The 101,393-nt window shown below is 54.5% G+C and overlaps 3 protein-coding genes and 1 long non-coding RNA gene across 5 annotated transcripts in view; 3 read left to right on the top strand and 1 right to left on the bottom strand.

Annotated features, from left to right (window-relative positions):
* The first annotated feature begins 6,201 nt into the window (after positions 1-6,201).
* Positions 6,202-43,331, top strand: UBE2Q2 (ubiquitin conjugating enzyme E2 Q2). Its single transcript, XM_080651764.1, has 13 exons — positions 6,202-6,544; positions 16,041-16,142; positions 19,985-20,089; positions 23,096-23,152; positions 27,067-27,207; positions 28,619-28,703; positions 29,969-30,029; positions 31,482-31,572; positions 34,826-34,884; positions 36,935-36,983; positions 37,881-37,976; positions 39,918-39,984; positions 41,841-43,331. Exons 1-13 carry the CDS (start codon positions 6,374-6,376, stop codon positions 41,870-41,872), a joined length of 1,116 nt encoding a protein of 371 aa, XP_080507890.1. The 5' UTR covers positions 6,202-6,373; the 3' UTR covers positions 41,873-43,331.
* A 2,854-nt stretch (positions 43,332-46,185) lies between these two features.
* Positions 46,186-63,417, top strand: FBXO22 (F-box protein 22). The gene is made up of 7 exons (XM_080651771.1): positions 46,186-46,436; positions 46,540-46,678; positions 49,969-50,056; positions 52,796-52,891; positions 57,329-57,493; positions 59,702-59,867; positions 62,108-63,417. Exons 1-7 carry the CDS (start codon positions 46,291-46,293, stop codon positions 62,538-62,540), a joined length of 1,233 nt encoding a protein of 410 aa, XP_080507897.1. The 5' UTR covers positions 46,186-46,290; the 3' UTR covers positions 62,541-63,417.
* Positions 63,418-76,957: 13,540 nt separating this feature from the next.
* On the bottom strand, positions 76,958-86,503 carry LOC308239198. The gene is made up of 4 exons (XR_013959714.1): positions 86,439-86,503; positions 81,299-82,728; positions 78,015-78,107; positions 76,958-77,609 (listed from the first exon to the last, which is right to left on the bottom strand). It is a non-coding gene; the product is annotated as an uncharacterized lncRNA (long non-coding RNA).
* Positions 86,504-86,643: 140 nt separating this feature from the next.
* TMEM266 (transmembrane protein 266) overlaps positions 86,644-101,393 on the top strand; it is a 49,668-nt gene continuing 34,918 nt past the window's right edge. For both annotated transcript variants that reach the window (XM_080651765.1, XM_080651767.1), the window contains exon 1: positions 86,644-86,770. The gene's annotated coding sequence lies outside the window, so the exon portion shown is untranslated. The remainder of the gene's footprint in view (positions 86,771-101,393) is intronic.

The raw sequence follows: 101,393 nt of genomic DNA on the forward strand, positions 1-101,393 counted from the left end.
TTAGAAACATGGATGAGAGAGAAACATCCATCAGCTGCCTCCTGCACACCCCCCACTGGGGATGTGCCCCCAACCCAGGTACATGCCCTTGACCGGAATCGAACCTGGGACCCTTCAGTCCGCAGGCCGACGCTCTATCCACTGGGCCAAACCCGAGGGTTTTTTATTGCAAATGTGGCGCTGCTTCAGGGTCTCTGAGTTGAGCAATGTTGGCAAAATGAAAAGCACCCCATCGAAATCTTATATATATATATAAATAAATAAATATATATACACACACACATATATATATATATATATATATATATATATATATATATATATATTTTATTGATTTTTTACAGAGAGGAAGGGAGAGGGATAGAGAGTTAGAAACATCGATGAGAGAGAAACATCGATCAGCTGCCTCCTGCACACCCCCTACTGGGGATGTGCCCCCAACCAAGGTACATGCCCTTGACCGGAATCGAACCAGGGACCCTTCAGTCCAGAGGCTGATGCTCTATCCACTGAGCCAAACCAGTCAGGGCAGGGCTAATATATTTTTTAAAGAAATATTTTTATCGATTTCAGAGAGGAAGGGATAGAAGCATTAATGATGAGAGAGAATCATCGATCCGCTGCCTCCTGCACGGCCCCCACTGGGGATCGAGTCCGCCCCCCGGGCATGTGCCCTGACCGGGAATCCCACCGTGACCTCCTGGTTCCTAGGTCGACGCTCAACCACGGAGCCACGCCGGCCCGGGCTCTCCCGCCTTCTTCATTATGGTTCAGGATATACGTACCCTGAGCCGGTAAAGGTTTCTCACCCACGGCCTCCTCTAGGAATTTTTATTTCTTTCAGATCAAGAAGCTCAACATGGTTAATTATTTCACAGGCAGCAACGTGGCCCAAGGCAGAACCCGAACGAGTCCAGGCCGTCTTGCTCGCTCCAGGGTCCTGGCCCCCAGCCCCCGTCATACCCCGTGCCAGCGGCACAGAATTCACGCGCACACACATGCAATTGCATTTTAAGAGGGTGCCTTTGTGTGTGTGTATGGTGGGGGCGGGGGGGGGACATTCCACGTACAAGAGCCATTGAACTAGATATTAACTGAGGACACGTTAAAGCTAATGAACTTTGGAAAACAGGAGACATCAGAGCGTGTTGCTGTGTGTTGCTGTGTGTGTGTGTGTATGTGTGTGTGTGTGTGTTAACCTATGTTGCTGACAGGCCATCAGCTAATCATCAGCCTGAACTCAGCAGCAGCGCCCTGTTCCCTAGGGAGACACACACACACACACACACACACACACACACACCCCGAGGTGCTGGCTCCTGCCACCCCCCCAGGAACCCAGAAACCACCCTGGGTCTGTAGGTGAGGAAGCACCTCATTAGCAACACAGATCAACCGAGAAAGCAAATGGCCTCAGGGACCAGCAACATCATAACCCAGTTGCCACGTGTCATCGCCACGCCCACATGGAGCTGGGGATGCAGCAGAGACAGTGCGACCTCGGGTCATATCTGGGCCACGGGATCCCAGCTGCTTCTTTTTTTTTATATATATATATTTTATTGATTTTTTACAGAGAGGAAGGAAGGATAGATAGTCAGAAACATCGATGAGAGAGAAACATCGATCAGCTGCCTCTTGCACACCTCCTACTGGGGATGTGCCCGCAACCAAGGTCCATGCCCTTGACCGGAATCGAAGCCGGGACCTTTCAGTCTGCAGGCCGATGCTCTATCCACTGAGCCAAACCGGTAAACCGGTTTCGGCTGCTTCTTTTTTTAATATATATATATATATATATATATATATATATATATATATATACATACACTAGGGGCCCAGTGCACGAATTCGTGCATGGGTGGAGTCCCTCTGAGTGGCCTGTAGGGATTGGCCGAAACCCGTAGTCCAATGCGGCCTGCAGCTCCTGCCTGCCGCTCCCGCCACGGGCTCACGCCCCATCAGTCCCGATCAGGAGAAGCTCGAGTTGCCGCAGAAGCGCTCACCAGCCATGAGCCCTGCCTCTGGCGCCTTCCCAAGCGGAGTGGCCTGCGGGATCGGGCTGAAACCGGCTCTCCAACATCCCCCGAGGGGTCCCGGATGGAGAGAGGGTGCAGGCCAGGCTGAGGGACCCCACCGGGGCCCCACCGGTGCACAATCAGGCCGGGGAGGGACCGCAGGAGGGCTCCAGGGCGTGTCCGGCCCATCTTGCTCAATCCCGATGGACGGGACCCCAGCAGCAAGCTAACCTACCAGTCGGAGCATCTGCCCCCTGGTGGTCAGTGCACGTCATAGCGAGCTGTTGAGCGGCCTTAGCATATCATTAGCATATTATGCTTTGATTGGTGGTTCTGCCATTTGGTCTATTTGCATATTACCCTTTTATTATATATATATTTTTTTTTATTGTTTTTTTTTTTTACAGAGAGGAAGGGAGAGGGAGAGAGAGTTAGAAACATCCATGAGAGGGAAACATCGATCAGCTGCCTCCTGCACACCCCCCACTGGGGATGTGCCCGCAACCAAGGTCCATGCCCTTGACCGGAATCAAACCTGGGACCCTTCAGTCCGCAGGCCGACGCTCTATCCACTGAGCCACACCAGCCAGGGCTCACAGATGCTTCTTGCAGTTCTTCCCCGGACAAGCCCGTCAGACCCCAAGCTGCAGGGCCCGTGACCCAGGGCGCCAGTGGGCAGCTGGGTGCCCCTCACACAGAGGGCGCGCCGGTCCCCGGGCTGCATTGGGGAGCGGGGGAGGCATCGTGCAAGGAGCAGGGTGGGGAGACCAAATGGTTTGTCCGTGTGTGTGTGATTCAGACCTTCCTGTTGTAGGGAAAAGATTTTGTTCGACAGGAATTCCCAGAATGCCTGACACGCCCGTGTTTGGGGGGGCCCGGCCCTTCCCGCAGCCCGCGGTGAAAGAACCAGGGGACTGTGCCCACGTGTAGGCCCAGCGCCACTCGGAGGTGCCGAGAGCTTCGGGGACGGGAAGGGGTCAGGGTCTTGCAATGAATGGACTCTGTTCTCCAGCTCTGGGAGGGAAGTAGTTTGGGGGGGACCCGTTTCTCGTCTTTGCTAGACCCTCGACCCATCTTGACCGCTATTATTATTTTTAAAAATGTATTTTTATCGCCCTAGCTGGCTTGGCTCAGTGGATAGAGCGTCGGCCTGTGGACTGAAGGGTCCCAGGTTCGATTCCCGGTCAGGGCACATGCCTGGGTTGTGGGCTTGATCCCCAGTGGGGGGCGTGCAGGAGGCAGCCAGTCAATGATCCTCTCTCATCATGGATGTTTCTATCTCTCTCTCTCCCTCTCCCTTCCTCTTTGAAATCAATAAAAATATAAAAAAATATATACATATATACTAGAGGCCCGATGCATGACGATTTGTGCAGAATGGGCCTTCCTTACCCTGGCTGCCGGCATAGCCTTTGCTCTGGCGCAGAGCCGCCTTTCCACCTTCCCACGCTGCCCAGAGGCCCTGAGCGGCTGGGAACCTGTATATGCAAATTAGCCTGCCATCTTTGTTGGGCTAATTTGCATACTCACTTCTGATTGGCTGGTGGGCGTCGCAAAGGTACAGTCAATTTGCATCTTTCTCTTTTATTAGTGTAGTTTTTTTTATTGATTTCAGAGAGGAAGGGAGAGGGAGAGGGAGAGAGAGAGAAACATCCATGATGAGAGGGAACCTCCCTCATGCCCCACACTGGGGATCGAGCCCGCAACCCGGGCATGTGCCCTGACCGGGAATCGAACCCTGACCTCCTGGTTCTTGGGTCAATGCTCACGCCAGCTGGGCCGGGCCTCTTATTCCTTAATCTCCCAAGCAGGTCCGTCCCGGGCTGGTTTGGCGGCGATGACAGGGTGTTTGGAGGTGATGACAGGGTGGCGAGGTGGGGAGGCCCTGGGAAAGGCGTTGCTCTTGTATCTGGTCATGCAGTTGGCACAGACAGCGGTCCCCCCTGCACCCCGGAGCCCAGGGAATCTGAGAGCCTGGTCTCGAAGGCACCGAAGCACAAGGACCGTGTGATTGCTGAGGTCGACCCAGGAAGTGGGTCTGAGAGTGTCTGTACGTGCAAACGGAATTGCCCCGCCCGGACCAGCGATCACCACCCAGCTGCCAACAGGAGGACGGAGCAAGAGCCAGAAAAGACAAATCGCCCTCACCAGGCCGGCGTGGCTCAGTGGTGGAGCGTCGACCTAGGAACCAGGAGGTCAGGGTTCAATTCTCGGTCAGGACTCATGCCGGGGTTGTGGGCTCCACCCCCAGTGTGGGGCGTGCAGGAGGCAGCCGATCCATGATTCTCTCTCATCATGGATGTTTCTCTCTCTCTCTCTCCCTCTCCCTTCCTCTCTGAAATCAATAAAGATATATATTTTTTAGAATTTTCAACTTAGGGCCCTAACCGGTTTGGCTCAGTGGATAGAGTGTCGGCCTGCGGACACAAGGGTCCCAGGTTCAATTCCGGTCAAGGGCATGCACCTTGGTTGCAGGCACATCCCCAGTAGGGGACGTGCAGGAGGCAGCTGATGGATGTTTCTCTCTCATCATGGATGTTTCTATCTCTCCCTCCTTCTCTGAAATCAATAAAAATATATTTTTTAAAAATTTCAACTTAGGGCACAGGGAAGGCTGATGAAGGAAGGCTTTGAGCCGCTGGAACAGAATAGCATGGAGTGTGCTATTTCTGGGAATTATTCCATAATCAAGTTCCTGGAACCCCCTCCCTTCCCACTCCCAGTTCATAGTGGTTTTTCTAGTGCCAGGGCCATGACCCCTCTCATAAATACAAGTTTATGTGCAAAAGTATTTTCCTGGGAAGAAAGATCATAGCTTTTGTTAGATTCTCAAAGAGCAGGGTATCTCAGGAGTAAATACAAATAAAAGCTTTTAAAAAAACATTTAAAAGATGACCTGATATTTTTTAAATTATATTTTTATTGATCTCAGAGAGGAAGGAAGAGGGAGAGAAACATCCATGAGGAGAAGAGAACCATGGATCGGCTGCCTCCTGCACGCCCCCACACTGGGGATCGGGCCTGCAACCCAGGCATGTGCCCTGAGCTGGAATCGAACCCGGGACCCTTCAGTCCACAGGCTGACGCTCTATCCACTGAGCCACACCAGCTAGGGCTAATATATTTTTATTGATTTCAGAGAGGGATGGAGAGGAAGAGAGAGATAGAAACATCCATGATGAGAGAGAATCATGGATCAGCTGCCTCCTGCACGCCCCCACTGGGGATCGAGCCCGCTATCCAGGCATGTGCCCTGCCTGGGAATCGAACCTTGACCTCCTTCCTGGTTCATAGGTCGATGCTCCGAGCCCACGCCGCCGGGCCATTTGTGGGGTCCCCAGAAAGTGTCGGGGGCTGTGTCCGAGCTGCGGATGCCAGATACAGGAGCATCCACTGAGTCAACATGGCCAAGGCCTCGTTCTGGGTCCTGGGGACGCGGCTCCGAAGGAGACCTTGGCGTTGGGCGGAGACAATGAACAAAGGAACGGGGGACAGGTCGCGCGGTGGCAGGTGCGGGTGGGATGCACGGTGGCTGGGCGGTGGCGGCACTTTGACCTGGGATGACCTCAGAGCCCGTCCCACGGGGGTGATCGCGCCACGGCCAGCGTGGGAACCCGGGCGAAGGCTGCACAGGACGGAGGGGAGGGACGCGGAGCGAGCGGGGCTGCGGCTGCGGGGAGCGTGGCCCGACCGCACCAAGTGGTCGCCGTCAGTAGAGGGCGCGACAGAACCCGGCGGCGAGGGGGCGGGGCGCGAGGGCCGCGTGCACGCGTGGGGGGCGGGGCTTGGTGCGGGGCGGAGCCCGGCTTGCGTCGGGGGGCGGGGCGAGGGAGGGCCTCTGCTGGTGACGTGGGCGGGGCTCGAGACATGGGCGGAACCAGGCTTGCGTTGGGGGCGGGGGCGCGTGATGAGCGGCCTCTGCTGGTGGCGTGGGCGGGGCTTGAGACGTGGGCGGGGCCAGGCTTGGGTCGGGGGGCGGGACGAGGGCGGGGCCGGGCTTGCGTCGGGGGGCGGGGCGTGCGACTAGCGGCCTCTGCTGGTGGCGTGGGCGGGGCTTGAGTCGTGGGCGGGGCCGGGCTTGCGTCGGGGGGCGGGGCGCGCGACGAGCGGCCTCTGCTGGTGGCGTGGGCGGGGCTTGAGACGTGGGCGGGGCCGGGCTTGCGGCGGGGGGCGGGGCGAGGGCGGGGCGGGCGGCCTCTGCCGGCGGCGGGGCGGTGTCGCGTTGCCCTCAGCCGCGGGCTGCCGCCTCCTGCCGGCCGCGTCGGTTACAAAGGCCGCTGCCGGGCCGGCCGCCCTCACCCTCTTCCGGCCGTGACGGCGGCGCGGGCCGGGCTCCCCGCCGGAGATGAGGGAGGATGTCGGTGTCGGGGCTGAAGGCTGAGCTGAAGTTCCTGGCGTCCATCTTCGACAAGAACCACGAGCGGTTCCGCATCGTCAGCTGGAAGCTGGACGAGCTGCACTGCCAGTTCCTGGTGCGGCCGCCGGGCAGCGCGGCCTCGGCGCTCACGCTGCACTGCAACATCACGGTGCGGCGCCGGGCGGGCCGGGCCGGGCCGGGCCGGGGCCGGGGCCGGGCCGGGGGCGGGGGCCAGGCCGGGGCGGGGGGCGGCCGGACAAAGACGCCCGCCCGGGAGGCCCGGCCACCGCCGCCCCGCGAGGCTGGGGGTGGAGGCGGCGAGGTCTCGGCGCCCCGGGCCTGGCCGCTGCCGGTTCGCGGCCGCGTCGCCGCGGGGCTGGGGAAGGTGACGGGTACGGGCGCTGAGGGGCCGCCGGGCCGCCGCGGGGCTGAGGGGACGGGCGCTGAGGGGGCTGCGCGGGCGGGCGGCGGGCGGGCGGGAGGCCGGTGGCCGCCTCAGGGCGTCAGGCCGCGCATCCCCCCGCCGCCTCGGCACGTCCGCGTTTCGGGAGGAGCCGACCCGCGAGCCCGAGGCGCCGGGGGGAGGGAGGGAGGGAGGGCGGTGCGGGCGCCGCGCAGGTGCCGGAGTGAGGACGGTCCACTTCCGGTCACAGGCCGGGGTGGGGGGGGACCCTCACGCGCACTTGCGGGGACGCGGGGAGCCCCGGAGACACCGGGGCTGGGGGAGCCGGCCGGGGTGCGACTTTCTCCGCCTCCTCCGAGCGAGCCACCCACCCAGCCCGGGGTCTCTCCCTCGGCTCCCTTCCCTGGAGCCAGGGGCCGCCCGGGAGCGCGGGCCGAGGCCCCGGAGACACCCGGTTCACCTTAAAATGGGTTTCCCGGGGCGGCGCGGGGTGGGGGGGCCGGGGAGGGGGCAGGTGTGTATTTCCGGAAAAACCAGTTCGGGGAGCGCTGTTTTTGGTTTATTGAGCATCTAGCGTGTGGGCCCCGGCTTTGCAGAATGGGGCCGAGCTGCCCCCCTGCTTTCCGAGCCCCGTGTTATTATTATTATTTTTTTGGGGGGTGGGGAGGGGCTGTGGGAGGTTGGCGGGGAGAGAAGAGGTTTTCACCGCAAAAGGTGTGACTCAGGGCCGTGATAGCATCGTGAAAGCCCAAGGCAGCGCTCACTCTGGCTTTGGGGTGGGGGGGGGTGGTTAGGGGCGCCCCCGAGGGGAGCCTGGCGGTGGTGGTTGGGTTTTCACACAGATGAGCCCTATCTCCCCCCCCCCCGCCCTGCCCCGCAGAGAAAATCTATTAAAAAAAATAAACACCCCCCCCCAAAAAAAAAACAAAACACGCAGCCCGGCCGGTGTGCCCAGTGGTTGGCTCCCCATCAGCACACGTGCCCGGGTTGCGGGCTCCATCCTCAGAAGGGGGCATGCAGGAGGCAGCCCATCTGTGATTCTCATCATTTTTTAAAATCTTTATTGTTGAAAGTATTAACACTAGTCCCCCCCCTCCTTTTTTTTTTTAAAAAAAATATATTTTATTGATTTTTTTCAGAGAGGAAGGGAGAGGGATAGAGAGTTAGAAAGAAACTTCGATCAGCTGCCTCCTGCACGCCCCCCACTGGGGATGTGCCGGCAACCAAGGTGCATGCCCTTGACCGGAATCTAACCTGGGACCCTTCAGTCCGCAGGCTGACGCTCTACCCACTGAGCCAAACCGGTTTCGGCACCCCCTCCTTTTTTTTTTTAAGAATTATTTTATTGTTTGATTTTTATTTTTATTTATTTGTTTATTTTTAAATATATCTTTATTGATTTCAGAGAGGAAGGGGGAGAGAGAGAGAGAAACATCCATGATGAGAGGGAATCACGGATCGGCTTGCCTCCTGCACGTCCCCCTACTGGGGATGGAGCCCGCATGCTGGGCATGTGCCCTTGACCGGAATCGAACCCGGGACCCTTCAGTACACAGGCTGACGCTCTGCCCACTAGGCCAAACCAGCTAGGGCTTGATTGATTTTTAGAGAGAGAGAGAGAGAGAGACATTGATTTGTTGTTCCACTTGTTTATTCACTCATTGGTGGATTTTAAAAAAAATATGTTTTTATTGATTTCAGAGAGGAAGAGAGAAACATCAGTGATGAGAGAGAACCATGGATCGGCTGCCTCCTGCACGCCCCACACTGGGGACCAAGCACGCAACCCAGGCATGTGCCTTGACCCAAATTGAACCTGGGACCCTTCAGTCATTGGCCTCCTGGTTCATAGGTTGACGCTCAACCTCTGAGCCACTGTGGCTGGGCCGTTGGTTGATTCTTGTGTGTGCCCTGACAAGGGGTCAAACCCACAACCTTGATTTATGGGGAGGGCACGCTAACCAACTGAGCTACCTGGTCAGGGCCTACGTGCCCCCTGTTTTCCCCCATCGACCCTCTCCAGCCCACCCCTGCCCCCATCCCAGGCCCTCACCACCCCACTATGTCCATGGGCTGTGCATACATACATGCATACAAGGTGGGCTGTGCATACATACAAGCATACAAGGTCTCTGGTTGGTCACCTCCCACCCACCCACCCTCCCCCGCCTTCTCTCCGAGACCCTGGACTCTGTTCCCCGCTTCCATGTCTCTGGATCCACTCCATCTGTCCATTTATTTTGTTCCTTACATTCCATATGTGAAGGCATGATTCTGATCATTGATGTTTCTCTCCTTCTCCCCTCTCCCTTCCTCTCTGAAATCGATAAAAACATGTTGATTTTAAAAAACAACAACAGCCGAAACCGGTTTGGCTCAGTGGGTAGAGCGTCGGCCTGTGGACTGAAGGGTCCCGGGTTTGATTCCGGTCAAGGGCATGTACCTTGGTTGTGGGCACATCCCCAGTAGGAGGTGTGCAGGAGGCAGCTGATCGATGTTTCTCTCTCATAGATGTTTCTAACTCTCTATCCCTCTCTCTTCCTCTCTGTAAAAAATAAATAAAATATATATTTTTTAAAAAAACAACAACAACAAAACAAACCAAAGCTTGAGAAAAGTGTGGTTGAGAAGCCCAGCAAGAAGGAGAACCATTTTCCGACGGCGGGAAACGGGAAGTAGAGTGAGCGAGAGGTGGGCGGTGTGAAGGAGGCTGGCCTCAGGGGCGACTGTCGGGGGGCGTCTGGGGGGGGGACCAGGGAAGGTAGGGTTGGTTCGAAGGACAGGAGACGGACGTGCAGGCCGTGGGGAGCCACTGAGTTGCCCGGGGAACTTGGGAAAAGGCGTTGGCCATCCAGGCATAGGAGTGGGTTTCCACAGGGGGTGTCTTATTTATTTATTTGTTTGTTGTTAAATATATTTTTATTGATTTCAGAGAGGAGGGAGGGAGAGATAGAAACATCAGTCATGAGAGAATCGTGGATCGGCCGCCTGCTGCACGCCCCACACTGGGGATCGAGCCTGCAACCCTGGCACGTGCCCTGGCCGGGAATCGAACCCTGACCTCCTGTTTCGTAGGTCGACGCTCAACCACTGAGCCATGCGGCCAGGCGACAGCGGGTGCTTCAGGAGAGGTGTGTGTGGGGCTGACTGGGCTGGCATTTAGTGCCAGGGGCACAGGGATTCCAAACGACTTGTAATTGTCAGGCAAGCTGCCACCACGGGCATTACGTCACTCCAATGCCAGCAGTGCCCCTCGCAGGCTGCTGGGAGCCTGCTACGCACAGAGATGTTGACTGATGACCTGGGTTAGGACATGGAGCAGGAAGTGAATGAGAGCCCAGCCGGGGTGGCTCCGTGGTTGAGCGTCGCCTTATGAGCCAGGAGGTCACGGCTCGATTCCCGGTCAGGGCACACGCCTGGGTTACGGCCCGATCCCCAGTGTGGGGCGTGCAGGAGGCAGCCGATGAGTGATTCTCATCATTGATGTTTCTCTCTCCCCTTCCTCTCTGAGATCAATAAAAATACATTTTTTAAAAAGAAGTGAATGACACACCAGGAAGAGGGTTTGGTGGGGACTAGTGTAAGGTCACCACTAGGAGACGCCGTTCAAGCCGCTACGCTGGCCCTGTCTTCACGTCGACCAAGAAGCACCGTGTGCAGTTCCTGTGACGTGTGCGCGAATGGCACCTCACGAGGTGCTTCTTACACACACACACACACACACACGCACACACGCACGCCCGTTTCTGAAAAATCCTCCAAAGATACCGCACCCCTCTTTCTTTGAGGCTTCTGCACGGCAGTTTGTCCCGTGTGGCACGTGCTCCATTCACATACACACACACACCCCGCCCCCCAGTCTGTCTTCCCACGTCTGACCATCCGTCCAGGGTCCCCTGGTCAGATTCAGCTCATGCTGATTTCATTACCGTCCTGGCTCCCTGTCACCTTGGGGGTGTTTTCTCGTGTTCTAGTGAAATGGTTCTGGACGTTGGCCTTTTTTTAAGTTACTGTTGTCTTTGTTGTCTGTTCTTCTTTGGGTTTTGAACAGCAGTGATGGAGCAGGGGCCTGATAGGAATCCTGTTTGATGTGGAAATCTTCTGGGGAAGAGTCCCAAAAGCTCGGAGAAGCACGTGCCCGAGGTCTTGTCGTGGACCCGGCGTCTCCCTTTATCCTTTCCTCTCGTTCCTCGGTTTGCTCGGGAGACATCGTACCAGCGTCCCTGGCTGGGTGCCCCGGTGGGCCTCGTTCTGGCATGGATTTGAGTCTCCCTGGCTTCCTGGAGCTCATACAGCCCCCTCTCCTCAGCCCGCGTGGCTGGGGTAGCTGCATGGCGCTGCTGCCGTCACGGGGGGGGGGGGGCGCACCCCTCTCTCATGGGGCACCTCTCCGTGTCCTGTTGCATCCTGGCAGCACCTTGGTTTGAAAGCAGAACGGACGTGTCCTTGTGGGAGCAGGATGGGACGTCGGAGGGCTCTGCTGTGAGGGCTTTGGGCTTCCATGGAACCTGGGTTAGGACATTTTAAAATTTATTTTTTAAAAATTACGTTTTTATTGACTTTTTTTCATCCTCACCCAAGGATACTTGATGTTTAGAGAGAGTGGAAGGGAGGGGGGGAGACAGAGAGACCCCTGTGAGAGAGACACATCGATTGGTTGCCTCCTGGACACACCTGACCAAGGCCGGGGGTTAAGGCTGCAACCGAGGTACATGCCCCGGAGCGGAATCGAACCCGGGACCCGTAGTCCGAGGGCCAGCCTCCTATCCACTGAGCCAAACCCTCGGGCTGTCACCTCCTTAAGCTGCTCATCCACTCCTCCTCCAGCCTGGGGCTCTCTCCTCTTATCTGTTCCTCCTCATCGGGCATGTTCCCCAGTCCTGTTAGGTATGCAGAGCCTTCACGTGGTCCTCAGGGTTCTCGGCCCGTCCACCCCTGGTTCCTCCTCCTCGGAGCAGCAGCGCCTCCCCGTCCTGGGGCTGGGCCTCAGCTCCTGGAGCGCGAGTTCTGGGGCCGTGGTCTCGGATCCAACACTGAAGGGCTCGCGCGTTCTGCTTCCTGGGGATCTGCAACTTGGAGACCGTCGGACGGTCCTCTGGCACCTACGTGCCGTTCCTCACTTCCCCCCTCCGACCTCCCCGCCTGAACCCCTGAATGGGGGGGGGGCGGCTCTGCAAAGAGAACAGTGTTAGTCAACGGTGCTTCCCTTTGCCTTTGTTTTCATTTTTTATTTTATTTTTCCTCTCCCCTGCCCCGCTCCCCACCCCCTGCCTTTTTTTTAGTCTTTTTTTTAATATATATATATATACATACATATATATGTATATATGTGTGTGTGTGTGTGTGTGTATATAATGGCAAGGGAGAATATTCTATAATTATGTTTTTCATCTTCCACTCTGCACACATTCAGTAAAGACAGGGTTTCCCAAAAAATGCATGCCTGCCTGAATGATTGTAAAGTCAGTGTTCATTAACATGCAGGACATTTTCAAAGTTTAAAAGAATCTACAGAAATGAGTAGTTTGTTTATAAAAGTAAAATAAAAAATTTAATAAAAGGCAAAGGGAAGCACCATTGCCGAACACTGTTCTCTTTCCAGATGGCCGTCTGGTCCCAGCTCGGCTGATGCCGCGAAGCAGTGGGACCGCCGATGTCAGGAATCACTGCGTGCGGCACAGGTGTGCCCTCGGTTTGTGACGGGCTGGCTTTGTGCCGTATCCCCATAGAAAAAGTCTAGCGGCACTTTAGGATCAATCTTCTTTCTTCACAGCTTAGCTTGGCTTCACCCATTATTTCAAATCAGTTAAACGAGAAAAAGAGTGAAAATTAAGTGAGTTCTCAGCTGTCCGAGTGTGTGCACATTTTTTCCGGGGACACCCTCTATTCTGTTGACTGCATGGTCGCGTTTTAGCTATATTCAGTTTGGACAGAAACCTTACCTGTCATGTTTGTGTCATGGATAGTGCATACATGTTTAAAGGGTCACGTAGGGCTTGATAGGAAATCTGTAATTTAAGTTCATATGAAAGATCCTTTTTAAAAAAATATATTTTACTGATTTTTTTACAGAGAGGAAGGGAGAGGGAGAGAGAGTTAGAAACATCGATGAGAGAGAAACATCGATCAGCTGCCTCCTGCACGCCCCCTACTGGGGATGTGCCCACAACAAAGGTACGTGCCCTTGACCGGAACTGAATCTGGGACCCTTCAGTCCACAGACTGACGCTCTATCCACTGAGCCACACCGGTTAGGACTGAAAGATACTTTTATGAAGTGAAAAACAAAACATAGATGTTTTATTCTCTAGGCAAAGGGAATTGAGCTAAAACATTTTTCTGTTTTATAAACGGGCCCTAATCTTAAATATGAAGGGCGAAGAGCGCTATCTTCAACCTCAGGGAGTCTTTTTCCTAATAAAAAAGGACGTCGAGATACCCAAGGTTGTCATGCAAACGAAGCGTTGTTTCCCGTTTTCAGTAAACATCCGATTTCCAGTCAGTGCTGACGTCCAGCTGTTAGGCTCACACTAGGGGCCCAGCAGGTGTTTGCTAACCTGGGCAGCCTTGTTGGAGCTAGTGTAGGGCTTTCCCTTCGTCCGTTACGGACTTCTCGCGTCCGGGAACTGTTGGCAGGGAATTGTTTAGAGAGACCCCCTTCCCCCGGGACGTGAACCAGCTAGTAAACAAGCAAACCCTCTCGCCTCATTATTGTGTAGCATAAGTCATCACTTTTCTGCATGAGTGGCTGTTCGCCAGGCCGCTTGTGGTGGAACTTTTTCTCCTTAATTAAATTTCTGTTCGTCGACCCAAAAGCCTCCCTTCCCCCGGGAGCGAGATACTAAATTTTAAAATGTTAGAGCTTGGAGTTTATGGGAGGGGAAAAGGTTTATTCTTAGTAGCTGGGACCTTAAGCAAATCACTTCTGCGTTTTTCGATGAAATAGATCATTTTTTTGCCCCACACGAGAGCATATATGGGGAAGCTCTGTGGCGATGACAGCGTTCTCCACAAACAAACGTGACGGTGGTGACGGTGTCGTTTGTGGCTGAAGAACACTGTTTGGAAAACTAGAGGCCCGACGCACGAAGGTTCGTGTCAGCATGGGCCTTCCTTCCCCCGGCTGCCGGCACTGCCTTCGCTCCGGCCCGGCACTGCCTTCCTTCCCCCGGCTGCCGGCACCACCTTCACTCCGGCCCGGCACTGCCTTCCTTCCCCCGGCTGCCGGCACCGCCTTCACTCCGGCCCGGCACCGCCTTCCTTCCCCCGGCTGCCGGCACTGCCTTCACTCCGGCCCGGCACCACCTTCACTCCGGCCCGGCACTGCCTTCCTTCCCCCGGCTGCCGGCACCACCTTCACTCCGGCCCGGCACCGCCTTCCTTCCCCCGGCTGCCGGCACCGCCTTCACTCCGGCCCGGCACTGCCTTCCTTCCCCCGGCTGCCGGCACTGCCTTCACTCCGGCCCGGCACCACCTTCGCTCCAGCCCGGCACCGCCTTCCTTCCCCCGGCTGCCGGCACTGCCTTCACTCCGGCCCGGCACCACCTTCGCTCCAGCCCGGCACTGCCTTCCTTCCCCTGGCTGCCGGCACCGCCTTCCTTCCCCCGGCTGCCGGCACCGCCTTCGCTCCAGCCCGGCACCGCCTTCCTTCCCCTGGCTGCCGGCACCGCCTTCACTCCGGCCCCGAGTCGCCTTCCTTCCCCGACTGCTGGCACCACCTTCGCTCCGGCCCGGCGCCACCTTCGCCACCTTCGCCACCTTCCTTCCCCGGCTGCTGGCACCGCCTTCACTCCGGCCCGGAGTCGCCTTCCTTCCCCCGGCTGCCGGCACCGCCTTCGCTCGGGCCCGGAGCTGCCTTCCGCTTCTCACCCTGTTGCATCAATTTGCATATTCCCTCCTTATTGGCTGTGGGCGCTCCCATCTTTGTCACGGAGTTACCGTCAATTTGCATGTTCTGTCTTTATTAGACAGGACGCTTTACAATAATTTCTCATGGGCACTATGTCAGGGCTGTCAGTTTTATGTGTTCCCGGGTGGGTTATACGAAGGACATGATGAATGAAACTTGACCGAAGAGCTCGGGACCTTCTCTCTGGCCTGTCCTCCCTGGCCGGTCGCCTTTCCAAAGTAAGCTTCCGAGAATGACGGCACCTAAGTGCGCTTTCAGCCGAGGAGTCCTTGTGTTCATTTATCCGACCGGTTGGTGATACAGAGTCGGATCTGCGTTCTCTCTCCTCCCTCACCCCCTGTGCCCTCCTTGGAAGGAACAGGCCATGAGGAGGAGACGTAGGTGTCCATGCTGTGAATGGTGTGTCCCTTAGCAACGTGACTTTCTTGTTGAACTTCTTAGACCTGGGGACGGACAGTGTGAGATGAGGGTGGGCTGGTCGAGGGGTGGGAGGCGAGTGGGAACGTCACCACCGCAGGTAAAGCTTCGCCTGAGAGCCAGCGGTGAGCAGGCCCCTCCCAAGGCTGTGGCGCGGGGTCTGTGCTGTCTGCTCAGAGTCCTGGGGGGTGGAGGGCTGAGAGCGGGGAGCCACCTGGGTCCTGAGCTCCGGGAGGCCCTCCCCAGCCTGGTCTGGGCCCGCGTGGAATGCTCCGATCAGACGGCGCGTGCTGCGCGGAGCACTGACATCCCTCGCCGCAGGGCGTTTTTCACGTTCCTTAGTGTCGTCACTGCTTGTGGGCTCCGGCCACGCAGACGCTTAGCTGTTCACCTGCCGGACGGTGAGCAGCGAGCAGTTTCTCCCTGTCGTCCCGTCACTCCCTTTGTTATGTGGTCAGGGCATTCGGGGTTTCATTAAGGTTCTGTGAGCTCATTGCACTCCCCACTCCCCATTTGTGGAGCAGCCAAGTGTGACAGTGATGGTCCCCTAACTGGTCTCCAGAAGAATAAAAAAAAATAATTAAAAAAATCCATTAAGAGAAATTCTTTTTTCCACACATGGATTTTAATATATTGCTTTTCTTCCCCATATATATATATATATATATATATACTTAATACTTTTTAATTGATTTCAGAGGAAGGAAAAGGGAGAGAGTTAAAAACAATGATGAGAGAATCACTGATTGGCTGCCTCCTGCCTGCCCCCCCTCCCCCCACCGGGACTGAACCGAAACCCCAGCTGGTGCCCTGACCGGGCTTCCCCCCCAGCTATATTTCGCTGAAGTCTGTGGTTACCTGACCACCGAGTGGTCTGTTCAGTTGCAGGTCCAGGTTAGTCTGTGACAAGTGTTTAACTAGGTGTCTCTCTAACAGGAATCGTACCCAGCTTCCTCACCAATATGGTTCGTGGACTCTGATGACCCAAATCTGACATCAGTTCTGGAACGTCTAGAAGATTCTAAGAACAACAGTTCGGTAAGAAAATACGTCCTGCTCCTTTCTCTTTTTCTTCGTGAACGTTAGGGAACTGCTTTTTCTGTCAAGAGTCTGTAACTGCAGTAAAAGCCAGAGGGACAGACATGAAAAGTTTCTGAATAGAGAGAAATGCAGCTTTCCATTTCACACAAACATTAAAAACCCATTGTCCTTTTTTATAAAACTGGTGAGTAACGTTTGTGAGAAAAGTAGTGAAATTTAAAGGGAACATAAAAATCTTCCGTAATTTCTCTGCCTGCTATAACCATGGTTGACATGATGTGTTATATCAGCTATAATCAGATAGAAAATACAGGAGAAAAGTATTTTGTTGACGATTACAATTAAATTTTTTAAAAAATGAACTGCCTGGGAATAAACTTAGATGTATCAAGAAAACTATAATATTTGCTGAGTGCAATGGAAGACAGTGTGTTCCCAGATAATTAAACATGTGAGTTATCTTCATAGCTTCATGTTAGTCATGTTAGTCTATAAATTGAATACAATTCCAGTAAAAAAAAAAAAAAAAATCAGACTTCTTTTTGGAACTTGACGAAATGAATCTAAAGTCTTTTTTGAAGAGTAAAAATAATAATGAAGTTGAAGGAAAAGTAATGAAATGAGACTTGTTCAACTAGGTTTTACATAAAACACTGTGTACTGACACTGGCCTGGGTGGATAAAGGCAGTGAGTCATGTAATTGAGAATTGAGAATAAGTGAAATTGAGTTAAAGCACTCAAAAAGGAAAGGATCGATCATTCTATTAATAGTATTGGGAGAAATGACCATTTTGGGGAAATTAGAGTCCTACCTCATTATTGTCAAAATAAGTTACTTTTGCTTTAAACACGTTTATTCCTAAAATTAAGGACATAAGAACGTCAGTTTAAAGAGGGTTTGGGAAGGGAAGGCTGGTCTGCAGAGCCCTGAGGGTGGAGGTAAAGGCTAACGAAGGGGGCCGTGTCCGCACCGGCCGCAGGGGCCGTAGGACGGGGCAGGAGGGCGGGCAGGGGCCGCGGGACGGGGCAGGAGGACGGGGCAGGAGGGCGGGCAGGGGCCGCGGGACGGGGCAGGAGGGCGGGCAGGGGCCACAGGACGGGGCAGGAGGCCGGGGCAGGGAGGACGGGCAGGGGCTGCAGGACGGGGCAGGAGGACGGGGCAGGGAGGACGGGCAGGGGCCGTGGGACGGGGCAGGAGGACGGACAGGGGCCACAGGACGGGGCAGGAGGACGGGCAGGGGCAGCTCCCTGCGGCCGCCTTCTCTAGACCTGAGGGTGTGCGTGTTGTGACAGAGAAGTGATGGGGCCATGTTTCCGTGTCTAAGATACCCATCAGAAATGCTCAGTGACATGACACAGGGCATACACTTGGGTCTGCTTTTATAAAAAAGTAAGTGTATTTCTGTAAAAGAAAAAAAATACCAAACTCAACCTCCACTCTTTCTCGCCGTCTCTGCCGCCCCCTCAGAACCCAGTGTAGTGACAGCGTCTCTCCTGACCTTCCATCACTTCCTTCCTCACAGCCCGGGCTGCCTTCTCGCTGCATTAACGTTCTTACCTTTAGTTGCTGAACCAGGGACTCCCTTTCCGGTTCTAAAACTGACCCGAGTGCAGCCTGCGACGTGTCCGTGTTCCCTACTGAGACACGCCTCCACTCGGCACTGACGGCGGAGCGACCGCGGGAGGCCTGGCCAGAGGAACACGGCCGAGTGCGGTTTTACGCTGGACGTCAGGTTGTGCTTACAAAGCCGCAGTCTCCTCGGAGGAGCACCGGCCACTCTCCGAGGTGTCCTACGTGAAGGAGCAAGGCACACGGTCTGGTCTGTAGCGGCCGCTGTATGCAGCGCTGGGAGCAGTCTGTCTCTGCTGGTTTACACGCTTTCCCTGGGTGGACACGGGAAGCTTAGCCGCAGAGCACAGAAAAGCATGTGCTTTTTAAAAAATATATTTTATTGATTTTTTACAGAGGAAGGGAGAGGGAGAGAGAGTCAGAAACATCGGTGAGAGAGAAACATCCATCAGCTGCCTCCTGCACACCCCCCACTGGGGATGTGCCCGCAACCAAGGTACATGCCCTTGACCGGAATCGAACCCGGGACCCTTCAGTCCGCAGGCCGACGCTCTATCCGCTGAGCGACACCGGTTAGGACATGCTTTTTTTTTTAAATTAACTGGTTTCTGTGTGAGGCTCTGTAGTAAGTGATGTGTGCAAAGCACGCGGATCTGTCCTGGGGAACGGGAGTCTGTGAGGACTCGGTCAGGGCACCGCCTCCGTGTTCGTCTCTTGTTCCTCCGCCTGGTCTCATCGAGCCTGTCCTCCTCGGTCCGCCTCTCCTTCCCATGTTGTGCGTGCTCTGGGCAGTCTCTCCTCCTCCTGAGTCGTGCCTCCAAGCATTTGTACCTGCAGCTAAAGCGACTTCCTGGGCTGCAAGCCCATGCATGTCTGTGGATCGCAGACCAGGGACCGCATTGGAGTGCCTCATTGTTCAGCAGCACATCTAAATGGAGACGCGCCTGCCTCCCGGCGGTCCCCCCAGTGATCCTGGTGGTGGCTGTGCGTGGGGGCACTCCTGCCTGACCGGGGCCTGGGCACTGGCTTAGAGTTCCGTGCGATCCCAGTGTTCCCGACCCCGCCCCAGCTCTCTAGAAGTTTCTCAGGCCTGTCCAGTCCATCTACCATCTGCAGATTTCGTAAGTTTATCCCCAAGGCCTTAGTTTTTTCCCATCCCTCAAACGCTTTTTGGGGAGCATAAAGTTGAGATTCCTGCAAGATGTACCCCCTGTTTTGCTTGTTGGGTAAGACTCCACCTCCACAGGCTGCTTCTTCCCCCCCAACCCCCCGCACTCCATGGCTCTCAGACCCCGCCCCGTCTTCACGGTCACGAGCACCCACAGAGCGCCTGGAGGGGCGTCACAGCCACGGGCGGCTGCCTTCTGAGCCCGAGGCTTTAATCCTGATTCCCGGCTCAGTTTCTCACTCCTGCTCCTTGTCCGCTTGGGAAAGGCTTGTTCTTTGCTTGGTTTGACCCTTTCTGACCCTGGGCCTGTTTTCCTCGTCTTTCAGCACCCTGCCCTGTCTCCTCTCCCTTCCGGTCAGACACCCAGGAGAGTTCCTGACCGAGGGGCGTTGCCTGGCTCATCCTGGTCATGTCGCGGGCAGCGGCCCTTCTTACACTGTCCCTGCCGCGCTTGCAGACGCCGCTTACCTCGCCGGAAGGGGACATGCCACCAAACAGTCTGCGTGTGGCAATGGAAACGAGTTCTGTTTCCGCCGTTTTAGACACGCGTGTGCGTGTTTCCGCGGGAGATTCCGTTTAATCGTCACCAGTTGGGAAGGTTTGATTTTCCTGTTTCACAAACGGGAGACTCGGCCAAGCCAAGGCAGTGGACACCATGTCCCCTGACCCCAGGGCCCAGGACTGTCTGTGGCCACATGTGCCTCTGCTTGTACATGAACGTGACTGGAAGGTATAGCTGGGACCCTGTGCAGCCCCCGCCTTTGTTTTGTAGCCCAAGTAACGATGTATGTGCTCGTGTGAAGAGACAGGTTTTCAGACAAGGGGGGAGCGGCTGAAAGGTGGACAGTGTCGGCAGCCCTTCCTCTCCGCTCGTTGCCGGCGTGCTGCTGGGCCCTCTGTGGCTGCACGCGGCCCGGGGCTCGCACGCCGTCCCCAGCAGCATCCTCACCACGTCACCCCATCCGGGGTACACACACTCCATCCGGGCTACGCAGCAGCAGCTAACTCCTTTCACTTCCTGCTGGGCTGGGTACAGTGTGGCATTATTGTGTCTGCCAAGGGCCCTCTAACGCCTGCTTCTTTGCTGAACTGTTTTGTAGCTTCGTCAGCAGCTGAAGTGGTTGATATGTGAGCTCTGCAGACTGCACGACCTTCCCAAGCACCTGGATGTGGAGCTGCTCGACCAGCCGCTGCCCACGGGCCAGGTACCGTAAGCCTTCCCTGGGACCCGAGCCGAAAGGAATGGTCTCAGGCCCAGCGAAACTGGGACGCTTTTTTCACTTAGCGGACAGCGTATAGGGTTAGTTCTGCTGTTGAGTGCTTTGTTTGCTTTGCTGTGGGCACCACACTTCTCGCTTATTTAAAAAATATATATTTTATTGATTTTTTTACAGAGAGGAAGGGAGAGGGATAGAGAGTTAGAAACATCCATCAGCTGCCCCCCTGCACACCCCCCTACTGGGGATGTGCCCGCAACCAAGGTCCATGCCCTTGACCGGAATCGAACCCGGGACCCTTCAGTCCGCAGGCCGACGCTCTATCCACTGGGCCACACTGGCCAGGGCTCACTTCTCACTTTGTGGAGTGAATTCGCTGTGACAGACAGACCCGGCCCCTCCCAAGCTCACCCTCGTTGTGAGTGTTCCCGTTTCCATACCGGCTCTCGCTTCCTCGGTTGTGGCTTGTGCTGAGTCACTTGCAGGCCGGCTCCGTCGGGCATCCCCGATGGTGTCTCCTCCGCGCCGTGCCTAAGGAGTCCAGGTTACAGGAATGTCTTCCCGAGGTGGAGAACTCTCGTGTTCTCTCCGCGCTGTGAGCGCGCCCTCGCTCGGAGCCTTGGGTTCCTCTGCCCGTCCTGGCGTTGCTCTGAGCGGGCGGAACGGCTGCCGGCTCGAACTGCTCACGTCTCTGCTCACGTGGGTCTGTGTCTCCTGACCTGGTGCTACCTTTCTGGGCTCGCTGCTCACCTTTCGCCTGAGCGCACCCTCGGGAACCCCCCCCCCCCCGGGAAGGGGGAAAGGCTGGCCCGCTCTCGAGTTCTCCCCTCGCGGACGGAGGGCCGCACGTCGGTTTCGCCCTCGGTCCTGCTGCTCACGAACTGCGTTTCTCACCCGGGCTCCCCTCCGACACGGGGTCGTGGTGGGGCCTGCGTGGGGCGCTGAGGGTTCACGGGGAGTGCCTGTAGAGCAGCGTGTGGGGCGCGCGGTAAGTGGCCGTCCGTGTCAACGGCTCCTAGTCGGCCTCACACGTGGCTGGTGGTTTGGGGGTGCGGAATTGTGGGCGGGAAATGCTGTCCTGCGGTGTTAGACCGCAGCCAGCGGTGCTGGCGAGCCTGGTGCCCTCTGACCCTTCCCATCTCCGCGGGAGCTGAGGGCCTCTCCTCCTCGGTGTCAGCAGGGGCTTAGCTAGATCTTCCTCCCGGTCCTGGCGCTCAGCACGGATGGGCCTTTCAGATCGGCTCTCGCGTCTTCTCCGTGGTGAGTGTGTGTGTGTCCCCGCTGGTTCCTCTCCTTCCCGTTTGCTCTCTGTTCGTGTGGAAACGCCTGCTCATGGGACGTAGGCTCTTTGCTTGAGTCTTGTATCGTGAATACTATGTCTCTGTTCTCTCTCTTTGACTTAATTTCAAATTTTCTTATCTTCCAGCTTTTAGACACTTCACTGGGACAGCCATAATTTTAAGTTTTGTTTTGGGTGCTTACTGCTGCTGAGCCAGTGGCCCCAGGACTTGATGGCTTAGAGTAATGTACTCCGTGCCTCGCGGTGGGGGGGTTGGCTTGCCTGAGCTGACAGCACTGCCCCGGGGTGCCCAGCAGGGCTTCTCCCTACGCCTGTTGCCTCGCTGTTTCTCCCCGTCGCCCTGCTCTCCATGGGGCCCTGCTCTCCCCGGGGCCCTGCTCTCCCTGTCGCCCTGCTCTCCCTGGGGCCCTGCTCTCCTCGGGGCCCTGCTCTCCCCGGGGCCCTGCTCTCCCTGTCGCCCTGCTCTCCCCGTCGCCCTGCTCCCCACGGGGCCCTGCTCTCCCTGTCGCCCTGCTCTCCCCGTCGCCCTGCTCTCCCCGTCGCCCTGCTCTCCCCGGGGCCCTGCTCCCCACGGGGCCCTGCTCTCCCCGGGGCCCATCCTCTGGGCCGCTTCTTGGGCTCCTCCTTCTTCAGGAAGGTGATAAGCATTCTTAGTTTTGTCTCCGAGAGCACAGACGTGGAAGCTGCCAGGCCCTTTGAGGGTTAAAGTGGGAACTGGCCCAGCGTCATTTCCACCATGTCAGTGGTTCACGTCGCAGCCCAGTGCATTGTGGGAGGGCCCGAGGGAGGGGTGAGGGCTGGGACTTGTGGCTCACAGGGTCCTCTGCACAGGGGACCCCCACATTCTGAGATGACTGTTCCTACTCACAGCATTTTTTCTGCTTCTGGGTGACACCCGTAGTACACGTGCAAGCCTCTTGTCCTCCCTCTCCAGCACCTCAGTTGTCCCTTTAATACTTAGGTTTCAAAAACAGTTTATTGCCCTGGCCAGTGTGCTCAGTGGATAGAGCGTCGGCCTGCAGACTGAAGGGTCCCGGGTTCGATTCTGGTCAAGGGCACATGCCCAGGTTGCAGGCTCGGTCCTCAGTGGGGGGCGTGCAGGAGGCAGCTGATCCATGATTCTCTCTCATCATGGATGTTTCTCTCTCTCCCTCTTTCTTCCTCTCTGAAATCAATAAAAAAATATTTTTAAAAAAGTTTATTTTGAAGACTTTCCTCAGTATCTATCCAGTCTGTGTTGCTCAGTCATGTGCAGTTTTGTCCTTCCTCTCTTCATTCATATTTTGGAGAGATGCTGAGGGTCGATTGGGAGTTCTTGCTGTTGACAGCTTGTAGGAGGGATTTAAGCTAATTGATGGTTTAGGATAGTTATTTAAATGAAGGAAGCCATTTATTTAAGTGTAAAATTTTTTTTAATTTTAAATGAGAATGCCTTTAACTTTTTTAGAGTTGCTTTATATTTGGTTAATTGCCTTTGTTATTCCTAATGCACTTGTTAACTTGAATTGTTCAAGCATGCTTCTTTTAAAAAGCTGATAAGCGTTTGTCCGATCAGAGCTGGAGTTAAGTAGATGTTTCTCTGCCGTCCGTTCTCTGTGGAGTCAGGGCAGGAGAGGGACAGTCGGGCCCCAGTGTCTTCCAATGCCCCGTGTGTGTTTGCCCGCGTGGCCTGGCACCTTCTCCTTCCTTTGCAGAATGGGACCACAGAGGAAGTGACCTCGGAAGAGGAAGACGAGGAGGAGATGGCGGAGGTGGGTGTCTCACAGAAGAACATGGTGTGGCTATCTTCATTACGGAAAACCTAAGTAATTTCTCTGATCTCTTTATACACCAGTGTTAGTGTGGAATAATGAAAAGCACACTGTTCCTGGGATTGAATATAATTGATGGCTTTAATTGAATATAAAATCTGGCTTTACCTCTAATGTATGCTTTTGAATAAATTGCTTCTCTGATGTCGCAGATTAGATTTTCTGGGAAATAAGAGCTCTTAACATTTAGCACTAAAATTATATTTACATTGAATAGTAATCACTACTTAACCTGTAATTGTTTTGTTTTTAATGTTTTTATTGATTTTTTTAGAGAGAGAGGAAGGGAGAGGAATAGAGAGAGAGAAACATAGATGAGAGAGAGACATTGATCAACTGCCTCCTGCACGGAGATCGAGCCTGCAACTTGGGCAGGTGCCCTGGCTGGTAATCGAACCCTGACCTCCTGGTTCACAGGTCGACGCTCCGCCGCTGAGCCACACCGGCGGGGCTGTGATTGGTTGTTTCTGAGAAAGTCCTGTGTTTGAGGGAAGAGCTAGAGGACACTTGGGGACGACTCGTTAGAAGTAAGAGGAGGACCGCACGTTGAGCATCACCGGGGAACGCCGTGGAGAGATTCCAGAGGCCCTGAGCCGGGGCTGGTGGAGGCGCCCGTCGCCGGTGCGGTTCTAGACATGTTCGGGCTCCGATGCGGTTTTAGACGTGTTCGGGCTCCGATGCGGTTTTAGACGTGTTCGGGCTCCGAAGCGGTTTTAGACGTGTTCGGGCTCCGGTGCGGTTTTAGACGTGTTCGGGCTCCGGTGCGGTTTTAGACGTGTTCGGGCTCCGGTGCGGTTTTAGACGTGTTCGGGCTCCGGTGCGGTTTTAGACGTGTTCGGGCTCCGGTGCGGTTTTAGACGTGTTCGGGCTCCGGTGCGGTTTTAGACGTGTTCGGGCTCCGGTGCGGTTTTAGACGTGTTCGGGCTCCGGTGCGGTTTTAGACGTGTTCGGGCTCCGGTGCGGTTTTAGACGTGTTCGGGCTCCGGTGCGGTTTTAGACGTGTTCGGGCTCCGGTGCGGTTTTAGACGTGTTCGGGCTCCGGTGCGGTTTTAGACGTGTTCGGGCTCCGGTGCGGTTTTAGACGTGTTCGGGCTCCGGTGCGGTTTTAGACGTGTTCGGGCTCCGGTGCGGTTTTAGACGTGTTCGGGCTCCGGTGCGGTTTTAGACGTGTTCGGGCTCCGAAGCGGTTTTAGACGTGTTCGGGCTCCGGTGCGGTTTTAGACGTGTTCGGGCTCCGGTGCGGTTTTAGACGTGTTCGGGCTCCGGTGCGGTTTTAGACGTGTTCGGGCTCCGGTGCGGTTTTAGACGTGTTCGGGCTCCGGTGCGGTTTTAGACGTGTTCGGGCTCCGAAGCGGTTTTAGACGTGTTCGGGCTCCGGTGCGGTTTTAGACGTGTTCGGGCTCCGGTGCGGTTTTAGACGTGTTCGGGCTCCGGTGCGGTTTTAGACGTGTTCGGGCTCCGGTGCGGTTTTAGACGTGTTCGGGCTCCGAAGCGGTTTTAGACGTGTTCGGGCTCCGGTGCGGTTTTAGACGTGTTCGGGCTCCGGTGCGGTTTTAGACGTGTTCGGGCTCCGGTGCGGTTTTAGACGTGTTCGGGCTCCGAAGCGGTTTTAGACGTGTTCGGGCTCAGATGCGGTTTTAGACGTGTTCGGGCTCCGAAGCCTGTGTTTACGTTCACACTCCAGAGTGAAGCTCTCGCGTCTACATTGGTCCGATAAAAGGTCTTTGGTTTAAAACATGTTCCGGTGTTGTGTCTTCTTAGAATTAATTGAATTATTACCTTAAATTCTTGATTTGGAAAACTTTAAATCTAAACTAGACTGCTTCGAGCGCCTTAGACTGAGGACAGAGCTGTGGGTGTGTTTTGTTGGTGAGTCTGAGAGGGTAGTTCTTAGCCTCGTCTAATTAGGTGAGACTTTGGATAGTTTGTCCTTAGTGTTTTCACGCAGTTTAACCTGGGGGGGCAGGAGCCCCCGGGGCCTGTGTACAGGGATGGAGACATTGTACCCCCCCCCCGGGGCCTGTGTACAGGGATGGAGACATTGTACCCCCCGGGGCCTGTGTACAGGGATGGAGACATTGTACCCCCCCCCGGGGCCTGTGTACAGGGATGGAGACATTGTACCCCCCGGGGCCTGTGTACAGGGATGGAGACATTGTACCCAGCTGCTTGTGTCCCTTCTCTTCCCCTCACAGGTGACACAAAGGGACGGCCATTTAGGGAAACCGGGAGAGGGAGGAAACCAGACCTCGGAGGGATCAGGTTAGCAGGGCTGGGCAAACTTTTTGACTCGAGGGCCACCATGGGTTCTTAAACTGGACCGGAGGGCCGGAACAAAAGCATGGATGGAGTGTTTGTGTGAACTAATATAAGTTCAAAGTAAAGGAGCGGAGGGGAGAGCAAGAGAACCGGATAGAACAGCCGGATCCGGCCCGCGGGCCGTAGTTTGCCCACGGCTGGGTTAGGGGGACGAGAGGAAGGTATCCAGGCGATTGAAAGAAGGTGTTTAAAAAGGGCCCCGACCGCCCCGGGCCGGGGCGTGTGCGGGTGCGCTGGATGCTGTCCTTTGGGAGAGACGGACGGTGCGTGGAGTCAGGGAAAAGGCCGGGTGATTGGCTGGAAAGGGCGGTGGCTAACCACCTGGACTGGAGTCAAACTGCTTCTCTTGGGTGTGGCTGTCGGTAGGAAGGCTTTGCTCAGAGCAGCGGGCTGGGAACGCTGCTTAACAAGGTGGAGATGCGGGTTTTGTTCTGTGCTGATGAGCACCCGGGTGGAGAAGCCGCGGGACGGGACTGTGGCCGAGGTTGGAAGTGTGACAGAGACTCGGCCCAGGGCACCTGTGGGAACTCTGAGGACACGTGTTCGGAGGGAGCTCAGGGGGAAGGGCAAGCCCAGGAGGGGCGCCCCGTGAGGCCTGCACATGGTCAGGGTCTGGGTGCGAAGGGACTCGGTCGGGCGAAGGATGGAGGTGCGAGGGGAAGACCTTGGAGCTTGGATGGACGTGGTCGCTCACCTGATCTAGAAATCGCAGTGAGTGAGTCTGCTTGGAGAACGGAGATAGTTGAGCTACAAAGTGTGGACACAGGATTCTTCTTTTTTAAAAATGCATTTTACTGATTTTTTTTTAGAGAGGAAGGGGGAGGGAGAGAGAGAGAAACATCAATGATGAGAGAGAATCATTGATTGGTTGCCTTTTGCACTCCCCCTACTGGGAATCGAGCCCGCAACCCAGGCATGTGCCCTTGGCCAGAATCGAACCTGGGACCTTTCAGTCCGCAGGCGGATGCTCTATCCACTGAACCACACCAGCCAGGGCGAACACAAGATTCTTGTTTTTTTTTTTTAAATATATTTTATTGATTTTTTACAGAGAGGAAGGGAGAGGGACAGAGAGCTAGACACATCGATAAGAGAGAAACATCGATCAGCTGCCTCCTGCACACCTCCCACTGGGGATGTGCCCGCAACCAAGGCACATGCCCCTGACCGGAATCGAACCCAGGACCCTTCAGTCCGCAGGCTGACGCTCTATCCACTGAGCCAAACCGGTTTCGGCCGAACACAAGATTCTTGATGCCTCGATGCTAAACTATTTCAAATCTCTTCGTAGGAGACTGAAAAGATGGCTGCTTTGGTAATAGCTATTAAATATGTTTTACTCAGGTTTTAGTTTTATAACAAAATACAAGCTATGAACAGGGAGCCTTTAAATGGGTGTGAAGGCTTTTTACCCCTTCCCGTAGAATACATGGATGCTCTCTCTTGTGCTCCCTCTCGAGTCAGGAATAGTCAGCCTCTGGCATGAGCGTGTTGGCATGAGCGTGAACACGCTCGTATGTTTCTGATGTTTGTAGGACATAGAAGACCTGGATCACTACGAGATGAAGGAGGAGGAGCCTGTCAGCGGGAAGAAGTCAGAAGATGAAGGAATCGAAAAGGAAAACTTGGCAATATTAGAGAAAATTAGGAAGACTCAAAGGCAAGACCATCTAAATGTATGTGTAACATTCTAGAACCTGGACTTACGTGGCTAAGTAGCGTCATTGTAGGTGATAACGGGAACACAGGGACCTTCATCAAGGCGCCAGCCTCAGCTGCCCCCTCCAGCCTGCCGTGTGGCTCAGGCACAGGTCTTGTTGCCGTAGTGTTTTTATTGGTGGATTTACGTTTCTCATCTGTTGATAGCCACTCTCACCCTGTATCTGCCTTTTCCCTCCTGGGACCCCCCCGTGTCCGCCTCTGCCCTCTTCTCACGGGGTCTGTGTTTTAATTCCGTCTCTCCTGACAGTGCAGCTCACTCCTCCAGGAAGCGCTGCCCTGGCGGGACCAAACGTGGTTTTATCTTTGCTGTCACGTCTTTGGGTGAAGCAGCGGGTGGTGTGAAAGGAACACTGGTGACAGGCACACCTCATGGCTTCAGTTCCCTCGACTCTACATGCATGTGGGCACTGTGGACCTTTGGGTGATTGCTCTGAAGAAGAATGAGAGTCCTGTCCACAAATGCCAGACAGAGTAGGAAAACGTAACGTGAGAGGCAGGGTTTCTGTTTGAACACCATCTACTGCCTTCACTGGAGCTACTTCTTAGCCCCATGAAACCTGAGGGCCCGTTGTGCTGTCTGGGGCTGTGTCTCGGACGTGATGAATTATCATGCAAGGAGACACAGCTGTGGTAAACGGGTGGCTCACTCTCCCTCCTGCAGCCTTACCTACTATGTCAGTTCAATCGGCAAATCTTTTTTAGAGCAATGAGATGCAGCCATTCTCTGCCCTAACGAGTGATGGGTGTCATCATACATGTGTCTAAAGCATAGATGAGCCTGGGGGTCGCCTGGGCTGAGGGAGGTCGCGTGGGCCGTGGGAGGTCACGTGGGCCGTGGGAGGTCACGTGTGCTGTGGGAGGTCACGTGGGCTGTGGGAGGTCGCGTGGACTGTGGGTAATCCTTGCTGCAGGCTCATCAGTCGTAGGACGTGTGCCCTCGGGTGAGGGCAGCTGGTGATGAGGGAGACTGCTTGTGGGACATCCTGTGGGAAAGCTGTGCCTTCCTCTTGATTTTGCTGCGAATGTAAAACCACAAAGTAAATCCTTAAAAACATTAAGGGGAAATGGGTGGGATCTGGAAGAGACACGGCTGAGGCCCAGGTGGGGCCAGGGCCCTGGCGATCGGACATCCTGGCTGGACTTGATTGCAGACGAGCAGAAACAGGAAATGAGCCAGGTTTGTCCCCAGTTTATGGTCCTGTTGAAACTTCAGAATCTTTGACTTAATTAACTTTTTTGGCTTCTTAAAACGTCCAGTGCTGATCCATGTTTGAAATGTCACTGGACACGTTTATTTCAGCGCAGACACCAGGATCTCAGCTGTCTGACCAGTAGGTCCCGGTCAGCGTCACCCTTGTGTTTCAGGGCGCGGTGTCTGGGTCGGTGCAGGCTTCAGACAGGCTGATGAAGGAGCTCAGGGACATCTACCGCTCGCAGAGCTACAAGGCAGGTGAGCACGCGTCCCGGAGTCTGTCGTCTGCGCCTTTTCCGTGTCCAGAGAGTCCAGCTTGCTTCTCACAGTTGGACAGAACCAGAACTATTGACTGACTTCATGTGAGGGATGTGAAACGTGAATGTGCCCAAGTTATCAAAAGATGTGGGTGAAATAGGGTGAGTGTACGGCACCCCCACCCTTATCCATGCTTTCAGTTACCCACAGTCAATGGGGGTTCGAAAATATTAAATGGAAAATTCCAGAAGCAAACAATTCATAAGTTTTATTTATGGAGAGAGAGAAACAAACATCAGTTTGTTGTGACACTTTCTGATGCATTCATTGGTTGATTCTTATACGTACCCTGATTGGGGCTCGAACCCGCAACCTCAGCTTATTGGTTACCCTAACCAACTGAGCTACCTGGCCAGGGCTGGTCCGTAAGTTTTAAACTGCCCACCGTTCTGTTCTGAGCAGCGTGTCTAGAAGTTTATCTGTAAAAACCTATTAGCATGCAGTTAAATGTTTCAGGAACAGCTTATCTTTTTTTATTTTTTTATTTTTAATTTATTTTTTTAAAAAAATATATATTTTATTGATTTTTTACAGAGGAAGGAGAGGGATAGAGAGTTAGAAACATCGATCAGCTGCCTCCTGCACCCCCCCACTGGGGATGTGCCCTTGACCGGAATTGAACCCGGGACCTTTCAGTCCGCAGGCCGACGCTCTATCCACTGAGCCAAACCGGTTAGGGCTAACAGCTTATCTTTAAATGTTAAATAACGTGTTTCTCCAGCACTGTTTGGAGTAGCAGAACATAAAAACTAACCGGATGTGGAATTGGGTAAATTATGCCGGGTCCATAAGATAAGTTACTGCAGAAATAGTAAGAAATGGACAATAGGTTTCTACATACCAAGCGGGAAAGATGCTCCAGAAAGCTGACGAAAGGAGATGAAACTGTATGTGTAGGGGGTGCCCATTTTTATAGAAATGTGTGCGTGTGTGAAGAAAGGTGCATAGGATCGTACGTGATTTCTTTCTCCCACTCACAGTTAATGGGACATAGTTTCTCAACTCGTTACAGAAGCTTCTTGGTTAATGGCTCTAAGGATCTGGGAAGGGCATGAGGTACTCGGCTCTCGTGGCAAAGGAGTTACCATGTAGCTCAGTTCACTGTCCGTGGCAACATTTCAGCTTTGGGGCTGTTCAGTGTCTGTACTTCACCGGAGTAATAGTTCCCATCAATGAAGAGTCACTAACACATTGTATCTTCACAGGGTTTTACTCAGTGGAGCTCATAAATGACAGCTTATACGACTGGCATGTGAAGCTTCAGAAGTAAGTGGCGTTTCCTGCTCGCCCTCTCGGGTGATGGCTGACGGCCGACTCGCACGGAGATACCGTTAGGACAGAGCTCTCGTGGCGCTTTAGCTCCTGCAGTCGCCCTGGGGTGTTAGGATGAGCTGCTTCTAGGGCTTAGTAACAGGAAGGTGAGGAAGGGGCAGGAAGGGGCAGCTGTGGGGTAGTGTCTCCTGGAGGAGGTGAGACGGGGACTGCGGACACAAGTGGCTTGAATAACTGGGCGAGGTTGACTGTGGTGGCAGCTTGTCTGTGAAGGAAGGGATTTGTTAAGACCTGAACATGTAGACCGCTACCACACAGGATAGATTTTGTCAGTGGCTTCGTTTTCTCTGGTCTCATCCATGGTAAATGTATCTTCACGAACCCGTGTCTAATAATGCAGTGTTAGGAAAGGAGGTGACATTTCTTTTGAGTCCTTGAGAAAACCATGTACATACTAGAGGCCCAATGCACCAGGATTCGTGCAAGAATGGGCCTTCCTGCCCCTGGCTGCCAGCAGCGCCTTCGCTCCGTCCAGAGCCGCCTTTCCGCCTTCCCATGCTGCCCAGAGGCCCGGAGCGGCTGGGGTGGTGCAGAACGCCTGCGATGACCAAGCGTCCCGCCCCTCCCCCAGCCCCTCAGCGCCTGCGTATGCAAATTAACCTGCCATCTTTGTTGGGTTAATTTGCATACTCACGCCTTATTGAAGGGTGGGCATCGTGAAGGTACGTTCAATTAGCATGTTACTCTTTTATTAGGTAGATGACATGACCATCTTCTCTAGAATGACTGCTAACTTTAAACTGCCATAGGAGAATAGACTGAGGATATTGTGATATGTTTTTTGTTGTTTTTAATCCTCACCTGAGGATATTGTTTCCACTAATTTTTAGAGAGAGTGGAAGGGAGGGAGGGAGGGAGAGGGAAAGAGAGAGAGATATTCCCATGAGAGAAACACATGGATTGGTTGCCTCCCCTACGAGCCTCGACCAGGGATCAGACCTGCAACCAGCTACGTGCCTTCGACTGGGAAGGAACCAGGACCCTTCAGTGCTTGGCTGACGCTCTCACACAGAGCAGCACCACCCCGGGCTGGAATACCGGGATCTCTCTCTCTCTCTCTCTCTCTTCTTTAATACATTTTTATTGATCTCAGAGAGGAAGGGAGAGGGAGAGAGAGGAACATCCATGATGAGAGAGAATCACGGATTGGCTGCCTCCTGCATGTCCCCCAGCGGGGATGGATCCCAAACCCGGGCATGTGCCCTGGCCCAGAATGCAGCCGTGACCTCCTGGTTCCTGGGTGGACGCTCCACCCCTGAGCACACCGCCGGGCTGCGATCTCTCTGAACATTGCATCCCAAGGAGTTGGGGCTCTGTCAGCGCTGGGGCCGGGTCCTCGGAGGGCAGTGAGGAAAGAATCTCTGACTTTGTTTTTGTAATTCTTAGGGTTGATCCTGATAGTCCTTTGCACAGTGACCTTCAGATCTTAAAAGAAAAAGAAGGCATAGAATATATTTTGCTTAACTTCTCTTTTAAGGTAAGAAAACTGTGACCGAACTCCTGTGCTTCTCGTGGGAATGCATGTTTGTACGATTGCTTGGGAAAACTGGGGGGTTTCTGTGCCCCGCGTTCAGGGGTTCCCTGGGTGTGTGCTCGCTGCCCGGGGCCTGTTCAGGGCGGCCCTGGGCGCGTGGCCCCCATAGGAAGGCTTTCATGAACGAGCGGAGCGACGTGGCCACAGGATCAGTGGCTCTTAAACAGAATGTGGAGCAAAGAAGCACACGCTGTACAGTTCACGTCTGTAAAGCTCACGCGTGGGTGAAACCAATTACGTTGTCCAGGCCGTGCATTCTCAGTGGAGGCGTCCTCGCCCGTGGGGTGCGAACTGTGCTCGGAGTAACGTGGTCTTGGGGATCACCGCGTGGTTTCCAGGCTCTCGTTTCTGAGGAGGAACGTGTGACCTGCTGTTCTGCATCGAGAGGAGAGGCTCGCAGCGCTGTCTTCCCGGTGTGTTCATACACAAATCGGAGAGCTCCGTTCCGGGCTGAGATGGTGCCTTCCGGTCCCCCTCCGGGAGGGCTGAGTCTTCATCGTTTGCGGATCCTCCCGAACCTTCCTTAAGGACGGGCGGTGGGGATGGAGTGTGACCGGGGTTTCGCTGCGTCTTCTCGGCGAAGCTGTGCTCTGTTTGGGAACAACCCGTGGGACAGATGCTGTGCCGTAGCTCCCTCCCCTCCAGTCGGCCCGGTAGCTTCCTCATCCCCTTCTGTTTGGTTGTAGAAACCGCACAGTTTCTACAGCCTCCCTGACGGTGTTCTTGGAGGTGAAGGCTGTTTCCCGGCCTCCGGCTCGGCCGCCTCCGCTGCCACCTTCGCTGCGGCCCCTGGGAGAGCGTGCGTGTCGCTGTCCCGGGCTCCGTGCTGAGCTGGGCACCCGGGCCTCACCGGGGCGTCTCCTCGCCGTCGCTGAGGCTCTGCAGGGCTGGGGCCCTGGTTGTCTAACTGGAGCAGCTGTCCGCGTGTAATGTTCGGGTCTCCGGGCTCAAACCCACCGTGTCCAAGGTGCTTTCTGTTGGTCCTTCCCGCTCCTGCTGTTTCTCATTCTTCGGGATTTTTTCTGTCACTCCGTGTCCCACCACCTGTTCGCTTGGTGCGCACACGGCTCGTGCGCTTCTGCACTGCCTGGCGGTCACCGTGATGTCCTTAACGCGCGGGAGCCGAACAGGCAGGTGTCAGTTTATGTTTTCTGTGTTCGTGTCCCTGTCCGTGTCCCTGTATGTGTTCGTGTCCCTGTCCGTGTCCCTGTCCGTGTCCGTGTCCCTGTCCGTGTCCGTGTCCGTGCAGAGACCTTAGGGCGCGGGCTCGGCCACGGGGGCGTGGCTGGTCTGCGTTTGGCTCTGAGCGGGAGCCGGCACGGCGGCACGGTGTTGCCGAGCCGCGGATGCTCACGGGTCTGCGTGCACTGGCGCTCCTCGTGGTCTCCGTCTCCGGGTTCCCGCCTCCGCCTGGAGGAGCAGCGTGAGTGTCTCCCTTGCTGCGGGCCGTGGTGGGAAGTGGCCACGGGTCGGTCTCCAGGCTGGAAACGCCTTTCTTCCTGCTCCTCCTCAGGGAGGCTTCTCCGCGTGTGGCCTCCATTGTTGCGTTGAAGGACGGACTGAGCGCTCACGTCTGTGAAGTCTCGCCTCAGTTTTGTGGGGTTTCAGACGTTACCCCTTCAGACCCTGCTCTGCCCTCTCTCTCCTCTGGGACTCTGGGCGCGTGACGGCCGTTGGTCCACTGCCCGGTGTCCTGTTTTCCACCTTCTCGTCTGGGCTTCGTGGTGGAGACTTTTAAATCCACTTCCCGGGACACTGAGTTTTTCTCCCATAAACCTTCCCTGGGGCCAGACTCATCCATTAAGGTATTGGTTTCAGTCATTGCATTTCTAAGTTTCACTATTTCTGTGTAGTTTATTTTTCTTTTCTTTTTTTTAATTTATTTTATTGATTTTTTAAAAATATATTTTATTGATTTTTTACAGAGAGGAAGGGAGAGGGATAGAGAGTTAGAAACATCGATGAGAGAGAAACATCGATCAGCTGCCTCCTGCACACTCCCACTGGGGATGTGCTGGCAACCAAGGTACATGCCCTTGACCGGAATCGAACCCGGGACCCTCGAGTCCGCAGGCCGACGCTCTGTCCACTGAGCCACACCGGCCAGGGCTATAGTTTATTTTTCTGTCGTAGTTCTCTGCCAGGGTTTTCCGGCTTTGCTTTGCTTGCATACATGCAGCATACTTATTTTAAAATCTATGTCTGACAAATCCTGACTCCTGTGTCTGTCGTTTGCTCCTCGCTCTCTAATTATGTCATTTGGGCCTCGGGTGACTTTCCTGTAGTGATAACCTGCGTACGACAGGCTAGGGAGCTCATCGGAGCCTCGGCGCTGCTCTCCTCCAGCGAGGGCTTCTCTGCCCGCCAGGGGCTGGGGCTCCCGCAGCCCAGGGTGCCTGGAGGCGTTTCGGGGGGAGATGACGTAGAGCGGAGGCGCCCTCCTATCTGCAGGGAGCTCGGCAGTTGGTCCTTCAGGGTCCCGGCTCCGTGCGAGGGCCGCCGGGAAGGCCTTGCGGAAACCCTGGGCGCCGGCTTCACCTCCTTCCCAGGAGTGGGGGCCGGCAGCTTCTGCCCTCTCACCTTCCTCTGTGAATGGGGAGAACCCTGCTCTCGGGTCCCGTGTCTTCTTGGTCTGAGCTCGGTGATGATTTACACTTTGTCCACTTTTTCCAGTTCCCAGTCAAGGGACTGATCCAAACGACCGATCGTCACATTGGACCGTTTCCTGGCATAGTTCTGCTGGGCGGGGACAGCCACATCTCTCATACATTTACCAGTACACTGCTCTGTTTGCGAGTGATCGCAGCTTCATTTTTATTTGCTTTGGCTTTTTAAAAAAATATACTTTATTGGTTTCAGAGAGGAAAAGAGAGGGAGAGAGAGGTAGAAACATCCACGATGAGAGAGAATCATGGATCGGCTGCCCCTGGCACACACCCTTCTGGGGATCAAGCCTGCAACTGAGCATGTGCCCCTGACCGGAATCGAACCCGGACCCTTCAGTCCGCAGGCTGACGCGCTCTGCCCAATGAGCCACGCCGTCGAGAGCTGCTTCGGCTTTTAGTCCATTTTCTGCTTCAGTTTCATGGCCTCACTCAGCCTCAGAGAACAAAGGTCTTTGTGGACTAAAATCTCCAAGTAATATGGTATTGAGGGTGTTCTTACAATCGACGTAACTTGCTGATTTGCCCTTTAGGATAACTTCCCGTTTGATCCTCCGTTTGTCCGTGTGGTGTTGCCGGTTCTCTCCGGAGGGTAAGTGTAAGTGACCTTTTCTGTGATCGTGTGCACGGGGAGCTTTCGAGGGCTGGTTGGGGGCGGAGGCCCGGACGCCAGCTCAGGGCATGCTCACGAATGCCTTCCAGGAAGTGGGGTCTCCCCGGGCTCTGGTGGCGTGGGCTGGGGGCCGGGATGGGCGTTCCTCCGCCGGGCTCAGGCGCAGCTCACGTTGCTAGTGGGGACCACAGTTTGGGAACCACCGGCACCAACCACTGGGTGGTGCTCGGGTGGGGCTTTAATGGCCCCTGTTGGTGCACTTTTACTGTTAAAAACCGAACGTCTTTGAACTGTGCACTGTGATTGGGTGTCTAGAGAAAAAAGGTTAGGGAGTGAGTCCCACCTGCCTGTGGTCGCAGGAGAGATCGCCGGCCTCTCCGGGCCTGTGGGGCTGGCCGTCGGATGTCTCCTGGGGGTGGTTACGGCTGGGAGAGGGTCCGAGTGTGAGCTGGGTTAGGGGTGAGGTGTCCTGTGGACCCTCCGGGTAGGAGCGGCTGAGCTTTGAGAATTCTGAGATGCTCAGCTGACCAGTTCCACCGTGAGAGGGTCCATGACGATTAAAGTCTAAAAATACCCAGTCCTTACTCCGATCGCCGCCGCCATGGCCGGTATTGTTTCACTGAGATTAAGAATAAGGGCAGCTGTAAACGATGAAGGAAAAGATTTGGAAAAATTCTGTAAGTTTAGGATGAATGTATGAAAATATTTTTATCAGATCGTTTTGAAATGTGATGTGAACTTGACCAGCATAGATTTTTCACATTTTTGCAGTGAGAAAAGCCAAGAACGTTAGGAAGTTATGACCTTACACAGTTCACCACCTGGTTGTGGAGACAGACACACAGTGAGGGGCCCCTCTGTCCCCCAGGTCTCAGCTGACACCACCTCCTCCGTAGGCCTGACCGCACATCAGCAACAATGTAGCTTCTTAACAGATACTTCCCGCCCGCCCGCGGCTGGCTGGACAAAGAGCTGACTGTGGTGCCATTTTCAGTTTAAAATCTTCCACATAGTTTCTCTTTACTGATTCTTCTTCCCACCGTGGGGTTATTCTCCCGCTCTTCAAATGGATAATTGCCAGGTTTCTTACTTGGTGAAGTAATTTGGTTTATTCAGCGAGGGATGCTTTTGGTTAGCTGGAATCACGGTCCCAGGCCGGAGGGTCTCGGCAGTTTATTGGGGAGGACGGCCTGGCGTCGGGCAGAGGAGCAGGAGGAGGAGCCGCGGGGACAGGAAGGGCCAGGCCCCGGGGACGAAGCAGTCGTGGACTCGGCCCTCACACAGCCCTGCTCAGGGTCTTACTGGTTTTCAGGATTCCTGCGGTTTTCCTTGTCTAATGCCACCCCCTTGGTTTATTTGTAGGCATGATAGCTCACGTCTTTTTGAGTTTAAAATAACATTAAAGGAGGAACGACATTATTTTGCTTGAAAAAGTGTCAAAAGGCAGAAGGATCTCAATCTGCACTTGATCTTGGCCAAAAGGCGAGACTTGGTGACGGGTCTTGACCTAAAGGTCATTTCTGAGGGGCCTGGGCAACCCGGGGTCATCTGCTCAGCGAGCAGCTCCGAGCCCCGAGGGGAGCAGGAGGCACAGAGCAGGCACCCCTCGGCCCTCAAGCACCAGGGACGGAGACAGGTAGACCGTCACCGCAGCTGCTCGCGGTCGCAGATACGGTGGAGCGTTGCGTGTGTTGGAGGGAAAGCCTTGCTGTCTAACATGGCGGCAGAGAAATTGCTCATCGTGCCTTCTAGGAAGTGGGGTCTCTGTCCCCTCCCGTCCCCTCCCCTGGGTCCGGAGGCTGAGTTCTAGCTTCCTGATAGCTGAGGCGTCTGTGAGGATCCTGCCCCCAAGGCTGCATCAGGGCGCGGGCGTCGTTCTGAACTACCCGAGTCCTGGAACCTGACAGCTGTGTGCTCCCCGCTTCCCTCCCCGTCTTCACACGTGTGTGTATTTCCTTAGTGACGTTCGTCCAGACTAGGGAGGAATGCGGAACCCAGAGAGCTGTGTGTGATCCCTGTTCTCTTTTAGGTACGTGTTGGGTGGTGGCGCGTTGTGTATGGAACTTCTCACAAAACAGGTGACTTTTCTTCCCTTTCCTTTTCTTTTTTGTTAATCCTCACCCGAGGGTATTTTTTCCATTGGTTTTTAGAGTGGAAGGGAGTGAGGGAAGGAGGGGGGTGGAGAGAGAGAGAGACATTGATGTGAGAGAAGCGTTGATCGGTTGCCTGCTGGGCACACCCTGACCTGGGCGGGGCCTGAGCCTGCCACCCAGGTGTGTGTCCTTGACCAGGAACTGGACCCGCAGCCCTTCCGTGTGAGGCCGAGGCTCTGTGCCCCTGAGCCACTGGGGCTGCGGCTCTTCTTGAGGTGCTCAGGGCTTTAGCCTCCACAGGGCTTCGATTATGTGAGTCAGATTGAGTGGAAAGGCTCGACTTTAAGATTTTTAAGTTTTTTCTTTTAATACTAAGCAGCCACTTTTAATGGTGAAAAAGCTATGCAACGTAAGTCATAATATGACATTGTACTTGGCTGTCTTATCTCTGCTAAGACAGGAAGTGAGTTATATTTAATATAACTCACATTGGGCATTTAAAACGGGTTTTTCCTCACATGTGTATGAGATTAAAAATATATATATATATTTTATTGATTTTTTTACAGAGGAAGGGAGAGGTATCGAGAGAAACATCGATGAGAGAGAGACATCGATCAGCTGCCTCCTGCACACCTCCTACTGGGGATGTGCCCGCAACCCAGGTACATGCCCTTGACCGGAATCGAACCCGGGACCCCTCCGTCCGCAGGCCGACGCTCTGTCCACTGGGCCACACGGGTCAGGGCAGAGATTTTAGAAGAGGCTCAGCTTTTCTCTCGCTGCCTAAGCACAGCCATCCCAGTGCTCCCCTGCCGTTGCTGCGTGTTGCCTGCGTGCGGCCGGCTTTCCCACGCACTGAGCGGCGCTTTCCTCCCGCAGGGCTGGAGCAGCGCCTACTCCATCGAGTCCGTCATCATGCAGATCAACGCCACCCTCGTCAAAGGCAAAGCCAGGGTGCAGTTTGGAGCAAATAAGGTACTTTCTCAGTGACGTCACATGACTGTCCCCGCCCTCCCGTCGTCCGAGGCGTCCCTGCTCCTTTGGTCCTTGTCGCTTTCACTGCAGGGGAACAGGCATGGCTTTGTTTGTCATTGGGATGGGGTGTGTGCGCTAGTAAGTAAAACATCACACGTGCTTTGAGGTTTATCATAGTTAATTCCCAGGGAGCCTTTCCCTGCTAAGCTCTGATCTAGACTTTTTCTTGTTTTAATAATTTTTTTTATTGATTTCAGAGAGGAAGGGAGAGAGAGATTAGAAACATCAATGATGAGAGAGAATCATGGATTGGCTGCCTCCTGCATACCCCCACTGGGGATCGAGCCCACAATCTCGGCCTGTGCCCTTGGCTGGGATCAAACCTGGGGACCCTTCAGTCCGCAGTCCGATGCTCTACCCACTGAGCCACACCGGCTAGGGCATGATTTATAGTTTTGTTAGCAAATAAAACCATTTGCATAGAATGCCATCAGGCAGCTCAGAAATGTTTGCCTATTAAAGTCTGTCTTGGCAGGTAAATTTTTTAAATGAATAGTTACAATGAAACCTGACTCTTCCATTTTTTTCCTTGAGAAATGTTTGTCAGCTAAGACTATGGAAACGTTTCATGATACAAGTTTTACCTTCCAGGATTCTAAGTCAGCAGGCATAGTCTGTTAGCTTTAAAAATGCTGCTATCCAAAGAGTAAGGTGCGAAGTGGTATTTAAAAATATGCTGCCGTGTGTGTGTGTGTGTGTGTGTGTGTGTGTGTGTGAGGGGGGGCTATAGTATATAGAGAATAGAGTGTAGAGAGTATAGAGAGTGTTCAAGGAAGTGCTGACAGCTGCTGTTTCTGATAAGGAGGTATTGAAATATTGGGGTGGGTGGGCTAGAGATGGGAGGGAGACTATATTTACTATAAATTAATTCATAACCAAGAGTATTTTTAAAAATAACTGGTACCATACAGATCATACATGTTAAATATGCTGCAACTAAGGTTTAGAAGACAGTAATGAAAAGACAAATCCCAATCTACATAAATCTGGAAATTAAACACGCTTCTAAGTCATGGTTTGTAAAAAGTCATATAAAGATTTAAAAATACTTGGAACTGAACTCTCCCCTACCCCCGCCTTCCTCCCTCTCCCCTCACTCCCTCCAAATGGTTGGAGGATCGGTAGAAAGGAGAGTTTCACGTTTTCATACATTATTTTGTTCGGTGCTACTCATGGGCATTCTTTAGATTTTAAACTCCGAATGTCACTTGTATGTGTAGTCCTTAAAGCTCAGTGTTTTCTTTCTTTCTTTTTTTTTTTTTTAATACATTTTATTGATTTTTTACAGAGAGGAGGGGAGAGGGAGAGAGAGTCAGAAACATCGATGGGAGAGAAACATCCATCAGCTGCCTCCTGCACACCTCCCACTGGGGATGTGCCCACAACCAAGGTCCATGCCCTTGACTGGAATCGAACCCGGGACCCTTCAGTCCTCAGGCCGACGCTCTATCCACTGAGCCAAACTGGTTAGGGCTGTGTTTTCTTGTCTGAGGTAATAGTTTAGCATTTGTTTTGGATACAGTTTAAGAGGAAAAGAGTTTGGTTTCTACTTGGGTCCCGTAGCCTCCTGTAACTCGATCCACACATGTGTGGCGTGGCGGGCACATGAGTACTGCAGGGTGTGCTGTGCAGTGGTCACAGGAGTTACACGTGAACTGCAAGGCGTGTACACTTCTGTTGGAAACACCTGGGCTTGTTATTCTTCTAAGATGGTGAGGAACAGTGACCTGAGCCAGGAGGGTATGCAGTTAAACATCGTTTGGAATGGAGATATAATTGGTTCCTGTGTTCTTTTAAGCACAGTGTGACACATCCATAAATTACTTGCCATGATTTCCATCTGCTTACAGTTTTGACTGAAAATGTGTAATTCTCTTTCAGAATCAATATAACCTAGCAAGAGCCCAGCAGTCTTATAATTCCATTGTACAGATACACGAGAAAAACGGTACGTTTCACCGCAGACGCGTTTACTGCCATTGGTGTTCCGTCACGTACTGTTGATATGTACCCTGTTCATTGTTGCTTTTGCTTTAGTATCTTGTCAAGTACAGTCACCCCTGAGAACATTTAACCTGGGGACCCACCCCCAGTGCTCCCTTCAAAGCTGTGGTTCCTGGATACGTGGCCTGAGAGCCCCTGAGTCAGAGTCACGTGTCCTGAGTGGGTTAGCGCAGTGGTCAGCAAACTCATTAGTCCACAGAGCCAAATACCAACAGGACAACGATGGACATTTCTTTGGAGAGCCACATTTTTTAAACTTAAACTCCTTCTAACGCCACTTCTTCAAAATAGACTGGCCCAGGTCGTGGTATTTTGGGGAAGAGCCACACTGAAGGGGCCAAAGAGCCGCATGTGGCTTGCGAGCCGCAGTTTGCCGACCACGGGGTTAGTGAGTGATGGGTCCTCTGACTCCTCTGCGATGTGTGGTGTCGGGACAGGGTCCTCTGACTCCTCTGCGATGTGTGGTGTCGGGACAGGAGCTGCGTTCACCTGTGGCGGTGCCTGTGCAAGCGCGGGTCCTGTTAACGGTGACAAGTCACCAGGCCTGGGCCCCTCTCCGATGGCGGTGCCCCTCGACCATCGTGCACGCTTACCACTCACGCTAATCCAGCATCAGGTCTACGTCCTAACCTCCGTGGCCTCACCTAACGTCGCTGCATCCTCCGTGCGCGCTGAGTCTGGTCTCAGACGGAGGAGCGTGTTGACGGGATCAGACCCGTGTTCCCTGCCGTTCGTGCGCTCGCAGCTCTGTGGCCTTGAACCAGCCCTGTGGCCGCTGCCGCCGTCTCCTCGTCTCTCCGGTCGGCACGAGGTCTGTCTCGCCAGGCTTGTGCGGAAAGAGCCGTGTGCGCGCAGCCTGCGTAGCTCAGTGCTGGTGGGACAGGCGGTGCTGGGTGCGAGGAAGCAGCTGAGAGAAACGCAGTCCTTCTCTCCGAGGAGGAGTGACATGAACCTCTGCTCTGCCGGGCCTGGGCCGGCTCGTGGCCTGAGCGCTGTCTTTCGTGCTGTCACTTTAATGACAGCGGGGACTTGCCACTTCCTTGATGGCTTGCTTCTGGGAGGCTGGCACGGGCCTGCGCGGAGGTACTGGGTCTGGCGCAGACCACGCCGAGGCGAGCCCCACAGGACACGGGCCTGGCGCTCCTGCTGGTGGGGGAGGCAACCCTGTGAGGCAGGGACGCGAGGTGTGATTGTATCCGAACGTCTTCAGGTTCGGAAGCGGGACCAGCTCAAACGGGCAAGTCTGGGTTTCATGGCCGACCTCTGCAGCCCCAGGGGAGGGTCTGTGGGGTGTGGGGTCGGAACCCGGCGGTGCCTCCGTTTGGCTTCTGCTCAGGGGTCTCGGGGCCGGTCGCTAGGTCCCTGCCACCGGCTTCCTCGCTGCTGGTCGCAGCGTCTCATCCACCGGCCCCAGCCCGTGCCTCCGGTTCTGGCGCCAGGACTTGGTTGGGGCGAGTTGTTCTCAGGGGGGTTCCTTTGAAACACGGAATCTAAGTGGAATATGAACCGAGCGTGGAGGCCAGTATCCCACACTCACCTGCAGCAGAAAAACCCGTAGGGTGGAGCTCGTATGTTGAAACTCCTGTACGGTTTGCTCAGAAAATGACTGTCCAGTCCCCAGCTCACACTGGTTGGACCAGGCGTCCTGACTGCACGATGGTGTGGAAGTGACACCATTCACAGGGACCCCGGTGTGGCTCAGTGGTTGCAGTAGGTTTAAGCTTGACAATCACGATCGAGAAGGTGGCCACCTTAGTACCAGGTAGTTCAAGAACTAAAGCGTTTCCCCGTCTGTTTCAGGCTGGTACACCCCTCCGAAGGAAGACGGCTAAGTGGACGCACTGTCCCAGGCTCGGACCAACGTTGCTTTAAAGAACCTTCCCACGTGCAGACCAGCTTCGAGTGCCCATAACAGCAGCCCGATGACGTTAGCTGATAGACACTTAGTGGATAACCTGTCACCCGGCACCCGCATACCTTACAGCCTCCTCACCTGCTCATTAGGGACCTTGGACTCGGCCGCGGGGCCTTGGCTGTATTTTTCTCGATAAATACACACACTGGCCACTCCTTATCATCTCTTTTTCTTGAAAAATGGAATCTGTTAAGCAGGCAAGTCAGCACCAGGTTCCTGGAGGTGCAGCTTCCGGGCGACGTCTCCACGTGAGCGCATTGTTCCCTTAGAGCCAGTGAAGGTCATTGGTGTTCCTATTGGTTTAGCAAATCTAAGGTCTTCTAAGTCACACAGCCTTTTCCGTTAAAACCATCCTGTGATGTTGCCACGATGAGGACAGAGCACCCGCTCCGGGAACGAGACGCTTTCCGGCGTGACCATCGGGGCCGCTCCCACAGACATGCTCGCAGCCGAGGCCCCGGCAGCGCGTCCGCTGTCGTCCTAACTCCCCGGGCATCGGTCCTGCTGGCTGAACCTGCTGTCGGTTCAGTATGTCTGATGGAGGTCTGCAGCAGACATCTTGAAGTTATTTAAAATACTAAGTCATTTTACATTTCCATTTTATTAACGGGATGTTGCAATCGTTTGTAAACTAATAAACATATAAAGTGATTGGCACACAGACTCCCTGAGCAACAGCTGCCCAGCTAAGGACAAAAACATCCCTAGTTTGGAGACAGACCTAAAAATTTTTGCTACAGTCATAACAATGGCTTTTACTTAAAGACTAATAGGAACTCCACATATTAATTCTTTTATAAAACCTGACTCCAATCAGTATATATACTGTCCATTCCCTCTGCCTTACCTGAATCAGTCCTGTTAGGTCGGAAATAGGTTTTTTATATACCCACGTTTGGTTTAAAAGTAAGGTCTAGCTATGAAGCACTTTTAAAACGAAATCCAGAAGCACATTTTCTGCACAAATCACTTACAAAGTTCAAAAGTGTCTCTTCAGCACTTGCTCCGAGGGTCAGTTTTCAACTTTGTAAGCCGCCTGGGAGAGGCCCACTCGGCTGCATCGCGTGGGGGGCCGTCGGAGGGGGTCCTGGGTTCCCGCTCACGCGGTTACGTTTGTGCTCCGTTCGGATACCGTGGCTCAGACAAGCGACAGGCAGAATTCTTTAAAGCATTACAGTTCCTTAAACCTAAGGCTGAATCTTGAATACATTATTGAATTCCTGACTATCCTGATGGCTAGCAGATTGACAGCTGCACATTTGGCATGCTTTGTGTTTATTTGGAGTTTATTTTTCATTGCAGATTTATTTGGCAATGTACAGTAAATTTTGTAAACTTGCATCAAGTTTATGAATAAAGAATCATTTAAAAAATAACTCTGTCCTTCACCCTCATTAGAGGTGCCCTTTGCTCAGGTGTCCCTAGTTCTGTGGAGCCTGGAGTAGGATCCGTGGGGCGATGGGTGAGGAGAGACTCGCGTGGGAGAGCAGGTTGGTTTGACGAGAGAGCGACAGACCGGGAACGTCGTGTGCGGACGTGGTGCGCCGGGGTCTCCTCCATCTCCTCGCTCTCCCACACTCGTTCTTCAGTAGAGACGTCTCGTGGCCCGTAGCTCCCCGTGTCAGTCACCTCCCGCTTTGGGGTCCCCGTGGCTCCTCACACGGTCACGTTCTCGCAACAGGAAGCCCAGGGCAGGAGCACTCCGGGCACGCCTCTGGGCTCGGCTCCGATGCGTGGGGGTTTTCTCTGCGTTGATGTCACCTTTGGGGTGGAAGTCAGGGGTGGAAGTGCCGTCATGCTACTGCGGCCCGAGGCAGAGTCCTGTCTCCGTTGTCTCCTGGGGCATCTTCCCGTGACCCCTCCCCTCCCCCTGCCCCCACTTAGTGCCCTCCCCTTCCTGGCTGAAAGGAATGTCCGGTGAAAGGATAAAGCCATCGCCTCCTTGGACCATGGTTCTCAGCCTGTCACTTAGGGAACCCTGCGAGGCCCTTGCAGGAGGTTTGGAAGGTCCAAAGTGACCCTATATAATAAAAGCCTAATGTGCAAATGGACCGAACAGAGGAACAGCCGGTCCCTGTGACCCACACTGACCGCCAGGGGGCAGATGCTCAACGCAGAGCTGCCCCAGCCCGCAGGCCCCAGGACAGCCAAGGTGGGTGCCAGTGGGGGCCCCCCAATCGCCCTGCCAGTCACCGGCAGAGGAAGGTGACTGGCGGCGGGGGGTGGGCAGGCTGGGGGCGGGGCTAGCCAGTGGGTGGTGCTGGGCTGGCCAAGGTGGGTGCCAGCAGGCACACCCCAATTACCCCGCTGGTTGCCCCACAGATAGGCCCTGATCGCTGGCCAGGCCTGAGGACCCTGCCCCCGCACAAATTTCGTGCATCGGGCCTCTACTTTTCCTAATAAAACACCATTTGCCCTTTTCAGTCTCGTTCTCTCTCAAGCGTGCAGAGGAGCTTCCGGGGGCCACAGCTGCCTCCTCTAAAGCCAGGAAATCAGGTTTGCGACATGTTGAGATGTCACTCGTCCCTATTGGGGGGTGGGAGGGCGTGTGTCATTTTTTCCCCATAAATAATGTTGTTACTGTGTGATGGATTTGTTACCTTAACGTTACAGTGTTTTAATATGGCCAATATCAACAGAAGTAACCCACAGGAACAGGGTCGAAGGAGCCCTGCCCTGGCCGGTGTGGCTCAGTGGGTAGAGCGTGGTCCCGTGTTGGATTCCGGTCAAGGGCACCACCCTGGTTGTGTGGGTGGCCTGCGGGAGGCAACCAATCCGTGCATCTCTCTCCCATGGATATTTCCCTCTTGTCCCCTCCCCTCCCTTCCACTCTCTAGAAGTCAATGGAAACGCCCTGGGTGGGTGGGGGGAGGGACGGGGTGTGGGGGGGGAGGATTAACTGTGAAAGTGAGCGCAGGAGTCCCCGAGGCCAGGAAGTTTAAACCCACTAGTGAGACCAGTGACTGGGGAGGAGCCAGGGCTGGACCAGCCGGGCAGCGTTGGGGCAGTGGCTGGAGTGGAGGTCGGGGCACAGGTGCATCAGACGGGAGACCACGGTGCAGGTGGGGACCGAGGTGCAGGTGGGGGGGACCGAGGTGCAGGTGGGGGGACCGAGGTGCAGGTGGGGGGGACCGCGGTGCAGGCGGGGACCGAGGTGCAGGTGGGGGGGACCGAGGTGCAGATGGGGGGGACCGAGGTGCAGGTGGGGGGGACCGCGGTGCAGGTGGGGGGGGACCGCGGTGCAGGCGGGGACCGAGGTGCAGGTGGGGGGGACCGAGGTGCAGATGGGGGGGACCGAGGTGCAGGTGGGGGGGACCGCGGTGCAGGCGAGGGGGACCGAGGTGCAGGTGGGGGGACCGCGGTGCAGGCGAGGGGGACCGAGGTGCAGGTGGGGGGACCGAGGTGCAGGTGGGGGGGACCGCGGTGCAGGTGGGGGGACCGAGGTGCAGGCGGGGGGGGGGACCGAGGTGCAGGCGGGGACCGCGGTGCAGGCGAGGGGGACCGAGGTGCAGGTGGAGACCGAGGTGCAGGTGGGGACCGCGGTGCAGGCGGGGGGACCGCGGTGCAGGTGGGCTCGGTGCAGGCGAGGGGGACCGAGGTGCAGGTGGAGACCGAGGTGCAGGTGGGGGGACCGCGGTGCAGGCGAGGGGGACCGAGGTGCAGGTGGGGGGACCGAGGTGCAGGTGGGGGGGACCGAGGTGCAGGTGGGGGGACCGAGGTGCAGGTGGAGACCGAGGTGCAGGTGGAGACCGAGGTGCAGGTGGAGACCGAGGTGCAGGTGGGGGGGACCGCGGTGCAGGTGGAGACCGAGGTGCAGGTGGAGACCGAGGTGCAGGTGGAGACCGAGGTGCAGGTGGGGGGGACCGAGGTGCAGGTGGAGACCGCGGTGCAGGCGAGGGGGACCGAGGTGCAGGTGGAGACCGAGGTGCAGGTGGGGACCGAGGTGCAGGTGGAGACCGAGGTGCAGGTGGGGGGGACCGCGGTGCAGACGGCGGTCCAGCCGGGCCACGCGCGGACCGAGCAGCGCCGGTTCCCACACACGAGGGCGGCTTCTAAAGCGGACACCGCCCGTGGGGAAGCTGGGCTCGTGGCGCCCACAGGCTTTGAAAGAGGGGGTCGGGGGCGGCGGAGGCTTTGCTGTGCTTGCGGGACTGACAGCTGGAGGACCAGTCTCCCCGGATCCAGCGGAAGCCCGCGGCCGGAAGTCCCGCCCCATCCGGAAGTGGCGCGCGCCTGCGCAGTGTGCACCGGCCGGAGCTGGAGCCGGAGCTGGAGCTGGTGCCGCTTTCTGACCCCTCGGTGCAGCGGTCCCGCCGCGGGAACCTGCGGGGCGGGATGGAGCCGGCGGGCGGGGGCGGGGGCGGGGGCGGCGGCGGTTTCCCCGCGGACCCACCGGGCGCCTTCGTGCTGAGCAACCTGGCGGAGGTGGTGGAGCGGGTGCTCTCCTTCCTGCCCGCCCGGGCGCTGCTGCGGGTGGCCGGGTGAGCGGCGGGCCGGCGGGGCTGCGGGCGGGTCCGTGCGGGGCGGGGGCGGGGGCGGGAAGGACGCCCGCTCAGCTCACCGCCTTTGTGGTCGCGCCCGCAGCGTCAGCCGCCTGTGGAGGGAGAGCGTGCGCCGGGTGCTGCGAGCCCAGCGCGGGGTGGCCTGGATCTCGGCGGGCCCGGCGGACGCCGGCCCCCCGCAGGAGCACTGCCTGGTCAGGGCGGCGGCCTCGGAGCTGCAGGCAAGTGGGGGACGCGGGGGGCGGGGGTTGCACGGGCCGGTGCAGTGAGGGGGGGCGGGGGTTGCACGGGCCGGTGCAGTTGGGGGGGGGGGCGGGGGGTGGTTGCACGGGCCGGTGCAGTTGGGGGGGGCGGGGGGTGGTTGCACGGGCCGGTGCAGTGAGGGAGGGCGGGTGGTTGCACGGGCCGGTGCAATGGGGGTCGGGGGTTTGCACGGGCCGGTGCAATGGGGGGGGGGCGGGGGGTTGCACGGGCCGGTGCAGTGAGGGGGGGTGGGGGGTGGTTGCACAGGCCGGTGCAGTGGGGGGCGGGGGGTTGCACGGGCCGGTGCAGTGGGGGGGGGCGGGGGTTTGCACGGGCCGGTGCAGTGAGGGGGGGGCGGGGGTTTGCACGGGCCGGTGCAGTGAGGGGGGGCGGGGGTTTGCACGGGCCGGTGCAGTGAGGGGGGCGGGGGGTTGCACGGGCCGGTGCAGTGGGGAGGGGCGGGGGGTTGCACGGGCCGGTGCAGTGGGGGGCGGCGGGGGGTTGCACGGGCCGGTGCAGTGCGGGGGGCGGGGAGTTGCACGGGCCGGTGCAGTGAGGGGGTGTCGGGGGGTTGCACGGGCGGTGCGGGTGCTGGGCCGGTCTGTGAGCGCGAACTCTGGTTGTACCCCAGTTTCTCTCACGGGGTTGTTTTTTAGAGTTTGGGGATCATCATTTGCTCGTGACAGGGGAACATTTTGAAGCCTCGGGTTTAAGGACCGCATCTCCTAAGGAGGTGCCGGGGTTTCGCTGGGCCCTCGCTCACGCGTTGGGGCGCCGTCCGCACCCAGAGCTTCGCTGCGGGGCTCAGGCGGCGGGACCCTCTCCTTCCCGCGCCCACCCCCACCCCCCGCCCCTGGGAGCGAGTCCCTGTTGGTGCAGAAAAGGCGGCGGAGTCTCTCCAGCAGAGACAAAGCCAAGAGCTCGTCTGAAACCCACATATTTCCTTAAGCCCCGACACCCCGATTTCAAATGATGGGCAGCACCTGGGCAGGTGAAAACTCCAACGCGGAGCCAGAGGCAGCCTCTGCGTGCAGGCTGTGCTCATGGGGGGGGGGGGGGGGGCAGAACCATCGGAGGGTAACTGCTCCGCCCCCCCTTGTACCTCCCTGCGTGTTACCCCCAAACCAGACCTTGCACGACCACCGTCAGGGTCCGGATGTGCGGCTGACACATTCCTACCGTCTCACCCTCGTCTTCCGTTTCCCTTTGGCCACTTTTCCCAGGGCCGTCCTTCAAAGCCAAAGGATTCCGTTTAGAGTTTTAGGTTGCATTTATTCGTCCTGATTCTTTTTTTTTAAATATATATATTTTTAAATTAATTTCAGGGAGGAAAGGAGAGGGAGAGAGAGAAACATCCGTGAGGAGAGAGAATCACGGATCGGCCGCCTCCTGCACGCCCCCCACTGAGGATGGAGCCTGCAACCCGGGCCTGTGCCCTGACCGGGAATCGAACCCTGACCTCCTGGTTCCTAGGTCGACGCTCAACTACTGAGCCTCCCTGATTCTTTTTTTTTTTTTTTTAAATATATTTTATTGATTTTTTACAGAGAGGAAGGGAGAGGGATAGAGAGAAACATCGATGAGAGAGAAGCATCGATCAGCTGCCTCCTGCACACCTCCTACTGGGGATGTGCCCGCAACCAAGGTACATGCCCTTGACCGGAATCGAACCCGGGACCCTTCAGTCCCCAGGCCGACGCTCTATCCACTGAGCCACACCGGTTAGGGCCCTCCCTGATTCTTGATTCTTTGTCCTGGAACCTTTTCTCCAAGCTTTTCCTGGACGATCACAGCTCGGACACAGGTGTACATGGCAGGCCCGTCATGTTCTAAACTTAGCTGCCGATGTTGGTTAGATTGACATTATGTATCCTTGGCTGATGCTGGGCTGTCATCGTTGCTGATGTTACCTTTGATTTATTTTTAATTTTGATTTTTTTAGTAACATGGTGTCAGCCAGATGTTGCTGCTGTAAAGGTAACTCTTTTCCACCGAAGTGTTTGGTGGGGAGATACTTTGAACCTATATGTTTCTATCTTGTTTCAAAGCATTTAGGTCTCGCCGAAACCGGTTTGGCTCAGTGGATAGAGCGTCGGCCTGTGGATTAAAGGGTCCCGGGTTCGATTCCGGTCAAGGGCATGTACCTTGGTTGCGGGCACATCCCCAGTAGGGGGTGTGCAGGAGGCAGCTGATCGATGTTTCTCTCTCATCGATGTTTCTAGCTCTCTATCCCTCTCCCTTCCTCTCTGTAAAAAATCAATAAAATATATTTAAAAAAAAAAAAAAGCATTTAGGTCTCTATAGTCTCTTAGTCGCTTTTATTCAGTGGCACTAAACTATCTCTTGGTGGAGCCCTAGACGGTGTGGCTCAGTGGATAGAGCGTCGGCCTGCAGACTGAAAGGTCCCGGGTTCGGTTCCCGGTCAAGGGCACATGCCTGGGGTTGCAGGCTCCATCCCGTGTGGGGCGTGCAGGAGGCAGCCGATCCATGATTCTCTCTCATCATTGGATGTTTCTCTCCCTCTCCCTTCCTCTCTGAAATCCATAAAAATGTATTTTACCATAACCATCAACTATCTCTTGGGGGAAACCATCTTTGTTTTTTTAAATATATTTTATTGATATTTTACAGAGAGGAAGGGAGAGGGATAGAGAGCTAGAAACATCGATGAGAGAGAAACATCCATCAGCTGCCTCCCGCACACCTCCCACTGGGGATGTGCCCGCCACCAAGGTACATGCCCTTGACCGGAATCGAACCCGGGACCCTTCAGTCCGCAGGCCGATGCTCTATCCACTGAGCCACACCGGTTTCGGCTTGGGGGAAACCATCTTAAGTGGCTATGGTGGAAGTGAGGGCCTGGGATATTCATTGAAATACGGATTGTGATACTTGATGGGCAGCTTCTGATACTGCAGCGCCTGTTCCGATAGAGCAAGTGGCCTCTGGTTTCTTTGGTTTTTTTTTTTTTTTGCTGGTGCTTCATGTTCTTGTTTAAATCACCACGAGAATGAACGTCTTGAGTGAGTCGGGCATGAGTTTGCCTGGAAGAGATAATCGATGTTTCACAAATGACTGAGCTGAAAATGCAAGAGCACGCGTGAAAAATGAATGAGAAGTGGAGGGACTCAGCTTTGACCCACCGGAGTGGGGGGGCGGGGCGGAGGGGGGCGGGCAGCCACCGCCTGGACGGGGGTGAAACGTTTTTAACCACAGAAGCACTCGTCGCTTCCTGCGCTCTAATTTCAGTTCATTTTCCTCCCTGCAGAACGTGCGCATCTTACCGCAGACAGTCCTCTACATGGCCGATTCGGACACGTTCATCAGCCTGGAAGAGTGTCGGGGTCACAAGCGAGGTGACTATCCAAAGACAGCGTTGTGGGTGTTTGTCTCCTTATGTGTATTCTTTCTTTTTTTTAAAAAAAATATATATTTTATTGATTTTTTACAGAGAGGAGGGGAGAGGGATAGAGAGTTAGAAACATCGATGAGAGAGAAACATCGATCAGCTGCCTCCTTGCACACCCCCCACTGGGGATGTGCCCACAACCAAGGTCCATGCCCTTGACTGGAATCGAACCTGGAACCCTTGAGTCTACAGGCCGACGCTCTATCCACTGAGCCACACCGGTCAGGGCGGTTTTCTTTTTTTTTATTGCCTAAAGTTTTGCATATGTCTCCTTTTTCCCCAATTGACACCCCCTCCCCCAGCCATTCCCTCCCCGGGCAAACCCCCACCGCCCCGGTGTCTGTGTCCGTTGGTGATGCTCATACGCATGCTTACAAGTCCTTTGATGGCTCTCTAACCCCCCCACCTCCCTTACCAGTTGTCTCTGGATCTATTCTTGTTCATCACATTATGTTGATCATTACATCCCACATATGAATGAGACCATGTGATATTTATCTTTCTCCGACTGGCTTATTTCGCTTAGCATAATGCTCTCCATTTCCATCCATGCTGTTGCAAATGGTAAGAACTCCTTCTTTTTTACCGCAGCGTAGTATTCCATGGTGTAGATGGACCACAGTTTTTAATCCACTCATCTGCCGATGGGCACTTAGGCTGTTTCCAGATCTTAGCTATGGTGAATTGTGCTGCTATGAACATAGGGGTGCATATATCCTTTCTGATGGGTGTTTCTGGTTTCTTGGGATATAGTCCTAGAAGTGGGATCGCTGGGTCAAATGGGAGTTCCATTTTCAGTTTTTTGGGGAAACTCCATACTGTTCCCCACAGTGGCTGCCCCAGTCTGCCTTCCCACCAGCAGTGCACGAGGGTTCCTTTCTCTCTGCATCCTCGCCAGCACTTGTCGTTCGTTGATTTTATTCAAGCCTTTTGCGGTGTTAACTGATGGGGACCCGTTTACCAGAAGTAGGAATAGAGCAGTGTGACCTTGGCTCGCCGTGAGAAGCCGTAGCCTGTGTCCCAGCGGGGAGGGGCGCCCTGGGACCCGAGTTCGCCGGCGGCTGTGGGTCACCGTCCCTTTGAGTGCTGGGGCCTGTGTCTGCGGCATCTCTGTGCCGAGCAGGAAGGTACAGGAGCTCGTCTACAATCCACCTGCTGCTGCAGCCAAGTGTAACGTCCTTGGAGCAAAAGCTGTCCGTGGGCAAACTGGTGATGCTAAAGGTCACGTGTGGAATCTATCTATAATAATAAAAGGGTAATATGCTAATTAGACCGGACGTCCTTCCTGGCAAAGCCGGGGCCCGAGGGAAGCCAGCCCGGGTCCGGGGTGCCTGTGGGTGGCCAGAGGAGGGAAGCCAGCCAGGGTCCTGGGTGGTCAGAGGAGGGAAGCAGCCAGGGTCCCGGGTGGCCAGAGGAGGGAAGCAGCCCGGGTCCCGGGTGGCCAGAGGAGGGAAGCAGCCCGGGTCCCGGGTGGCCAGAGGAGGGAAGCAGCCCGGGTCCCGGGTGGTCAGAGGAGAGAAGCCAGTCTGGGTCCCGGGTGGCCAGAGGAGAGAAGCCAGTCTGGGTCCCGGGTGGCCAGAGGAGGGAAGCCAGTCTGGGTCCCGGGTGGCCAGAGGAGGGAAGCAGCCTGGGTCCGGGGTGCCTGCGGGTGGCCAGAGGAGGGAAGCCAGCCCGGGTCCTGGGTGGCCAGAGGAGGGAAGCAGCCTGGGTCCCGGGTGGTCAGAGGAGGGAAGCCAGTCTGGGTCCCGGGTGGCCAGAGGAGGGAAGCAGCCTGGGTCCGGGGTGCCTGCGGGTGGCCAGAGGAGGGAAGCCAGTCTGGGTCCCGGGTGGCCAGAGGAGGGAAGCCAGTCTGGGTCCCGGTTGCTGGCGGGGTGGCCAGAGGAGGGAAGCAGCCCGGGTCCCGGGTGGCCAGAGGAGGGAAGCAGCCCGGGTCCTGGGTGGTCAGAGGAGGGAAGCCAGCCAGGGTCCCGGGTGGTCAGAGGAGGGAAGCAGCCCGGGTCCCGGGTGGCCAGAGGAGGGAAGCAGCCCGGGTCCCGGATGCCGGAGGGAAGCCGGTGCCAGCAGCCGGGGGAAGGAAGGCCTACTCTTGCACGAATTTTCGTGCATCAGGCTTCTAGTTAAAATATAAAACAGGCCCCACCCAGGAACACATTTGTTTTTATCAGCATTTATTTTTTATTTTTATTTTTATTGTTTGAAGTATTACAAATAGTCCATATGTCTCCTTTCCTTTTTTTTCCATTGACCTCCCCCCCGGCCTCCCCTACCCCCCAGCACATGCCTTTACCTGCCCCCCCCCCAGTGTCTTGTATCCATTGGTTCATCAGCATTTTAATTGTTTTATTTTTTAAATAAATTTTTTTTATTTCAGAGAGGAAGGGAGAAGAAGAGAGAGATAGAAACATCCACGATGAGAGAGAATCACGGATCGGCTGCCTCCTGCACGCCCCACACGGGGTCGAGCCCGTAACCGGGGCCTGTGCCCTGACCGGGAATCGCACCCTAACCTCCTGGTTCCTAGGTGGACGCTCAGCCGCGGAGCCACGCCGGCCGGGCTCTATCACCGTTTTGAGACGTCCTGGCACAGCGTCCTGGTGTCAGATGGCTTCAGCTTTGTCCAGCGTTGGCCTTGCTTTCCCTCGGCGCCGTCGGTGACCTTGACTCCTGTGCCCCTGTGTCCCTGCAGCCAGGAAGAGAGCGACGACGGAGACGGCCATGGCCCTGGAGAAGCTGTTCCCGAGTCAGTGCCAGGTCCTGGGCGTCGTGGCCCCCGGGATTGTGGGTGAGCACAGTGCCCGCCGGGCGGTCTCCCCCCTGCCGCCCTGCGGGTCCGTTCCGGGTTGGGGGGGAGCTCCTTGTAGCTTAAAGCCCGAGACACACAGAAGGCGGTCCTACTTACCAGGTGTTACATGCGACGTCTATGAATGTGGTTCCTATGGACCGTCGCAGGGCTGTCTGTGTAAACCAGCTGTCCTGCTTGTCTTTCTTCTTCTTCTTCTTTTAAATATATTTTTATTGATGTCAGAGACGAAGGGGGGGGGGGAGAGAGAGAGAGAGAGAGAGAGAGAGAAACATCCATGATGAGAGGGAATCATGGATCAGCTGCCTCCTGCACGCCCCCCACTGGGGATCGAGCCTGCAACCCGGGCCTGTGCCCTGACCGGGAATCGAACCCGGGGACCCTTCAGTCCTCAGGCCGATGCTCTATCCACTGAGCAACACCAGCCAGGGCTCTTTCTTCTCCTCCTCCTCCCTCCTCCTCCTCCTCCTCCTCCCTCCTCCTCCTCCTCCTCCTCCTCCTCCTCCTCCTCTTCCCTCCTCCTCCTCCTCCTCCTTCTACTCCTCCTCCTTCTACTCCTCTTCCTCCTCCTCCTCCCTCCTCCTCCTCCCTCCTCCTCCTCCCTCCTCCTCCTCCTCCTCCTCCTCCTCCTCTTCCCTCCTCCTTCTCCTCCTCCTTCTCCTCCTCCTCCTCCTCCTTCTACTCCTCCTCCCTCCTCCTCCTCCCTCCTCCTCCTCCTCTTCCTCCTTCTACTCCTCCTCCCTCCTCCTCCTCCCTCCTCCTCCTCCTCCTCCTCCTCCTCCTCTTCCCTCCTCCTCCTCCTCCTCCTCTTCTTCCTCTTCCTCCTCCTCTTCCTCCTCCTCCTCTTCTTCTTCTTACATATTTTATTGATTTTTTACAGAGAGGAAGAGAGAGGGATAGAGAGTTAGAAACATTGATGAGAATCATGGATCGGCTGCCTCCTGCACGCCCCCTACTGGGGATTGAGCCTGCAACCCGGGCCTGTGCCCTGACCGGGAATCGAACCCGGGACCCTTCAGTCCTCAGGCCGATGCTCTATCCACTGGGCCACACCGGCCAGGGCTCTTTCTTCTCCTCCTCTTCCTCTTCCTCCTCCTCTTCCTCCTCCTTCTCCTCCCTCCTCCTCCTCCTCCCTCCTCCTCTTCCCTCCTCCTCCTCCTCCTCTTCCCTACTCCTCTTCCTCTTCTTCCCTCCTCCTCCTCCTCCTCTTCCTCCTCCTCCTCCCTCCTCCTCTTCCCTCCTGCTCTTCCCTCCTCCTCTTCCTCCTCCTCCTCCTCCTCTTCCTCCTCCTCTTCCTCTTCTTCTTCTTCTTACATATTTTATTGATTTTTTTACAGAGAGGAAGGGAGAGGGATAGAGAGTTAGAAACATCGATGAGAGAGAAACATTGATCAGCTGCCTCCTGCACACCTCCTACTGGGGATGTGCCCGCAACCAAGGTACATGCCCTTGACTGGAATCAAACCCGGGACCCTTCAGCCCACAGGCCGACGCTCTATCCACTGAGCCACACTGGTCAGGGCTTTTTTTTCTTTTTTTAAATATATTTTTATTGATTTCAGAGAGGAAGGGAGAGAGAGAGAGAGAGAGAGAGAGAGAGAGAAACAAACATCCATGATGAGAGAGAATCGTGGATCGGCTGCCTCCTGCACTCCCCACTCTGGGGATCGAGCCCACAACCCGGGCAGGTGCCCTGCCTGGGAATCGAACTGTGACCTCCTGGTTCCTAGGTCGACGCTCAGCCACGGAGCCACGCCGGCCCGGGCACCGGTCCTGTTTTTAATTAGGGCCTCACCCTTAGGATCTCATGTAACATTACTTTCCTCTTTAAGGCCTTCTCTCCAAGTACAGTCCCACTGGAGGTTACGACTTCATATGAATTTGGGGTTGGGATTCAATTTTGTCCCTAACCCCCACCTTTAAAATTCGCAACATATTACAAACATGTCCATGTTAACTAAGATGTCTGTCATTCTTTTTTTATTATATTTTATTGATTTTTACAGAGAGGAAGGGAGAGGGAAAGCGAGTTAGAAATATCGATGAGAGAGAAACATCCATCAGCTGCCTCCTGCACGCCCCCCACTGGGGATGGTGCCCACAACCAAGGTACATGCCCTTGACCGGAATCGAACCTGAGACCCTAAGTCCGCAGGCTGATGCTCTATCCACTGAGCCAAACCAGCCAGAGCTATGTCTGTTATTCTTAATGGCTACATTTCATTGTATAATGTAACTTTTTTTTTAATATTTCAAGAAAAATGATCTTTCATATGTAATGTAACTTTTAATCTTAATACCAGTTTTTCTTTTTTATTTGTTATAAAAAATTATCTTTTAAAAGTATTTTTGTTTGTGTGTGTACTTTATATAATGGTCAAATATTTTAGCCCAGGGTACATTTTTTAAAGCGGAATTGCTGTGAAGAAGTATTTACTCCCCTCCCCCCACCCCCACACACACAACTTTTTTAGAAAAACTTCAAACCTATAGAAAAGTTGAGCCCTAGCTGGTTTGGCTCAGTGGATAGAGCGTCAGCCTGTGGACTGAAGGGTCTCAGGTTCCATTCCGGTCAAGGGCACATGCCCAGGTTGCAGGCTCCATCCCCAGTAGGGGGCGTGCAGGAGGCAGCCGATCCATGATTCTCTCTCATCATGGATGTTTCTATCTCTCTCCCTTCCTCTCTGAAATCAATAAAAATATATTTAAAAAATAAAGAAAAGAGCCCTGGCCGGTGTTGCTAAGTGGATAGAGCATTGGCCTGTGGACTGAAGGGTCCTGGGTTCGATTCCGGTCAAGGGCATGTACCTTGGTTGCGGCACATCCCCAGGTGGAGGTGTGCAGGAGGCAGCTGATGGATGTTTCTCTCTCATCCATGTTTCTAACTCTCTCTCCCTCTCCCTTCCTCTCTGTAAAAAAATCAATAAAATATATTTTTAAAAAAATAAAGTTGGAAGAATAATAGTACAATACACACCCCCACGCGCTCCATCTAGTTTCACCACTTAAAGAAATGTCCCCACACTAGCTTGTTTCTTTGCAAACCATTTGGCGGGGAATCGCAGACATCAGGACTCTGTACCCTGAGACATCAGGCCTCTGTACCCCCTGAGACATCAGGACTCTGTACCCCGAGACATCAGGCCTCTGTACCCCCTGAGACATCAGGACTCTGTACCCCGAGACATGAGGACTCTGTACCCCCTGAGACATCAGGACTCTGTACCCCGAGACATCAGGACTCTGTACCCCCTGAGACATCAGGACTCTGTACCCCGAGACATCAGGACTCTGTACCCCGAGACATCAGGACTCTGTACCCCGAGACATCAGGACTCTGTACCCCCGAGACATCAGGACTCTGTACCCCCGAGACATCAGGACTCTGTACCCCCGAGACATCAGGACTCTGTACCCCGAGACATCAGGACTCTGTACCCCGAGACATCAGGACTCTGTACCCCCAGACATCAGGACTCTGTACCCCCAAGACATCAGGACTCTGTACCCCCTGAGACATCAGGACTCTGTACCCCCTGAGACATCAGGACTCTGTACCCCGAGACATCAGGACTCTGTACCCCCCGAGACATCAGGACTCTGTACCCCCCGAGACATCAGGACTCTGTACCCTGAGACATCAGGACTCTGTACCCTGAGACATCAGGACTCTGTACCCCGAGACATCAGGACTCTGTACCCCGAGACATCAGGACTCTGTACCCCCAGACATCAGGACTCTGTACCCCCAAGACATCAGGACTCTGTACCCCCTGAGACATCAGGACTCTGTACCCCCTGAGACATCAGGACTCTGTACCCCGAGACATCAGGACTCTGTACCCCGAGACATCAGGACTCTGTACCCCCCGAGACATCAGGACTCTGTACCCCCCGAGACATCAGGACTCTGTACCCTGAGACATCAGGACTCTGTACCCTGAGACATCAGGACTCTGTACCCCGAGACATCAGGACTCTGTACCCCCCGAGACATCAGGACTCTGTACCCCGAGACATCAGGACTCTGTACCCCGAGACATCAGGACTCTGTACCCCGAGACATCAGGACTCTGTACCCTGAGACATCAGGCCTCTGTACCCCGAGACATCAGGACTCTGTACCCCCCGAGACATCAGGACTCTGTACCCCCCGAGACATCAGGGCTCTGTACCCCGAGACATCAGGGCTCTGTACCCCGAGACATCAGGACTCTGTACCCCGAGACATCAGGACTCTGTACCCCTGAGACACCAGGACTCTGTACCCCGAGACATCAGGGCCGAACGCGTCCTCGGGTAGTGGCCTGGGCGCCTGTTGGCTGGTGATGCAGGCAGGGCTGATGATGCGCGCTGCTCCGAAAGCAATCCTCCGTTTGTATCGACTCTGTGGACGAAACTGCTCCCCTTTTCTCCTAGTGACCCCCATGGGCTCGGGGAGCAATCGGCCGCAGGAGATTGAAATCGGAGAGTCTGGGTTTGCCCTGCTGTTCCCTCAGGTGGAAGGAATAAAAATACAACCCTTTCGTTTTGTGAAGAACCCAAAGAACTTAACGCTAGAGAGACGTCGCTTCACCGAAGTAGGTAAGTCGCTGTCATTGCCGGCCCGTTCCCGGTCTCGGTGGGGGGTTCTGTTAGAGAGTCCGAATGAAGCGCAGGACCCCGGAGAGAGATGTGGGTGAGTCGGACGCTCGCGATGAGGTCCATTCTGAGTTTTAGAACAAGTGTGAGGTCAGCCCGGCCGGCGTGGCTCCGTGGGGGAGCGTCGACCTAGGAACCAGGAGGTCACGGTTCCATTCCCGGTCAGGGCACAGGCCCGGGTGGCGGGCTCCATCCCCAGTGGGGGGCGTGCAGGAGGCAGCCGATCCGTGATTCTCTCTCTTCATGGATGTCTCTCTCTCTCTCTCTCTCTCTCCCTCTCCCTTCTTCTCTGAAATCAATAAAAATATGTTTAGAAAAGTTAAGAAAAAGTGTAGGTTTAAGCAGACTGTCGGGCAAGAACGTGTGGCTGAAGCAGGCGGGTCCCAAGCGGTACCTGAGGCGTCAGAGAACTGGCTTAAGCGTCTCAGCTCTGATGCGAAAGCGTAATTTACCGTGAAGCGACACGCTAGCTCCTTAGGTGAAGCGAGGCCTTTTTTAAAAAATATATTTTATTGATTTTTTACAGAGAGGAAGGGAGAGGGATAGAGAGCTAGAAACATCGATGAGAGAGAAACATCGATCAGCTGCCTCCTGCACACCTCCCACTGGGGATGTGCCCGCAACCAAGGTACATGCCCTTGACCGGAATCGAACCCGGGACCCTTCAGTCCACAGGCCGATGCTCTATCCACTGAACCACACCAGTCAGGGCCGGAGTGAGGTATTTTATCTACATCTGCAAATGAATCGATTGGCACTTGCTGGTTAAAAAAAAAAAAATCACGGTTGGCATAGAAACTATTCTGTGGTGGCCCCTGGGTGTGTGCGTGCCAGCCCGTGGAGATAAGCCTCCGTTATTGGAAACGGCTCTGAACCCCGTGGGGGTAAAAGATCGTGCAGCCGCCAAGGGGGGAAATCTGTGAAGGGTTTGCTAATCAGAAAAGGGAAGGAGCCCTGGCCAGTGTGGCTCAATGGATAGAGCCTCAGCCTGAGGACGAAAGGGTCTCGGGTTCGATTCCGGCCAAGGGCACGTACCCCGGTTGCAGACTCGATCGCCAGCCCCGGTCGGAACGACGCGTTCGGGAGGCAACCAGTCGATGCGTCTCTCTCACGTCCATGTTTCTCTCTCTGTCTCTCCCCCTTCTCTTCCGCCATTAGTTTTTGTTTTATTTTTTAAATTTTTTAAAATATATTTTATTGATATTCTACAGAGAGGAAGGGAGAGGGATAGAGAGTTAGAAACATCGATGAGAAAGAAACATCGATCTGCTGCCACCTGCACACCTCCTACTGGGGATGTGCCCGCAACCAAGGTACGTGCCCTTGACCGGAATCGAACCCGGGACCCTTCAGTCCGCAGGCCGACGCTCTATCCACTGAGCCAAACCAGTTTCGGCTAAAATATATTTTATTGATTTTTTTACAGAGAGGAAAGGGGAGGGATAGAGAGTTAGAAACATCGATGAGAGAGAAACATCGATCAGCTGCCTCCTGCACACCTCCTCCTGGGGATGTGCCCGCAACATAGGGTATATTTTTATTGGTTTCAGAGAGGAAGGGAGAGAGAGAAACATCCATGATGAGAGAGAATCACGGATCGGCTGCCTGCTGCACGCCCCTTATTGGGGATCGAGCCCGCAACCCAGGCCTGTGCCCTTGACCGGGAATCGAACCCGGGACCCTTCATTCCGCAGGCTGGCGCTCTATCCTCTGAGCCAAACCGGTTAGGGCAGTGGTGGGCAAACTTTTTGACTCGAGGGCCACCATGGGTTCTTAAACTGGACCGGAGGGCCGGAACAAAAGCATGGATGGAGTGTTTGTGTGAACTAATATAAATTCAAAGGAAAGGAGCGGAGGCGAGAGCAAGAGAACCGGATAGAACAGCCGGATCCGGCCCGCGGGCCGTCGTTTGCCCACGGCTGGGTTAGGGCCTTAGTTTTTTATTAACGGGGAAACATCGTCGCCCAGATGTTGAGTCGTGTTGCAGTTTGTAGCCGCCGGGACCCTCGGCGGCTTCCCCAGCCGCACCCGCTTGTGTGTGTCAGTAACGCGGAGAGCCCGTCGCTCAGAGCGCGGAAAACGGAGCTTCCACAAAGCGGAGGTGCCGTCCCGTCTGCAGGCGTCCCTCACCGCCGCCCTTCCTCCCCGCAGGCCTCCTGGACAACCCCGAGCTCCGCGTGGTCCTGGTGTTCGGCTACAACTGCTGTAAAGTGGGGGCCAGCAGCTACCTGCAGCGGGTGGTCCGCACCTTCAGCGACACGAACGTCGTGGTGGCCGGGGGCCAGGTGGACAACCTGGTGTCGCTGACCTCTGACACGTACGTCCCCACGTCCCACCTGCCCTGCCGCCGGTTCCCCCGCGGGACGGGGCGCGTGCTTGGGGTTTGGTGACCGCGGGCGGTTTTTGTTTGTTTTTTATTTCATTTTTTGCCTCCCGCTTTATTGTTAGACACGCTGTACGAACACGAAACAGCAGACAGCAGGGGTCCTCTTGGAAATGAAAAAAAAAACAACACAAAACAAAATAGCCCTGGCTGGTGTGGCTCGGCGGGTAGAGCGTCGGCCTGCAGACTGAAGGGTCCCGGGTTCGATTCTGGCCAAGGGCTCATGCCCGGGTTGCAGGCTCGATCCCCAGTAGGGGGCGTGCAGGAGGCAGCCGATCAGTGATTCTCTCTCATCATGGATGTTTCTCTCTCTCCTTCTCCCTTCCTCTCTGAAATCAATAAATATATTAACAAAAAAAACAAAACAAAAAAAACCCCACAACAAACAAAACAGCAAGGAAGGGAGAGGTTCCAGAAACTTGATGGACCGAGCAACATAAAGCTAAAAATGGCCCTGGCCAGTGTGGCTCAATGGATAGAGCATCGGCCCGCGGACCAAAGGGTCCCAGGTTTGATTCCTGGTCAAGGGCATGTGCCCGGGTTGCGGGCTCGATTCCCAGTGTGGGTTGTGCAGGAGACAGCTGATCCGTGATTCTCTCTCCTCATGCATGTTTCTCTCTCTCCCTCTCCCTTCCTCTCTGAAACCAATAAAAAAAAAAAATATTAAAAAAGTAAATAAATAGAGCTAAAAATACCCTCCACGATTGAATATTTGTAGCTGAATATTCGGGGGGAAAAGACACCAGAGATGTAAATAATACCGAAAAGCTGCATTTATGAGACCTCACTGTGCAGGCATAGAAGGGCCAGGTGACTGTTACGGCAGCGAGAAAGGTCAGGGTCCCCTCCTCAACACACAGGAGTCTTGGTGGGGGCACATTTGCCCTTCTGTGTTTGTGCACGAATTCGTGCATGGGTGGAGTCCCTCTGAGTGGCCTGTAGGGATCGGCGGAAACCCGTAGTCCAATGCGGCCTGCAGCTCCTACCTGCCACCCCCACCCCCGCAGGGTCGAACCCCATCAGTCCCGATCAGGAGAAGCTCCCGCTGCCCCAGCATGAGCCCTGCCTCTGGCGCCCTCCCAAGCGGAGTGGCCTGTGGGATCGGGCTGAAACCGGCTCTCCAACATCCCCCGAAGGGGTCCCAGATGGAGAGAGGGCACAGGCCAGGCTGAGGGACCCCACCGGGGCCCCACGGGTGCACAATCAGGCCGGGGAGGGACCGCGGGAGGGCTCCAGGGCATGTCCAGCCCATCTCGCTCAGTCCCGATGGACGGGACCCCAGCAGCAAGCTAACCTACCAGTCGGAGCATCTGCCCCCTGGTGGTCAGTGCATGTCATAGCGAGCTGTTGAGCAGCCTTAGCATATCATTAGCATATTACACTTTGATTGGTTGTTCTGCCATTTGGTCTATTTGCATAATACCCTTTTATTATTTAGGTTATATACCTGTGTGTCTTTTATTGATTTCAGAAAGAAAGCGAGAGATAGAAACATCCATGATGAGCCCTGACCGGTGTGGCTCAGTGGATAGAGCGTCGGCCTGCAGACTGAAGAGTCCCGGGTTCGATTCCGGTCAAGGGCATGGACCTTGGTTGTGGGCACATCCCCAGTAGGGAGGTGTGCAGGAGGCAGCTGATGGATGTTTCTCTCTCATCGATGTTTCTAACTCTCTTTCCCTCTCCCTATCTGTAAAAAAATCAATAAAATATATATATTTTTTTAAAAAAAGAAACATCCATGATGAGAGAGAATCACTGCTCGGCTGCCTCCTGCACGCCCCCGACTGGGGATCGAGCTCACAACCCGGGCACCTGCCCTTGATCGGGAATCGAACCCAGGACCTTTCAGTCTGCAGGCCGATGCTCTATCCACTGAGCCACCCGGGCTAGGGCCAGATATACTATTTATTATCCATGTGTATATTTTATTGATTTCAGAGAGAAAGAGAGAGAAATTCCATGATGAGAGAGAATCACTGACCGGCTGCCTCCTGCACGCCCCTCGCTGGGGGATGGAGCCCGCCACCCGGCCGGGGATCGAACCCTGACCTCCTGGTTCCTAGGTGGGCGCTCGACCCCGGCGCCCCGCGGGCCGGGCTGATCTTGCCCGTGGACACATGGCACGTTCCGTGGTGTCCCGCGGTGAACGGCCCCGTTCTGGTTGCGTCCCCCAGGTGCCCCGTGGATGTGGATGGCACGGGCGTGGTCGGGCTGTCGGTGAGCGGCCAGCGCGTGCAGAGCGCCACGGTGCTGCTGAGCGAGGACGTGAGCGACGAGAAGGCGGTGGAGGCCGCGGTGCAGCGCCTCAAGGCCGCCGGCATCCCCGAGCGGGACACGGTGGGCTTCATGTTCGCCTGCGTGGGCCGGGGCGCCCAGTTCTACCGGGCCCGGGGCAACGTGGAGGCCGACGCGTTCCGGAAGGCCTTCCCCGGCGTGCCCCTGTTCGGCTTCTTCGGCAACGGGGAGATCGGGTGCGACCGCATCGTCACGGGGCACTTTGCGCTGCGGCGGTGCAGCGAGGTGCGGGACAGCGAGGTGCGGGACGAGGACCTGTTCCACAGCTACACGACCGTCCTGGCGCTGGTGCACCTGGGCGCCTCCAAGTGAGGCCCGGAGGCCCGCCCCGCTCACCCCCGCCGGGCCCCGCCCCGCACAGCCCCGCCCCGCCGGGCCCCGCCTTTCCAGGAACTTGGGCCCCGCCCCGCGCACCCCCGCCCCGCCGGGCCCGCCTTTCCGGGAACTTGGGAATACACGTCTTTGAAACAAAAATAACCCTACATGTATCTGTTCTGTAGCCTGGATGCTCGCAAAGGGTTCTCGGGGTAGTTTTCTAACTCCTGCGTCGGGGACCGATCCATCCATCGATCCATCGATCGCTCCATCGATCGGGACGCTGCTGGCCCAGGTCCCGTGGCTGTCGCGCGTGTCATTGAACCGGACGCCTAGGCGCCGCCGGGGACACGGGGAAGGGCCCGGGACAGGATGGAGGGGCGTCCGCGGCTCCCTGTGCAGGGCCAGCCGGTCGTTGAAGCAGAATCACGAAGACACTTTCCTCCCCCGAATCGAGGAGGAAGCGGTGCGGGGCGGCCTGAGAAATCTCTCTCCGCTCTACAGTTTGACCAGATTGTTCAGAAGCGGCCTCAGAAGCAGGGCTGACTTTTTACGCCTTTGTGATGAGAAATACGAGTTATTTCTGTCTTCCTGCTTGCCGGTTGCTCAGCGAGATGAAGGGCCACGGCGAATCGGCAGTGTTTTATTCTCCGATGAGGAAAAGGTCCCCTCCCTCCCCCTCTCTCTCCCCTCTCCCCTCCCCCCAACCCCCCCCCCATCCCCAGGTCTTCATCGCAGAATGACTGACATTTGCCTATCATCCCACCTAATCAATGTAACTAATGATTGACACTTTGTTGCAATGCTCAGTGGTCCTGACAGGACAGCAGGAAGCGCGTGGGTAAATGAAATGGAGTGTGCTGCCTTTCCCGCTTGTCTTGTCTTGTGTGTGGTTTTTTTTAAAAAATATATTTTATTGATTTTTTACAGAGAGGAAGGGAGAGGGATAGAGAGTTAGAAACATCGATGAGAGAGAAACAACCATCAGCTGCCTCCTGCACACCCCCAACTGGGGATGTGCCCGCAACCAAGGTCCATGCCCTTGACGGGAATTGAACCCGGGACCCTTCCGTCCCCAGGCCGGCACTCTATCCACTGAGTCACACCGGCTAGGGCCCGCTTGTCTGTTTTCAGTCACTCTTCCCCCCGTTTTTACCTCGGAAGGTTTTTCCTCTTCCCGCTTCCGTCTGCGATAAAAATACAGCGTTTCCTTTGGTTGGGGGTTAGCTCAGCTCAGCTCAGCTCCAGAAGTACAAAGAAAAGTTGGTCAAGGAGACAGGGCCCCGAGTGTGAGTTCTTGGATGTGATTACATAGCTGCACATACGGAAAATACCGTGTGAATCTTTGTTCCCGGGTAAACCGTACAGGAAAAAGAAATGAAAAACTGAAAAAATTTTTAAATATGAGCTGGGATCTGGGGGCGGGAGGGAAGGGGGGACGCGCGAATGAATTCTGTTATTTTTTCAGATGAATATATGAAGTGTTTTGATATTCCTCAAGCCCAGTGGGGGCCCGTTCCTGTACTATCTGGGGTTCACGTGGGTTCCTTTTTCTAGCCGAGCCTTTGGAGCTGGTTTTGAGTGGAAGATTCCTGTGGCCACGAGGCGATTGTTCCCTTGGTGGGGAACGGAAGGAAAAGCGGGGCCCGCAGAAGCCGGAGACGGACCGCACGTCCTCGCTGAACGGGGTCTGTCCACAGGGTGCTAGCACTGTGGTGACGTGACATCTAATGAAACCAGTGTTGCCATAGGCTCCTTGTTCCCATGGCAACTCATCACCGTGGTAACGAAATGGCACGGAGTGCTACAATGTTGCTCTAAATGCTACAATGTTGCTCTAAATGCTACAACGTTACTTGTAGGTCTGAGCACAAAAGTCATCACCTGAGGTCGCATGGAGAGGGAGGGGAGTCATCCTCCAACCAAGTTAGAACGAAAGAATGTGCTGCAACTGTGAAAGGCTGATCTTAACTAAAAGCAGTCATGACAGGAATAGTTACTGTCTCTGCTAAAAACAAGTAAATGTCCCTAGAAGCGGCCACTGTTGTAGCCACTTGTGAAACCCGAGAAGGATCACACGAAAATGTGGACGCGGGCGCCAGGGGAGAAGCGAAGGGGCTGGCAGCGTCTTCCCGCACCGGACGGCCTTCTCCTGGGAGAGGGGCTGACCAAGAGGGTGGTTTGTTTAATCAGGACATTAAAAAACATTCACTTCCGTGATGCGCTTTCCAAGAAGAATCTTCCCGGCGTGCAAAGGGAGTATACACAGAGTGGCCAGATGATGATGATCTCTGAACGCATAATAATCTGGCCACTCGGTATATATTAGAGGCCCGGTGCATGGATTCGTGCATGGGTGGGGTCCGGCCAGCCTGGCCAGGGGGAGGGGACATGGGCAATTGGCTGGCCTGCCTGGTGGTCAAATTCCTGGTTGAGGAGACCATTTGCATATTAGCCTTTTATTATATAGGACAGGGGTCCTCAAACTTTTTAAACAGGGGGCCAGTTCACTGTCCCTCAGACCGTTGGAAGGCCGGACTATAGTTTAAAAAAAAAAACTATGGCCCTAACCAGTTTGGCTCGGTGGATAGAGCGTCGGCCTGCGGACTGAAGGGTCCCAGGTTCGATTCTGGTCAAGGGCATGTACCTGGGTTGTGGGCACATCCCCAGTAGGGGGCGTGCAGGAGGCAGCTGATCGATGTCTCTCTCTCATCAATGTTTCTAATTTTCTATCCCTCTCTCTTCCTCTCTGTATAAAATAAAAAATAAAAAAACAAAACAAAACAAAAAAACAACTATGAACAAATTCGCACTGCAGGCCCCGGACGAGTTGGCTGCTAAGCAGGACAGGCAGCGGCACCCGGCGGGCCGGATACATGTCCTCGGCGGGCCGCATGTGGCCCGCGAGCCGTAGTTCGAGGATGCCTGATATAGGATATACACTGAGTGGCCAGATTATTATGATCTCTGAACGCATAATAATCTGGCCACTCAGTGTGTGTATATATATATATATATGTATATTAGAGGCCCGGTGCATGAATTCGTGCATGGGTGGGGTCCGGCCAGCCTGGCTAGGGGGAGGGGACATGGGCGGTTGGCCGGCCTGCCTGATGGTCGAACTCCTGGTCAAGGGGACCATTTGCATATTAGCCTTTTATTATACAGGATAGACACTGAGTGGCCAGATTTTTATGCGTTCAGAGATCATCATCATCTGGCCACTCGGTGTATTCCCAGCCCCTTCCCAAGTGGAAGTGAACTTCTCCTGGGCCCGTAACGACCCTGGGAAGTAAAGGGAAGGCAGGCCTTATGACTCCGACCGGGAAACAGAAACCTGCTCGTCGATGTGGGGGATCCTCCGGGACCTCTTCCCGGAGGAGGGGCCCGGCAGCCAGGTCACCACACAGGTCCCCCCTCTAGCATGCCTGAGCCCGGATGCCTGGCAGACACCCCGCCTTCTCAGCAAGTCAGAGGCCAGAGCGCCAAAGCTCTGCCATGTATTAACATTGTGCACGTTCAACACAGTGACCGTGCAGAGAAGGTAAATGAATGTCTACAAGTCCACGTAAAGATTGTTGAGGAAAAATAAATCTACTTTAGTCACTTTACACCCACCCCGTACGACTGAGGTGAGCCCCACCGTGCATCACGTGTTGATGGAAACAAGGTAATTCCTCTTGGTTGGAAACGGTGAGGTTTTCGGACGACTGGCTTGATTTTTCTTCGTAGGGATCAGGCATGGGTCTGCTTCATAAAAATCCCAAAATAGCCCTGACTGGTGTGGCTCAGTGGATAGAGCGTCAGCCTGCGGACTGAAGGGTCCCAGGTTCGATTACGGTCAAGGGCATGGACCTTGGTTGCGGGCACATGCCCCAGTGGGGAGTGTGCAGGAGGCAGCTGATCGATGTTTCTCACTATCCCACTCCTTTCCTCTCTGTAAAAAATCAATAAAATGTATTTAAAAAAAACACACACACACCTCTAAGTGGATTTTTAAACACAAATGATCAGATGAAGAATTCTGATGCAACTTTTTTTTTTAATCCTCACCCAAGGATATTTTTCCCATTGCTTTTAAAATTTATTTCTATTTTATTTTTATTGATGTCAGAGAGGAAGGGAGAGGGAGAGAGGCAGAAACATCCAGGATGAGAGAGAACCATGGATTGGCCGCCTCCTGCGCGCCCCCTACTGGGGATCGAGCCTGCAACCCAGGCACGTGCCCTGGACTGGAATCGAACCCGAGACCCTTCAGTCCGCAGGCCGATGCTCTATCCACTGAGCCACTCTGCCCAGGGCCACGCTGCTTTCCTGACAGTCACTGTTGCTTCTTGCTTTCTATTAAGTTTCAGGGTAACTTCATAGTTGGAGAAAACGGGACATTATTCCGGCCTAATGAATTCTTCTATGTACTACGATGAAAATCCTTGATTCTGCACACTAACATTTAAAAGCCTCATGGGCCAAAACCGGTTTGGCTCAGTGGATAGAGCGTCAGCCTGCGGACTCAGGGGTTCCGGGTTCGATTCCGGTCAAGGGCATGTACCTTGGTTGCGGGCACATCCCCAGTAGGGGGTGTGCAAGAGGCAGCTGATCGATGTTTCTCTCTCATTGATGTTTCTAACTCTCTATCCCTCCTCTCCCTTCCGCTCTGTAAAAAATCAATAAAATATATTAAAAAAAAAAAAAAAAAAAAAGCCTCATGGGGGCCCTAGCCGGCTTGGCTCGGTGGATAAAGCGTCAGCCTGTGGACTGAAGGGTCGCAGGTTCGATTCCGGCCAAGGGCACATGCCCGGGTTGTGGGCTCCATCCCCAGTAGGGGGCGTGCAGGAGGCAGCCGATCCATGATTCTCTCTCATCATGATGTTTCTCTCTCTCTCTCCTTCTCCCTTCCTCTCTGAAATCAATAAAGAAATATACATATATATTAAAAAATAAAGTAAAAGCCTCATGGGGGGAAATGGGTTGGAACTTTGTAGTCTAAGCAGGAATAAGAACAAGGATCCTAAATGCTTTGAGAATTAGTGGGCCCATCATTGTCAGCCTTCAACTTGTGGGTGTGTTTCTTCCTCTGAGCTGAGGATCCTTGAAACCAACTGCTTTTCTTTCTTTTCTTTTTTTAAAATATATTTTATTGATTTTTTACAGAGAGGAAGGGAGAGGAATAGAGAGATAGAAACATCGATGAGAGAGAAACATCGATCAGCCACCTCCTGCACACCTCCCACTGGGGATGTGCCTGCAACCAAGGTACATGCCCTTGACCGGAATCGAACCCGGGACCCTTTAGTCCGCAGGCTGACGCTCTATCCACTGAGCCACACTGGTTAGGGCCCAACTGCTTTTCATAGCAACCATTTCAACCAACATTAAGAAGATGACGTAGCCGTGGCCTCCCTCATCAGTCGGTGTTTTTTTTGTCTCATCACCAGGTGGAACGTCTTCATAGCTCACCGGGACTCACAGTCTCGCACAGTGAAACGGTGGGTGATTTTTTAAGTGACTGTGTGTGTGTGTGTGTGTGTGTGTGTGTGTGTGTGTGTTTAATACGTTTATTGCTTTCAGAGAGGAAAAGAGGGGGAGTGAAAGAGCAACATCAATGATGGGAGAGAATCATGTATCAGCTGCCTCCTGCACGCCCCCCACTGGGGATGGAGCCCACAACTGGGCCTGTGCCCTGACCGGGAATCGAACCCTGACCTCCTGGTTCCTAGGCTGACTCTCAACTATTGAGCCACGCCGGCTGGGTGAGGTGATTTTTGAAGCCACTAAACCAGGCACTCTTTACCCTTAAAGAATTTCCACCGCCCTGGCCAGTGTGGCTCAGTGGATAGAGCATTGGCCTGTGGACTGAAGGGTCCCGGGTTCGATTCCAGTTAAGGTCATGAACCTTGGTTGCGGGCACATCCCCAGTAGGGGTCGTGCAGGAGGCAGCTGATGGATGTCTCTCATCGATGTTTCTAACTCTTCCTCTCTGTAAAAAAATCAATAAAATATATTTTAAAAATAAAAAATAAATAAATAAAAGAATTTCCACCTTTTCTCTTTAATTGTGAGCATATCTGCCTCCGGCTGCCTCACCGCACTAGCCCAGCGGGAGAAATCGCGTCTGGCCCACGCGGCTTCCCCAGGGGACTGGCATCACCTCTCTGTTCGTGAACCGCACAGGACAGCCCGTCCCTTGGTGTAGCAGCTCCAGTCTTATTCAGGGGGCAGAGAAGGATTAAGTCTTTTGTTTCTTTTAACTTTAGGGTGTTCCTTGTCTGCTTCTGTAACAGAGTAGCAATGATCAGCTTCCCTTGGAGATTTCGTCAGTGTTCTCCATGACCTGCGGAGAACAAGAAGGAAGAGGTTCTCCCATATTTTCTTCCTTTTTTTTTTAAAAAAAATATATATTTTGCCCTAACCAGTTTGGCTCAGTGGATAGAGCGTCGGCCTGCGGACTGAAGGGTCCCGGGTTCGATTCTGGTCAAGGGCATGTACCTTGGTTGCGGGCACATCCCCAGTGGGAGGCGTGCAGGAGGCAGCTGATGGATGTTTCTCTCTCATCGATGTTTCTAACTCTCTCTCCCTCTCCCTTCCTCTCTGTGAAAAATCAATAATATATATATATATGTATGTATATATATATATATATATATATATATATATATATATATATTTTAAAATATATTTTATTGACTTTTCACAGAAAGGAAGGGAGAATGATAGAGTTAGAAACATCGATGAGAGAGAAACATCGATCAGCTGCCTCCTGCACGCCTCCCACTGGGGATGTGCCCGCAACCAAGGTACATGCCCTTGACCAGAATCGAACCCGGGACCCTTCAGTCCGCAGGCCGACGCTCTGTCCACTGAGCCAAACCAGCTAGGGCCCATATTTTCATTATATGCACTCCCGCCCCCCGCCCCCCGCCACAGGTCTCTCTTATCTCATTCACATGTACACACACACCGCCCGCCCCCCCTTTTTCTGTCTCTGCTGTGATGTCCAGGCGGACCAGCCTAGCACCTCCAGACAAGCCCGCACCCTGTTCTACACGCCGGTCAGGACATGGCAGAGTGGCGTCAGCGCCCCCTTCAGGTCACACAAGGAAGTGTCCCTGCCTTTCCTCACGGCCTTTTTTTTAAATTTTCTCTGTTATCCAAAGTGCTGACAAGACTGCAGACCTTTTATTGTTTTTCCTTCCAGATATTGCAAAGGATACAGCAGTGGTGAGGGGAGAGGGGTGCTGGAGTGAGTGAGTCTCAGCCATGAGAATAACAGATGGCGAGAGGACAGGAGACGCAGGACGAACGGGCCTGTAGCTAGTGAGGGCTTTGAGTACAAGGCAAGTCCCTCTGGGCCAGTGGCCGCGAGGGCGCCCCCGCCGTCTGCTGAGTGGAAGTGCAGACGAAAAACCTGGGTCTGGGAGCTGGACTCAATCGGGTTTAAATCCCAGATCCAGATGCGTGATTTTTATTTGTCATCTTTTTTTTTTAATATATTTTTTAAATTGATTTCAGAGAGGAAGGAAGGAGAGATAGAAATATCAATGATGAGAGAGAATCATGGATCGGCTGCCTCCTGCACGCCCCCCCCCCCCCCACCGGGGATCGAGCCCACAACCCAGGCACGTGCCCTTGACCGGAATTGAACCCGGGACCCTTCAGTCTGCAGGCCGATGCTCTATCCACTGAGCCACACCATAGAGGGCTATAATAAATCTTTATTGTTAAAAATATTACATAGGCCCTCCCCCTTCCCCCCATTAACCTCTTCCAGTCTGCCCCTGTCCTCCCCCCGCCCCCAGGCCCTCACCACCCCACTGTCCGTGTCCAGGGTTGCTTTCTCCCCACCCACCCCCCCCCCCCTGCCTTCCGTCTGCAGCTCAGCCGTCTGCTCATGCTTCTGTGTCTCTGGGCCTGTGGTGGATCTTCAGTTCATGTGGTTCCTTAGGTCCCGCCTGTGAGGGAGAGCACGGGACGCCCGTCGTCCTCTGACTGGCGGAGGTCGCCCGGCGGGACGCTCTCAGATGTGGGATGGTGGTCTGAGCCTGAGCCTCAGGTTCTCCGTCGTGGAGTGAGAACAAGACCAGCTGCCTCACCGCGGGTGTGAGCGCTGGTTGGAGTGGACACGTGTGAAACATGAGCCGCAGGGCCCGGCACGCAGGGGCAGCCGATGGTCGGGACGGTACCGTGACGCCGATTTCTTTCCATTGGCAGAGACGGGCTAATACGTGATTAGAATCTAAACTAGATTCGTGCCAGAATGGGCCTTCCTTCCCCTGGCTGCCGGCACCGCCTTCGCTCCGGCCGGAGCCGCCTTTCCGCCTTCCCACGCCGCCCAGAGGCCCCCGGCCGCTCAGCGCCTGCATATAAAAGTTAACCCGCCATCTTGGTTGGGTTCATTTGCATACTCACTCCTGATTGGCTGGTGGGCGTCATGAAGGTACGGTCAATTTGCATCTTACTCCTTTATTAGTGTGGATGTGATCCAGGACTGCGGGCTGTGGGTCTATATTCAGAGCACACAGGAGACGGGAGCAAACCTCTCAGAGGGGAGGGGAGGGAGCTGCAGGCTTTCTGGTGTGGCCAGGGGCGTGTCCTGGTGCAGCAATCATGAATAAATCTTAAAGCAGCACGTGCCACGATGCTGTGATTTTCATAACATACATCTGAGCTAAAATACCTCCTCCTTTGGAGAAACAAATAAGCAGGCAATTAATATGAGCACAGGAGACTAGTGACTCATAAGGCAAAAGTGAAAAGGGAAGGATTTTTGCCCTTCGTTGTGACATCATTTTACCCTACATTTTTTCATTTTTATTTTTATGCTATTTACTTATTTATTTAAATATATTTTATTGATTTTCCACAAAGAGGAAGGGAGAGGGATAGAGAGCCAGAAACATCGATGAGAAAGAAACATCAATCAGCTGCCTCCTGCACACTCCCCACTGAGCATGTGCCCGCAACCAAGGCACATGCCCCTGACCGGAATCGAACCTGGGACCTTTGAGTCCACAGGCCGATGCTACATCCACAGAGCCAAACCGGTCAGGGCTACCCTACATTTTTTTAAAAGTTGCAATTTAATATTTGGGTTCCACACTCTCGTCCTAATTAAGCCAGAGTACCTCTGTAGGAAGCCTCCAAAAGTATGTTATATCTATCTTACCTAATAATAGACAAACATGTAAATTGACCGTACCTCCGGGACGCCCACAGCCAATCAGGAGTGAGTATGCAAATTAACCCGACAAAGATGGAAGGTTAATTTGCATATGCAGGCGTGGAATGACCAGCTGGGGCGGATCGCCTGCTATGAGGGGGAGGGAGGGGGGCCGAGGGAGCTACAGGAGCGGTGCTCTGGCCAGGGAGCGGGGACTTGGCGGCTCCCGGGCGGTCCGGAGCGAAGCCAGGGTCAGGAAGGCCTATTCTTGCATGAATATTGTGCAACAGGCCTCTAGTCTATATATATCAAGAGGTATTATGCTAATTGGTCCTAATGGTGTCCCAGTCACGACCGTTGAACAGGCTGTGTGTGCACAGGAGCTGATGGGCGGGGACAGGGACGGGGACTTGCACCACCAGGATAGGAGGCTGCCGCTGGGGGCGGCCCCCTCCCCCCTGGCAGAGGTGCGTGCAGGCCTGCGGCGCCACCTGGCCTGGAGGGGGGAATCAGGATGGGGGCGGCCCCCCAACCCCCCCCATGCACGAATTTCGTGCACCGGGTCTCTAGTATATATACATTTTAAATATATTTTATTGATTTTTTTTGCAGAGAGGAAGGGAGAGAGATAGAAAGTTAGAAACATGGATGAGAAAGAAACTGCGATCAGCTGCCTCCTGCACACCCCCCACTGGGGATGTGCCTGCAACCAAGGTATATGCCCTTGACTGGAATCAAACCGGGGACCCTTCATTCCGCAGGCTGATGCTCTATCCACTGAGCCAAACTGGTCAGGGTGGTATGTTCTATTTTATTGTCAATGTGATTTTATAAACAGAGATCAAGATGTTGTTTTATGTGTACAGTGGTTTCTAAAAAAATCAATGTTTACCGTCCGATGGAACACTCTGGGGAAAATAATCTAGAGGAAAACCTTTTGAGGAGAGAGGCTGGTGGTGAGGGATGGGGGACAGTGACAAGACGTTCTGGCACTTGTGCGTTTAAAGTCTCGGGTCGCTGGCCCCCCCACACCTTTTCCTGACGGGAATTGAACACGGGATGGTGACCCACCAACTGAGCCACTCTGGCCAGGCGACAACATGGTTTTCATTGGGGAAAAAGGACAACGTGTATCCTCCTCCTAATAAATTCATGTGGAAAGACTGCTTATTTCAAAACCCATAGGTACATTCTTAGGGCCCAACTATTGTTTTCTTTTGTTTTGTTTTGTTAGATCCAAATCCCTAACATGTTACCACAGCAGTCTCATTTAGGGCTTTAAAAAATGCATTTCAGTCCGGCCGGTGTGGCCCAGTGGTTGAGCATTGACCTATGAACCAGGAGGTCAGGGTTCCATTCCCGGTCAGGGCACATGCCCGGGTGGTGGGCTCGATCCCCAGTAGGGGGCGTGCAGGAGGCAGCCAGTCCATGAATCTCATCATGGATGTTTCTCTCTCTCTCCCTCTCCCTTCCTCTCTGAAATCAATATATTTTTAAAAAAATAAATAAAATCAGCATTTCGTTTGGAAGTTACTCACTGTGGTGGGCACTGTGCGGCCTGTCCCTACAGGCGGAGATCACACTGGGCGGAACTGGGCCTCTGCTGCGGGCCCTTCCTGGTGGTCCAGAGGAGACTGGGTAAGCGGAAAAGCAGAGAGAGAATCTGAACCGGGATGTTGGAAGGTTCGTTTTTTTTCACCGCCTGGAACGGTCAGGGCCGCCCTAAGGCTGGGCCCCGTCATGGAACACACCTGCCAGGGCTGATGGGTCACCTGGGGGACTTCGTCTTCCCTAAGGCAGCAGAGACGTCGTACTTCCGTGTAATGGTTTTGTGCCGTTTTTGTTTTTTCCATATATTTTTATTGATGTCAGAGAGGAAGGCAGAGGGAGAGAGAGATAGAAACATCCATGATGAGAGAGAATCACGGATCAGCTGCCTCCTGCACGCCCCCCACTGGGGATCGAGCCCGAAACTGAGGTACATACCCTTGACCGGAATCGAACCTGGGGCCCTTCGGTCCGCAGGCCGACGCTCTAGCCACTGAGCCACACCGGCTGGGGCTGCTAGTCTGTGGCTGTACAATGCGTGGCATGTCGTGGTCACTGAAGAAAGAGCTGACCCCAGTGACTAACCCTCCGTGTTAAATGTATGTGCACGGTGTTGCATAGGTTGTTGCTTCTCTCCTTCCGCTTTCAAAATTTACGTTCAACGGACCTCACCCGGAGATTTAGGTGTCTGCCACACGCGGTGGCTTTAGCGAGTGTGTGTCGACTGGTTTACGGAAGTCGAGGTAAATCAGGACAGTAACAAAGAACAGAGACTGCTGAAGAACCTTTCAAAAAACAACTCATTGCCCCGGTGGGCGGCGTGGCTCAGGGGTGGAGTGTCGACTTATGAACCAGGAGGTCAGGGTTCGATTCCCGCTCAGGGCACATGCCGGGGTTGCAGGCTCCATCCCCAGTGTGGGGCGTGCAGGAGGCAGCCGGTCCATTATTCGCTCTCATCATGGATGTTTCTCTCTTCTCTCTTCCCTCCTCTCTGAAATCAATATATATATATATATTTTTTTTCTTTTAAAAAATATTTTTATTGATTTCAGAGAGAAAGGGAGAGGGAGAGAGAGATAGAAACATCAATGAGAGAGAATCACTGATCGGCTGCCTCCTGCACGCCCCCCACTGGGGATCGAGCCCACAACCCGGGCATGTGTCCTGACCAGAATCAAACCCATGACCCCTCAGTCCACAGGCCAACACTCCATCCACTGAGCCAAACCAGCTAAGATAATATATATATTATTTTTTAAAAATATATATATTTTATTGATTTTTTACAGAGAGGAAGGGAGAGGGATAGAGAGTTACAAACATCGATCAGCTGCCTCCTGCACGCCCCCTACTGGGCATGTGCCCACAACCAAGGTACATGCCCTTGACTGGAATCAAACCTGGGACCCTTGAGTCCGCAGGCCGACGCTCTATCCACTGAGCCAAGCCGGTTAGGGATATATATATATTTTAAACAACCCAATAAACGCGACTTACTGGCTTAATAACGAGAACTATCAGAGAGGGAACCCTCAGCAGAAAACACCATGGGGAAGACTAGCCTGAGCTAAAGGCCACAGGATGTCCGTGGAATCACTATTTCCTGCAGGACTCACCCCTCCCCACCCCCTCCAAAGCCTGCTTCTCCCTCCTCCACCTGCAGAGGCAGCAGAGGGCTCCGACCAGGAGAGTTCCTAAAAGAACAGCCACAGCCACAGAGGCTGCAGGCTGGAGCATGGAGGCAAACCTCTTTGCAGCGAGCTCCCGTATAACTTCCGGTGCACCTGAGGAATGAACACGGTGGGTAGGGGATTGCTCTCTGCGCTCCATAACGGATATGGAAAGCAAACGGTTTCCAGCGGGGATCCAGAAAAAAGACAGCGCCAGCCGGTTCGGCTCAGTGGACAGAGCGTCGGCCTGCAGACTGAAGGGTCCCAGGTTCAATTCCCGGTCAGGGCACATACCCTGGTTGTGGGCTCGATCCCCAGTGGCGGGGCGTGCAGGAGGCAGCCGATCCGTAATTCTCTCTCATTGTTGATGTTTCTATCTCTCTCCTCCCTTCCTCTCTGAGATCAATCTATATACACTGAGTGGCCAGATTATTATTATCTCTGAAAACATAATAATCTGACCACTCAGTGTGTATATTTATATATATTAGAGGCCCGGTGCATGAATTCGTGCATGGGTGGGGTCCGGCCAGCCTGGCCAGGGGGAGGGGACATGGGCGGTTGGCCGGCCTGCCTGCTGGTCGAACTCCTGGTCGAGGGGACAATTTGCATATTAGCCTTTCATTCTATAGGATATACAGTGAGTTGTCAGATTATTATGCGTTCAGAGATCATCATCATCTGGCCACTCCGTGTATATAAAAGGCTAATATGCAAAGTGTCTCCTCGGGAGTTCAACTGGGAGATGGGGAGTTTGATTGCTTGCTATGATGGGCGCTGACCACCAGGGGGCAGCATGATCCCTGGCCAGGCCTAGGGACCCTATCCATGCACGAATTTCATGTACCGGGCCTCTAGTAAAAATACATTAAAAGAAAAAGACAAAATTTCAGATTGTGAATACGGGTTAGGCATGTTTTACAATACTCACAGAGCTGCACTAAGACAACTTAGCATATGCGGGCTAATCCTCGCTCTCTTCCTTCTCAACGTTTCTAATTGCTTAGAACAGTGGTCGGCAAACTGCGGCTCACGAGCCACATGCGGCTCTTTGGCCCCTCGAGTGTGGCTCTTCCACAAAATACCACGGCCTGGGCGAGTCTATGTTGAAGAAGTGGTGTTAGAAGGAGTTTAGGTTTAAAACATTTGGCTCTCCAAAGAAATGTCAATTGTTGTCCTGTTGATATTTGGCTCTGTTGACGAATGAGTTTGCCGACCACTGGCTTAGAAGTCCTATAGAAATGACAGACTATTCCTTTCTCTTTTTTTAAAAAAAATATCTTTTATTGATTTTTTACAGAGAGAAAGGGAGATTGATAGAGGGTTAGAAACATCAGTGAGAGAGAAACATCGATCAGCTGCCTCCTGCACACCCCATACTGGTACATGCCCTTGACTGGAATCGAACCCGGGACCCTTCAGTCTGCAGGCCGACGCTCTATCCACTGAGCCACACTGGCCAGGGCTCGACTATTCCTGTCTTGTTCCAGGTTTGCAATGATGTAAATATCCACACGTAAATTCATCTGAAATTTAGTTTGTTAGGTCTGGTATTGATGCAGGCCTAAATGTATGTCTTCTTCCTACTGCTATGTAGTTACTCCCATCCCATTTATTACATAATCCTTCCCTTTCCTACTGGTGAACAGCGCCTCCTTTAACAGGTTGAATTTGAGTAGCAGCATTTCTCTCTCTTCTTGTTCAATAGTCTACGTCGAATTCTGGGTTTGTATCACCTGCTTCAATATTGTTGCTTTATGGCCCTGGCCGGTGTGGCTCAGTGGATAGCGCGCTGGCCTGCAGACGGAAGGGTCCCGGGTTCGATTCCGGTCAAGGGCATGTACCTTGGTTGCGGGCACATCCCCAGTAGGGGGCGTGCAGGAGGCAGCTGATGGATGTTTCTCTCTCATCGATGTTTCTAACTCTCTATTCCTCTCCCTCCCTCTCTGTAAACAATCAATAAAATATATTAAAAAAATATTGTTGCTTTATGGTATAGCTTAGTGGTTGGTAGCTCTACTCCCTACCTTCCTTTTCTAGAATTTTTAACTCATTTTTATGTGCCAACCAAATATTGCTGCCACCATGAGAAAAACTTATTCATTTTCCTTTTTTAAAAAATATTTTTTTTACTGATTTCAGAGAGGAAGGGAGAGGGAGAGAGATAGAGACATCCATGATGAGAGAGAATGATGGATCGGCTGCCTCCTGCACGCCCCCCCAACGGGGGATCAAGCCCGCAACCCGGGAATCGAACCCTGACCTCCTGGTTCATAGTTTGACGCTCAACCACTGAGCCACGCTGGCTGGGATCCTTTCAACATATCAAATGTAAGTGTTGGTAGCATCACAGTGATCATGTATTTATGTCGTCTAAACGCAAAGCAGCATATCTTTTTTTAAAAATATCTTTCATTGTTTTTTTACAGAGAGGAAGGGAGAGGGATAGAGAGTTAGAAACATTGATGAGAGAGAAACATCGATCCGCTGCTTCCTGCACACCTCCCACTGGGGATGTGCCCGCAACCAAGGTCCATGCCCTTGACTGGAATCGAACCCGGGATCCTTGAGTCCGCAGGCCGACGCTCTATCCACTGAGCCAAACCGGTTAGGGCTCAAAGCAGCGTATCTTACGTTAGGCTTTTCTGCGTTAGTGAATTCTCTCGCTGTTTGGCCAGTCGATTGTCCTCCCTAAAACAGAGTCCACAAACACGGATTAAAAACTCTGACTGAACTGCCACTACCAACGTCCACAATAAACACTTGGGGACTGGGATTCACCACTGGTTTGAGCTACAGGGTGTCCCCCCAAAAAACGTACACACACTAACAGCTGACGGCCCAGTGGATGTTTCTTTCTTTTCAGATTTAACCCACTGGAATGAATAATTATTCCAAGTGTGGATACAATTTTTTTTTTGGCGGGGGAGGAGGGGGAACACCCTGTAAGTATGAAGAATGTTTCTCGTACTTTTCCATCTTATGCTTTTTGTTCAGTGTCACTCCTTAAAGAAGTTCATCGATGATAAAAAATAATAAACCTGCCCTCCTCCTCCCTCCTACCGCCCCTCCCCCACCCAGGCCCTTCTCCCTCACCTACAGAAGGGGCCTGGCAGAGCCGGTCTCACATAGCACAGCCCCCCATTCAGGCAAAGGACGTGTGCGGGGGGTCACAGGGGTCTTCGTGATCTGAAACGCACACGGAAGTGAAGTGCCGAGAGGCAAGTGAATGCTCTTCGAACGAGACAAAGGAAAGGCGTGGACGCTTCGACTGAAGCAGCAATTCTAAACATCAGGATTGTTCCTCAAAATGAAGAACTTCATCGTGGTCCTTATTTGGTAAGTAGGGACTTTTAATTAACTAGAGGCCTGGTGCACAAAATTTGTGCACGGGGGGGGGGCGTCCCTCAGCCCGGCCTGCACCCTCTCCAATCCGGGACCCCTCAGGGGATGTCCGACTGCCGGTTTAGGCCCCATCCCTGTGATGGGACCTAAACCGGCAGTCGGACATCCCTCTTGCAATCCGGGACCGCTGGCTCCGAAATGCTTGCCTGCTTGCTGGCCTGATTGCCGCCTAACCGCTCCCCTCCCGGCCTGATCGCCCCCAACTGCCCTCCCCTGCCGGCCTGAACTCCCCCAACTGCCCTCCCCTGCCGGCCTGATGGCCCCCAACTGCCCTCCCCTGCCAGCCTGATCACCCCTAACCGCCTCTGCCTCAGCCCCCACCACCATAGCTTTGTCCGGAAGGAAGTCGGACGTCTGGAAGATGGCTGGTTGGCCCGGTCTAGTTAGCATATTACCCTTTTATTAGTGTAGATCTATCCTGAGAATGTGTCCAGTGATTACAATAGATTTATACGCTATAATACAGGAAAATCTCTATGTTGGGTGAAGACGAGGCGATTAGGATTTTAAAATAAACCGTGGCCTTTCTCATTTAGGGCGGGTTCTGTGGCATGGCTAAGAGTTTCTCCCTCTGTCCTGAGGGTGTGTTCAGATTCTTTTCTTTTAGGTCTCAAATATATTAAAGCCTGAAATTTCATTGGAAAGAAGATGTAGACAATGGAAATGAATTCTGATTTCCAAAATTAGATATTTTTAAAAATATGTTTTTATTCATTTGAGAGAGAGAGAAAGATGGAGAGAGAGAAACATCGATGGGAGAGCATCATGGAGCGGCTGCCTCCTGCACGCGCCCCACTGGGGATTGAGCCCACAACCCGGGCATGTGTCCTGACTGGGAATCAAACCGGTGACCTCAAGCCACTGAGCCACATCAGCCAGTGCAACTTCCTCGTTTTTAACTGGGTTATAATCAGTCCTGTCCCAACAAGTTGGTATGTTTTCAATAGCCTGAATTACTATTTCTGAATCAATGTTTATTCTGATTTCATTTACTTATACCAGTTATAGAGTAACGCTAGAATGTGTTAGTTTGTAAAAAAGCAATAAAAAATGTATATAAAATAATTTCATTTATAAAGGAAGGTCTTTTAATATCAAAATGTTTCTGATATTTGGAAAAATTATAGAGGGGGGAAATATAGCTGTATCAATATAAAATTATATATTTTTTTCTATTACTATGTGACACACACTGACAAAAATATAAGCTTACAAGAAATTACCTGTTGGCATCTTAACTTTTAAATAGTTTCATTCTTGGTCAAAAGTTTAGGGTTGAAAAACAGCACCTAAAATTAATAATTTAGGAAAAATTATTTTCGCCGAAACCGGTTTGGCTCAGCGGATAGAGCGTCGGCCTGCGGACTGAAAGGTCCCGGGTTCGATTCCGGTCAGGGGCATGTACCTTGGTTGCAGGCACGTCCCCAGTGGGAGGTGTGCAGGAGGCAGCTGATCGATGTTTCTCTCTCAACGATGTTTCTAGCTCTCTATCCCTCTCCCTTCCTCTCTGTGAAATATCAATAAAATATATTTAAAAAAAAATAAAAAAAAATAAAAAAAAAGAAAAATTATTTTCTTTTGAGGCCATTATAAAATGTCAAGATTTCTAACAGCAAGATTCTTTTAAATGATGAAACTAAGGCATGTATGCTAGTAACAAAAGTTCTTTGATTAGAGAGAGTATTTAAAAAATACTTTTCAGGTATCAATAAAAAATCAACACATAAAAATGAAAGATCAACATTAAACAACACAAATGCACTCAACACAAATCACTGCCTAAGCAATATAATGTAATCTTAAATCTCTCTCTGGGAAAAAAACAAACCCCTCTAAAGTTTCACTGTTAATAAACACTGTTATTGTAATAGTATACATATGACATTATATATGAAAATACTAGAGGCCCGGTGCATGACATTCGTGCACTGGCGGGGGGGGGGTTCCCCTCAGCCTGGCCTGTGCCCTCTCGCAGTCCGGGATCTGGGACCCCTCGGAGAATGTCCACCTGCCGCGGAGGCGGGAGAGGCTCCCGCCACCGCCCCTGCGCTCGCCAGCTGCGAGCCCGGCTTCTGGCTGAGCGGCACCCCCCCTGTGGAAGCACACTGACCACCAGGGGGCAGTTCCTGCATCGAGCGTCTGCCCCCTGGTGGTCAGTGCGCATCATAGCGACCGGTCGATTTGCATATTAGCCTTTTATTATATAGGATGTCAGAAAATGAATTTGAATGACCTGAGTTGACTTTTAACTTTTTCATAAAGCCTATTTCTAATCTGATTTTTAAACAGAATCAACAGCTTCCCATTAGCTTACTGAAAAATGACCAAAAACATACCAGAGAAAAAAAATCTTTCGCAGCATTTGAACGGTTTGTATTTCTCTTTTAGAAACGCACTTTAAAGTTTACTTTCTGGCAAAGTAGCTAACGAGACATGCGTATGGGCGAAGTTACCAGCTCTAACAGAAACAAAGAAAGTAAACGTATTTGAAGAGATAATGGATCTATAGTTACATTATGATTACAAGGTCCTCTCCCAAAGACAACCCCTCTTTCTTTCTTTTTTTTTAATATATTTTTTTCTAAATATATTTTTATTGATTTCAGAGAGGAAGGGAGAGGGAGAGAGAGAGAAACATCAATGATGAGAGAGAATCATGGATCAGCTGCCTCCTGCACGCCCCCCACTGGGGTCAAGCCCACAACCCAGGCCTGTGCCCTTGACCGGAATCGAACCTAGGACCCTTCAGTCCGCAGGCCAACACTCTATCCACTGAGCCAAACCAGCTAGGGTAATCCCTCTTTCTTATACTGACAAGCAAGGAGAGAGAGGGTGGGAGGGAGGGAGGAGAGAAGAGAGAGGGAGGGAGCGGGGAGAGGAGAAGAGAGAGGGAGGGAGGAAGGGAGGGAGAGGGAGAGAGAGAAAAATTACTGGTTCATTGTATGAGTATCTTTTCCCAACACACAAGGGCTTACCTCAAGGAAAACGTACATTCATACAAGCAAATGCTGTTGGGTAAGCTGCGTCTCCAGTCTTTGAATTCGCCTTGCCTTTTCTGACAGGTGGGAAATCTGACCATGGGCTGCGGAGGGCAGTGTGGGCGAGGCTGGGGCAAAGACTGAGGTGTGCCCAGGAGGCAGGCACCAGCCAGGGGCACCGCCCAGGTGCTCAGGGTCGCAAAGAACTCGGGCACTTTCTCGGACATTCCCGGGAGCCACGCCATCTCCAGTCGGCCCTCCCGTCATCATCGTCCTGTAGCTGTGTGTGTGTGTGTGCACGCATTCTCTGGTTCGGCGATTCTGCTTCCTCTTGAGAGAAGACAGCTGTTGTTTCTCAGACTGAAAGAAAATCCTGACTTACCTCAAAAGGCATTTTGGTGTGGGGTAGCCTGCTAATTGCAGACACATCGGAGCCGGAAGAATAACACACGGGGCTTCGACCCACGGTTAATGCCTTTAAAACGCCTACTGCCGTGGGCTCGCCCATGAAACGCCCCTATTCAGTCACCCACAGTCTACTCGGCGGCACCCTGGTCTCCTTAGGGGTCCAGTATTTCTCCGTGCTGTCGATAAGCCATTCTCCTGTAGATACGACTTTAACGGGTTTGAGGTGAGACTCCAGAATCTGATTGTATTTTATTTCTTTTTTAAACTTTTTTTTATTGCAAGTATGCATACTCATAATTTGCTTTTTTAAAAAAGATCCTTTGAAATGATGAAACTAAGACATATATGCTAGTGACAAAAATTCTTTGATTAGAGAGAGTATTTAAAAAAATGCTTTTCAGGTATCAATAAAAAACATATAAAAATGAAAGATCAACATTAAAGAACACAAATGCACTAAACACAAATCATTGCCTAAGCCAGGGGTCCTCAAACTTTTTAAACAGGGGGCCAGTTCACTGTCCCTCAGACGGTTGGAGGGCCGGACTATAGTTTAAAAAAAAAAACTATGAACAAATTCCTATGCACACTGCGGGCCCGGGACGCGTCGGCTGCTAAGCAGGACAGGCAGCGGCACCTGGCGGGCCAGATCAATGTCCTCGGCCCGCGGGCTGTAGTTTGAGAACCCCTGGTAAGCAATGTAATGTAATCTTAAATCTCTCTCTGGGGAAAAAAAAAACCCTCTATTTTTACTAGAGGCCTGGTGCACGAATTTGTACACGGGTGGGGTCTGGCTGGCCCGCCCCGATGGGGGCCCATTAGACCAGGCCAGTAGGGGGGAGGGGCCATGGGAGGTTGGCCAGCCAGCCCCTCCCCCAGTCAAGGTGTTGGAGGCCGATTGGGGGTGGGGTCAGCTGGGGAGGAGGGGCCGATTGGGGCCCAGATCAGGCTGGTTGGCTGTCACGGTGCATGTCATAGCCACCTTTCATTCTGGTCATTCCGCCATTCTGGTCGCTGGGCTTTTATAAACATAGATTGATTTCAGAGAGAGAGAGAGAGAGAGAGAGAGAGAGGAGTTAGAAACATCCATGATGAGAGAGATGAGCTGCCTCCTGCACGCCCCACCCTGGGAATGGAGCCCACAACCTGGACATGTGCCCTTGACCAGAATCGAACCCAGGACCCTTCAGTCTGCAGGCTGCTGCTCTATCCACTGAGCCAAAGCGGCGAGGGCCAGAATCGGATTTTAAACAAGTGTCCCCAGGGGTGGGAAACGCCGGCCCGCGGGCCGAGTGAGACCCGAGAAATCATTCGGTCTGGCCCTGCCAAGGCATTAGGGGTGCGTTAATGAAATGTTTGACCAAATAGAGCAGGCTAATTTTCAAGCTGATGATTTTGTTATAAATACCCAAATGGCCCTGGGCAGAAATGAGGTTCCCACCCCTGCAACTGATCGGCCTCGAGGGTTAAAACTCTCCCGGGGGGCTAGACTTCAGGGTGTTTGAAAGAAGAGCAGGACAAGTTTGGGGGACGCAGAATGGCATCTTGTCTGATTTAGGTTTTCCATGCCGGGAACCGATCCAAGAGGGGAAGATTTCAGTTTGGATACTTGCGGTGAAGAGGGACGCCACCAGGGGGCAGCACAGAGCTGACAAAGTATACACGTTTGGGATATTTTTGATTTCTCATGACCACATAAAATGGTTGCACCTACATTTTTTTTTTTTTACAAACTCAGATTACCAAAAAAAAAAAAAAAAAAAAAAAAAGCACTTGAAAGGCACATGTTAAGGATGTTAGCATATACTTTCCAGTCTTAGGGTTCTTATAGACAGCGATCATAGAAAAAAGTTCCCTGATGAACAAACACAGATCCAGAGACAGAGAAGCATCCATCAGATGCTCAAACCTGGGAGAGGCAGGGGAGGGTGGGGGTCAGGGGGAGAGATCAACCAAAGGACTTGTATGCATGCCTATGAGCTTAACGGACACAGACACCAGGGGGGTGAGGGCAGGCGTGGGGGGCTGAGGGGGTCATGGGGGGATAAGGACACATACGTAACACTTTAATCAATAAAGAAATTAATAAAAAGTTCCCTTACAGTAGGTAGCATTGCACCTGAATAAAAATATTGTATTAGACGACAAAGATTCCAGGGAAACAGAAGCGGCGTTCCAAATTCTCTGTCCGCAACTTTCAAAATGTGTCTCCCACTCTTTAAAAAAAAAAAAAAAAAAAAAATATATATATATATATATATATATATGTATATATATATTGATTTCAGAGAGGAAGAGAGGGGCAGAAACATCAACGATGGGAGGGAATCATGGATCGGCTGCCTCCTGCACACTGGACGGAGCCTGCAACCCAGGCATGTGCCCTTGACCGGAATCAAACCTGGGACCCTTCCCTCCGCAGGCCGACGCTCTATCCACTGAGCCACACCGGCCAGGGCTTGTCCCACTCTTTTAACCAGCATGGTGGCTGGGTGCTTTTCAACGGTTTTGATCCAATTGCCAGTGTTCTGCTAGGTGGACAATTTGGGCAAGTGATGCCAAAGCTATTTTTTTTTTAAACCATATTTTTTCAAGTGTGGTTGAAATGTTGCCACCACCTGTCAGAAAACTATACCTCCTTCCTCAGTACCATCTGTCTTCCCCCGTTGACTTGGCCCACCGCCACTTTTTCCGGTCCACATTTCTTTCTTTTTTTTTTTTTTTTTTTAAAAATATATTTTTACTGATTTCAGAGAGGAAGGGAGAGGGAGAGAGAGAGAGAGAGAAACATCCATGATGAGAGAGAACCATGGATCGGCTGCCTGCTGCATGCCCCTCACTGGGGATCGAGCCTCCAACTCGGGCATGTGCCCTGACCAGGACTCAAACCCTGACCTCCTGGTTCATAGGTCGACGCTCAACCACTGAGCCACGCCAGCCTGGCTGGTCCACGTTTCTTGTAGAAATCTAGAAGGAAATCCCTCTGGCAACCCAGGTAGCTTCTACAGATATCACCACCAAGGTTTTTTATTTTTTATTTTATTTTTATATATTTTTATAATAATTTTTTAAAATATATTTTATTGATTTTTTACAGAGAGGAAGGGAGAGAGACAGAGAGCTAGAAACATCGATGAGAGAGAAACATCGATCAGCTGCCCCCTGCACACCTCCTACTGGGGATGTGCCCGCAACCAAGGTACGTGCCCTTGACCGGAATCGAACCCGGGACCCTTCAGTCCACAGGCCATCGCACTATCCACTGAGCCAAAGCGGTTTCAGCTCCACCAAGGGGTTTTTAATCCCCCTCTGAAATTGCACCATTAGATTTGGGTACGAAACATTGAAATGTGGGGAGGAAGGGGGGGCTTATTTCTCAGCTCCGCACAGTTAGATGGCCCACAATGGGAGGTGCAGACAGGTATTCCTGTGTCTATGGAAGGTGTGACCCAAGTCTCAGTTTTGAAAGCTTCCTACTCCACAGTTTTTAAAAAATATATATATATTTTATTGATTTTTTCAGAAGGAGGGAGAGGGATAGAGAGTTAGAAACATCGATGAGAGAGAAACATCCATCAGCTGCCTCCTGCACACCCCCCACTGGGGATGTGCCCGCAACCAAGGTACATGCCCTTGACCGGAATCGAACCCGGGACCCTTCAGTCCACAGGCCGACGCTCTATCCACTGAGCCACACCGGCCAGGGCCTCCACCGTTTCTTTTACCTGGAAAAGCTGAAGGAGGCCAGGAAGGCAGATATTCCTGGGAGGCCCAATGAACCATCCAACCAAACAGATAAACAAACAGACCCCCGAATAAAACAACAGCGCCCCCCCCACCCCAACAATCAAAACCCTGCTTTCGAGGAGGCGTGAGAACGGGACAGGGTCGCTGTCCCGGAGCCCAAGGCCCCCTGAACTCGGGGTTCCAGAAAGGAGGGTTCCCAATCTTTTCAACGAAAAACGCCAGGAGCCCAGAGGATGGTGGCCATGATTTTAGGGTGACTTAAAGGAGACTGCACATCACCAAAAGCTGCCACCAGCCCTGGCCGGTGTGGCTCAGTGGATAGAGCCTTCGCCTATGGACTGAAGGGTCCCGGGTTCCATTCCGGCCAAGGGCACACGCCCGGGTGGCGGGCTCCATGCCCAGTGGGGACGGTGCTGGAGGCAGCCGATCCATGATTCTCTCTCACCATGGATGTTTCTCTCTCTCCCCCCCTCCCCCTTCCTCTCTGAAATCAATAAAATAATAATAAAAAAAAGTTGCCACGAATCCGAGGCTGCCTCGGCGGCACCTGCCACCTGCGGACTCGGGGCATCTGTGCACAGGTGCGCAGAGTCCCCGCCCCCACCCCTCGCCGCGGGGACCCCCCTCCTGCGCATCACGCAGCGGCACCCACGCTGCATCGAGGTGGCGGGGCGGGGCTGGGGGGCAATCAGTAGACACAATGTCTACACAGGCTCCTGGCGGGTGGGCGGCCCGGAGGGGAAGCGCGGAGACAGCGTTTCCCCCTCGCCCCCGCCAGGGACTGACAGGTACCCTGCATCCAGGCCACGGGGGGCGCGTGCGCCTCGGGCCTCGGGACGCCGCGTGGGAGCCACAGGGTCCCCGAGGGCCTCGCACCTGTTGCCGCCCGGCTCTCCTGCCCCTCGGACTGCAGCTCACGACCCTCCCGCGTCCGCACGCGGCCCCGCCCCGCCCCGCCCCGCCCCGCCCCGCGCCCCCTCACCCGCGCCTGCAGCCGGCGCTCCGGGAGTCCGCGCGAGGCTCCGGACGGCGCCTCGGCCGTGCGACGGGAGGTGGGGGCGTGCGCGTGCGCGGGGGGGGCGGCGGGGGGCGTGCGCGTGCGCGGGGGGCGCCGAGGCCGGGGGTGGGGTGGGTGCCTGCGTGCGCGTGTGGGGGGGCGTAAGGGGGGGGCGTGCGGAGGCCGCGCGGCCAGCGCGCAGGCGCCACGGCGCAGGCGCGGGCCCCCGAGCGCGGGCGGCGCGAGGCGTGAGGAGAGCCCGGCGCGCGAGCGGTGGCGGCCGCCGCTGCAGAGGCGCGCGACGCGGAGCCCGGCAGGTACGTGTCCCCGCAGCTGGCGGGTCGGCAGGCCTCCTCACGCGGGGCCGGGGGTTGGGGACCGGGGGGCCGGGCCACCTCCTCACGCGGGGCCGGGGGGCCGGGCCGCCTCCTCACGCGGGGCCCGGGGGCCGGGCCGCCTCCTCACGCGGGGCCGGGGTTTGGGGCCGGGGTTTGGGGCCGGGAGACCAGGGAACCGGGGGCCGGGCTGACCGCTGACCTTCACCCCGGGGCCGGTGCGTGCGCCGCCCGGCCTGGAGGCAGCGGGGACCCGCCGGTCGCCCCGCGTCCCCGTCCGTCTCTGCAGCCGCCGGGTCGGTCCGGCCGCGGTGCCTGGCGCGTCCCCGCCTCCCGGGCACCTCGCGTGTCGCCGCAGCCCGAGGCCGGGGGACCGGCTGCGGGGCCTGGAGCGGCGTCCCCGGCGCGGCCGCTCGGCTCGGTGCGGTGTCGCCACCTGTTGGCAGCCAGACCCCGGGAGCCCCCGGGAGCCGCCCCCGTCCGGCCGCTGTCGCCGGGGCAGCGGCGCTCGGCTGTGCTTCCGTCTCCCCGGAGCCCGCGGGTTCCGCGCGGCGCCGTGGCGGGTGGACGGGGTTTGCCCTCGGGTGGAGGTGCCCGTGTCCCCCGCTCCTCCTTCCTCCGAGACGCGGGGTTTGTCATTGTTTCCCCCCAAATACTCTGGCGGCGGCGGCAAAGCTGGAGCGCAGCTGGGACGTGGCCACCGGGGTGCAGGGCTGCGGCCCCGGGACCAGGGCGGCCAGGGCCCCGGAAACACAGTCCCGGCGCCGCCGCGGCGCATCCCGAGGGGACACCTTCCTATTTTATTTTATTTTATTTTATTTCATTTTTCCCCCCCAAGGATACATTTCTTTTTCCTTTTAAAAAAAGTTAATTTCAGAGAAGAGGGAGGGGGAGAGAGAAGCATCCATGGTGAGAGGATCATGGACCGGCTGCCTCCTGCACGCCCCCCGCACTGGGCATCGAACCCGCAACCCGAGCCTGTGCCCTGACCTCCGGGTCATAGGTCACGCTCAACCACTGGGTCAAGGACACATTTAGTTTTCCCTTTTTAAATTTTTTTTTCTTTTTTTATAATTCTTTATTGTTGAAATATTACCTCTTTCCCTTTCCCCCCTCCCATTAATCCTCTGCCCCCCCCAGGCCGCCACCCCCCTATGGCCTGTGCCGTGGGCATGCATATATGCACACAGGGTTCCCCACCATCACCCCCTATGGTCTGTGCCCGTGGGCATGCATATATGCACACAAGGTCTCCCGCCGTCACCCCCTATGGTCTGTGCCCGTGGGCATGCATATATGCACACAAGGTCTCCCGCCGTCACCCCCTATGGTCTGTGCCCGTGGGCATGCATATATGCACACTAGGTCTCCCACCGTCACCCCCTATGCCCATGGGCATGCATATATGCACACAAGGTCTCCCGCCGTCACCCCCCTATTGTGTGTGCCCGTGGGCATGCATATATGCACACTAGGTCTCCCACCGTCACCCCCTATGCCCGTGGGCATGCATATATGCACACAAGGTCTCCCGCCGTCACCCCCCTATTGTGTGTGCCCGTGGGCATGCATATATGCACACAGGGTTCCCCGCCGTCACCCCCTATGGCCTGTGCCGTGGGCATGCATATATGCACACAAGGTCTCCCGCCGTCACCCCCTATGGTCTGTGCCCGTGGGCATGCATATATGCACACAGGGTTTCCCGCCGTCACCCCCTATGGTCTGTGCCCGTGGGCATGCATATATGCACACAAGGTCTCCCGCCGTCACCCCCTATGGTCTGTGCCCGTGGGCATGCATATATGCACACAGGGTTCCCCGCCGTCACCCCCTATGGCCTGTGCCGTGGGCATGCATGTATGCACACAAGGTCTCCCGCCGTCACCCCCCTATTGTGTGTGCCCGTGGGCATGCATATATGCACACAGGGTTCCCCGCCGTCACCCCCTATGGCCTGTGCCGTGGGCATGCATATATGCACACAAGGTCTCCCGCCGTCACCCCCTATGGCCTGTGCCGTGGGCATGCATGTATGCACACAAGGTCTCCCGCCGTCACCCCCTATGGTCTGTGCCCGTGGGCATGCATATATGCACACAGGGTTCCCCGCCGTCACCCCCTATGGCCTGTGCCGTGGGCATGCATATATGCACACAAGGTCTCCCGCCGTCAGCCCCTATGGTCTGTGCCCGTGGGCATGCATATATGCACACAGGGTTCCCCGCCGTCACCCCCTATGGCCTGTGCCGTGGGCATGCATGTATGCACACAAGGTCTCCCGCCGTCACCCCCTATGGTCTGTGCCCGTGGGCATGCATATATGCACACAAGGCCGTGGGCATGCATAGATGCACACAGGGTTCCCCGCCGTCACCCCCTATGGTCTGTGCCGTGGGCATGCATATATGCACACAGGGTTCCCCGCCTTCCCTCTGAGGTTCCATGTCTCTGGATCCGCTCCGTTCACCCGTATGTTTTGTTACTTAGATTCCACGTAGGAGTGTGATCATGGGATGCGTGTCTTTCTCTGACGGGCTTACGTCACTCAGCACAGCGCTCTCAGGTCCCTCTGCGCCACATTTCCTTAGATGCGTGTGCGTGCCGTCTGCACGCTCTCATGTCATCCCCGAGGCCTGCCTGTGATCTCCAGGAGGGAGCTGAGACGTAGAAAGGTTAGGGAACTTGCCCAAGGTCACGGTCAGGGACAGGGGGAGGGTGCAGACTCAGGTGCATCGGGAGGCTGGGGGTGTGGGGTGGGGGCCTCGGGCGACGCCTTTAACCCCTTAGCCCCGGTGCTGCTGCTCCATCCACACCCTCATTGAGGTCGAGCTTATGCATGAGCACACCGCCTCGGATTTTCCATTCCGTAGATTCCACACCGACCTCTGGCTTCCCGCGAAGAGAAACTGTTGTTGTACAGTGGGTCCGTGTGGAATTTTTTGAGGCGGCACTCAGCCTATAAAAAAAAAATGTGCCCTAGCCAGTTTGGCTCAGTGGATAGAGTGTCGACCTGCGGACTGAAGGGTCCCGGGTCAAGGGCATATGCAGTGGTCGCGGGCTCGATCCCCAGTGGGGGCGTGCACGAGGCAGCCGATCCGTGATTCGCTCTCATCGTTGATGTTTCCATCTCTCTCTCCCTCTCCCTTCCTCTCTGACATCAATAAAAAATACATTAAAAAAAATGGGGTCCAGAATGCTTCCGTTTGACTCTCCCAAACAAGCAGTTTAAGTTGAAAAAAGGGCCTTAGCAGGTTTGGCTCAGCTGATAGAGCGTTGGCCTGCGACTGAAGGGTCCCGGGTGCGATTGGGGCATGGGCTTCCGTTGCAGGCGCCATCCTGGGTCCTGGTCGGTGCGGGGTGGGGAGGTGTGTGGAAGGCAACCAACCCATGTGTCTCTCCCACATTGATGTTTCTCTCTGAGTCTCTCCCCTTCCCTCCACTCTCTAAAAATGAATGGAGCCCTGACCGGTGTGGTTCAGTGGATAGAGCGTCGGCCTGTGGACTGAAGGGCCCCGGGTTCCATTCCAGTCAAGGGCATGCACCTTGGTTGCGGGCACATCCCCAGTGGGGGGTGTGCAGGAGGCAGCTGATCGATGTTTCTCTGTCATCGATGTTTCTAGCTCTCTGTCCCTCTCCCTTCTTCTCTGTAAAATATCAATAAAATATATTAAAAAAAAAAATAAAAATGAATGGAAAGCCCGCCCGGCATGGCTCAGTGGTTGAGCATTGACCTATGAACCAGGAGGTCAGGGTTTGAGTCCCGGTCAGGGCACATGCCCGGGTGGTGGGCTCGATCCCCAGTGTGGGGCGTGCAGGAGGCAGCCGATCCAGGAATCTCTCTCATCATGGATGTTTCTCTCTCTCTCTTCCTCTCTGAGGTCAATAAAAAAATATATATTTTTGAAATATGTTTTTAAGAAAATGAATGGAAAAATATCCCTGGGTGAGTATTAAAAACAAAAAGTTGAAAAACAAAAGTGCTACCCCTTCAGGTTTAAATCTGTAAATTGAACACGCACCAGGCAGAGCCATTCACTCGTGTTCTTCATTATCGAATCCTACTCCGGCCTTTTGATCTCGGCCTGCACACCATCCTCTGGTCCCACTGGCCATCACAGGACCAACGTTGCCGTCTCAGGAACTCAAACTTCCTATGGACCCTCATCTGGTCTCCCTATACTTACAGCACAGCACTTATTCATTCGACAGTCTTGGAATGTGTGCATTCAACTATGGATGGATAGTTCATCTTTTTTTTTTTTTTTTTTTTTTTTACAAATGCATTATTATAATGCAGGTATTGGCTTTTTTAAAAATATATTTTATAGATTTCAGAGGGAAGGGAGAGGGAGACAGACACATCAGTGATGAAAAAAATAATCATTTATCATCTGCCTCCTGCATGCCCCCCGCCGCCCAGGGATTAAACCACAACTTGGGCATGTGCCCTGACTGGGAATTGAACTGTGACCTCCTGGTTCATAGGTCAACGCTTAACCCCGGCGCCACGCCAGCCAAGGCCAGGCGTTGGATTTTGCTGCACTTTCCTCGTAGTTCTCGTAGACGCAGAGATGGCTGTAGCTATGGCAATGGCAGCTTTAACCAGTGGGGCCACCTACGCAACTCCCATATTGGAGATGGCGGTGAGAAAGGGGTACGGGTCGTGTATTTGAAAATTACTTTCCATGGAAGTTACAGCTTTCGGTGATGAACTGGTGAATGCTGTGAGGTAGGGGATGTGAGACTCGTAAATTCCGTAGCTCTGTTTCCTAACGTGGGCGGTAGGACTGGCTTTAGGCCATCCTGACGTCCCTTTTCCTCACACTGTTCCGTTGACAGGAAGGCGGTCCGTATGGCTGGCTTTGCCTCCTGGTTTCGGAAGAGCATGGTCCCCAGTGCGTATGGGAATGCTGGAGTCTTTCTGCCCTAGGGATTTCCAGTCTGTGATCAGAATAACCCGAGCGGAGTCCTGATGTCGCTGGGAAGAAGCAGACGCCAAGAGAGGTGCTGCTTGATGTGTGGGGAGGAAGTGGGGCTTTCCCTGGGGGCATCGCTGTCTTCCGGTCGGAAATCTCATCATTAGAAAGCGCCCACGGCCCTACCTGGTGTGGCTCAGTGGGTAGAGCGTCGGCCTGCAGACGGAAGGTTCTGGGTTCAGTTCTGGTCAAGGGCACGTGCCCTGGTTGCAGGCTCCATCCCCAATGTGGGGTGTGCAGGAGGCAGCCAATCCATGATTCTCTCTCGTCATTGATGCTTCTATCTTTCTCTCTTCCCTTCCTCTCTGAAATCAATACACAAACACACACACACACTAGTGGCACAGTGCACGAAATTCATGCATGGGGGGGCGGGGGGAGTGGGGGTGTGTCCTTCAGCCCGGCCTGTACTCTCTCCAATCTGGGACCCCTAAACGGGCAGTCAGACATCCCTCTGGCAATCCAGGACTGCCGGCTCCTAACCGCTCACCTGCCTGCCTGCCTGATCGTCCCTAACCACTCTGCCTGCCAGCCTGCTTGCCCCCAACTGGCCTCCCCTCCTGGTCTGATCGCCCCTAACCGCCTCTGCCTCAGGTCCGCCACCATGGCTTTGTCCAGAAGGACGTCAGGAAGGTCTCCCGGTCTGATTAGCATCTTACCCTTTTATTAGTGTGTGTGTGTGTGTGTGTATAGCACCCAAGAGTAGACTAGCCTACTCTCTCCCATTCAAGCAGAATTTTATTAAATGCAGAGCTGAGCGCCCTTTCTGGTGCAGTGGTCAATTCGAGGGACGTAAAATGTTTCTGAACTACGTCATTCTTTTTTTCTTGAAACATATTTAAACGGGAAAAGCCATAGGGAAGCTATAGATGCGTAAGCATTACTTTTTCGTTCCCCTCACCAAGTGTTTTTTGTTTTTTTGTGGTGGTAGGGGGAGAAACTAAACATTTTCCCGGCCGTACGACCACCATACTCTGCGGTGCCTTGCTGTAACGCACGTTTTAGCTCCTTGCCGAGAAAGACATCGGGAACGGCCACCGTTGTCTTTCCTTGCCTGACCTCGTCAGCCATTTAGTTGTCAAGTTTTTTCTCCTCCTTAATTTAGGATTCTTTAAGGTGGTATTTTTTTTTCTCTCAGTACCAACAGTCTTGAATCACAGAGGAGGTTCACAGGCAGCTTCAGTGAAAGACTTGGTTTTCACCCGTGTCGTTCTTCCTCCTTGGTGGCAGCCCTGGCAGGGTTTGTGGGGCGGTGGCCTGCGGTGGAGAGGAGACCTGTGGGTCCCCCGCTCTCGGAGAGCAGGACGTCTTGAAGACTTCAAAGATCCCACCCGTTTTCCCCGTGGCCCGAGTCACCGGGAAGGAAAAGGAGCGCGTGGACACGCACCCAGGCCGGTGAACCGCGGCGTGCTTCAGGGAGGAAACGCCGTGGGTGTCTTCCCTGTGTGAGCCCGGGTGTGGGATCGGTGCCCGAGCATCCCAGCCTGAGGCCCTTTTGGCCCAAGCAGCCCTGGGCCCCGGTCCCGGGGCAGCTGCCGTTTGCCGTGGTCCGTGAGCCGCGGCACACGACGGCATCTGTGGGCTCGTGCGGCACTTTGAGATTCCTGACCTGGATGCTGGGGGGAGGAACGGTTCTGGGGCGAAGTCTCCCCCAAACTGCTGCTCAGCCACAGGGAGGCCTCCTTCTGCCCCTCCTCTCTCCCTGCAGCGTTAATGCTGCTCCCGACAACCCACATCACCCAGCAGGAGAGAGTCCCCATTCAAAAAACACAGCCTCCCTAAACTCTCTTGATTCGTTACAGAAACCACTCAGTAGCTGGGACGGGCTGGGGCGCGCGTGTCCCCAGCTCGTTAGAACAGAGAATTGAAATCTGCATGTCGGCCCTTGGCAGCCCGGGTGTCTGGGAGTCTCGGCTGCGACGGGGCCGCTGTTCTCTGCGTTTCAGTCTCAGGTCATAACACGGACTCTCGGCTGCTCTCGGGGCTCAGAACCACAGATCGACGCAAGTTCCCTCATCCTGTCCCTCAGCCTCCCCCCCTCATTCCAGGACTGCCGTTCCGTCCAGCCAGTGCCCCGCGTCAGGTGAAGGGACAGCCCTCCACAGTGGCTCCCCTTAAGGTGGTTAGGTCTTGTGTCTTACCGAGTTAGGTGCAGCGCTTTAAGAAACTAGCTCCGGGACCCTTGCTAATTTCCCCTTAAACACGAAACGGAAGAGAGAACCATGTAATCTCTCCAACATGGAAATGTTCCATTCGTTAGGGCCTCGCCTCAGAGGAGAGGCTTGGAAATGTCTCTCCTGTCTCTCTCTGTCCTTGCACGGTCTGTTTCCGCCCCGGGCTCCCGCCCCGGGCTCCCTCTGCTGTCACCGCCTCCTCGATGTCCTACAAGGAACCCCGGTCCCACCCGTCTGCTGAAACGGAACTCCTGAAGGTCACCTGGGTTGCCTAACCCCGTCCATGGCTGTTTCTCAGATTTCGCTGCTGATAGCTCAGCAAGCCTGACCCTGTTGACTCCTGCTCCTTGAAATGTCCCTGTGGCAGCCTCCCCCCCCCGCCCCACCCCAGGCGTCTGGTCTCTGTTAGCGTCCTCCCTGAGCTGTGGGGAGGCGTCTGCAGAAGAGGCTGTGCGCGGGCTGTCCCCGTGGTGTTGGTGTAGTGTATGTATAGATATGTGTATGTATATGTATATGTATATGTGTATGTATGTATGTATATTTATATATTTTACTGATTTCAGAAGGAAGGGAGAGATAGAAACATCACTGATGAGAGAGAATCATGGATCAGCTGTCTCCTGCACTCCCCACCCCCCGCCACTGGGGATCGAGTCAGCATCCCGGGCGTGTGCCCTGACCAGGAAGGGAATCAAACCATAACCTCTTAGTTCACGGTTGACGCTCAGCCCTGAGCCATCATGGCCGGGTGCTCTGCAGGGTTCGAATCCTGACTGGAGCCCTTGCTCATGGTGTGACTGAGTGGCTCACCACCCCCTGTGCCTCAGTTTCCTCGTCAGTGCCGTGGAGATAAGAGGGGCTGTGCCCCAGGCCTGTCAGGGAGGACTGCGGGGCCCACTCGAGGGTGAGCCCTCGGGAAGCGTCACCTGTTAGCGTCCTCCTCAGACACCGTCCGAGGCTAGAAGCCCTGACCTCCGCTCTCATGATCTTACTTCCCTGGCGCTTCCCAGTGTGTGCCCACTCCTGAGCCTTTGTCCACGCAGCCCCCCTCGGACCACCTTCCCCCCTTCCTGCCCCGCCCCCCTTCCTGGCCAGGGGAGGGGGAGTGCTGAGGCTGTGCCTGCAGGAGACACCCAGGGAGGACGTGTAATGAGACATCCTCGCACGGGCTCCGAGCCTGTCTCGCTCAGGAAGATTATAAATAAATTATCTCAGGGCGCCAGCTGTGATTTACACTTTTAAGAACATCCTCCTCAGCATTTAACACTGTACTTTACACATAGTAGGAATGTAATTCATACCTTTTCGCTGCCAAATACTGCTTTTCTTGGCCCTTTCAAACCTCATTGCTTCCTAGGTATTGATCAGTCCGAAAGCCCATGTGAGCTTTATATGGGTGGGAGAGCTAACCACCTCAGAATAAACTTTGGAATGAGGAGGGATATGTAGAAATCATTTTAAAAACAGGAGCGCAGGGAGTAATTCAATGCTTTTAGAAAGGAGTTGGGAAGCCTACCAACCTGTGAAGCTGTGAGGGTTTTATAGTGTTCGGAGCTTTTCCCCCTTGTTCTCATGGCGTTCCTCTAAGTAACGTGAGCTCTGAGGACGTACAGGCAAATGTTTAAACTCCTCAGACCTTGTCACAGGCCTGGCCCTGAGCCGCTATCCCACCTTGCATGGAGGACACTGACGTTGAATGAAGATCGAAGAGGGACTGCCTACTTGTTTAAAATTTAGCCCTGACCGGTGTGGCTCAGTGGATAGAGCGTCGGCCTGCGGACTCAAGGGTCCTGGGTTCGATTCCGGTCAAGGGCACGTACCTTGGTTGCAGGCACATCCCCAGTAGGGGGTGTGCAGGAGGCAGCTGATCGATGTTTCTCTCTCATCGATGTTTCTAACTCTCTATCCCTCTCCCCTCCTCTCCGTAAAATATCAATAAGATATATTAAAAAAAATAAAATAAAATTTAGTGTCTAATCAGTTAAAGATGACATCAGTTAAAAGAGTTACAGAATCTAGACCATCTTACCCCCGAAGTTCTCAAGTCTGAATGCCACAGCACGTGCCAGGCTGGTGCGGTCATCCTCGGGGTGTTTTTGCTGGAGCTGTACTTAAGTGCCCAGATACTTGCACAGTGGCCTTGACAACACGTGTGTTATTGCCAAATGGTGTTTCTGGAGAAGGCTTCGTTGGCTACGGTTGGAGGTGGGCCGGCTGTGCCCCGGAGGCTGCTCTACGACATGACCGGCAGGCGCTTCCGGTGTGAAGTGGGAACGGCAGGCGCTCCGTTGCTCAGGAGTTTGTGGCTGTTCGGAAGTTCATCTGTGGGCTTGTGGTTTAAAACCCACCTCCAGCCCCAGCCAGTGCGGCTCAGTGGATGGAGCATCAGCCTGCGAACTGAAGGGTCACGGGTTTGATTCTGGTCAAGGGCACGTACCTTGGTTGCAGGCCCCTCCCCGGCCCACACCCTGGTCAGTGTGCGTGCAGGAGGCAACGGATCCGTGTGTTTCTCTCACATCGATGTTTCTCTCTGTCTCTCTCTCTCTCTCTTCCACTCTCTCTAAAAATCAGTGGGAAAATACCCTTGGGTGAGGATTAAACAAACAAACAAACAATCCCCCACCTCCGACGGACAGTCTGTGTTCTTTCTAAAGGCAGGAGCATTCCTAGGGACTGAGAGCAGCCGTGCCATTCCACACGTCCTGAAAAACATCAAGGCTGCCTCCTGTTACCCTCCTTGTTCAAAGCGCACGTCCCGAGCTCTGGCAGGAAGCCTCGCCCGAAGGCGTCAGGACTCCTGGGGTCCAGCCCCAGCGGCTCCACCGGCTAGGTGTCCTGCCCCGGACAAGGCACGTGGCTCCCCTGGATCCTGACGTCCTTTCGTGTCCAGTGGCGGGACGGGGCTTTGCGGTTCAGGGGTCTCAGAATGACTCCTGCTGCAGACCACGCCGTGCCTCAGACCACAGGGCAGAATAACTCCCGGCGCACTGGCTGTGCACATTGTACCTCGGCCGTGTTTGCTGGAAAAGTCAAGCGTAGATGAATGGCGTTTGGCGGGGGAAAGCCTGGTGCAGCCGAAACCCTTAATTATGACGAGCGAGAATCACGGATCAGCTGGCAGCTCTAGCTGGGTCTGCGTCGGAAGCCGCAGCGTGCTCGGGTGTCACGTCGTGGACACAGGCAGTGTCTGGAATAGCGGCTCACCTGTGGCACGACGCCTGGGTCGGGCAGGTAGCATCCTCGTGTTCAACCGGGTCCGCGTTGGAGGCCCCAGGGCTCCTGTGCAGATGTCGGAGAACGGCCGGTGGACACGAGGTCTCCGAAATGGATGGCACTCGGCGGGAAGCCCGGGGCCGTGGCCGGGGACACATACGGTTGTCCCCCTCACTGCCCCCAATTTTGTGTGTAAACACTGTCACCATCCTGGGTGTAAGTGTCGTTTTGTTTTGTCATTCCTCGTTTTAATATCTCAGTCAGGCTAACATTTCTCCGTTGGCATGTTATGGTCACTATTTTTTTTCAAATATATTTTTATTGACTTCAGAGAGGAAGGAAGTGGGAAAGAGAGAGAGAAATATCAGTGATGAGAGAGAACCGTGGGTCGGCTGCCTCCTGCACCTCCCCTGCTGGGGATCGAGTGTGCAACCCGGACCAGGAATCGAACTGTGACCTCCTGGTTCGTGGGTCGACGTTCAACCACTGAGCCACACTGGTGGGCATGTTATGGTTACTATTGCTGCATAACAAATTATCCCAAAACATAACGGGATAATGTAATGACCCAGATAACGAATTACCCCAAAACCTAACGGGGTAATGTAACGACTTAAAACAAACATTCCGTTTGGCTCAGATGGCCTGGCCTGAACTTGAGGAGCTGGAGACAGCTGTGGTGGTGCAGGGACAGCCCCTCCTCTTTGCTGGCTCCCTGCTGGCATCCCTTAGAACTGACCGTTGCTAGTTCTGGGCCCGCCCTGGCGTTTGGGATGGTGGAGGAGGAGCTTTCCCTCCTTCTCACACGTTTGTGGCCTGATTTTTATTTCCTGTGAGCTTGGTTAGCGTGATGTAGCTGATCGTGCTAAGGCTGACTCAACGTCGAGAGTGAGCGGACTCGAGGCCACTTCCTGACACTTGATGAGTTTGCCAAGCTCCAGCCATGCCTGAGCCCTCGTGGCAAACAGCCTCAGGGGCCATCACGCTTCTCCCTCCGTTTAAAATCTGGGGGATGCTCTTGTTCAACAGGTATTTTTTCCTTGGCACTTACATGTGGGGGTGGACTCTGGCAGGAGGGCTCCTGACGTGCCCGATGAGGGGGGAGGACCTCATTGCCTGTGTAGGTCCCCTGGGGCTTCTGTAGCAAAGAACCCCCAGCCGGGCAGTTTAAAAAGTCCATGTTTATTGTCTTGCAGTTCTGGAGGCCAGAGGGGCAAGATCAGGGTGACAGCAGGCCACACGCCCTCTAGAGACGAGGGGGCCCTCCCTCACCTCCCCTGGTGGCTCTCGGCAGTCCGCGGCTTGTGGCGGCTTCTGCCTCCACGTGGCCTTTCCCTTCTGCCTCAGGATTACGGAGACGTGTTTCTCAGTAAAGCCACGTTCTGAGGTTCTGTGACTTTGGGTAAACACGCCTCGGCCACTGTGCCTCCTGAAATTGGAGAAAGCGCTGGGGGGCAGAGCCCTAATAAATGAGTCAGCGGCAGCATAGACCGCGGAGGCCCGGGTGTGTGAGTGCGGGAGCCGTAAGAAGCCTGGAGACCTTGGTTATCGTCCAGGGACACCTAGGGGCGGCAGGGATCGCAGTGGGGTCTCCTGGTCCGGTCCCCGAAGGCACCGTCCCAAACCGGCACAGCCCCGCCCGCCCGCCGTGGATGGCCTGCCTCCTCTGGCTGAGATCCCCCCACGGCACTGCTCTGCGGACGGGCCTGGCCCACAGCCCCGCTGTCCCTGCGGTGTGGCCACCTGGCCCCTGGCCCCGGGCCCGCACAGCTTACGGCTTCCCGTGGACCGGGGGGATGGCTCCCGAGGCTCCTTTCTCCGGTTCTCTTCCTTGGGCTGCTCCCCCATCCCTCCCGTTGGCCCCTGGTCATCGCCAGCGTGGCGTTCGTGCGCCGAGCCCGGAAGGTCCCAGGAGAGCAGGCCTCCGTGCGGACAGCACTCCTGGCGCGCCCTGACTGTGGACAGGCCTCTGCGCTGTCTCCGTGGGGTTAACCCGTGATGCACGCCTGTGTCGGTTTCCTTCCGTCCTCCCTCCTGTCGGAGGACAGCATGTCCCGGGTTCCCAAGCTCCCACCTAGTCTCGGTTCACTCACACCGGACCTGGCGGCACATCTGCAGAGGAAGCCCAGCCCCGGGCAGAAACGGCCTGTCTCCCTCCCTCAGGCCGGCTCCTGGGTGCCCTGGGTGCCGGAGCAGAGCATCGGGGCGGGACGGGGAGCCCCGTTGCTGGGCGCCTGGTGGTGGCGTCAGATGGACGGGGTCCAGGCCCAGGTCCGCCGCTCACTGACCATGTTCTTCACCTCCCGGGCCCTTGTTCTGTGAATCGTAAAATCTCCGTAAATTGGACCTAAAACGATACACTTTGAAGTTATTGTAAAAACTTGGAATTCCTGTGCGAGGCCGGTTCGCTGTGCTTGTGGGCAGAATCCACGGCACGTGGCTAACGCGGCGGTCGATGGCGCCGTGTAGATCCGGGAAAATGGCCATAATGACGCCTCTCCCACCAGGTGGTGTGCCTTTCTCTAGAGTGTTCCTCACGTTCCTGCTCTTCCTCCCCCTCAGGGAGAATTGTTCTTCCTTTTCTAAGCTGATCGTCTGTACTCGGCCCTTCCCACCTGTGTCAGAACTGCTTACACGTCCCACCTCTTCGTCTCTGCTGGCTGTTTTCCCTCCACAAACCCGAGGTGTGCCTTTGCTGAAGAGCTGTGCCTCCTCAGCCCTCCCCTCAGCCGCACACCCGCAGACACGTCTGAGACCCATCAGTTCACACGGCTTCTGCGCACGCCACACGTCAGGTACCATGACAGGTGACGGGCAGAGAGGACACCAGCTCTGCTCCTCCTCCTCAAGCGAGATAGTGACCGAACCCTTGGCAGGAGCTGGTCTGGCCTGGCCGAGCCCTCTCCCTCACCGGGGCCCTCTCCCTCACCTGGGGCCCTCTCCCTCACCTGGGGCCTCTCCCTCACCTGGGGCCTCTCCCTCTCCCTGACCTGGGCCCTCTCCCTCACCTGGGGCCTCTCCCTCTACCTCACCTGGGCCCTCTCCCTCACCTGGGCCCTCTCCCTCACCTGGGCCCTCTCCATCACCTTGGCCCTCTCCCTCACCTGGGGCCCTCTCCCTCATCCTCACCTGGGCCCTCTCCCTCACCTGGGCCCTCTCCCTCACCTGGGCCCTCTCCATCACCTTGGCCCTCTCCCTCACCTGGGCCCTCTCCCTCACCTGGGCCCTCTCCCTCTACCTCACCTGGGCCCTCTCCCTCACCTGGGCCCTCTCCCTCACCTGGGCCCTCTCCATCACCTTGGCCCTCTCCCTCACCTGGGCCCTCTCCCTCACCTGGGCCCTCTCCCTCACCTGGGCCCTCTCCATCACCTTGGCCCTCTCCCTCACCTGGGCCCTCTCCCTCACCTGGGCCCTCTCCCTCACCCTCACCTGGGCCCTCTCCCTCACCCTCACCTGGGCCCTCTCCCTCACCTGGGGCCCTCTCCCTCACCCTCACCTGGGCCCTCTCCCTCTCCCTCACCTGGGCCCTCTCCCTCTCCCTCACCTGGGCCCTCTCCCTCACCTGGGGCCTCTCCCTCACCTGGGCCCTCTCCCTCACCTGGGCCCTCTCCCTCACCTGGGGCCCTCTCCCTCACCTGGGGCCCTCTCCCTCACCTGGGCCCTCTCCCTCACCTGGGGCCCTCTCCCTCACCTGGGTTCCTCTCCCTCACCTGGGGCCCTCTCCCTCTCCCTCTCCCTCTCCCTCTCCCTCTCCCTCTCCCTCTCCCTCTCCCTCTCCCTCACCTGGGCCCTCTCCCTCACCTGGGCCCTCTCCCTCTCCCTCTCCCTCTCCCTCTCCCTCACCTGGGGCCCTCTCCCTCACCTGTTGCCCTCTCCCTCTCCCTCTCCCTCAGCTGGGCCCTCTCCCTCACCTGGGCCCTCTCCCTCTCCCTCTCCCTCACCCTCACCTGGGGTTTCACCTCTGATCCCAGTGCACAGCCTCCTCTCACTGTTGTCCAGGCCACGTCCTCTCCCCCCCCCGGAGGGCGCACACCTCCTCTAGGCGCACACCTCCTCTAGTCGCCGCCTCTGGCAGTCTCCTCAGGGCGACCATCACGCCCCTCTCCCCACCTGGGGCAGTTCCTCCCACATCTGGTAGACTAGATGCATCAGCGTCTTTGTTCAGAACCCTGACTGGGTCTCTAATCCACGTCTGGGGGTGCAATGACTGGACGTCTTTCCGCTCTGCCCTGAGCTCTG

Source organism: Plecotus auritus (assembly GCF_963455305.1).
Source record: "Plecotus auritus genome assembly, chromosome: 15".
NCBI lineage: Eukaryota > Metazoa > Chordata > Mammalia > Chiroptera > Vespertilionidae > Plecotus > Plecotus auritus.

Coding starts and splice junctions, on each gene's coding strand:
- UBE2Q2 (XM_080651764.1), top strand. CDS start 6,374: ATGTCGGTGTCGGGGCTGAAGGCTGAGCTGAAGTTCCTGGCGTCCATC. Junction 6,545..16,040: donor CGCTGCACTGCAACATCACG/GTGCGGCGCCGG, acceptor TCTCTCTAACAG/GAATCGTACCCAGCTTCCTC. Junction 27,208..28,618: donor AAAGGCAAGACCATCTAAAT/GTATGTGTAACA, acceptor CTTGTGTTTCAG/GGCGCGGTGTCTGGGTCGGT.
- FBXO22 (XM_080651771.1), top strand. CDS start 46,291: ATGGAGCCGGCGGGCGGGGGCGGGGGCGGGGGCGGCGGCGGTTTCCCC. Junction 46,437..46,539: donor GCGCTGCTGCGGGTGGCCGG/GTGAGCGGCGGG, acceptor TCGCGCCCGCAG/CGTCAGCCGCCTGTGGAGGG. Junction 50,057..52,795: donor GTGTCGGGGTCACAAGCGAG/GTGACTATCCAA, acceptor GTGTCCCTGCAG/CCAGGAAGAGAGCGACGACG.